At 43.4% G+C, this 144179-nt stretch overlaps 4 protein-coding genes across 14 annotated transcripts; 2 read left to right on the top strand and 2 right to left on the bottom strand.

Moving 5' to 3' along the window:
• The first annotated feature begins 21823 nt into the window (after positions 1-21823).
• Positions 21824-26166, top strand: IL13 (interleukin 13). The gene is made up of 4 exons (XM_019422046.2): positions 21824-23304; positions 24479-24532; positions 24773-24880; positions 25244-26166. The coding sequence occupies exons 1-4, from the start codon at positions 23020-23022 to the stop codon at positions 25349-25351; spliced, it is 555 nt and encodes a 184-aa protein (XP_019277591.1). The 5' UTR covers positions 21824-23019; the 3' UTR covers positions 25352-26166.
• Positions 26167-37976: 11810 nt separating this feature from the next.
• Positions 37977-46517, top strand: IL4 (interleukin 4). The gene is made up of 4 exons (XM_019422045.2): positions 37977-38139; positions 38410-38457; positions 44070-44195; positions 46425-46517. Exons 1-4 carry the CDS (start codon positions 38005-38007, stop codon positions 46515-46517), a joined length of 402 nt encoding a protein of 133 aa, XP_019277590.1. The 5' UTR covers positions 37977-38004.
• Positions 46518-53813: 7296 nt separating this feature from the next.
• On the bottom strand, positions 53814-102761 carry KIF3A (kinesin family member 3A). Of its 5 annotated transcripts, none has more exons than XM_019422040.2 (19): positions 102585-102761; positions 99176-99449; positions 89432-89576; positions 89208-89292; positions 80688-80793; positions 76360-76499; positions 75764-75961; positions 75283-75457; positions 70962-71060; positions 69160-69231; positions 67050-67058; positions 63594-63750; positions 63018-63198; positions 62309-62419; positions 61591-61716; positions 60407-60460; positions 59981-60049; positions 58778-58902; positions 53814-57113 (listed from the first exon to the last, which is right to left on the bottom strand). In XM_019422040.2, exons 1-19 carry the CDS (start codon positions 102588-102590, stop codon positions 57065-57067), a joined length of 2181 nt encoding a protein of 726 aa, XP_019277585.2. In that variant the 5' UTR covers positions 102591-102761; the 3' UTR covers positions 53814-57064. The 5 variants fall into 5 exon arrangements, with proteins under 5 accessions (XP_019277585.2, XP_019277589.2, XP_019277586.2 ...); XM_019422044.2 differs by lacking the exon at positions 102585-102761 and adding an exon at positions 102094-102299; XM_019422041.2 differs by lacking the exon at positions 67050-67058.
• Positions 102762-111500: 8739 nt separating this feature from the next.
• On the bottom strand, positions 111501-137662 carry SEPTIN8 (septin 8). 7 transcript variants are annotated; one of them, XM_053907496.1, is made up of 10 exons: positions 135618-135728; positions 125811-125931; positions 124672-124867; positions 124175-124355; positions 123488-123649; positions 122807-122903; positions 122438-122606; positions 122083-122215; positions 121798-121988; positions 111501-112825 (listed from the first exon to the last, which is right to left on the bottom strand). In XM_053907496.1, exons 1-10 carry the CDS (start codon positions 135651-135653, stop codon positions 112660-112662), a joined length of 1452 nt encoding a protein of 483 aa, XP_053763471.1. In that variant the 5' UTR covers positions 135654-135728; the 3' UTR covers positions 111501-112659. The 7 variants fall into 7 exon arrangements, with proteins under 7 accessions (XP_053763471.1, XP_019277583.2, XP_053763470.1 ...); XM_019422038.2 differs by having other exon boundaries at positions 124175-124361; positions 135618-135723; XM_053907495.1 differs by having other exon boundaries at positions 111501-112822; positions 124175-124361; positions 135618-135723.
• Between the last annotated feature and the right edge of the window lie 6517 nt (positions 137663-144179).

Raw genomic sequence — 144179 nt, 5'->3', positions numbered from 1 at the left:
TAAGTAATCATGTAATTGAAACACCATCTCCCCACCCCCATACCCCTGCCAGGTAGTCACCCAAACTTGGGGTTCTCTCTAGACAGAGAAAGTTCTCCACTGTGCACATCCACCTTTGGAAAGCTCTGATCAATAGCAGGATTCCCTTTGCTTGAGGCATGATCTGCCATCATGAAGAAGTCTGGGGCTTTCCATATATCCTATGTACAATTCTGCCTCACCATCAATCTTGATGGTTCACCAAGTGCATTCCAGCGTGGAAGGCAAGCAAGGCTCACTCATGGAGTCATAGCCTTCTCCCAGTGGGCTCTGACCAGACCTGGAAGAGCAGGCCTCATCCTCATTCCAGATGTTATTTCCATTAAAGGTCCAATCACACCTTTTTCCTGGAATTGCCAGCTGACACCAGAAAGCTTTCCCCAAGCATTACACACAGAATGCTACCAAGCCACACACTTTTGAGTTAGACTTTTTGGAGTTGACTTTTTCAGAGAGTCTGGTCAGTCATGTGGCACAATCAGTTTTGTGCCATCTGCAAATCTAATGAGTATATGGTATAGATAGCCCTTCTCAACCATAGTATAGGGAGAATTAGGACCTAAGGTATCTGCAATAGGCGGAATAAAGACCTCCAAAGATACCAAATCCTAATCCCTAGAACCTCTGAATGTTACCTCATTTGGCTAAGGGACTTGACAGATGTGATTAAAGATAAGGATCTTGACAAGGGGAGATTATCCGGGTGGGCCGTAAATGCAATTACGAATGTCCTAAGGAAGCAGAGAGCAAGATCATGCAACCAGCAAAGGCAGCATGTGGATGGATGCATAGACAAGTTCTGTGCTGTGAAGGTAGAGGAAGGGCTGTAAGCCAAGGAATTCAAGCTACCAGGAGAGGCTGAAAAAAGCAAAGCAATGCTCTCCCTTCAGAGCCTCCAAAAAGGAATCAGCTGACACTTAGATTTAATGAGCCCTGATTGGGGCTTTTGACCTCCAGAACTGTAGAAGAGAATAGATTCGTGGTGTTTTAAGCTACTTAGTGTGAGCTCATTTGCTACAGCAACAGTAGGAAACTCCTGCAGTATCCATCGTAATCCATTTCTGTGCACCTCAAGTGACCTTACAGTTGACCCTTGAACAACATGGGTTTGAACTGCGTGGGTCCACTTACATGTGGGTTTTTTGCCACCAACAGTACAGTATCGTAAATGTATTCCCTTTTTCTTATGAGTTTCTTGGTATTTTCTTTCCTCTAGCTTACTTTGCTTTATGAATACTGTATATAATATACAAACAGAATACGTGTTTATCCGCTGTTTATATCATCAGTAACACTTCCAGTCAGCATTATAGTATCAGTAGCTAAGTTTTGGGGTAGTCAAAAGTTACACAAAGGTGTTTGCGCTGAGGGGTTGGCTCCCCTAACTCATGCGTTCATTTTTCAAGGGTCAACTGTAGTTACATATGATCATCTTTTGGGAGAACAGAAAAAAGTGTTACTCAAATCATTTTGTGTTCTGTTATTTACATGAAGAACCGTGGTTGGGAAAGTCTGGTCCAGACACTCTCCTAATGCCTGGATCAAAGGGCCAAGGAACACAGCCACCACTCCAGCCAACTGCTTCCTGTCCACTGACTGAGAAGTTTCAGTCATCCTAATTGGCTTTGAAAAACTAAAATTACCTATTTACCACACTAGCATGAGCTCCCCAAAGGTACCATGGGGAAAAACTGACCAGTTTCAGAACAAAGATCCAGGAACTTGTAAATTAATACAAGCACTTCAGTTCCACCCATATATTAAACATACACAATAACCAAGATTTTTTATCCCAAGAATGCAAGAGTATTTCAAAAAGTCATAAATTGTCACCATAATAAAGCCAAAGGGTAAAAACTCTGATAGACACCAAACATGGACCATTTTTTTTATATATACAATTCAACATCTCTTAGCTTTAGCCAAACTCCTAAAACTACCATCTTCTTAATGGTATTTGTGTCACCAAGTCAAAATTAAAGTCATCTTAATAGCAAAAGATGAAGCATTTCTCATTAAATAAAAAAGTGTTATCTTCTATCAAAAGGTTTCTGAAAGCACTAGCCACTACAACGTGGAATGACAATAAAGGCCATACAGGATAAATACGGGCAAGGAAGCAAAGTTATTTACAAATTAGAGATTTCCCATTTCAGCTCCCTACTCCCTGAGGTCCGTGGAGCTTCCCTAGCCGCCCTTCTGACAGTGGCCGTTTTCACATTCCCCTTGTAACCATGGAGGTGGGATAGGTGCCCTTCCTACTTCTCACTGGTGCTTCTCGATCATTATCCATTAAACACCCACCCCCCTCCTCCACACATGGGATGAGTAGACATCCCAGTGTCGAGATGAAGAATAGGAGCCGGTGTCCCAAGCACCACCAATCACTAGTTCTGGGACCCTGGGCAAGTCATTTATTCTCTTTTAGCTCTGATTCCTTATCTTTAGGTAAGACACCACCTCTATTGGGGAGTTAAGAGAATTAAATGCCTAGAACTGCTTACTGCTTAGAACTGCTTAGAATTGCCTGACACACAAGTAAGTACAGTAAAACCTTGGATTGCAACTAACTTATTCTGCGAGTGTTCCACAAGAGAAGCAAACATTTCCAATAAATTCTAACGATAGATGAAAGATGTCTTGCAGTACGAGTAGTACACGATGCCAAACGTCACAACTGAGCCAATGGTTCTCTCTTATCTGCGGGACTGTGGGTGATCGTCTCCCATCCTCAAATGCTTGGTCTCAGGCCGTGGTGTTTGGCAGAAATCGTTGATTTTTCAGTATGTTGGAAGGTGCCAACAACTAGCTGAGTGTATTTTTTGTCACTTCAAAGCATCTCTGGACAGTCCTTTGGTTTTCCATACAAGAGTAACCTTAGGAATGATTTGCTTCGTTCTAGGTCAGGCTGCCTGCAGACATAGACCCTTTCCTCTGTTGCCTTATTGCCAGTAACATGAAGTACAGTACATGACAAGAGTTTATTAATACTGTACTGTATTCACTACTGTAGTCAACATCCATGCGAGTGTATACAATGGCCCCCATGCAGAAAAAGGGTGAAAAGAAAGGCAGTAAGAAGGAGATGATTACAGTGGAAGAAGGATATCCTAAAGAAGTAAAAATGAAGTATGTGAGTGGCCGAAATTACAAGATTTTATAAAAAGCCTACATCTGTGTCTGGTCTGCAGAGGAGGAAGAGTAAAAGAAGAATCCCTCACTTCGAATGAGATTAGTGAGATGTGTAAAAGGTGGGAAGCAGTGCAACATTTTGTAGAAAAGCACCACCCAATGAAGCGTACGAGCTATGAATCTGTTTCACGACAATGCAATGTCACATTTCCGCAAAATCCTCAAAAGGAGGCAAAAGCAAATGTCACTGGATAGGTTCCTTGTTAAAGTTGCACAAAAAGAAAAAGATTCCATTGAGCCAATAGATAGCAGTGATTCCATTAATGATAGTGAAATTCCTCCTACACAGTAACCCTCCTCTCTGTCTCCCCCACACTAGCCGTTCCAGCTCGGGTTAGCAAGTGGCTTGCCATGTGCACCTTCCACTGAGGTGCCTTTCACGGTTTAAAAACAAAAAGTAGGAAAGAAAAGCCTTTTGACAAGATACAGGTAACAGCCGCAGACAGAAGTAGGCTGGAGCACATGCGAAGTTCTTACAACAGAGGCAGGGCACTGACAGCTCTCTCCGCAACCCTCTAGGTGCTGACTTCTCAAAAGTGTGTCCAGTCTAGATCTTGTCTAAACTCCTACTCAGAGTCAGCTGCCTACTGGACATCTAGTTGCCCTTGAATATCTAACCGACATCTGAACTTTAAAATGACAGTCTTTCCCCCAGAACCTCCACCTCCCATAGGCTTTCAGTTAATGGCAACTCCATTCTTTCCATTGCTCAGGCAAAAATCTTGGCATCATCCTTCATGTTTTATCTCATACCCCACATCTAACCCACCGGTTTAACTATGGGCTCAACTTTCAAAATGTAGCCAGAATCCGACCACGGCTTACCTTCTAAACCACCGCTGCCCTGACCCCAGCCACCATCATCTCTAACGTGAATCATCTGAGGAGCTACCTAAATGCTTTCACTGGTCGGTCCTGCCCCCGGCACTGTGTTCTCAACACACCGGTCAGTCATCTTTGAAAGAGTAAACCGATTCTCTGTTTCTCACAGGAGGGTGGCTCACCAACTCTGAAGCCACTTTATATACACAAATCAGAGAAATACACACGTATTGTAGATGATAAGAGCCAAGTTTCTGTTAGAGAAATGTTTGTATATCATTAGGAAAGGGGGAAGACTAAAAACAACCCTGAAGTATCGTGCTGAATCCAAAGTATCTGTATATTTACAGTTTTAGTATATAAAGGATTTCTACTTCGTTTAGCAAAGTAAAGGGAGGGAATAACGGGTGGGGGAGCGGGGCGGGGGGGGGGGGGAATAAGAATAGTAAGGACTGACAAAAATCTCCTCCATAAGAGCCATGAGAATGATGGCCAAAGCTGTTACACTTTTTCAGCACTTTGGAAATTAACTAATGGCCTGCATTAAGCCAAGAGGTGTTTATTCAAGCAAAACAATCTCAGCGAGAAAAGCCGGTAGCTTTGTCCCACCCCCTGTCTCTGTGGTAGCTTTGAAAACCAGAAGCCCCATGACTACAGTACCTATGAAAACCAGCAGTGACTGGAGGGGCCAGAATAGACTGGAAGTCTCCAAAACCGTTTGCCCCAGAGAACTGCTGAGCGGCGTGGCAGCTCACTGAAAATCTCCATCCTCGGGGCTGATCTTTATTTGAACGGACTCTGGCAAACAGCCCTAACTGTGGTAGGCTATCCCTCTTAGCGGGCAAGCACTGCAGCAGCCTGGGGTAGCATGACCAAGTGGGGCCGGCAACAGGGTAACCAAAACACCTAAAAGAAGAAAATCAGACAAGGAGAGGCCTGTGGGAGCTTTGACATGCCACCACACATTCCTGGGAGTCTACAGGTTCGTGTGTGAGTCACAGTTTCGTGAATGCTCAGGAGGACGCTGAGAAGACCCTAAGCTCTGACCTTTAAACTCCACTCACACAACCTGTGAAGGCTAAGGCCTTGCAAACTGCCTGCTGGAGCACCAAGGACACGACAGAACAAATTCTCCCAGTCCCACAGACACATGCACAGCCTTTCAACTAAGGCTTGGAAATTTTTTAGTTCAAGACATTAAATGAAATCTCTGTACAATCATTTACTTAGCACCAAGCTGAGAATTCAGTGACCACACATAGCAGAGAATACAGTTTTACAAAGTCCAGGAAAGGAGGCTTCAGGTCTAAGATGTCAATGTAGGAAGACCTTCAACTCCCCTCCTCCATGGATGCTCCAAATTCATACCTATTTGTAGAAAGATTTCTCTTGAAAAAGAACCCAGGGCTGAATGAACAGCTTCTGCACAATAGAAGTGAAACCTTACCCCTGACCCTACGAAGTTCAGCTGTGAGGGAGCATACTGAGAGACCAGGAGCAGATTCAGCTGCTCTGCGATACAGAAAAAAACCCCTTGATTTAAAAGAGCAATTAGATGGGGCACCTGGGTGGCTCAGTCGGTTAACAATGCAATGCTTGATTTCAGCTCAGATCAAGATCTCACAGTTGTGAGACAGAGCCCAGCATCAGGCTCCACGCTGAATGTAGAGCCTGCTTGGGATTCTCTCTCCCTCTCTCTCTCTGCCCCTCCCCTGCCTGTGCTCTCTCTCTCCCTCTCTCAAAACAAACAACCAAACATTAATTAATTAAGCAACCTGAATATAAAATATCAAGTCCCAGAACTCCGCCACAGGGCAGGGAAGCTGCTGGAACTCTCTCTGGCTCAGAGGGTCTGGCTCAAACCGATGTTCATGTGCCCCTCCACCCTGATAAGGTGGATGGGAGGAGGGTCTGGGCACCTTACCCAGCCTGCTTCTTCAATGAGCCCCAGGCCTTTATCCCACACCAGCCCAAACTATCCCCCAAGGTGTCCCTAGCACGGCACACACCAGGACACCTCTGCTCAGCACTCACTACAGTTGCAGCCATCTTGCCAAGGTGACACAGTTGCAGGGCTCCCAGGAACACCCAAGCCCACACTAGTTTGGCTACAGATGAGTTGCTCTGGCACCTGCTGTGTGCAGGACCACCCCGACTCCAGCCACTCCACTGGGATACCCCCTGCCTGGAGCACCCCAGGGCACCCTGGCTTGCACCCACATCAGTTGCAGCTGTCCTACCAAGGCACCCTCTGCATGGAGAGCCCTGGGAACCCCCCAGCTTAAACCCATCTCAGCTTCAGCTGTCCTATCAGGGTACCTCTGTGTGGAGAGCCTCAGGACCACCCCGGCCCATGCCTACTCCAATCTCACCTGTCCCTCCAGGACAGGCACTGGGGATGACCATACACAGGACTGTTCCTTCAAGTATAGGACAAGTAGCTGTTCCACCTGCCTGACAGAAACACACACAGAAAGTCAAGCAAAATATCAAAAAGATATATGCACCACAATGTTCACCGCAGCATTATTTACAATAGCCAAAACATGAAAGCAACCTACACATCCACTTATAGATGCATGAATTTTACAAACATCACACACACACACACACACACACACACACACACACACTGGAATATTACTATTATATTATATTATATTATATTATATTATATTATATTATACTATATTATTATATCAGCCATAAATAAGCAGGAAATTTTGCCACTTAAAACAACATGAATAGAAGTTGACAGTATTATGCTAAGTGAAGTAAGTCAGAGAAAGACAAAGACTATGATCTCACTTATGTGTGGAATCTAAAAATAAAAACAAAGTGGCAAATGGGTGAAGGGATCAAAAGGTAGAAACTTCATTATAAAATAAATAAGGGGAGCCCAGGTGGCTCAGTTGGTTAAGCATCAGACTTCAGCTCAGGTCATGATCAGACGGTTCGTGAGTTCAAGCCCCACACAGGACTCTGTGCTGACAGCTCAGAGCCTGGAGCCTGCTTCAGATTCGGTGTCTCTGTTTCTCTTTGTCCCTGCCCTGCTTGCACTCCATCTCTCTTTCTCTCAAAAATTAACAAACATTAAAAAAAATTTTAATTAAGTCATGGGGATGTAAGGTACAGTATGGTAACTATTGTTAGCATAGAGTCATGCATATCTGAAAGATGCCAGAAGAATAGATATTAGAAGTTCTCATCACAAGAAAAATGATTTTGTAACTATGTATGGTGACGGATGTTAACTAGACTAATTGTAGTGATCATTTTGCAATATAAACAAATAATGAACCATTAGGTCATACACCTGAAACTAAATGTAATATGTCAATTATATCTTAATTTTTGATAAACTAAAAGAGGGGTGCCTGGGTGGCTCAGTTGGTTGAGTGTCTGCCTCTTGGTTGGGGCTCAGGTCATGATCTGCTGGTTCATGGGTGTGAGCCCTACATCAGGCTCCATGCTGACAGTGTAGAGCCCACTTGGGATTCTCTCTCTTCTCTCTCAGCCTCTTCCCCCTCACACATGCTCACTAACTCTCTCTCTCTCAAAATAAATTTTAAAAAACTTAATGAAAAAAAAAAAAAAAAACCAGGGGCACCTGGGTGGCTCAGTTGTTAAGCATATGACTTCAACTCAGGTTATGATCTCACAGTTCATGAGTTTGAGTCCCACATAAGGTGAGCTTGAGCCCCGCTTCAGGTGAGTCCCACTTCTCTCTCTCTTGCTCTCTCTCTCTCTCTCTCTCTGCCCTTTGCTCACGTGTGCCCCTGCTTCAAAAAATTTAAAAAAATAAAAAACTCTATGATATTTACATTTAGATGCATCACAAAGTGTCAAAAAAAAAAAAAAAAAGAATCCTGGAACTGTCAAGAGAAAGCAGCAAAATGGCCTCAATAAAATGAATAGCTGATTTCTCCTTAGGAAAAAAATGGAGGCCAGAAGCCAGTGGGATAACAAACTAAAAGTGCTGAATGAAAAAGATTGCAGCCAAGAATTCTATATCCAATACAACTATATAGATAAATGAAGATGGAGATATATGGAGATACACATCTGTCTCCACCTACTAGAATGTATCTCTCAGGTAAGGACTATTGTTTTGTTTTAGTGCCTGACACACAGTAAGCACACAATAAACATTTACTTAATGAATGAATGAACTTATAATTGTTGTGTGAAGTATTCATACTTATTTATTTAAAATATGTCTTCAAGGGGCATCTGGGTGGCTCAGTCAGTTGAGTGTCTGTCTCTTGATTTTGGTTCAGGTCATGATCCCAGGGTTGTGGGATCTAACCCCTGTGTTGGGCTCCACACTGACCATAGAGATCGCTCGCTTGCTTGCTTGCTTTCTTTCTCTCTCTCTCTCTCTCTCTCTCCTCCTCCTCCTCCTCCTTCTCCTCCTCCTCCTCTTCCTCCTCCTCCTCTCCCCTGGTCACACACACTCTCTCTCAAAATAAAATAAAAATACAAAAATAAAATACATCTTCCATACTAGGTTGAATACTTACAAAGCAAAGATTTCATTTTTAGTTCAGGAATAAAGTACTTATCATATACAGATCCACCTGTGAGAATGACAGACACCAAGATGTTACAGTGATTATTACCTCTGGATGCTGGGGTTGTGGGGGATTTTTCTTTATTTGCACATCTGCACTTCACACAATAACATTTTTGTGTAATTTTTTAAAGTGCAGAATACTGACATAGGAAAATGCTCTTTATACATTTTAAGTGAAATAAGGTGGTAAAAGTTATAAAATGTATTATCCTGTAAAATATAAATGTGCTTTTAAAAGGACTGTAAGTAGTCACTAAGGTGTTATCAGTGCCACAGGTGCAAAGATTCATGCTTGCTTCTCATTGCTGGTCCCTTCAACAAATTCCCTACATTGAAAACATATATTCCAAGTAAATTCAATGGAATGGACACATTATCTCCCACCTGATGATTTGGCAAAATGATAGGAGCCAAATTTTTAAAAGATGTAAACACACCAATATGGGAGAGAAAGACAATAACAACAGCTTTTTGAAAGGTGGAAAGCAGACTGACAGGAGGGACACTGTGTGGCTAACCCAACAACAGTGAATCCCAAACCAGCCACAGAGAAGCTGGGACCTAAAATGATGTAGAGATTCCCTAACAATGCTCAGGAACTTGCAGAAGACCAAGTACTTCTCGATGAGGAGTGGTGAAAACAGGTTGACACTTGGTTTAAAAAGCAATTAGAGGGGCACCTGGGTGGCTCAGTTGGTTGAGCCTTGGACTTCAGTTCAGGTCATGGTGTTGTGGTTGGTGAGTTCAAGCCCCACACTGGCTTACTGCTGTCAGCACAAAGCCTGGTTCCCCTCTGTCCTCTGTCCCCCTCTCTCTGCCCCTCCCCTGCCCGCACTCTCCCCACAATAAATAATTTTCTTAAAAGGCAGTTAGATCCCCATTTCCATTCCTCAGAGTTAAAGGACTCCACTCCAGTAGAGACAGAACTATTTTTTCTCTGAAGAGGGTATCTGGAGAAAGAAACACTGGGCACGGTTGACTGTGGCCTAGTTGTGCTGAAATCAGGGCACTAAGTAAACAGTTAACAGATGCTGAGATCCCCCTCGCCCCCCATTCTACCTGCCCCTGGCGGCCAAAATGCCGTTAGCCACACTGGAGATAGGGAGATTCTCTTCTGGGGAATCTGCCCTGTCAGCCAAAAAATGACCCAAAGAAGCTGGCATGGGAGGTTCCCCGCTCCACCACACTGTGAAACACAAGCCAATGGCCCTGCAGTGAACCTCCCCCCTACACACACACACACACACACACACACACGCACACGCACACACACTTTCTCTCTCTCTCTCTCTCTCTCTCTCTCTCTCTCTCTCTCTAAGGTTTCCAAATTGCTGTTAGTCCCCCACTCCTCAATATGAGCAGGGAATCCAGGATCACCTGGCATCCAGGGAAAGCCTATAACACGAAAGAAAAAGATCAAATTAAATTAAAAAGAAAAAATGTTAAAGAAATAAAGACTACACGTGAAGAGGGAAACTTTTAAGTTCTCAGATTGCTAAGGTATCCCATCAATGAAACAAAAACATGGTGCCATTAGACATGCATTCATATTCAGAGAAGAATACAATACCCTTGGGATGGAATATAATCTTAGAGAAATATCCCAGAGAAGACAATATTTTTTAAAGGAAAAAAACAGAAAAAATAAAATAAAAGCACTACTCCAGGAGGTATATAATAAGAAAATGGTAGTTCCAGTAAGAGAGAAGAGAAAGAATGGAGAGAAAAACATCATAAAAATAATTTTTAAAAATGTTCCAAGATCTCTAAGTGTGAATATAGAAATATCTTCTTATAAAGATACGTGAGAGAGGTGCCTGGGTGGCTCAGTTGGTTGAGCTTTCGAGTCTTGATTTCAGCTCAGGTTATGATCTCAGGGTCATGGGATCAAGTGCCTCGTCAAGCTCTGCAGTGAGTGTGAGGCCTGCTTGGGATTCTCTCTCTCTCCTTCCCTCTGCCCCTCTCCTTTGCTCACACACTCTCAATCTCTAAAATAAACAAATAAATAAAGATATGTGAGAAAATGCAAGTTGCAAAAGGTGTACAGGATGCTACAGCATATGCAGGAATGAGAAAAAAATAAAACTATGTATCCATACCTTCTTATAAACTCAGAAAGGATATACCAAAAAACTAATAAGAGTGATTATTTGTGAGTGGGGTTGATGCATCCCACTGAATTTTTTCATATATACAGTTTTGATTTTTGAGCCATGTGAATGGAACTGCAAAATTAGAAGTAAAAATCAAAATACTCTGCAGGAACCAGTGTTGAGGTAGAGAAACTTGAACTCTAACTGATGAGTTGCTGGAGGCTCATCATAGACAAGCCGGAGATTAAAATCTGAGAGCCCCAGTCATCAGGGCCCCACCCCCAGACTTTTCTGAGGTGTGCCTCCAGTAATTCACCATTTTCTTGGTGAATACAAGAGAACAATCCTCTGTGCTTCCAGCAGAGTGAAGGGAAATGAAACATTTTGAAACATGCCAGAGCACTGTGTTTCTTCTTAATAATGTCTGCTCTCAGGAGAAACTATTTAATCAAAGCCCAACAACCTGCTGGAGTTTTATCAGAGCCTAACTGGCCTGGGGGGGGAAGAGAAATACCCAGCTCCAGTAGGCTCTAGGTTTCCACGTGGAGGAAGGGAGATACCTGATTTTCAGCCCACTCCAGCAGTCCTGTCCCATGGAAGGTCCGGGGGGACTGAGAAGCATGTGTGAAGTTCACAGTACAGAAGTACAGGCTAACTAAGAGGAAATCCTGCTACTCATGGGCCCAATAAGAATACTTCTCCCGTCACAAAACACAGAAAAGACAGCAAGCATTAAACCACACTCACATATGGCAGAGATATTGAGATGGTCAGCCTAGAAGTTTAAAACAAGTATGATTTAAGATGCTAAGCGTCCTCATAGACAAAGTAGACAGCATGCAATAATGAATAGGCAATATAAACACAGATAGACATTCTTCTTTTTAAGTTTATTTATCTTCCAGAGACAGAGACAGAACATGAGCAGGTGAAGGGCAGAGAGAGAGGGAGACACAGAATCCGAAGCAGGCTCCAGGCTTGAGCTGTCAGCACAGAACCCGATATGGTGCTCGAACCCAAAACCAGTGAGATCATGACCTGAGTCAAAGTTGGACGCTTAACTGAGCCACCCCAGGCACTCCGAGAAATAGACATTCTAAGAACAAACAATAAAAGAAATGCTAGAGCTCAAAAACACTGACAAAAATTAAAAATGTCTTTGATGAGCTTATTGATAGACTATACACAGCTGAGGAAAGAATCTCTGAGTCTGCCTGTTTCTCAACAGAAACCACCAAAACTGAAAAGCAAAAAGAATAAAAGACTGGGAAAAAAAGCAAAAACAAAATATCCAAGAACTGTGGGACAGCTACCAAAAGTGTAACCGAAGCATGATCAGAATTCCAAGATCAGAGGAAAGAGAGAAGGGAACAGAAGAAATGCTGGAAATAATGATTAAAAATTCCCCAAATTAATGTCAGACAGCAAACCACAGATCCAGGAAGCTCCAAGAACAGCGAGCATAAAAAATGCCCCCATCCCAATTTACCTAGACATAGCATTTTCAAACTTCAGAAAACCAAAAATTAAGAAAAAATCCTAACAGATGTCAGAGGAGAAAAAAATACTTCACCTATAGAAGAGCAAAGATCAGAATTACACCTACTTCTCTTTAAAAGGCAAAGCAAGAAGATAGCAAACTGAAATATTTTAAATGTTGAGAGGAAAAAACCTCATGAATATAAAATTCTGCACCCTGTAAAATTATACTTCAAAACTGAAGGAGAAATAAAGACTTTCTCAAACAGAAAAATATTTGAGGCAATCTGTTTCTAGTAGACCTGCCATGCAAGAAATGTTAATTAAAAAAAGAAAGAAAGAAATTCTTAAGACAGAAGAAAAATGACAAAATTCAGATCTATATAAAGAAAGGAAGAACATTGGAGAAGGAAGAGTGAAGGCAAAATAAAAACACTTATTGTTGTTATTCTTCACCTAACATAATTTGTTTGAAGTAAAAGCAACAACATATTTGATTATTTTTACTTATATGTAAGACTATATAAGTGTATACACACACATATATGTATACACATACATACTTATATATAAGTTAAATGAATGCCAACAATGAGAGAAGGAATGGAAGGGGGGATTTAGTATTATTGTAAGTTACTCACACTATCCATGGAGCAATATAGGGTTATTTTAAAAATTGACTTGGATTAATTCTAAATGTATATTACCAACTACAGACCAATCACTAAAAAAAAGTAAAAAGAGAAGTGTAACTGATGTACTAATAAAGGAGAGAAAAATGAATAATCTAAAGTGCTCAGTTAAAACCACAAAAGGCAGGGACACCTGGTTGCCTCAGGTCATGACCTCACAGTTTTTGAGTTCGAGCCCCACACCAGGCTCTCTGCTGTATGTCTCCTGCTCGTGCGCTCTCTCAAAAATAAAAAATAAACATTAAGAAAACCACAAAAGGCAGAAAAAGAGTGGTGGACAAAAATAAGAACAAGGACAACAAATAGAATCAGTAACAATTATGGTGGATATTAATTCAACTACATCAATAATCACTTTGAACACCAATGGCCTAAATGCACCAATTATTTATAGATTGTCAGAGTAGGTCAAGAAACAAGACCCAATTATAAACCTATTTTAAATATAAAGACAAATCTAGATAAATGTTAGTAGATAGAGGAAAATGTACCATGATAACACTGATTTTAAAAAAAAGCAAGAGTAGCTATATTAATACTAATAATAATTTCACACAAAGCAGCCTTCAGAGCGAGAAAGTTATCAGGGATAAAAAAGGGCATTACATAATCATAAAGGAGTCAATTCTCCAAGAAGGTATAACAGTCCTTAATACCATGCTTCTAACAAAACAGTTTCAAAATGCATGAGACAAAAGCTGTTAGAACTAGGCTATTGGATGAATCCAGTATTATAGCTGAAGACTTCAACACCTCTCTATCAGAATGGATAAGTCCAGTAAGCAGAAGATGAGTAAGGACAGAGTTAAATTCAAGAGCACCATCAATCAACTGGACCTAATTGACATCCATAGACTATTTCATTCAGCAACAGGATACACATTCTCTTCAAGCTCACACAAAAAGTTCAAGACAGAGCACCATTTTGAGCCACAAAACATATCTTAACAAATTTATAAGAATAAAGATCTTCCGGAGCGCCTGGGTGGCTCAGTCGGTTAAGCGTCCGACTTCAGCTCAGGTCATGATCTTGTGGTTCGTGGGTTCAAGCCCTGCATCAGGCTCTGTACTGACAGCTCAGAGCCTGGAGCCTGTTTCGGATTCTGTGTCTCCCTCTCTCTCTTTGACCCTCCCCTGTTCATGCTCTGTCTCTCTCTGTCTCAAAAATCAATAAACGTTAAAAAAATTAAAAAAAAAAAGAATAAAGATCTTCCTCAACTCAGGATGGAGTTACAGCCTGATAAACTCATTGTAAGTTAAAAGTAAGTCCAAAATGCATTTAATATACCTAACTGAACATGATAGATTAGGCTAGCCTACCTTAAATACACTCAGAACACTTACATTAGCCCACATGTGGGCAAAATCATCTAACACAAAGCCTATTTTGTAGTAAACTGTTGAATGTATCATATAATTTATTGCACACTATCCTGAAAATACAAAAAAACAGAATGACTCTTTGAGTACAGGATGGTTTTAAGCGCATCCTTCGATTACCCTTGTGACTGTGTGGTTGACTGGGAGCTACAGCTCATCCCCCCTGCTCAGCATCACAAGACAGCAGAGTACCACAAAACGATAGTCTGGAGAAAGGTCAAAATTGAAAATGTCAAGTGTGGTTTCTACTGAATGTGTATCATTTTCATACCACCATAAAGTCAAAAAAATCAGAAGTCAAACCACTGTAAGTTGGGCACCATCTGTAGAAATCATACACTGCCTAACTCTCATGGAATTAAACTAGAAATCAATAAAAGAAAGAGAGTAGAAAAATTCCAAAATATGTGGAGATTAAACAAAAAATTTCTAAATAATACATGGGTCAAAGAAGTAATCTCAAGGAAAATTAAATACTATTTTGAACTAAAAGGAAAGTGAAAACTCAAGTTGCCAAAATTTGTAGGATGTGGTGAAAATAGTGCTTGGAGGAAAATTTACAACATTAAGCACATCCATTAGAAAATAAGAAAGATAAAAAATCAAACATCTAATCTTCTGCCTTAGGAAACTAGAAAAAGAAGAGCAAATTAAATCCAAAGAAAGCAGAAGAAAAGAAATAATGAGACTAAGAATAGAAATCAATGAAATTGAAGATGAAAATCAGTACAGAAAATCAATAAAACCAAAACCAGGTTCTCTGAAAATATCAATAAAGTCAATAATCCTCTAGCCAGGCTAACCAAGAGAAAAATAGATGACATTAATTACTAATAACATAAGTGAAAGAGGGATATCACTACAGACACCATGGACTCTTTTTTTTCAGGCCCCACAGACATTAAAAGGATAAGAAAGGAATACAACGAACAATTCTATGCCCGCAATTTTTTTTTAATGTTTATTTTTGAGAGAGAGAGTAAAAGCAGAGGAGGGGCCAAGAGAGAGGAGGATCAAGGATCTGTGCCAACAATAATGAGCCCAAAGCAGGCCTCAAACTTACGAACTATGAGATCATGACCCAAGCCAAAGTCTAACACTCAACAGACTGAGCCAACCAGGCGCCCCAATGCCCACAAACGTAATAATATAGATGAAATGGATCAATTCCTTGAGAGATACAATCACCTGGAACTCATATAACAAGAAACAGGCAAACTGAATAGGCTTATATCTATTAAAGAAATTTAATAATAATTAATAATCTTCTAAAACAGAAAGCACCAGGCCCAGATGGGTTCACTGGTGGATTCTCCAAACATTTAAGGAAGAAATTATACCAATTCTCTGCAATCTCTTTCAGAAAATGGAAGTAGAGCAAATACTTCCTAATTCATTCTATGAGGTCAGCATTACCCTAATACCAAAATGGACAAACACATTAAGAAAACTACACACCAATATCTCTTATGAAGATAGTTGTAAAATTTTCAACAAAATATTAGTAAAGTGAATCTAACAATGTATAATAAGAATTATACCCCATAACCAAGTGGTATTTATCTCTGATAGGCAAGGCTGGTTAAATATTCAAAAATCAATTAATATAATCCATTACATTAACAGTCTAAAGAAGAAAAACCACATGATAATATTAATAGACACAGAAAAAGCATTTGGCAAAATCTATCACCAAGTTATGATAAAAAGTCTCAATAACCTAAGAATAGAGGGGAGATTCCTCAACTTGATTTAAAAAAAAAATACAAAAACCCGTAGCTAGCATCATACTTCATGGTGAGAAACTCAAAGCTCTTCCACAAAATCCAGAAGAAGGCAAGGATATCCCCTCTTACTATTGCTTTTCAACATCATGCGGGAATTCTTAGCTAATGAAACAAAACCAGAAAAGCAAATAAAAGATATACAGGTTAGGAATGAAAAACTCAAACTGTCTTTGTTCGAAGATGACATGATATCAAAGTACAAAATCCAAGAATGAATAAAAAAAAAAAAAGTGAAACAAAAAAGCAATTATAGCAGTGTTTCAGGATACGAGGTTAACACACAAAAGCTGATCATTTTCCTATATACCAGTAATAAACAAGTAGAATTTGAAATTAAAAACACAATATTAGCAACCCCAAAATGAAATAAACATATACAGGGGCACCTGGATGGCTCAGTTGGTTGAACGTCCGACTTTAGCTCAGGTCATGATCTCATGGTTCATGGGTTCAAGCCCCACATGGGGCTCTGTGCTGACAGCTCAGAGCCTGGAGTCTGCTTCAGATTCTATGTCTCCCTCTCTCTCTGTCCCTACCCTGTTTGTGCTTTGTCACTCTCTCAAAAATAAATAAACATTAAAAAAATTATTTTTAAATACACATATATATATAATCTAACAAATATGTATAAGATCTATATAAGAAAAACTAGAAAATCTTGATGAAAGAAGTCAAAGGACTAAATAAATGGAGAGATGGCCAAGTTCATGGACAGGAAAACTCAATATTGTCAAGATGTCGTTCTCCCCAAATTAATCCACAGATTCAATGCAATCCCAATCAAAATCCCAAAAAGTTATTTTGTAGACATCAAGAAAGTGATTCTGAAGTTTAGATGGAAAGGGAAAAGACTCAGAATAGACAACACAATATTGAAGGAGAAGAAAAAGTTGAAGAACTGATACCACCCAGTATCAAGACTTGCTATAAAGCTACAGTAATCAGGACAGTGTGATACTGGAAAAAGATACACAGGTAGATCAAAGAAACAGAATGAAGAGCCCAGAAACAGACCGCCATAAATACAGTCAACTGTTATTTGACAAAGGAACAGAGGTGATTCACTTGAGAAAGATAATCTTCAATAAATGACAATGGAACTGGACATTCACATCCCACCCCCCAAAAAATAGACACAGACCTTACACGTTTCACAAAAATTAATTCAAAATGGATCACAGACCTAAATATAAAATGCAAACTATCAAACTTCTATAAGATAATATAGGATAAAATGTCTATGACTTTGGGTTTGGTGATGACTTTTTATGTGCAACACCAGAGGCACAATATATGAAAGAAAGAAATGACAAGCTGGACTTCATTGAAATTCATGAAATTCAAAAGTAAGAATTTCTAGCCTGCAAAATATACTGTTAAGAGAATGAGCACAAGCCACAAACTGGGAGAAAATATTGCAAAAGACATATAGATAAAGTATTGTCCAAAAATTCAACAATTAGAAAACAACCCAATTTTAAAAAGGGCCAAACATCTTAATGGACACCTCACCAAAGAAGTTATACAGGTGGTAAATGAGTACATGAAAACATCATATATTATCAGGAAATTAAATTAAAACCACAGTGAGCTACCATTACATACCTATTAGGAGGGTTAAAATCCAAACTGCTGACATCACCAAAATTTCATGAGGATGTGGAGCGACAGGAACTCTCTCATTTGTTGCCAAGTGACAATGCAAAATAGTGTGGCCATTTTGGAAGACACTTTGACAATTACAAAATGAAACATGCTCTTAACATATGATCCAGGGATCACTTTCCTTGGTATTTATGCAAATGAATTGAAAACTTATGTCCACAGAAAAACCTGCATACAGATGTTTAATAGCAGCCTTATTTATAATTGCCAAACCTTGGAAGCAAACAAGATATCCTTCAGTAGGTGAATGGGTCAGTGAACCTGGTACAAGATATCCTTCAGTGGGTGAATGGGTCAATGAACTTGGTACATCCAGATAATAGAATATCATTCAGCACTAAAAAGGAGACACCAAGTCATGAAAAGACATGAAGGAATTTAAATACATAGTACTAAATGGACGGAGTCAATCTGAAAAGGCTAGACATTGTATGATTCCAACTATATGACATTCTGGAAAATGCAAGACTACGGAGACAATAAAAAGATCATTGGTTGCTAGGGGTTAGTAGGGAAGGAAGGACAAAGAGGTGAATTACAGAGGATTTTTAGGGCAGTGAAACTACTCCATGTGATATTACAACAGTGGTTACATGCCATCATACATTTGTTAGAACTCACAGAATATGCACCACCAAGAGTGAACCCTGAAATAAACTATGAATTCTTGGTGATAATGATGTGTCAATGTAGACTTATCACTTGTAACAAATGTAGCACTTTGGCAGGGAATATTGATAATTGGGAAGGCTATGTATGTGCGGGGTCAGGAGTATATGGTAACCCTGGACTTTCTGTTCAATTTCGTTGTGAATCTAAAACTCCTCGGGTGCCTGGGTGGCTCAATCGGTTGAACATCAGGCTTTGGCTCAGGTCATGATGTCACGGTTGGTGGGTTCAAGCCCTGCATTGGGATCTGTACTGACACCTCGGAGCCTGGAGCCAGCTTCAGATTCTGTGTCTTCCTCGCTCTCTGCCCCTCCCCCACTCATGGTGTGTTTCTGTCTCAAAAATAAATAAACATATAAAAAAATTTTTTTAACTCCTCTAAAAAAATCTATTTTTTAAAAAGCAAGACTCTACATTTTTTAATCTAACTTTACATCTAATTTTTTAAATTATTTTTTTGAGAGCAAGAGAGAGAGCGAGAGCAGGAGAGGGAGAGGGAGAGAGAGAGAGAGCGAGAGAGAGCAGGGGAGGGGCAGACAGAAAGGGAGACACAGAATCCGAAGCAGGCTCCAGGCTCTGAGCTGTCATCACAAAGCCCAATGTGGGGCTCAAACTTGTGAACAGGGAGATTATGACCTGAGCCAAAGTCGATCACTTAACCAACTGAGCCACCCAGGCGCCCCCATAAGACTTTTTAAATAAAATAAATTGAAGTTTTTTTTGTTTTTTTTTTCAAGAAAGAAAACTGCCCAAAACTTAATGACATCTCTTCAGTTTAAAAGGACCCACTGTGCATCTGACACCCTACAGGAAAACAAAACTACCCCAAGGTAACTATAAAATTTGAAGCATGGGAGCCCAGAAAAGTTCCTACAAATTTCTAAAGAGACAGCTAGAAAAGATGTGGATTCAAAATGCATTTGGACTTCTGAACAGCAATATTGGAAGATAGGACACCATGGCAAAAGCATTAAAAATTCTAAAAGAAAATTATTTCCTGCCTGAAATTCTGTGTTGTTAGGATGTGTTTCCCCAACAAAGAAGAAGACCTGAAATGCAAGGATCAGGAAGGTCACACAGGAGAGAGGCAAAGGGAAGTCTCAGGAGGGGGGTGACAGGAGACCTCAGGATGACAGCCAGCCAAGCAAGTTGTCAGAGGGTGCTGTCCAGGTCAGTCAGAGCAACTCAGCAGGCTCCAGGGCAGACTTTTTGGAGAAAATGAAATTGTGCGAATAACTCATTTGCCCAAGTCTAATGAGAAGCTATTTATATAAGCGGCCAAGAATGTAGGGTCAAATCACAGAGGAAAAGAGAATGAAGCAAGTGGAAAAAACTATTAACTCCAGAAGAAAAAGCTTTGAGGGGAAATAAAAGTAATCTAATTGTAGTTAACTACACGTCCCAGCTTTGAATACATTGGTATTATTATGCAAATTGTAAAAAAAAAAAAAAAAAAAAGGGGGTCTGACTGACCAGGAACTCTGATCTACTGTATAAGGAGGATGAGAAAAAGGGAAGGATGCAAGTGCAAGAAGGAAGGCAAGGAGGAAAGAAAATTAAATATTCATCATAGACCATAGTAAATGCCTACCCCCGAAAATCAAGAAAATTGAGAAACACAGAGGACATAAATACCAAAAGAAACAGTTAAAATCATGGCTCCTCAGAGAAGAGGCTAATGGGGTGGGGGGAGGGGGCTGGGCTGCTTGTCGGCAACTGAAGGCTCTGCCATTTTATCTCCCTTGCAAGTTAACAAGGTAACTAACAAGTTCATGGATGCTGGCAGGTGACGGGAGACCCTTGGATCAGAGACAAAGAGGAGCTTGTTATGCACGATAATAGTATTAGAGCATTATTTTTTATTTTGTCCTCTGCACCGCGGATCTCACAGTGTGGTGCCCAGGATCCCAGCCAGCACCTGTGCACACTGTGGGTTGCAGTACAGGAGAAGAAGCCTGAGCTTAGGGCTCAGTTCTGATCTGAAGTTCTGATCATGGACAGTAAGTCTGCTGCCTTTGGTTTGTGAGGAAGGTGCTGCGGTGTCCAACACTGATTGGCATACAAACATCTTTCAAAAGACACTAAGGAACAAAGAAGGGCACTTAGATCCTCGCTCACCAGTCATACAGAAATCCAACAGACCCACGGGGAACTGAAAGTCAAAACTGACATTTTTTACAACCAACCTCCCTGAATGATTTTTTACAAATTACGGGCATGTATAACTTTAATTTTAAAAATTCTACTAAATTAGTTATTTTAGATTATTAAAACAATTCGCCTAACCCTTATTCCCACTGACTGGGCATCTTTTCTTTCCATAGGAGAAACAACTCGAGAGAAAATTGGGAAAGGATGTTTTGAGGAACTTCGCACAGAAAGAGCTGGTCCCGAGGCTGGGCCATCTCAACCCCAGCGACCTGACCAGGGACAAAGAGCAAGGCGCAGAGGCCACGACCCCGCCCCTCCCTTGTCTTCACCGCGCCTCAGGAGCAGGCTCCCCCCTCCAGCCACCCCCAGGCCGGGAGCGCGTCCTGCACCTGCGGGGCCAGGATCTGGCGCCCACGCCTCAGGCTGTAGGACAGTAGCAAGCCCTGTGTCGAGTGCAGGGAGCGGCCCGTTCGTAGTTCGTGTTGACCGCAATTATCCAGTCTGTGAATGGAGCCCCCTGAAAATCAAATACCAACAAGAGCATTTGTTACGTAGCCAGCTGGGGTCTCTCTGCGGGCCAAAGGCCACGACGGGTTTCCTGAACCCGGCCGGGAGGCGCGGCCCCGATGTCCTTGGTGGCAAGGCAGGAGTTGGGGTGGGCAGGGTCCTCGGCGTCAGCAGATGCCCGGCCAGGCGGCGGGCCGGGCGCCCCCCTCGCCGGTGCGCACAGGCGCTCGGGGTACCGGGGTGCCGGCATGTGTAGGCGGCCCGCGTCACGCCTGGCGCTGGGTCGCATCACTCCCACCTTGGATGCTCCCGCGCCCGGCCTGCGACCCGCGCGCACACGAGGAGGGGGCGGACGCCTCATAGCCTCGAGGAGTCCGCTCCCACCCGCAAGGCCACCGCCCGAGGCCGCGGAGGAGGGCAGAGCCGCGCAGAACCTGTTTATCAGCCCCATCTCTCATTACATAAGGCCTCTATCTCCGCGGGGCATCGCCGCGACTGTCAGGCCAGCGCGCCTTCTCCCACGCGCGGGGGCGCACCTGCCCACAGTTCCCCGCCTCAGTTTACACGGTCCGCGATTGAGGGTCCTTGACTCCTCTTGGCGCAGAGCTCCGGGATCCCACAGTGGTTCCCTGCTCCATCCCTCAACACAGAGACCCAATTCTACAGATGAGGAAACTAAGGCCCACAGCGGTGTCACACAGCCTAGTGGCAGCACTCCAGGCACTGGGGGGGGGGGGGGGGGAGGGGGGGACGGGGGACACAAGAGGCAGGGGCTGGCTCAGGACCTACAATTGTGCTGCGAAGTTTGGTTTGGCCTGAAGAGAGGGTGGGAGGAGAGAGTGGGCAAGGCTGGGAGGCTTGTGAACAAGAGCCCCAGCAGCGGCCCTTCGTCCCTTCAGAGACCCTTGTGAGGAGGTTGAGCCTCACTGAGGGTAGGACAAAGGGAGCCTGAGCAGACAGAGAGGGGCCTGGAGGGGAAAGCACTGGTTTAGGGGAGGAAGTGGGTGAAGGAGCCAGGCTGACATCAGTAATCAACAGGCAAATAACATAGTTTCTGTTGCAGGGGTTTCTGGAGGACTTCTAGAGAAAGGAGTGAAAAGCAGGTTATGGGCCAGTGTCCCTGAGGGAGAGGGCTGTTCAGGGAAATCCTGGAGTGGGGGCAGGCCCTGAAGCTGCCCTCCACAGCCTTCAATCTGTAGAAACTTGGGTCCCTCAGGGGGGAGGGCTTTGTCCCACAGATAACTGGTGAGCAGAGGTGGCCACCCCAGGTCTCAATGGCACTGGGAGCAGTCACACTTTCCAACCTGGGCTAAGGCTGGGTCCTGACTCGTGCCAGTCTGGCATGTCAAGGGTTTCCCATCAGGACGGGCCCACGCTGAAGGCCTGAGTTGCGCACCCCGTTCTTAGGCTGTCCATATTCAAAGTTATAATCAAGGCAACTTTAAAAAGAAAAGGTCCCAGGGAGGATCTCTGATTCTGACTGGATCTTTCAGTGGAGACCTGGGAATCTGAACTTTTTATCATCCTTTCCACAGTGAGGCCAACAGGGAATCAGGCAGATGAAAAGGAGTGAACTTCACTCTTCTCTTTTTATCCCGTTTGAATTTTGTATCCAAAGCAAGTATTACTCTGGTAATGCAAGAGACCACTTCACTGAAAAAATAAAATCCCTCAATTCCCACATCTGGTAGACTGTGGTCATAGCACTGTCTGCCTAGCACTTCTGGTGACCCAAAGGGTCTCAGGACAGGAGCTGCGCAGGCACTCGGGGCGGTCACCAAGCAAAACTGCTGGAGCTCCAGCTGGCTTGGCCGACACTAGGCTGCCCTCTTCCCTAATGCTGGAGTAAGCCCACCCATATCTTGAAAATTGCCCCAGACCCCCTCACTGCTAAGTCCACAAGAAATCAAATTCTTTCCTTTATGTGACACTGGATTTTCCACAAAGTAAAATCAAGATGAGTAAAGATGTGGTTTCTAGATAGTACCCGACAAAGCGGAGACCAGGGTGGGAGGCGTCACACTTGGCCTATAAAAGCTACCGCAAGAGGCCAAGGCCACAAGCCACTCAGCTTAGGCCAGCCTACGTGTCTGCTCCTCGCTCCTCCTGTGTTAGCTCTAGGCTCCATGGCGCTCTGGCTGACCGTGGTCATTGCTCTCACCTGCCTTGGTGGCCTTGCCTCCCCGGGCCCTCACTCAAGGAGGGAGCTCAAGGAGCTCATTGAAGAGCTGGTCAACATCACCCAGAATCAGGTGAGTACGCTGGTGCTAGGGTGGGTAACTCTCAGGCAGGGTAATTGGTCATTGTTCAGGCCATGACGGTTGGGCCGTGCCAAGAGGCCTGTGGGGCCTGAAGAAGCCCCATGGACCAGGACAGGCCCAGCCATGAGGGAGAGGTGCTGGGCCAGCGGTTGGGGGATAGCACAATGGACGGCCCCATAAAGAGATCTGGCTGAGCCCCCAAGGACCACCTGTTCCCCTGGCCTGGCCCTGCCTGCCAAGACCAGCTCCTACTCAGCTGTTCAAGAAAAGAGGTTAGCAGAGAGAGGCCAGCACCCTCCCAGGGCGATTTAGAATTTGCCAAATGGATGTGAACAGAATAATGGGGCCATTATTCGCAGTAGTTTGGTTAAGCCCATTCTTATGGAAAAATTCACTAATAGTCAGCTCCTGTCCCCAGTGGTGATGGCTCACACTTTGAGTAATTTTTGTGTGCCAAGGCTAGTGCTGTGCTTTTCATCTCATTTCATCACTGCCAACCATCTCAAGAGACAGGTGCGATGACCCTATTCTACTAAGCTGCATTAAGGTTGACAAAAGCCAGATTCAAACCAGGCCTGGGTGACACCGGGTGCCCATATTCCAAACTGCAGTGTCTTCCGATTCGGAAGACAGGGTTTAAAAAAATTTTTTTTTATTAATGTTTACTTTTGAGAGAGAGGGAGAGAAACAGGGCGAGAGTGGGGGAGGGCAGAGAGAAAGGGAGACACAGAATCGAAAGAAGGCTCACAGCTCTGAGCTGTCAGCACAGAGCCCGATACAGGGCTTGAACTCATAAACCACGAGATCATGACCTGAGCCAAAGTCAGACGTTTCACTGACTGAGCCACCCAGGGGCTCCTCCAGAAGATAGAGTTTTATACACGAGTGCCCACCGCCTCCCATCTGACTGACCTGGCCTCCCCTCCTCTCTCACCCAATGCTGCCTTGGCTATGGGAAGCTTCACTCAAGGCTGTGTCACTCAGATTTTTCTCTCTCAGCCCCCAAACCCTGTACAATGGATCTCCCTCAGTATGCAGAGCAGGAAATTAAGTTCAGGAACACTGAGGGGTCCCAGGCCTGCCTCTGTGCTACACCGGGTTGCCTGTGGGGCCTGATCGCTATGGAGACCTACCCTGCGATTTTGCTGTCTTTTTGCTCCTTCAGGTATCCCTCTGCAATGGCAGCATGGTGTGGAGCGTCAACCTGACAACCGGCATGGTGAGGACCCCCTGGAAGCTGGGAGGGAGGTGGCTGAGGCTGTAGGTCTTATGTGTGTCTTTCCTCACTTGCAAGGCTTAGGGGTTCCACGCAAGCACAGCTTGGACCTTCCCCACCACCCAAAGCTACCTCTGTCAAGACTCTCAGCCCCCTCCTCCTGTGAAGTCACTGAAGGTGCTGCCTAAGCCATACGGCTGGGGGTTCCCAGCAGGGCCTGACACCCCCGTGTTCTTCTCCCAGCAGTACTGTGCAGCCCTAGAATCTCTCATCAATGTCTCTGACTGCACTGCCATCCAAAGGACCCAGAGGATGCTGAAAGCCCTGTGCACTCAGAAACCCTCAGCAGGGGTAAGGCGCCCTGCCCTGTACCCCTCAACCCTGCACCCACTCCTGCCAGCCCTGGGCTCACCCTAGAAGCTCCTGGGGGAACCTAGCTGAGCATCTGAGGCAAGCGTCCACCCGGGGGGTGGGTCCACGGTGGCAACAGGAACATGGCCTCCGGGATTTCCAAGACCTGGTCTTGAGAGCTTCCGACTCCCACCTGAGCTTCAGTTTCCATATCGGTGAAATGTGGGCACTAACAGACTAACAGTACCTGCCCCATGGGGCTTTTGTGAGGATTAAATAAGCCAGTTCCTGGAAAGCCCCTGGCAGAGGCTGGGCATCTTTGCTCTGGAGTCCCATTAATGCCCTGGCCTCTTTTTCCCACAGCAGATTTCCAGTGAGCGCAGCCGAGACACCAAAATTGAAGTGATCCAGTTGGTAAAAAACCTGCTCAACCATCTAAGGAGAAATTTTCGCCATGGAAATTTCAAATGAAGGATGAAAACCTAGCATCGCTATTTGCAGAGGCAGACCTGACCGTTTAAGTTATAGATTCATTTTTCTTTCAGATGTTTCAAATTTCTTGGGGAGATGGCAGAGGGATGGGAGGGGGGCACGATTTCCTTAGCTTAGACCTCAGCCTGTGCTGTCTGCCCTCGCCTAGCTGACCTCAGCTGCCCTTGCCTTGGTGCACAGGGCCCTCCTCCATCTGGGCTTTGAGTTCTGTGAACAACCAGGGGCAGGGGTGGGGGAGGGTGGGCAGAGCACTGCCTCTCACGACTGCCCCCTCCTTAGAGGGAACGGCAGCATTACACCAAGGACGCCACCTTGGCAGACACGTATGGGAGGTGGACCTGCTCTATACGGGGACAGCTATGGCAGACAGCGGCTCAGGCATATCTCTTCTTGGCCTTATTTATTACTGTGTGTTATTTAAACAAATGTTGTTTGTCTGTGCTGGGGACAGGGAGGGACTGTCACCACCAGAACCTTGAGCTGGGGGCCCAGTGACTTGGGCTTTAGGAGTCCCTGGGAATAAGCACTGTGTGCAAAATTCTGCTACCTCATTGGGGTCCTGGGGCCGACACAGGGGACAGGAGAGAGGGCTGGAGTAGCTGCTCTTGTCTGCCAGCCAGCAGTTGGCCCTCAGCCAAGAAGTAATTTATTGTTTTTCCCTGTATTTAAAGTTAAGAAATAAAATGTTATCAAAGAGTTAATAATATATAGAAGAGCAGCCTAGAATGCTGCATCTGGTGTGTGTGGACTGTGGGGAGGGGTCATTGAATGTCTTGTTTCACTGACTTTGTCAAAGGAAGCCAGAAATAAAGACAGTAACAAGAGACCTGATGATGTTTGTCTTTTACTGTGGCCTTTGGGAATCCTGGCCTATGTTCTTCTGGAGGCAGGGCAGTGGGAGTGGTGGGGAAGTTAGGGACAGGAACTGGGCTGAAAGGAAGTAAGCAACCCCCCAGGGGTGTGGGCTGCCACCCACAGGGAGGCAGAGGAAGCCTGGGCCCTGACTTCTGGGTTCATGGAGGACATGAGAGGAGGAGGAGGAGCAATTAGGGACGTCAGAAGTCATCTATGATCACGGTTATGATGAGTGGCCAGCCTATGTGTAGCACCACCCACACAACCCCTGGTGTCTCCCCCACAACCTCTCTGAGCCTCAGGGAAGAAAAGGCTGCATGCCCAAGGTCACACACCTGGTGAGGAGCAAAGCCAGGATGAGAAGCCAGAACTCACTCCAACTCCAAAGCCCATACACTAAACTACCCAGCCTTTCTCTGTCCAAATGTCATCTCACCTAAATGTATGGCCTTTATCATACTGGCATCAACCTATGTGGGCACCTCCCCTGATGGGAAGCTCACTTTCTAGGGAGAGCACAGTCAGTCCTTGGACAGGTGTCATCATTAGTGCATACTCACCACCTCTCTGAACAACTGATTTATGATCCCTGAACTATGGAGTGATGAGTAGAGACCCCAGGTCACAGGGGCCTGGTCAGAATGCTGCCCCAACCAGGTCTTCCTGCCTCTCCCTTGGCCCAGGCCAGCACTAGGAGCACCAGAAGAAGAGGCCTCAGCAAACCACAGCTAATGCTCATGTCTCTCAGGAGCGGTTTACACTGTGAATCTGAGAGGTGCCCATAAGGAGAGGATGCTTTTGCACTGAGTGGTAGCGTCCTCACAAACCAGTCTCAAACACTGGGTGGCAGGCAGGTACCCTCCCTGAGAAGCCCCGAGCCCTGTGTGGGAACATCCACAGCAATGTTCAGAAACCAGTGGGGGCAGTCACCTGGGAGCAGTGAGAGGTGATGCTGTGCACGACTCAGGCAACAGAAGCCATGGCAGGACCTGACCAGGGGCAGACAACCACAGGGGCAGCTCCAGGAGCCACTGAAAGAGAGCGGACCCCTTGCACCCAGGTAGAAACGAGGGAGGACCTGTGGAGGGGGCGCAGGAGCTGAGCGTCCCACAGGCTGTCCGGAGCAGGGACTGGATCGTCTCCGTGGTCCCACAAGGTCTCAGAACCTGCTGAGTCCCACTATATTTGCTGAGGACTGCCTGCGGCCTGCACTCCTCCTACCCTCTGGGCTGGCAATGACTAAGACAGCACATGCACTCAAGGTTTAGCCCCAGAAAGAAGACTGTAAGCAATGGAGGGTCTGGAGAGGAGAGCTCTATCGGGAAAGCAGGCAACTCGGGGGTGGGGGTAGGAGGTAAGAGCTCTGCAATTCCTCTCCATCCAGAGGTTCAAGAGTTTTGAGCCAGAGGATATTTGTGGAAGATTGATTTTATGTTTATACAAAACTTTTTAGCAATCCAGTCTCTGGCAGCATCACCTCTGACCCACATCCTCTGCCCAACCAGAGCATTGGCCTGTCGGTCCGAAGGAAGATGGAAAGCCTTCAGGTGAAACTCCATGTGAATCTTTCTTTTTTTTAATTTTTTTTTTAATTTTTTTTTAACATTTTATTTATTTTTGAGACAGGGAGAGACAGAGCATGAACGGGGGAGGGTCAGAGAGAGAGGGAGACACAGACTGAAACAGGCTCCAGGCTCTGAGCTGTCAGCACAGAGCCTGACGCGGGGCTCGAACTCACCGTGAGATCATGACCTGAGCCGAAGTCGGACGCTTAACCGACTGAGCCACCCAGGCGCCCCAATGTGAATCTTTCAAGAAGACCGGAAGTGAGGCTGGACTGGGGCAGGGTCCCTTAGGATTTCCTAAGGATGCATTTACTCCAAATGGTAGTCAGGAGGGTGTACAGCACCAGCAAGGCCACCGGGGCCCCACCACTAGGGGTCCACAGTGTGCCACATCTGCAGGTACCCACAGCTCCCTGCCTGCAGCACTGAGACTGTCCCCAAGACAAGGAACCTGTGGTCACGGATGTGTGCAGTCAGCCAGAGAGGGCTCGGGCCCTGCCAGGAATGATGGACCTCCCAGAGCCACAGAACCAAGCCAGTGCAGGTGGCAAAAGGGAGGAGGGCCCAGCCAGGAATGAGAGAGAAAGAAAAAGATGAAAGAGGAAAAAAGCGTATGTGTCAGCTATTGTGGCTGGGAGCACCACTACCTGGGGACTAAGCCCGGGGTATTTGCTGGGAGTTTCTCTAACCATATGGTCTCACTTCTTCCATGCGAGAAGCAAACCCTGAGCAGGTCCCAGAGAGAAGGGGGGTCGGGAAGAGACAGAGTGCTTGCTGAGTGGGAGGGAGATGCTGGTCATGGGGCCCAAGGTGGGGAGCCCCTTTGCACCCCACGAACCCCAGGCCCCGGAGGTTTCACTGGAAGAGGGGCTGGGGCTCAAGTGAGAAGTGAGACACACTTGAGTTTCCGGTGAACTTGGCTCCAACACCCTCTGTTTGCTGCTCAGATGAGGTGTCAGAAAACACTTCGAGTCACTGCTGGGGTTTCTCTGAGGCTGGCCCTCTCTGAACTGCTCGGGACTCAGGAGGACAAGGGCTTTCATCTTGTTTCCTTGTGACCCGGAAGCTTGAAGGCTGCGGATCATCAAATCCATCAGCCTGTGGCTTTTTCATTATTATCAACAGGAAAGTGCCTTCTGCATATTATCTTAATTTAGCTGGTCAGTTGGAGCAAAACCAAAAATCGTTCCTCCCTTGAGCTGACTCCTTTCTAAGCCAGCCCAGCCGAGTCCAAGCTGACCATGTTCCAGGCTGGCCGATGGCCTGGGACTCACTGGCCAGTCATCTGACTTTTCCGGAAGCCCAAACCGGTGTCAGAACTGGGGACTGTATCCACGGTCACCCCTCCCACACACACGCTGCCCACTCCTACACTGAAAAATAAAAGTCATAAAGCCTCATTATCTTCATTCGTTTCTCAGCTCCACCCAAAAGCAACAGAGTAAAGGGTTTGCAACGAACTTTCCCAGATCAACTGATTTCTCAGCAGCAAGGGAGGGCCCCATGACGAAGCCATTTGAAATCCCAGAAGCAATTTTCTACCTACGACCTCACTTTCTGTTGTGCCCTCTCCCTTCCCCTGCACAATGCCTTGTGGAAAGTGGTGCTCTTAAAGCGTCCTTCAGAAACGCCCCCAGCCCATGCACCACCCAGGCGGACGCTGCTGTGTGGTCCCCGGTGACGCAAACATCAACATTAAATATAGCAACCTTCGTCAGTTCCGCTCTCTGCATTACTTGGACAAGCAAGCAACCAAGCAAGCACGTGGCGAGGGCCATTCCTGAAAGCCAGTCTGCTGTGGAGGCTCCCGCAGACCAGAGGGTCAGCGCCCCCTTCTGAGCGCACGGCCCTAGGCCACAAGAAGCCCCAGCGATACCCTATTAGAAAAGCAATTTTTCATTTAGCATCTCCTTTTTTTGTCCTCGTCTCTGTCTTCCCACCTTTTCTTTAATCAGCATTTATTCATTTCCCACTGAAGGACAAATTTAACTAAGAAAAAAAAACTAAAACAAAACAACATGAGAATGGTGTCTGGTCCATGAGAGGCTGGGAAGGGCCCCAGGATTGGACTGTTGGGGACCTGAGTTCAATTCTAAGTGCGCTGGGGGAGCTGGCTGTCTCAGGAGTGGATCCGGCACCTGCAGGGGTCCCGCACAATTCCTCCCACGGGCCCATCAGATGCTGTGTTGCCAGTGAGAGAGGAAGGCACACCATTCTTGGGGGGTCTTCACCCAGCCCTGGACTGCCAGGCTGGTGCAGGGGGATACATGTGGGATGAGATGGGAAAGGTGGGTCACCAGTCCAGCTCTGAGGCTGAAGTGGCATCGATGCCTCGGGGACAGATGGAGAGGTTCTGCAGACTCCTCAGCCAGCTTTCCTCTCTCAGGAGAAGAACCTTCCACCTGCTTCTCAAAGAAAAGAGAAGCCAGGAGCCTATGGGGCTACTTCACCTCCATTAGAGAAGCCAGAGTGCACCCTCCTCCCCCTACTTCCCTCCTTATGAGGGGTCCTCCTTGCAACTTTGCTCAGAATCCCATTCCTTGGCCTTCACCAGGAGCTGGGGCGGAGACTACAGGGTCCAAGTAAGTCCCAGCTATGCCCCTAACTTCCCTTGCTGTTACTCAGGCCAAGTCTCAGCTCTCGCTTCTGCGAAATGGAGGTTCGTTCATTCATTCATTCATTCATTCATTCATTCATTATCTACGGAGACCTTTACCAGGTGGTCTAGATGCTGGGGATCCATGATGAACAAAATAAGGTTACTTCTAGCGGAGGGACAGAGTCCACAAACAAGAGAACACAGATGCACAGGTGGTGGTGAGTGCACTGGCGGCCAGTGAAGTAGGGGGAAGGGGTGGTTGCTGTGAGGGTGGGGTAGGTGCTGCCTAACTGTGTGGGGAGGTCAGGATGCAGATCTGGATGAAGTGAGGGATGGAGAAAACCATTCACATAACTAAGGAAAACGTCCAGGGAGAGGGGAGGAAGAATGCTCCTCCCAGAATCAAGGTGTAGGGAGCAGTGGCCAAGGGTGGGAGCAAGAGGAATAGGCAGTCAGGGCTCTGAGGGCAAGATAGCTTTGCTCTGGCTCCTGCATAGCAGAAGCACTCTGTGTGAAGGACACAACGTGGGGACAAGGACGGGAGTAGGAGGGCCAGCTAGGACACTCCTGTGGAGACCCAGGTGGGACATGATGGTGCAGGACTGGATATGGTCAGGTTCTGGAGATGTGTGTGTTATCTACATGATATACATTTATACATCACTTCCACAAACATTATGACATCTGAGGTTATAAATATATGGATATTATGTAACATATAAATAGTGACTGTATAATTTTTTAACCATAAGTCTTAAAATTCCTTTATTGTGGGAAATTTCAAACACATACACAAGTAACTCCCCATTACTGACAGCCCAACAATTAGCAACTCATGGCCAATTTAGTTTTGTCTCTGTCCCACCTGCTTCCTAAGTCCCGCCTCCCACCTCCACCCAAGTTTCCAAACCAGAGGCTGCAGGATCGGATGTGGGCACAGAAGGTTTGTACCATGGTGTGAACACCATGAAGGATCTAGTTGTTGGGCAATGATCTGGGGAGGCCTGTGCTCAAGTGTGTCCCCATATAAAAAACTTTTTACTTGTTTATTTATTTTTGAGAGAGAGAGAGAGAGAGAGACCGACCACGAGCGGGGGAGGGGCAAAGAGAGAGGGAGTCACAGAATCTGAAGCAGGCTCCAGGCTCTGAGCTGTCAGCACAGAGCCCGACACGGGGCTCGAGCCCACGAACTTTGAGATCATGACCTGAGCCGAATTTGGACACTTAACCAACTGAGCCACCCAGGTGCCCCAAGGGTGTCCCTGTTTAAAAGCTACTGATCACATGGGGCACTGGAGGGCTCAGTCAGTTAAGCATCTGACCTGTGATTTAGGCTGTCATAATCTCACAGTTTGTGAGATGGAACCCAAGTGGTGATTGGGCTCTGGGCTGACAGCACAGAGCATGCCTGGGATTCTCTCTCTCTGCCCCTCCCCACCCCCTCTCTGCCTGCCTCTCTCTCTCTCAATAAAAAAAAATAATAATAACTATCCACACATGGAATCCCCCACCCCCTCACAGCAAGCACCCCAGCAAAGCCTGCCCTCTCAGATGCATCCACACCACTGTTTCCATTTCATGAGGCCTCCTCCCCATTGGGCACCTGCCCCCATGGCACTCCAGAAGCTCTCTCACTGATGTCACTGATTGTCTCCTATCACTAAATCCAGTGGAAACACTTCGGCCTTATCTCACCCGCCCCTGAAGAACATCTGATGCCACTGACCACGTGCTTCTCCAAGACTCTCTCAAGCCTGCATCCCCTCCCAGCCCCCCTAGCTGCCTGCCTCCTCTCCCTCCTTCCCTTCTTCCAGCAGCACCAGAAACGCCACAGTCATTTCTTGTTCCATCTCTTCCTGAGTCCGGGGGCAGTACCGTTCTTCCCCTTGGCTTCCTCGCCGTCTGTGTCGACAGCCCAGACTCTCCTCTGCTCAGGGTCCCCCTCTTCCCTCTGAAACTGTCATCTCTGCCAACAGCAGCTCCCATGCCAGAAACCTGGGGCTCTGTGTGACTTCTCACTCTTCCTCACCCCTATATTCAGCCCATTCCAAGTGCTATGATGATGATAATGATGATAACAAAAGTTGGGAGACTTCCTACAGGCCGGGCACCACACTGAACACTGTTTTGATCACCTCATATAATCTTCCCACAGTCCTTTATTAGTTCAGTTCTACAGAGAAGTGTGGGCAGGGAAACTTTCCTGAGGTCACCTTGAGAGCAAGGGGCAGAGCTGGGACTCGAAGCACCGGGCCCCGCTGACTGCAGGATGCATGGCCTTCAGTGACAGTACATACTGGGAGCCACCCTCAGACCCATGGCTGCTGCCGCCCCACGCTATCCATGATCCGTGAGCCATGCTTCTTGATCCACGCCAGCTACCAGCTCTGAGCTCACAGTGACCTCTGACTGCAGTCCTCCAGAAGGTTCTCCTCCCAGGCTGCTGGCTCACCCAGTTCCTGCAGGGCCCCAGGGAGCGCCTGCCTACTGGCCCGCCATGAACTGTCCCCACAACCCCTCTAAGGCCTACTTATTCCAGCGTCTGCTAGATAGAGCTCCTTTGGAGGAGTCTTATTTTCAACATGAATAAGCCTGTGAGAAGGTCCTGAAAAGGGCTCTTCTCTCTGTGTTGTGTCACACAACTGACCCAAGAGGACGGAAGAGGACGCATGCAGGGTTCAGGGTAGGACAGGGCGCTGGGGATGGCTGCTGTGGCAGGACTCCTCAGCCAGGGCCTGGAAACTGGGCTGCTCTGGGTACTCTCACCTCTCCCTGTTCTCTAGGGAGCTGTGGCAGATGCCCCCTTCCTGTGCCCTGGAGCGGGAGGTTAGGTTTTCTGCAGGAGCAGTGCTAGGGGTGCTGGGACATAGCAGAGGCAGCAGCCCTGGGGTCCCCAGAATAGAGCTCCAGCAATGCAATCTTGAACTCCACACCAGCGGTGCAGCCCTAGGGCTGGCACTCCTTCCTGAGGGTCGTTTCTTTAGAATTCTGGGCCCAACCGGGAGCCTGTTCCCCCACCCTCCCAATATGTTCACCAACACCTACTTCCCTGCACTGAGTGCTCTCTGTGTAAGGTGCTCAGTGGTACCTACTTCCTGAGCGGACTCCAAGACCTAAGTATGAGGGCTGCAGGGTGTCAACTAACGCTCACCCTCCCCAAACAAGAATAAGGCCTCAAAGACTAAAAGGGGGACACATGCAGGAGGGATGTGGGTGGGGTAGTGTCCAGCAGCAAAACTCCCAGTGGCCCTGTCAGACGCAGGTTTGCCAGGTAGAGGAAGTACCACAGTCATGGGATCAATCAAAGATACGATTAATAACAATAATAAAAATAAAAATAAAATATTAATAATAATACTATCACAGAGCACACACTAGGTACCAGGCACCATTCTGACTACTTAAAAACATTAACTTATTTATTCCTCACAAGAGCCACATGAAGGAGGTACCACGATTGCTCCCACTTTATGGAGGAAGTTGAGAAAGCAGAGCAGCCAGCCCTGACAGGCGGCCTGGCTGGCCATGTGCTGAGGTGGCCTCCAGAAGCAGCCACACCTCATGGAGTAATACGTGCCCAGCACTTTGCATAGAATCTCTCTCACACCTCACAGGGATCTTATGAGCAGGAGCCACATCATTCCCACTCCACGGGTGAGGAAACTGAGACCCAGACAGAGTTAGTGATCTGTCCACGGCGACAGAGTGGACAAGTGGCTTGTTTGATGGATTCCAAAACCCAGTGTTCAAAACTGTCACGTTCTAGGGCCTGAAAGGACAGTTCTGAGGCCACACGGAAGCCAGGGCTGGTTCTCAGCACTCACACAGGGTGAAGGGAAGGGGGTCTATGCCTGACACAGCCAGAACCTAGCAGAGTCCTCAACTTCTCTCTGAGCTCCGGTGCCTGTCTGCCTTGTATCATCACTGCCTGTGACTCCTGATGGCTGGGAGAGGCTCCTGTGCAGGTGGTAGCTGTCCTTGTCCCTGATGGGCAGGCTCCATCTTCCAGGCCTCTGTCCAGCCAGCTACATGCACAGTGCCATGGGCCACAGTGCAGAGAGAACAGCTCCTTTTCTCCTACCCTTCAAGGGGACCTTCCGGTCACTCCATGATGTTCTGCAAAGTTCACCTATCCCTGGATTTATCCAACCATTGAAACAAAACAAAACCAAAAAAAAAAAAAAAAAAAAGGCTTTATTCTGCTTCTGAGCTACTAGTTCGCATATTACAAATCTCTTCTGTTTACATCTTTGCCCCCAGAGCCTTAAACCTGGGGTGTAGCCCTCAGGAAAGGCATGTACTCAAAAAAGCCACCACCGAACACAAGGACAGCTTTTGTATCCTGCTGACCTCCCCTTCTCTCCAGCTCTCCCGCAGCCCCAAAGCTCTGACACGTGTGTTCTGCACCATGAACTCTCCTCCAGGATGTCTGCACTTTCAAGTTTTAACTTCCTGTTTTAACTTGGACCTTTCCTCAAAAAAGGAGTATGCACCATTTACTCCAAACAACAGTTTATCTGGATGTGAAGTCTCCATCTGTCCTGGAAGGAACTCAACCTTTCTTAGTAACTCTCCTCAACTCTGTAGTGAAGACCTAACTTGCCCTAGCAAGAAACCCAAATAACCCAATAAAAAATGAGCAAAGGACCTAAATGGACATTTTTCAAAGAAGATACATGAATGGCCAATAGATGCATGAAAAGATACTCATCATCAGGGAAATTCAAATCAAAACCACAGTGAGATGCCACCTCATACCTGTTAGAATGATTATTTCAAAAAGGCAAGAAACCACAAGTGTTGGCGAGGATGTGGACAGAAGGAAACCCTCTTGCACTGTTGCTGGGAATGCAAACTGATACAGCCGCTGTGGAAAACAGTATGGAAAATCCTCAAAACATTAAAGATACAAATACCATATGACCCACTAATTCTGCTTCTGGAAATACATCCAAGGGAAATGAAAACGCTATGTTGAAGAGATACATGAACCCCTATGTTCACAGCAGCATTATTTACAATATGTCGAGATGGAAACATCCTAAGTATCCATTGATGGATGAGTAGATAGAGAATTTGTACACACACACACACACACACACACGCATGCATACACAATGGAATATTACTTGGCCATAAAGAGGAAACCCCACCACTTGTGACAACATGAATAGACCGTGAAGGTGTTATGCTAAGTGAAATGTTAGAGAAACACAATACTGTATGATCTCACTTATTTGTGTAATCTTACAAAAACAAAACAAAACAAAACCCAAACACCCAAATTCATAGTAAGAGAGATCAGATCTGTAGTCACCATAGGTAAAGGGGGTAGAGGGAGGGTGAAGAGAATGACAGTGGTCAAAACAAACTTCCAGTTATAAAGTAAGTAAGTACAGGGGATGTAATGTACAACATGATGACTGTAATTAATTAACACTGCTGTATGGAATCTTGTTAAATTGTTAAGTGAGTAAATCCTAAGAGTTCTCATCACAAGGGAAAAAACATTTTTTCTTTTTTTGTTCTATATAAATGAGATGATGGGTGTTAACCAGACTTATTATGGTAATCATTTTGTAATATATATAAGTTAAATCATTATGCTGTACACCTTAGACCTACACAGTGCTATATGTCAATTATATTGCAATAAAACTTGGGGGGAAAACCTATGCAAAAATTTTAAAACGACAGCAACAAAAAAACTTACCCAGAGAGATCTGGCCTTTGTCCCAGCTCTTAGGAGGTAACTTCTAAGCCCATGGGATAAAGAATTTGTAACCGGTTCCTGGGAAGGAGCCCCTAAATCCTTGGGACTTCCCAAGGTATAAGAGTGTCAGGGCCTTAAGAGCTTATGCTAATTAGGCAACTCAGGGTAGGGACCAGCATCACCTTGAGGCCATAGTGGTATCAGCCAAACCTCCAGGGCGGGGCTGGAGGATGAGGTCAACTGAAGGGGTCAATGATCCAATCAATCACATTTACAGAACAACACCCCAGCTATATTCTGGACAGCATAGTTCAGGTGAACTGCCCTGGTTGGCAGTACTCTGTGCGCTGTCATACATTAAAGTGCTGGGGAGGTGGCATGCTTGGACCCAATGGGGAGGAAACAGAAGAAGCTTCACGTTTGGGACCTTCCTAGAACTCACCCTCTGTGTCTGTTCTTTTGGCTGGGTGTTACTGGTATCCCTTTGCTGTAACACAGCTATCACCTTCTGTATAGTACTTTCCTGAGTTCTATGGGTCACTCTAGCAAACTACAGAGCCTGAGAAGGTAGTGGGAACTTTCAAATTTTTAGCCAAACGGCGAAAAGTGAGGGTAGACTGGCGACCCTCTCTGATGGGAGAGCAGCCTTGTGGAGGCTATGCCCTTAACCTGGGAAGTGTAACCCAACTCTGCATTGTTGGTAACAGAAGTCATTGCATGGAGTTTGGCAAACCCACTGCAGTCCAGTGGAAGGATCCAAAATATGGCCGAAGGACCTTCCTCATACACTTATCTGGATCCTCTCCTTCACAAAGCGCCAGGCCCTGTAATAAGCCCCAAAGCACGGGGACAACTTAGTGGTATTCTTTTCTGTGTGAACTGAGGAAATCAGTAGGGAGAGGAAGGTCAGACAGCAGGGAAAGGCAGTGGACAGGACAGAGAAGGAAAGCCTCGGGAGGAAAGAGCAGTGGTACACCAGGGCCGAGGAGTCCTGTTCCCTGAGTGAGGAGTGGGGGTGCTTGGACCTCAGCGGGGCCCCGGGGATTAGACTCAGGCAGCAGGGCAGGTTGTGGGGTGTTGACAGACAACCGACTTGTAAACCAGGAAGATTATGGCTCTTTTTCGTAATGAGCTGAGGACATATTTAAGTTCCATTTACAAAGTGGTCATTCCTGAAAACCCGAGATAGACATGTTTTGTGAAGGGGCTCCTTATCGCTAAAGGCCTATGGACTGGAGGTAATCTGGACTGAGCCCCACCTGATGTCACTCATTTTTGCCAAAGCCTAAACCTGGAGGAATGGCATGCCTGAGTGCCAAGACAGGAGAGAGTCTTTGCCCATTATGTTCCTTCTACCCAGAGAAAGAACCCCAGATCAGCTTTTCCACAAGAGCAGAGTTTCCAAGATGCCACCCGTACTTGGAAGAAGCCAGGCTGAAATACTATTCAAGTCAAACTTTCTTGATATTACTCTATCTTTCCCCAGGAGGACTGCACTAAAACAAATTCGGACACCTGTGGCCTCTTCCTTCTGTGCAAACAAAAAGCCAGCAGCAACCCCAAGCTGATAAGATTAATCTAAAGAACAAATTATGGTGTAATTTCCTATGCTGATACTTTGTAGTTAATTTTAAAAAAAGGTTTCATTTTCCTATTGGTATGATTTCACAGGAACATTTTACCTGTTTCTGTGAGGTATTTTTTCTCCTGGAAGAGAGGTGCTGATTGGCCCCAAACGAATGACAACCTGGTGTAATGAAAATTTCCAATTTCCCTCATTTTCCCTCAGTTTCAGCAATTTTAAATCTATATATAGAGATATCTTCGTCAGAATTGCATTGTTACTCTCTTTTAGTAAACGGATTTGTCTCAGATTGTCACTGCAAATAGAGATCTATTAATGGATCTCACCTCCCAACTGATTCCAGCTCTGGTCTGCTTACTAGCATTTACCAGCACCTTCGTCCACGGCCAGAACTTCAATAATACGTTGAAAGAGATCATCAAAACGTTGAACATCCTCACAGCGAGAAACGTGAGTAAGATATCTGGCACCATCTCTCCAGATGTTCTGGTGATGCCGTGGGTATTTCTTAGACTATGAGAACATCAGGACTTCCAAAGAAGTGGATGGTTGGTGACAGACAGGGAGCTGTGCAGAGATTTCTCTGCAGGAGCTTTTTGGTCCTGAGGGATGGTAGGAAATTTACTTGGTTGGAGGGAGGGAGAACTGCCCAGCAAGGATCCCTCCGTACAGTCGGAAGTGACTCTGTCTCTTGTTCTCTCTCGTTCCTGTCGCGGCCAGGACTCATGCATGGAGCTGACTGTCATGGACGTCTTGGCAGCCCCAAAGGTAAGAGCTATCCCAGGGTCTGCTTTGGCAGATTAGTGACTTGGGAAAGGAAGGCCATGTGTTTCTTGTTTGAACTTTTAGAAATTTCTTTTACACAGAAATTGAATGGCCCAAATTAACTATAAGCTGTTAGATATTTTTAAAGAATGAGAATTCTGATCTTTACTCTCAAACATGTTTTGGTGTTTCTGGTTTCACTTGATTTACAAGATGGGTAATAGGAAGCTTGGATTTTGTCATCTTAAATCAGATCCTGGTCAAGGAAAAGTTCTTTCTTTTCCTCCTACACTGCAGCCTAGTACCTGGAATATAGGAGGCACTCAGTAAAGGCCTGTTGAAGGGGAGAGTTTTTCCAGCCCATACATTTCTGAAAAACCAAATACCCTCACAAAGAGAGATATGGAGATTACAGGTTGAAGGAGCTTTCATTTTGTCTAAGAGACTTCCTATGGCAACAGAGGAGGTATCGCCAGAGCCCCTCCTTTTCCGCAGCCTGGTCACCTAACAGCCCACTGGCTCCGGGGGTGGCTGTCCAGAAACCCTCAGCTGCTCCATCCTGCCAAGCCCCTTCCAGTCTGGTCCAGAACGGCCCAGCTACACGGGGACCCACACATCCCTGGCTTTGGCTGCTCGGGCATCTCGCCTTTCCGCCTCCTGTGCCGTCTCACCCCCGCCCCTCTATCTTTAGTGGGAGGAGACAGATTTGACAGCTGATAGTGCATTTTCTCTGACAAACATATGACTACAGCCATGTCAATAGCTTTGTGCACATCAGTTCCTGTTTTCATGGAAACACAAGACTGAGAATGAAAAACCCAAAGCTTCAATTTACCAGTGGTCTCCTAACCACTTGCTTTCCACGTGGACCAGAGGGGATCAGTTGGCCAGGAGTGCAGCCATGCAGGCTGGGCATGGCCACACCCCAGCACCTGGGCCAGAGGACAGACCCATCCTTCTGGGTGAGGAAAACTGTTCTTCAGGCTTTGTCTGGACGATCTCATTTCATTAAAGATTAGTCCCGGAGTCTGATACACAATAATATATAATACTATAATCATATATATAATATTGATGCATAATGTATTATTATGGAATAATATATATAATATATTATATATACATTATGCAATTTTGTCCTTTAGAATCTCATCCCATTTCAGACTCTGTCCATCAGGAAGGAGCTTGGAAGAACTTGAAGATTTTATACATACGTAGAATTCTATAATACATACATAACATCTATTAACATGTTATATATATATATATATATATATATATATATATATATATATATATATATATATAAATAGCCAAGAGTCCACTGGGCTGTGCTCTGGGTCCTCCAGATTGCAGTGCACTGCTGAAGGGGCTCCATCAAAGCCAAGGGCTGGGTCCCAAAGTGCTAAGGGTCTGGAAGTGACACAGCCTGTCGTTCTAGCCACAGTTTTGCCATTAACTAGCTATGTGGCCTTTGGCCAGTCTCCATATCTCTTTGTGCCTCAGTCTCCACACTGGAAGATATGAAAGTGATTTTGACAGTTGGCTGATATCCAATTCTTGAGTCAGTGGAATGTGTTACTGTAAAATGATGTAACTCTTGGTTAAAGGCAAAAACTGGTTATAAAGGAGCAGTAATTCTAAGGAGGGGCCAGGGGATAGAAATGATCCAACCCTCTGTGACTTCATGCCCAGGGGCAACTCCACTCCAGGCCATCTCTAGAAGACCAGGCCTGCCCTCACCCCTGCTGAGGCGCAGGTCAGGACATGCCACTGTCCTGCCGTTCTTGGCCTTCCTCTCCACCAGTTACCACATGCTCCCCTCACCACATGGGTAGACATCTGCTAAAAAAGTCCCTGTTGTCCTGCTTCAGTCCTACCTGCCTTCCTCAAACTGCTTCTACCCCTCTGGCATTAACCATCTTCATTGTTCCCTTTTCTTTTCCTCAAAAACACAGCACTGCTTACTTATCCATTAAGATATTATAGAATAAGGAAAGGCTGCTATTTTCTTTGTGTTGCCAAAGAAGGACATCTTTCCCAAATCCCATGTATTAGTTTCCTTTCTTTGGGGGATCAAGAATTCTATTATCTCCAAGTTGGGTAGGATCCTGCTGTTGGCAGTGGCTGGAAAGAAAGTGCTGATCTACCCAGGTATCTTTGAAATTAAGGTGGTCTGAGATAGATCAAAATGGAGAACAAGCAAGCTGGCTGGTCCAAGATGGATTTCTTAGGTGGACCATTAGTTGGAGGTATTTCCTGCTTTCCAAAGAAAGCTCAAGTCCATGATTCCTCAGAGAACTCTATGCCAGCCCTCGACACCACCCCCCTCTTTTTTTAAGTAAAAGTGAAAGACTTTTCACAAGTAGTATTTGGGCAGAAGTGGAGATAATGAGTACAACACAAAGGGGACTAGATTTTTACGGCCCTCAACGAAGCTAGTCAAGGACCACGTTAGAAATCTAACAGTCTCTGCCACAGGAGAAAGCCTGGAAGGTATTCTCCCATTTGCTTCTACTCCCATGAGGATCAGGCTTGTTTCCAGCAAAGGCCTAGGCCCCCCTGTTGAAGCTCCTTTCCTTGAGCAGTCCTAAACTGCAAGGCCCACCAGGCTGTCCGAGCATGCCCCCTGCACTAGGCAGGACACGCTCGGGCAGCAAAAGCTGGAGAAGCAGGGAGCAGCATCCTGTAGCTGCGATACCAGTGCAACTGAAACTTTGAGGTCTTAACTAAAACTTCCTTTAGAATTAGTGCTTTTAAAGTTTTTCCATGAGATTCAAACTCTTTTCAATTCCTATTTTATCCTAGTAACCTTTAGAACATCCTTTGAAGAATGTGTTCAGAGACAATTATATATAAGGCCATATACTCAAAACTGACAGGGTTTAATTTCTTTTTTTTTTAGTTTTTTTTTTTTTTATTTTTTAATGTTTATGTTTTAGAGAGAGCAAGAGAAGAAAGAGCACAAACAGGGGAGGGGCAGATAGAGAGGGAGACACAGAATCTGAAGCAGGCTCCAGGCTCTGAGCTGTCAGCACAGAGCCTGATGCGGGGCTTGAACTCACAGATCATGATATCATGACCTGAGCCGAAGTAGGACGTTTAACTGACTGAGTCACCCAGGGGCCCCAAGGGAGCTTAATTTCTAGGCTCTAAGCCAAAGTTTTAGAAAAGTTTTCATTCCGTTTTGAAGAAAAAATAAGCAAAGAGGCTCTTGTCTTCTTGGTCTTCCCGAACCTCATTGTTCTCTCCAGCAGCACAGCTGGGGTCTGCCTTCCCTTTGCCTTCATCACCTCGGCTCACCCACTAAGCCTCCAAAGAGAGAGAGATTTACGGGAGGTTTCTGGACTCTCAGAGCCCAGAGATACTGGTACTGCTTTCAAGTTTCCAACTACAATCAGAGACCAGGAGGGCTCCTGTCTGGTTCATTAAGTCCGCGTCCTCCCAAAGGCCTTGCCCATGGGCCACGAAGGCCCACAGGGCAAAGGGGAAGCTTCTGTAGCCTGGGATTCTAATGCTTCCGTCCGGGTCTGGGTCTTCCCGGAAAAAACCCTAAATTATGAAATACACTTCTAGAATTTAGCCTAAAGAAATACGAGATGAACATAAACATTTACACAGATGACTCACTGCCACTTTATTTTACGGAAGCAAAAAACTGCAACGATCGGGTATGAACCAATTACGGTACAAAGATGCCACGGGTTCCCATGCAGCTCTCAACCCCATGGTCTTAAACACTAGTGAATACTTAATGTTTATACTATCTAGTGTGTAAAAAGGCTACAAAACAGTATCAATAGTTGATCTCCATTTTTAAAAAAGTATTTTTAAAGGGGCGCCTGGGTAGCTCAATTGGTTAAGCCTCCATTTCTTGATTTAGGTTCGGGTCATGATCTCATGGTTTGTGGGTTTGAGCCTTGCATCAGGCTTTGCACTGGCCGTGGAGTCTGCTTGGCATTCTGTCTCTCCCCTTCTCTGACCCTTCCCCGCTTACTCTCTCCCTCCCTCTCTCCCTGTCTCTCTCAAAATATATAAATAAACTTCAAAAAACATTTAGGGGCGCCTAGGTGATTCAGTTGGTTAAGAGTCCAACTCAGCTCAGGTCATGATCTCATGGTTTGCAAATTCAAGCCTCACATCTGGTTCTCTGCTGTCAGCGCAGAGGCCACTTCAGATCCTCTGTCTCCCTCTCTCCGCACCGCCCCCTGCCCCCCCCCCCCCCCGCTGGCTTGCATGTGTACACACACTCTCTCTCTCTCAAAAATAAACATTAAAAAAATTTTTTTTAATAAAAAATAATTTTTAAACTGTAAGGTATTTATCAAAACATCAAAAGTTACCTCTCTCTGGCTGGTGGAGTAATGAGTGAATTTCATCTTTGCTGAATATATATCACCTTTATAGTAGACATATATTACCTTAATAATCAGAAAAAAAAAAATGCAGGAACTTAAAAAAAAAAAAAACTGCCCAGACAGTACTTGTCATATAAATCCCCTGGAGATTTTGTCAATGGAACTTGTGATCTAGTGCGTCTAGGGGGCGGGCTTGAGATTCTGAATTTCTAACAAGCTCCCAGGCGATGCCCAGGCTGCTATTTCATGGACCACACTTTGCGTGGCAAGGGACCAACAAAGCATGTTCTCGAAGAGGATAGAGACAGCTTTATCTGAGCTGGATCAGGTTCAAGCTAAGACCACTCTCCACGCTCTGTGCTTTTTGTTCTTCAGTGCAAAGTGGGAGGACACACTGGGCCTGATTCAGACTGAGTTACAATCCCTCTCCCAGGTTCCCCAAAAGAGCTGTTTTCCCCCACTGGACATTCCCTCTTCTAAAGCCCGAATGTCCCCATGAAGAGTCATACAACCAGACACACATCAGGGCTACTGCATCCCACCAAGGTTCTCTCATGCTGCACATCCCAGACCAAAGGCCTCTACAGAAGCTGTGTCCACAGCTCAGCTCAGGGGCACCCTCTCCCAGAAGTTTCCTCTGATCTCACACCTAGCCCCGACCCTGGCACACCCCTCTAGCTGTATGGGCTAATGTCTGATCTCCTCACATGGACCCCAAGCTTTGCACATACTGCCATCTCCTGTGGGGAGGGCCAAGTGGAGAATGCTACCCAAAGCACCAGGCCACAGGATGGGCACTCATTTATTCAACAAGTATGTAGGATCTCTGGGAAACCTGGACTTTAAAACCTTATAGCAACGAGACAGAGCAGAATCTGACTACAAGCTCATGCAGACACCTACAGAACAGCACGTGTGGTGGAGAGAAACAGACGTGGGCTATAGACAGATGGCTCTACATTCAAATCCCTGCTCTGTCACCTACTTAGCTGAGTGACTTTACTCAGGTACCTTTTCAGCAACACCATCTGAGGGAAAAGAGAAGGTTGCTGCACTTGCAGGTAAGTGGGAGAGGATGTTTACTGTGACCAGCAGCCTTCAGTCACATGGAAGGAATTCTTGAGTACCTGATCCATAGTTGAGCAAACTCACTTTCTCAACTTGTCCTCCTGGAAAGAAGCAATCACAAGGAAAACTCTCTCCCCCATGGTCAAAATGGAGCTAGTGCATGGCTAACTGTGGCATTTTTCTTTCTAGAACACAAGTGACAAGGAAATCTTCTGCAGAGCCACAACCGTGCTCCGGCAGATCTATACACACCACAACTGCTCCACCAAATTCCTCAAAGGACTCGACAGGAACCTCAGCAGCATGGCAAACAGGGTGAGCTGCTTGATGCCCAACAGCTTGGCTCCTGATGGACAGGAACCTCACGTCTAAATGTTCCTCCTTCAGAGTTGTAGTAACCTTGGTTAATCAACCCATTCATTCATTCAGCAAGTATTTGTTGAGGCTCTGTGAGTGCAAGGGGCTGCTCTAGGCACTGGGGAAAAAGTGCCTGCTCTCACAGAATGTTCTAGTGAGTGAGTCAGGAAAGCAAACTAACATGTAATACTATGTCCAGTAGTGATATGTGCTATGAAAAAAACTGTAAGAATAAAGAATAGAAGGGTCATGAGAAAGAGGGCTGATTTAACAATTGATGACATCATCTGAACAAATATTTAAATTATGTGAGGATAGCAGGCCACATGACTAACTGGGGAAAGAACATTGCAGGCAGAGGAAATACTTGTGCAAAGGTCCTGAGGTAGAAATGAGGTTCACATGTTCAAAGATTAGTAGGAAAGCCAGTGTGATTGGATCAGATTGAGCAAGGGGGATTTTAATAGATAACACATGGTCTTTGCATTCTACCCCAAGCATGGGAGGATATATCCACAGGGTTTTGGGCAGAGACTCCAGTCTAATTTATGTGATTTAAAATGATCACTCCGGTTGTTGTGTGGTGAATAAACTGAATGAGACTAAGCACAGAAGCACGCTGGCCCACCAGGTGGTCATCCCACTAATCCAGGTTGGAGGGAACAGCAGTTTTGCAGGTGAGAGCAATACAAGCTGTGAGCTTTGGAATATAGCTACAAACAGAGCCAGGAGAACCATCATCACGGGTGAGGGAATGAGTAGAAGGTGGCCTCTTGGTTCTTGGCCTGAGCCCTTTGGCAGATGGTTGGTGTTGTTTACAGATTTTGAGGACTGGGTGCGGCAGGGATGGGGGCTGAGTGCAGGATAGGGAGTTCAATTTATAAATACTAAGTGTGAGGTGCCTCCTGGATAGCCAAGTGGAGATGTTGAGATTGTTGGACTGAGCCCAGAAGCACTCTCACATACAGAGGTCAGGAAGAAGAGGTCGGCAGAAGAGCTGAGAAGTGGCCAGTGAAGCAAGAGTGAAATCAAAGATTGTGTGGTGTCCCAGACAGCAAGTGAACAGACTCTTTTAATAAGGAAGGAGGCATCAAATGTGTCGAATGTACCAGAAGGTCAAGTCAGATGAAGAGGAGAACGGCCAGTGGATCTGGCCTGACAGAGGACAGGGGGGATGCCGATATCTATGGAGATTCAGCACTGAAAGCGTGATTAGAGCGGGTTCCACAGTGAGTGGTGGTGGGGAGGAGTGGAAAGCAAGGGGAAGTGAGGACACAAAACTCTTCTGAGGTGTTTTTCTATTAGGCTGCCTAGAAGTGGAACAAGACCTGAAGGACAGGTGTGGATTCAGGGAAATTCTTTTGAGGTGGGGCATATATGCAGCAGGTTAACACTCCAGAAGGCATGATCCAGGGGAGCGGGGAGAATCGACGGTGTGCAAAAGAGGAAGAGCCAAGAGTAGATGTTATCTAGGGCCAAGGGCAGGAATTGGGGACATTCACCCCCTTACTGCACCTGCCCCCCTCATTTGTAAGGTAAGGTAAGGAATAGGGTGCTGCCACTACGCTCATTCCCTCTTTTAATCCTCTTAATTATCTCATGGAATAGGCACAATTGTCCCCCTTTTATAAGGGAAAACACCGACGCTTTTATAAATGAAGTAGTGTGTCCTAAGCAACATAATTAATAAAGTGGCAGAGCAGAGCTGAGCCCCAAACTGAAGCAGTGGCCTGGGATCCTTTCCACCCGTGGTGCTGCCAAGCTGGAGGGATGCTGTTCATGGGCAGGAGAGAGAACGGAACGACTCTCTGTCTCAGCAGGCCAGCTGGCGATGCGGAAGGCCCAGGATGGCTGCAGGCAGGTCTGAGGCTCCGCCTCATGTTAAGCCCCAAAGCAGCATGGAGTTGTGACACTCTCCCCCCCACCTCCCGCAGGGTCTGTGGCACCCCTCAGAGGCTGACAGTGAAGGTAACCATTTCTAGGAGTTTATTAGCATGCACAGAAGAGGCCTGGTGGCAGAGAGGGACTTCCAATGAAACTAGACTGGAGGAGTGAGGAGGCCCTGGTCAGAAATAATTGCTTGGGTAGGAAGGGCCACAGCAGGCTTGACTCAGTAGACAGGCAGGAAAGACAGACTCAATTACTTAGCTAATGAAATGACAAGCTAATGAAATGTTTCTTTTGCAGACCTGTTCTGTGAATGAAGTCAAGAAGAGTACACTGAAAGACTTCTTGGAAAGGCTAAAAGCGATCATGCAAAAGAAATACTCAAAGCAATGAAGCTGAATATTTTAATTTATGAGTTTTTTAATTACTTTATTTTAAAAATATTTATATATTTATAATTCATTATAAAATAAAGTATATGTAGAACCCGACAGTACGGTGTCCCTTCAATGGCATCAGTTGTATCTACTTGACAACTTTTGGGGAAACCATTGTAATTTACCAAGAGTCTAAAATTGGTGTGGGTGTAAAAGTGGAGACACTGTTTTCCTCTCCAGATGGGGACTCAATGCACAAAAGGATTAAAGAATAGAAGGCCACACAAGATGTAAATGAGAAATAAGAGAGCTTGTAGAGTGTGGGTCCCTGAGTCTTACTAACTAGCAACTAATTGTGAATTGAAAGGTGTTAACTAGACGCTTAGAACGTTCGTCTCCCAGTGGCACAAGGCTGTCGCCCTGAGTCTATGGGCAGGGCCAGGGATGAAGTCCAGCACAACATGTGGATCTGCAGTGAACGATATCTAAAGCCCTGATAATGTCAATTCCCTTGACGATGTAAGACTTTCAAATCTTAGGACCAATAGACAAAGCACAGACAACTTAATTGTAATTATACAACCAGCTGTGAATGCTATCAACCTGACAATGTAAGAGGTACAGCTGAAAATGGTTGAGGGGTAAAAGCAGAAGGAAAGACAGGTGAGGCTCCCCCAGCTTACCGGTGGAAGGCATCAGTTGAACAGCACTGAGGAGGATGGAACAAAAACAAGAGATTTAAGTATTCAAAATTGCAAAGGTAACATAAGATCTAAAAATAATTTACCATAAAAAAATGGGGGGGGGGCACCTGGGTGGCTCCGTCAGTTAAGCGTCCAGCTTTGGCTCAGGTCATAATCTCACAGTTTGTGGGTTCAAGCCCCACTTCGGGCTCTGTGCTGACAGCTCAGAGCCTGGAGCCTACTTTGGATTCTGTGTCTCCCTCTCTGCCCCTCCCCTGCTCGCTCTCTCTCTCTCTCAAAAAAATAAACATTTTAAAAAATTTATAAAAAATTTGGAAGGGGCAGTATAAATGGGGTAAACCCTTACTTTTCAAGAGGGAAATCAACACACAATATCTAATGTTGGAAAATTAAAAAAGAGTTGGCAAGAGGGGTCATAAGCTGAAGACTGGTGTGGCTGGAGGTGGGAACAGGAGAGGTAACTGTACTACTCTGCCCTCATGCATGTTTGTAAGTTTTTGTAATAAAAAGTGGACAAAAGCCCATAGTGAGTGAACTGACGAATCTTTGGAATTATGCTAGTAGCCACCATAAAAACTAAAAACTGAAAAAGGAAGGTGGTTTGCTGGCAATGGGACTTGGAGTAAGGATCAGGGAAAGCAAGACACAAGACTGCTGGCTTTCCATGTTAAGGCCGTGGCCATGTGCATACATAAATGATAAAATATTTTTTTTATTTTTTAATTTTTTTGATCTTCCCAAACTTACTTACTTACTTATTTTGAGAGAGCGAGAGCGAGAGTGAGAGCATGCACACTGAAGAGGCAGAGACAGAGGAGAGGCAGAGAATCCCAAGCAGGCTCTGCACAGTCAGCAGGGAGCCCATTGTGAGGCTTGAACCCACAAACCATGATATCAGGAACTGAGCCAAAGTAGGATGCTTAACCCACTGAGCCACCCAGACACCCCAGTAAGTGTTTTTGAAAATTAAAGAACTAAAAATGACAAAGACAAATGCTGGTGAAGACGTGGAAGAGTCAGAACTCTCATATATTGCCAGTGTGAGTGGGACAAGGTGCAGCCACTTTGGAAAATAGTGTGACAGTTTCTCAAAAGGTTACATGCAGTTCCTATATGCCCCAGCAATTTTAATCCTAGCTATCTGTCTACCCAAGAGAAGTGAAAGCTTATGTCCACACAAAAACCTCTACACCCAAGTCCATAACAACATTCTTCACAATAGCAAGAAAACAGAAATAACCCAAATAACACCCAAGGAGAGAATAAAGTGTGGTATACCTATGCAACAAAATATTACTTGGCACTACAAAGAAATGAGGTACTGATACATGCTACAATATGCAAAAAGCTTGCAAACACTAGGCTGAGTCAAAGGAGCCAGACACAAAAGGCTACATAGGTTATGATTCCATTTATATAAAACGTCCAGAAGAGGCAAATCACTAGTGGGGTACCTGGGTAGCTTAGTCGGGTAAGAGGCAAATCTATAGAGGCAAAAAGCAGAAGACTGATTTCCAGGGGCTTAGGGGGATGGAAGAAGAGGGAGTGAGTGCTAATGGACACAGGCTTCTCTTAGGAGAGATGAAAATGTTCTCGGACAGTGATGACGACACTTGCATAACTATGAATACTAAAATACTAAATACTGGGGCACCTGGGTGACTCAGTCAGTTGGGCGTCCAACTTCGGCTCAGGTCATGATCTTGCGGTCCGTGAGTTCGAGCCCCGCGTCGGGCTCTGTGCTGACAGCTCAGAGCCTGGAGCCTGCTTCAGATTCTGTGTCTCCCTCTCTCTCTCTCTGACCTTCCCCCATTCATGCTCTGTCTCTCTCTGTCTCAAAAATGAATACATGTTAAAAAAAAATTTTTTTTTAAATAATAAAAAAATAAAATACTAAATACTAAAATTCTAAAAACCACTGAAGTGTATACTTTAAAAAGATGAACTTTATAGTATATGAGTATACTTCTAGCATATGAGTATACATCTTAACACAACAGTTACTTTTTAAAACGTTAAAAGGGAAAGGGCGCTTGGGCGGCTCAGTCAGTTGAGCATCTGACTCAGTTTTGTCTGAGGTCACGATCTCACGGTTTGCGAGTTCAAGCCCTACATCAGGCTCTGCGCTGACAGTGCAGAACCTGCCTCAGATTTTCTCTCCCCCTCCATGCTCAGGCTCTCTCTTTCTCTCTCTAAATAGATAAATAAACACCAGAGTTAAAAAAAAAAAAAATTAAAAGGGAAGACAAAAGCAGTGGCAAGTTGTTGAAAGTTGCCTTTTGAAGACATGCAAGAAACTGCATCTAGTAGCAGTGAATGAGCACTCTCCTTTCATCCTCGCTTACACGTATGTGACAAAAATTAATACTAGTACTAAAATTATACCCAAACATGTAACATCTTTTTAACCCTTTCAAAATAAGGGAACAAATCAAAAGCTTGAAGTCTCACCCTGACCACAGCCAGTTTCACCCTGCCCACATAAAATACCAGCATGTCAAGGGCAACAAGTAACTAAGAGAGTCATGGAGCCTTCTAAGGCCACACTGAAAACTTTAGTTTCCTTTCTTCTTTGATTGAGACTCATTTGCATTCAATGGCTAATGTGAGCTGTAGTCTGCCACAGGATATGAGTTGTGGGTTGTATTTGTGTATGAGGCCAGGACGGTAAAAGGAAAGGTTGTTGGGAACAAAGACTGAGACGGGGCCATAGGAAGGACAGGCAGACTCCGGGCACGTCTGTCAGAAGCCGAGTTTCAATGGTTAAGAGGCAACTAACATTTTTATTTGCTTCCAGACGGGTGGTTCCGGGCTCTGGACAGAAACGCCCAACAATCACCCCTTGAATTTACCAGGAGGGCAAGAGAACATGAACAGAGGAGGACACACATAAGAAGAAGGAGTGAATAAATGAGGATGAAGTGAAAGGTGAGATGGCTGTCATTTGAACACATTCATTTAGAAACTTTGCCACAGCCCAGGCTTGAGGGGACGTGCCTGCCTGCGTGGACTGTGCAACACTGACGACAAAGTCTGAACCTCTCCTTGTCAGCAACCACCTCCACCTGTTGCCCACGTATATATTTTATCTCTAACTGACATTAGTAGGTAAGAAATACCTATTGAATAAATGAACGAAAGAAAAGATGTTTCACTCCAATCTATGGTGGAAGGACTTTTATTGACACATCCTTGGACCAGCCACGGTTAGAAATGCATCAGGGGCTTCCTTGTTCCTTACTGGCTTATCCATGCCGGTGAGCCTGCCCTATCCTTCTCCCCTCTCCTCCACAGGTCATCTTGCGGGGGAGGGGCTCTCAGGGTGCCCAAATCATCTGAGAACAAGGAATTTCAGTGCACAGCGGGCTGCATGGCTTTCTCATGGGGTAGGGCTCAATCAGTACGCAAGGTTAGCCTCTCCGTTCCCACCAGCTTCCACTGAGAGCAAGGACTTTGTCTGGTCCCAGAGCTGATTTCTTGGTTCAATTTATAAGCTCAAGTGGAGAACCAAAATCTAGTTAGCTGTCAGGCCCAGCGTTTCCCGAACTGGGTTTGCCCTGAGCCCCTGGACATCTTCTCCTCAGCTCTCCACAGTTCGGCTCTTGGGATCCATCCTTCCTGTCAACTTCCTCTTAGGTGCACCTTCAGGCTCTCCACCGTCTCCTATTAGCCAGTGTTAAGCCAAACACAATCATTCATTTACTTTTGTGCGTGCTGGCTGCAGGCCTGGGTACCTGCCAGGTGACGTGAGTAAAGAGAACCAGGGAGCTCGCAGAGAAGACAGAGGGCTTGGCTCCTCTGGCTCAGAACCAGGTCAGCCCCCAGGGCCCGGGTGTGCGCACCATCTGCTCTCCCAGCTCCCGTCTATCTAATCCTTCACAGTCTTTCCAGAAGTTGTTCCTCTAAAACACAAATGATATGAGTGACCCACTTTAAATTCCCGTGTGGCTTCATATTCCTTACAGAAAACTCCCTTCACAATAGGGTCCTGGCCTATCGCTTTCCTTTTCAGGTTCATCTGTCCCCATGCTTTTTGCCTTCTGTATCAAACATCCTACCGGGGCACGTGGCATCCAGACCCATATGTTACTCCTGCTGCCCCGGATGCCTTTCCCTACTTGTTACAACATTTCAAACAGCACTGTCCCTGAGAAGATGCCTTTTCTGGCCATTTGGTGCCAGGCACCATCCTGGCTGCCAGGGAAGAACACGGAGCCTGGCAGCTCACCAGTCACACCCCGTAACTACAGCCCTCAATGTGCCGCACGCTTGTTCTCATTTCCATGGTCACCTGTCCCTCCAGAGGGAGGCTGTGAGCATCGCAAAGACCTTCTGAGCAGAAGAGCGTAGGCACACAGTAAATAGAGAAGACACCAGTGACGCAGTGGCACAATTCATGATGGAGTAGAAATCAAGGCCAACATAATATTTCTGTAATGACTCTGGTGCTTTTAGGTTGGGTTAGGCAATATCCTCTCACTGAGATTCGTATCAACTCCGAGAAATATTTTATTCAGTTGTAAAGTCCCAGTTAAATTCCTTTGTACCACTGGAGAAATAAAGCCTTTGATTAAAACCTAAAATTTCCCCAGCCCTCTGAAAAGGGGAGGGGGAGGGGAGCAGGTGTGGAAGAATGTGTGATCTGTCATATTCTTTAGTCAGAGCCATAAACGTGTTTGGGTAAGACAAAGTGATGTTCTGATAACGTTGATAAAAGTAACTTGAAGATTGGGTCACAGGAAGCCCAAGATAAATGCTGAGAGGAAACAGGTTCTTTTTGAAGTAGCCTCTTCATAATCATTTTCCCACACATTTGTTCAACTTCCGAAGGAGGACTGAAGACCTGATTTGCTTTGCAAATGAAACAGCCTAAGAATGAGACACTCAGCTCCTGTTGTAACAAATGTGCTCAGAGGCTCCTCCGGCTCGGTGTAGGCTTAGGCTGTGGCTTCCGAATTCTGTGAACTATTCCCGCAGGCACAGGGTAACTATGGTCCCCTAGGCTGGTCCTTGGCTCTATTTTTTGTTTTGTTTTCGTACTTGGTTTTAAAAGAGATTTCTCAAGGTCTTCAAGAGGACAGACAACGTCCTCAGCAGCATCCTGACAACACAGGCAGTAACAGGTTTCGTGAGGGAACGCATTAGTGGGTTAGTGGTATCGCTTGGTCGGAGTATCACGCTCGGAAACTCAACTGGGGAGGATGGGCAGATGCGAAGGCGGCACTATTTATTACCTTGCTTGGGCCATAGCGGGCCTTTAATCTTCTTCTCACATTCTACACAGTGAAGGAGTGGGAGCTAAGTTAGCAGCTGGGAAAAGAGAACAAGACTGAAAGGCCCAGAGGACTCTCCTTTCCTATGTAAAAGCACATCAAGTCCTCTGAGACTGGCTGACAAATCCAAACCTCTCAGCACCTGCCTGCCGTGAATTTTCCAAGGCAGCTCAGCACGGTGACTGGTAATCAATAAGTGTTTGTTAAAAGAACACACGATTAATAATAATCCAAGCAAAGTTTTGTTTTACAGATATATTAAGCTCATTAAAAGTTTTTGAAAGAAATCAGGATATCTTACCACTAAGAAATGTCTCCTTTTACCTTTTAGTGACATACATTTTTCATACATGGTTAAGTTTCTGTTCTCAAATACCTAGTGAAAGGGTAACAAAATTTAGATAAAAATATTTTTGGTGAAAATAAATTTTATCAATTAGAAGAAACATTTTAAAACTTCTCTCCCAGGTTTCTGTTTCAGGATGATTTCTGTTTAAAGGCTCACAACATTAAAAGCTTTGGGTGTGGGGGCGCCTAGGTGGCTCAGTCGGTTAAGAACCCAAGTTTGGCTCAGGTCACGATCTCACAGTTTGTGGGTTCAAGCCCCGCACTGGGCTCTCTCTGTGCTGACAGCTCAGAGCCTGGAGCCTGCTTCAGATTCTGTGTCTCCTTCTCTCTCTGCTCTCCCCCCACCATACCCCCCAGCTCGTGCTCTCTCTCTTAAAAATAAACACACATTTGGGACATGTGGGTGGCTCAGTTGGTTAAGTGTCCAACTTTGGCTCAGGTCATGATCTCACAGTTTGTGGGTTTGAGCCCCATGTCAGGCTCTGTGCTGACAGCTCAGAGCCTGGACACTGCTTAGGATTCTGTGTCTCCCTCTCTCTCTGCCTCTACCCTGCTCACACTCTGTCTCTCTCTTCCAAAAATAAATATTGAAAAAAAATTTTTAAACACTAAACATTTGTAAATAAATAAATACACATTTAAAAAATTAATAACAAAAAGTTTTGGGTGTGAAAGGTGCTTGGGTGGCTCAGTCAGTTAAGCTTCTGACTAGTGATTTCGGCTCAGATCATGATCTCACGATAGAGCCCCACATTGGGCTCTGATGACAGCACAGAGCCTGCTTGGGATTCTCTCTCTCTCTCTCTCTCTCTCTCTCTCTCTCTCTGCCCCTACCCCACTCACGCAAATCTTTGTCTCCAAATAAACAAACGAAAAAATTGGGGTGTGAAATGACACAGGCCTCTCTAAACCATATAAAATTGAGATGCCAAGCATAAAGACCCACAAAGAGAGTTCAGGGGAAAAAGCAGACCACCACTATCAGTGTTAGGTAAAGATTTTTATTTCTAACTTAACCATGCTGCATGTATACATACAATATCAATATATACAACTTGAACAAATACAATTTATACATAAAATACAATGAAAGTGTGGCTTTTGAAATTAATGCAACAAACTCATTGGAAGATTTGCAATTTTGGCCAGTATACAGTATTGTAGTAATGCTACTGAAGTTATTAATGATTTAAAATTAATCGAACTACAGTATAAGTTCAAAGGCACTAGGAAGATCTAGGTTTTCTTCTAGCATTTTAAAAACAAAAAATAACTAAAAAGGAAAACAAATGTATACATTAAGAAATTGGGCAGACACTGGCATGCTTAAATGTAAACTCTACCCATTCCTTAATTCACAGCCCTGTAAAAAAGAGAGGGACCTCCCTTTATAGAAGAGTTAAGGGGAAAGATATTTTTAGAAGACTAAAAATGATAGCTACAACCCAAAAACCATAATCATAATTTTAAAAATATGTTACAGATCAAGTAGAATCACCTCCCTCCCCTAAAATAATCTTAAATTTCTTGCTGCAAAAAAAGGTCCCCTTTTCCCAGAAAGATGAGATACCTTGTCAAATGGATTCTACTTGCCAGATAAAAACACAGATGCAGGCCACCCCCATATACCTTGATTAATCTTATATTTTACAAGAATCTAAACAAAAAGGGGGTGTACTATTATATTTTAATATCCTAATTATAAGTATATATAATTGAGGTTTTAAAACAGGGTTTATTAAAGAATGTATCACAAACAATTAATATTCTACCAAGGCTCCTTTTAATAAATAAATATTACTTTTTTTAAATTAAAGAGAAAATACCCTTTCAATAACCTATTTATATGAGACACTCATCTTAAAATTGTCTATTTCAAATAATGAGCAAGTATCTTCACCCATATCCTTTCATGAAATTAACACTGAAGTTAAAAATATTTCATTTTATGGACAAAGACACAGTACATGTGAAGAAACCACAGAATTGCTATGATCAGAGCTAAATGAACAGCTCTAAAGTCAGTATCCCATGTTTTCATATGGATATTCAAGCCTGGCTCGAATATCTTATTTTGGTTATTTCATAAAATGAATTATCTAAGGTACATCTGGTATAATCAATTTCTGATGTAAATGTTAAAAAAAAAAAAAAAACTGCTCACATGGCCTGTTTTGTAAATTGCTCAATGTTTTGACTTTTTACAGATTTTTGCTATTGTAGCAGAAGTGGAATAGAAAAATAAATCTAACACACTGGCTTAAATTTTCTGTTTTAAAGCTTAATGCACAAGTTGTTCCTTCCCCACAGCAAAGGGAATATAGTGAACGATACTGTAATAGCCTGTAATAGCGTCTTATGGTGAAAGATGGGAGCTACACTTGCCATGAGCACAGTGTAACTCAGCAGCGGAATCACTATTTTGCACACCTGAAACTAATGTAACACTGTGTGTCAACTCTACTCAAAAACAATAAAAAATAAAGTTATTCCTTTCCTATTCACTGGATGGTTAAAGGCTAGAAGTGTGGATTTTTAGAAAGAAGTATGCATCTTTTTTATTCTACTGGCAAAATTAAGATTTCTCTGGAGCATTTGCTAACCATTAAATGTGCATCTACAACTGCCAAGACATTCTGCACAGACAAAGCTTTTACAAGACACAAATTCACCTCTAGTCTTCACAGTACCTGAACAATGCCCCACAGAGTGTAAAGTCAAAACTTCTAACTATCTTACACATTACAAGGAAAATGCTGCCAGGTAAATGCAATTCTTATTACCTAGAAAATATTCACCATACACAGGACATCTGGTACACCACCTTTGGAACGAACTTTAAACTTAGAGACGCATTTTTACCACCACCTCACAATCATGCCACCTACACTCACCCCCAGTCTATAGGCAGCTTGGTAACTACAAACCAATATTTAACCAAACTTACTAAAATACTGTTCACTTAATAAATACTAATTTATGAAGTCTCAAACTTGCAACCAATGGACTTTAGGGCTGATCATATAATTTAAAAATTTATAAAAGATACATTAAGTGGCTTAGGAGTAGCATAACTTATGAAAAAATTAAAATTTTGTAAGCAATCACCATGAGAACAATTCTAACTATTATAACTTATTTTACTATAAAAATGATTTTTTTTTAATTTTTAAAGGAATATGGTATAACTGGGATTTGTCAATAAAAGAAATTCAGGGAAGAATGTTTTCTTTTTATAAAATATAAATAAAAGCAAAACAAATGTTTTAAAGTCTAAGAATTAAAAGATACACATATTTCTTGCTTTGATTGCATTTTGTGGAAAATGGAGACCTTTCTCAATTGGGAGATACAGAGCAATTCTTATCACAATTTAGAACTGAGATGCAGAAAAGCATCCATTAGTCACACTTCAAAGTGAATTTTAGAAAATATACATATATGGGCAAAGATTAGTGACCAGTATTTAGCTTCTTAATTTTCTGCAACTGTGACTTTTATATCTATGTACAAACTCAATGCTTCGAGAGAACATGAAACCAGAACCAAAAAAGCGTATTTCACTTGAAGTCCAAGTGGCAGAAAAAGGTCAAGAGAGGTCCTAAAGAAACGTGTTTCCAACTTTTGCATTTTAAACATGTATACTTCTAAAGTTTGGCTGCTGAATTATAAAATTTTCCAAAGATCAATAACATAAGTTGTCTCATACTTAAAATGCAATGAATGTTAGTATAAAAATTAGAACATTTTTAAATAGGCCAGGTGGGTGTTAAGATCAAATAATTTCTTAGATATGCAGCCCATACATTCACATATGACAGCACAACATAGAATGATGAGATCTGCTACTTTCTGTGTGCAAAACAGGACATATATATTTTTTTCTATTTTGCCTATCCAGTTACCTAATTATACAGTAGTTGAATAAATCACTAGCAGATTTATGTATACATTAAACTGCAACTCTCTCAGTATAGTAAGCTGCTCCCCCAAGTTCCCTGCACCGTATAAACTAGAGTGTAATATGACAATCTGAACAATTACCAGTTGTACAATTTTAATATGACATTAATATATATACTAAGACTTATTAGGCAAAATATTAGTTCCAGTCTTACTCCATGATTTACAGCTTCCATAATCTGAAATTACACAACAGTCTTCAGTGTTTTAATTAAAGATTTTGTCTAGGCATGAGAATATCATTAATTTTTATTGTGACTTTAAGTCTGTAATGTTTACTGAAGTAAAGAGTCAATCACAGTTTCAGGCTTTGCAGAACGCTTTCTGTTTGGAGAAGAGAAAAAGAAAATATGAATGCTTTCCTAAAAGACTGAATGCGAACACTTTACATTATGTAGCAGGTATGGCCACAGGGTGGCCATAAGGTCTAGAAACAAGCCAAGGTTTGCCACGTTTGACATGTTAAGAGATCAATGCCCACCTTTTTAGGCCAGAGGAAGGTCACCTGAAGTAGGTGCAAGAGCCTGACACTTTACCCTACCAACCAGAATGTAAGGGATTGAGTCAATGAAAACTTCTAAAATAGGACTAGACAGGCCAGGGCCAAGTGGGCTGTATGTTTGCCAGGCCTGAGCCCCTGGATTATCCGTTCTGGGGCATGCTGAAGGTACAGGTTCATTCAGTGAAAAAAAGAGACACAAATCCTCTGAAGCAACACCTGCAGAAGCATGTGCAGGGACCGATGGAAATACTACATTAATGTACGGTGTTCAATGGAATTTTGCTTAGCGCACTCAACTATGCATTTCTAATTTACAGGAACATCACATTGGACCTTATCAGGTAATGTGATACATTATCAACAAACCATTTATTGTGTATGTTTACGTTCAGGGGCATCTACTGTTTTTATAATACAGAAGGCTAATTCTGGTACACAGAGAATGATAGGTTTGGCTCATCCAATGTTGGCTCAAATGAATTTTTTTTACGTTAAACCATTTATCATCACTCTTGTGTTGTAATTTTTCTTATTGACTGCAGAGGTAAGAGAAAAATATCTCTATTAAAAATGGAAAAACGAAAGATCCAGCAGGATTTGTGTTTGACTTCTTCATTCACTAATATTACATACATGGCTTCTGTTGACATGTGAAAAGTTTTTAACAAGTGGCACTTGAATGCCAAGAAATGTAAAAATTTGTACATCTTTACAATGCTACTGACCTTCAGTCACATATACCAAATTTATAGATGTTAGGTTATGTCTATGATGTTACGTAACATAAAATATTAAAACCTTACAACTTCATCTGACTTATAGCTCAAAAGTCTACATACTCAAAGTAGGGGGGAAAATAAGCTTAATATTTCCTATCATTTCAGGAGCTCCAAGTGTTAAAATCAGTTTAAATAAGCTGAACAGTACTTACGTAGGGAAGGGAGAGAAGAAACACGCCCCAGCCCTGATCTCATGTTATGATACATATAGACTACTCAACAGTCAAAACCAGCACCCAAAGGAAAGGGAAAAAATGGTCAGAAAAGCTTTCTTTAACTAGCAAGGTTAAAGGTTAAAGGTTCTTGGAGCAATGTTTATAACAGAAAAGCAAGCCAGCAAATATAAGAGCTTGGAGTTGAACCAGGCAAATTCATTAGCATCTCACTAGAAGAATTACTGTAAGAAATTAAGGGATTAAGATAGATAAGAGATGACTTCTAATACATTTGGATAGAACAAAGTATATTAAAAATAAACTCCAGTACTCAGGAAGGCTAAAGAAGTTGGAAGCCTTAATTTAATTCTTTAGTTTTTACTTACTCAAATCATTACTACCTAAGGACTCTGATATTTATTTAAATACAACTAAAATGCAGCTTTTTAATACAGCTAAAATATTTATTATGTTAACTAAATTTCCTCTAAATGTACCTACATAGGATATCTCAGTGCCTTTATCTCACAGGACTGAAAGAGAAGTCTTTACCTTCGCCCCGTCTTTGGCCTTGCTTTCCCCTTTGACGTCCGTGGCCTCTCTAACTTCATCAGGGACTGCCGGAGGCTCTCCTCAGTATAGGCAAGATACACGTGGGAAAGGTCCACTTCAAAGGGCTAAGTAAAGGGAGCAAACACAAGACACTCTTATAGGAAGGATTTAAACCAGATGTGGGGAGAAGATTAAAAATACTGAATATACTCCTAGAGAAAAACTGCAGAAGACCAAATAAATGTCTAAGGGTATCTTTTTCTTTTTTTTTTTTAAATTTTTTTTTTTTTTTAACGTTTATTTATTTTTGAGACAGAGAGAGATAGAGCATGAACGGGGGAGGGTCAGAGAGAGAGGGAGACACAGAATCTGAAACAGGCTCCAGGCTCTGAGCTGTCAGCACAGAGCCTGATGCGGGGCTCGAACCCACGAACTGTGAGATCGTGACCTGAGCTGAAGTCGGAGGCTTAGCCGACTGAGCCACCCAGGCGCCCCTAAGGGTATCTTTTTCTTTTTTTTTTTTTTTTTTTAATTTTTTTTTTTTTTTAACGTTTATTTATTTTTGAGACAGAGAGAGACAGAGCATGAACGGGGGAGGGGCAGAGAGAGAGGGAGACACAGAATCGGAAGCAGGCTCCAGGCTCTGAGCTGTCAGCCCAGAGCCCGACGCGGGGCTCGAACTCGCGGACCGCGAGATCGTGACCTGAGCTGAAGTCGGACGCTTAACCGACTGAGCCACCCAGGCGCCCCAAGGGTATCTTTTTCTAATGCCACTCATGTCAAACGTATTCACCACGGGCGGTAAGTAAGGAGCCCTGACACCCTACCAATATCTTCAGAGGAAAGGAAAACCATTATTGTTTTCCCTATAGCTGCTACTTCCTCTTGCTGACCGAGGTCCAGGACCAGCTCTGAGAAGGAGACAGACCCACTCTGGTCTCTAACTATCCCCCCGCCATGGCCTGGAGAGGTGAAGAGGCTCTGAAGAAGCCACCATGCCACCTGTGTGGTGCAAAGGGAAAGCCTACCTTCATGACTGAGGGGAGCAGAAACGTCCTCTACCCCCCTCCCAGGGCTTCTCTTCCCAAAAGATAGGCCTATTTTTCAGCTGAGCTGATTAATTTAAATCATATTGATAACACAGATGAGTGACCCACATCCTATAAAGAAACTGCAGTTACAACAACAAAAAAGCACTCTTACATCTTTCTCTTTTTTATCAGGAGCTGGAGTCTGCTTCCTCATGTTATTTCCTGTATAGGCAACACATTTCTCAAAAAAGGAAAAAAAGGGGAGGGAGGAAAATTATCTTAATTAGCAATTAATACTGAGAATACAGCAAATTACTATGAGGTATACTGATGTTACAATCGTAAAACGTAATTTGAATACTGGAAAAGAAAGGAATCTAGAACTCCGACAGTCCTGTGCAGCCCCAAACGACACCACTTCCCCTGAATAGTCTGTGTGTTATAACACGGTTAATGAGAAAAATATCTTATCCACTCTAGTGGACTCTCATCTGATTCATTCCCTGGACCATCTTAGTCTCCTCAGAGCCCGCACAGTCCCCAGGCCACAAGATGCACTCCGTTAAGTACTTCATGAGAGGATGAAGGTAATACTCACCAGCTGCCATTCTCCTATGTCTTCATTCCAGTGGACGTAGTTTTCAATCATTTCCTTTTAAGAGTCAAAGATGGTCTACTTTTAATATTTAATAACATTTGAAATACTGAAAATGCTCTCAAAACTAAAATTTTAACATATTAAAAAAAGTTGCCTCAAAACATATACTGCATTATAACTTTCTGATAAATTTAAAAATACATACTTTGAAGGAATATACATAAATGCAATTAAACCATATAAAAATAAAAAGCAATAAAATGAAGAACATGGGATTCAGGATGATGGCGACCATGAGTTGGAAGAGGCAACGGGATGGCAGAGGGGAGAGGGAAACCGTTTGGTTAGAAATAGGTTAGTCCTGATAGCAGCTTTTGTTATGCATGACAAGGTCACTACAAAATAAATAACAAAAAAAGGCCAAACAAACACAACTAACCAACTAAATAAAAGCAGGTCACCCAAGGACCAGTAAGGAGAATGTACCATGAAACAAACCTCAACCTGAGGTCCAAAGGAAAAAAATATTAAGGCTTATTTTCAGAAAAAGTTCTTTGAGCTATACAGAGACTCAAAATAAATTTTTGAAGAATTAGTATGTTAAGGTACACTAAAATATACCAGAAAAGTGGTAATTTGGGGTACAGAGGGGCTGACATTTTAAAATTATACTAGAATTAAAACTCAACATCCACCTGGAGATGGATGGCAGTGATGAGTGCAAAACACCATAAACGTACTTAATGTCACCAAACTATATTCCTAAAAATAGTCTAAAAAGGTAAATTTCATGTTATGTGTATTTTACTATGATACACACACACACACACACGCACATACACACAATTAGTATCCATAAGCAGGGAGAAAAATTAGCAAAGGAGTTTCATTTATTCTATTTATAGGATCAAGTATATTGAATGAATAAACAGGAATGCAATTACCTAAATCTGGGTTCCTCCAAAGGGCTGAGAAATTCTTAGTTAGATACTTACATACTCAGAGAATTATGTATTGAGAAAAGATAACAGTTGAAGTGAAATGTGATGGCATTAGTTCAAGTAAATTTTACTGTCAACAACTGAAATGTAAATACGTACCATCAATTAAATTAAAAATTATATTCCCATTTCTTCACCCCAGCCAAGTGATGTAACATCTAGGTCAGAGAACTTCCCTCTTACCTGATAATCTTGAGGTATAAAGTTATCAATAATAAGCATCTGAAGTCGAAGCTCCCGGCTAAGTTGTCGAATATTCTCCAGGAGGCCTTCAATTTCCCTCTGATGTTCCTGTTGGAGATCAGCCATCTACCAGAAGAATCAATAAAAATATGAAGGGCAAACAAGATTTTAAATACAGAACAGTTTTATCTGATTTAAGCACTGGCTTAAGAAACCTTGTAAAACTTACTCAGTTTTTTCACAAAAACAATGCACAAAATGATACTACCCCTTCACTGTCTATTTCCACATTATTTTTTTTCTTTTTTAATGTTTGTTCATTTTTAAGAGAGAGAGAAAGAAAGACAGAGTAGAGTGTGAGTGCAGGAGGGGCAGAGAGAGCGAAGGAGACACAGAATCTGAAGCAGGCTCCAGGCTCTGAGCTGTCAGCACAGAGCCCGACGCAGGGCTTGAACTCACGGACCACGAGATCATGACCTGGGCCAAAGTCCGATACTTATTAACCAAATGAGTCACCCAGGTGTCCCTATTTTCACATTATTAAGGTTGGAAATACACAATATAGCTTAACAGCTAAAATGTGAAATTGCACACAAAGGAGAAAATGTTATTTCTTTAAAACTGTAAGCATACACTATACCTCTTTAGGATTTTTAATCATACTCAAACAACTTTTTAATTCAGAGCTACATTTGTAGGTAATCTCTAGGAAACCAACCTCTGATTTGGCAGCCATCAGCATAGTCCACACTTTCTTTAATTTCTTGGTTTTTCCCTGTGCTTCCTCTTGCAAGCTGGTGTATTTTTCTTCAATATCCAAGCGTTCTTGCTATGACAAAAATTGATAAACTTCAGCCAGAATCATTTATTCGTTAAGTCACAAATTTCATTATTTAACAAATGATAAAAATGTTTAGCAACTATTATCTTTCAAAGCAATTCACAGATCTGCTTTAAAATTTTATTAAGATTATAGATATAAGACAAATACCACATGATTTCACTTATATGTGTAATCTAAAAAACAAAACAAATGAACAAAGAGATAAACAAAAAGCAGAAACAGACCTATCACTACAGAGAACAACTGCTGGTTGGGTTTCAGGGGGAGAGAGGCAAAATGGATGAAGCAGGGAGTGGGAGGTACAGGCCTTCAGTTATGGAATAAGTCACAGAGATGAAAGGTGCTGCACAGGGAATATAGTCAGAGTACCGTAACAGGGATTATATGTTAACAAATGGCAGCAACATTTGCCAGGAGTACAGATTAACATATAGAAAAACTGAATCACTATGTTGTACATCCGAAACTAGTATAACATTGTGTGTCTACTATACTTAATTAAAGATTATGGATATAGAGCTTTTCACTAGAAGAGTTAAATACCCAAGGCTAAGTGTCAACCAGAAACAAAAAGTCACATTACCTCTTTTTCCTCAAGTTCTCTGCGAAGTTGCTCTGCTCTTTTCCTCCGTTCTTCCAGCTCCATGTTAGATTCTTCAAGAAGTTTCTCTTGTTCCTCAGCTTTTGCCAACAAATCAACACCACCAACAATTACCTTCTTCTCCAGAGCAGATAATTTCTCTAGCAAAGATTGATGTTCTTGTCTGTTGATTAAAAAGGAGAATAGTTAATATCCATCGATTATCTTCTATTCTATCAATATCATTTCCCAAAATTTCCCAGGTATTTGGATGCAAAATTTAAAAATAGGGATATAATTATGTAACACCTCTATCAAATTATATCACAGTGTAGTATTAATTAACTTATGATTTAATCTGTAACACCCAACTTCACTGAATATTGTTCCTCCTACACAGAGATGAAATAACAAAAACAGATGTAATTTCTGGAAATACAACAAAACCTTCGATCCCAAAAAGCTATTCTGGAGACAAAAATCAAGCTTTTAATTACTATTTAATTTTCTTGCTTATACATGCTATGAAAAATACAAGATTTTTAAATCACGAATCTATCTCAATTCAGTAATACTCACTGAGCCTTAAGTAGATCTTTTTCCCGTTTCTCTAATTCAGCTCTAGCCTTGTTTCTTTCTTCTTCTTCCATGTCAAGCTTTGTTTCAAGTGCTTTTCTCTCCTCATCAATTTTTGCTTGCATTTCAACCATCTTATCTGGGGACACTTTCTTTTTACCTATATGAGTCATTTATTTGCAACAATCACTTTAGGGCCAATTTTTCAGGCTTGTATAAATTCTCTTCAATTACAAAAGATACCTTCCTCAATAATACAAAATCAAATACAATTTTGAGCAAATCAAATAATACATTTTATTTCTATTTAATATGTTCCTAGAATAACTTTTTAACTAATTGCTAAACAAACTGCTATGTAATTATGCGATGATAACTAAAAACAAAAGTATGTGAAAGAGAAGCAAAAGAGGTAAGTAGGAAAAAAAAAAAAGAGAAAGATTAACAGGAAAGCCTAATAAATAAAAAAACCAAAGACCTATGTGTCCTCAAATACGCAGTATGTTCAAAAAAGCAGTATGATTATTTACTTTTTTCTGATAACGAGGTACAAAATAAAGTGGCTTCCAAAAATACCCCCCCAGAGTTTATTAAAATAAATGAATAAATAAAAGGCACATATAGTCATAAAATGCACAGATGAAAGTATCAGGCAAAATTTATAGCAAGAAGTTTCTAACATGTATCTTCAGAATTTTTGTAAAATTTATGTTTAATAAAATTACTTGAAAGTATTTCATTTCATATTATACCTTTATTAAACGAAAAATTCTATACTAATTATTTAATGGTTACATTACAATTAACCAGGCATTTTACAGTTGTTGAGCTACCATGATCTATCATCGTGTCTTAAACGAGCAATTAAAATAGCTCATTATTATGTCAAACTCAGGAGCCTAAATCTCAATAAGCCACTTTAAATATGTCAAGTATCAAATATAAATAGAAATACTATCAAATAATAAAGCTGGAAATGCAGTTTCCAGTTGATTATTTTGACTATAATGCCAACTAGAATGTTTCACATATATATAACAGGTATCCAATGTAAGTTTATTGAATGAATTTCAAAATCATGAAACTAAAATGAGAAATCAAAAAGAGCAAATAAAAAACCAGGTTATCAAACTGGTTATGAAACTGAATCAAATAAGTTCATTTCTGGTAATACAATTTCTTTGAAACATACTTTCCTTTAGAAAAACGATCAAACTTTTCGTAGAACTGGTGTGTGGCTCTCCTGAAAGCTTTCTGTCATTCTTAACTTCCTTCCCAAAGGACCACAGAAGAGTGTAAACCAGAAGAGTTTATAAATTGTTAATGTCTCCACCCAAAAGCTAACCCCTCCTGCTAACAAGGAAAGAGAACTGAAAGATAATGATGATGCAGATATTTATCTGAATATACGTTTTCAGGAAACATGAGATGAAGAATCATTCAGAGACTTTAAATCTTTAGGATAAAATTATATTAAAAACCCAAGGGTTTAAAATATATTACCCTCCATTTCTATAGAAATAAAAGTCCAAAGCAAACTTAAGCCACAAAACAAGTAAGTTAAATAAAAGAGTAAATAAAAGCACTGATCCAAATTCATGCTTTGGTGTGGTGTGATTCATTGCATTCCAAAAGTCAGGATGTAGACCTGAGTATGTTGGCTTCTTTGGCACAGCCACCTGTATTGAATATTCTGAATTATGGTGTTAAAAAAATGATTTCAAAAAGCAATCTAATTCCTACTCCCAGTGAACTCCTAGACAGGAGTAATCAGCAGTACTATTTCTTAGAAATTTGAGAGGGAAAAGCTGAAGTTCAGGTATAAAGGAATTGCATACAGAGGGTGCCTGGCTCAGTGGGTAACACATACAACTCTTGATCTTGGGGTTATGAGTTCAAGCCCCACATCGGGTGTAGAGATTAAAAATAAAATCTTTAAAAAAATAAAACAAGGGCATGCATTAAAAAATTGTAACTTACTTTCCACCTCAGCATTACAAATATTTAAAGAAAAAATGGCCAGTATGTTAAGACAAAAAACAAAACAAAAAAACCTCTCTGTAAAGATGTGGATATTAACAGTATAGTGGAAATAATCTGATAAACATATGCACATTAATTTTTAGGCTTCAGGGTTCTAGTTGTTTGGTTAGCACTTAAAAATATCTAGTTTTCAACCCCATTATGAGGCAGTAAAAAAGACATTATATATAGAAATACAAAAGCACAACCTGTTGATGAATTACTAGCAGGCCTGAATTGCATTAGTTATTCAAAACCATTCAGGTAGGATTTTCAAACTGATGCTTTAGCAGCAAAAATCTTACTGTGCTCTTACAATATTCTCATAAAGATGGCCATGCATACAGAGTTCGGTTCAGTTTCAAAAGTCTAATATTTAAGTTAAATAATATTCTAGCCAGTATTATTCAGATAAATCATTGTATTTCTCTGCAAATAATATTTCAGGCTAAATGTGAATATGTTCCAACTCTCCTAACCAGTCACTTAAAATTGTGACATCACTAAAAGTCACTCTTATGTTGATTTTTTTTTTTTAAGAATTTAAAAAAATCTTAACTAAACCAACCAAAAACCCTTCTTCTAATACTGCATGATAGATTTCAGCACAAAATTTCAGGTAAATACATCTTAAAAGTTGGTCATGTCATATAGTATATAATTAAGCCAAACAGGAATAATAGTATTTTTAATTGCCCTTTGCCATGCATTCCAACCAAAATTGCCAAGATGAAATTAAAGGGAAGAATTTCAGGAAGAGTTAACTGAATTAATTTCATTCTCATTACATGAGCATTGTTAGGCGTAAGTACCCAGGTGTGTGATTCCTTTTTTTATTTAAGAAAAAAAAACTTTAAGTTTGTTTTTTTTTTTTTGATTCCTTGCTTTAAAAAAATTCTTGAATATGAAAATCATTTATATTTGCATTACTGAAATTTGGCCTAACGGGTCCTTAAAAATTTAGGAAAAAATATTCTGTCATCTGGTTCTGGTGTTATATTGACTTTTCTCTATTGTGTTGATGAGGTCTAGAGAATCCAGTGTGTGTGAATGTCGATCTAACACTTGTCAACTGTTCCTCTAAAAAGATCATTTGGAAACAAGACTGTTGCTAATATCTTCCTGAATAAAAATGGAGGTAATTTTTTTTTAATTTAGGAAAAAGTAAGTTTTTAAAAAAAAACTAAAAGTTGAAAACTAAAGTTGATTTTTTAAAATAAAAATTGAAACATTTTTTTTAATTTAGGAAAAAGTGAGGTTTTTTTAAAAAACTAAAGGTTGAAAACTAAAGTCAAAAGATGTTTTTTAATACAAAAGACAGATACTTACCTTGTAAAAAAATAGTATTAAATTTTAAAAATGTAATGTAATTAAATAACAAAATTCTTTATAGTTTAAATAATTATACCATGTGGAGTGCAAATCAATCACACCAACCTGCTTGATCTTTCAGTAAGAAGTAGTAAGCAAATCGTAGACAGGAAGCATATGCACAGAGATGAAGAAGAAAAAAAGAAAAACATTATTTCCTTTGTAAAACAAAGAAAAATGTATAATAGCATTTACTTACAGTATAAATACAGAAATAAATCAAATCATCAACACTGAAAGAGAGGAGCTTTACGTAGAAAGAAAGGATATTCAACACAATCAGAGATGTAATTTAAGCAAATAAGATTAAGATTACACTTCAAATCAATCTCAAGAGCTCACACAATGACTCCCACACTCCTGAAAATATAAGAGTTCAGCACCATGTGGTCACACCAACGATACACATGGAATTGGGAACCTGCTAAGATCTAGGAAGTAGTCTGTAAGGACAAAAACAAAAAACGATGCCAAATTTAAAAAATTAGTTGAAAGTAGCAAAATTTGCATTGTCTGTTTATAAAATTTCCCAATTCAATGTTCTAATATAAAGATCCAATACAGGTGTGCCTCCCTTTAAGAAAATCCAACACAAAAACCTCAATCAACTAAAGAGATGAATTGGATTATAGTAATTTGTAGTGATAACTTGATTAACAAAAGGATTTAACAAAGAAATGTTAAGGACAGCAAGTTCTCCCAATGGATGTGATTCTCCAATTTGGTTTATAAGCAAATTTTTCAGAAAAAAAAAACCAAAACACATTAATTGCATAAAGTGAAGTACACCTGTATAATAACAAACTTGCATTCAATCTATTAGTAGATTGTTAAAGGCAATTATGATTTCATAGAAGTAAATGATCAATTGATGATTCAAGCAAAAAGCACCTTAAAAAAGGCCATTCATATTCTTAAAAGGAAAGGTACATACAAGTTACACACAGCAACCACATGCTGGGAAAACCATTTTTCCAATGCACCAACACACCCACATCACAACAAAAAACGTTGTATGCTAGGTACACAAGTAGTAACTAAAACTGCATGAACTGAACAAAGTACAACTCATTTCATATAACTACTCTTTAAAGATTAAGGTAAATTTTAAAAAAGAAAATTAAATTATAATGTTCCACTCAGATATTTTCTCAGACCTGACAGTTTATAATAAGAAATAATACCTCTATATGGTTTCTAAAGCAATTTCTCGTATTTTATAAATTATCCTATGAAATTAATTGTTTTGCTAAAATGTAAGAGTTGTCAAGAGAGAAAACAATTCTTAATATTCTTGGAATTCTTCCTCTAGAAAGCTAAATGTGTAAGAACAACCAAAGGTTTTTGTTATTAGTTTTGGAAAGGTGAGTACACAGATAATGCTTTAAAAGGCAGTAAGCTGCAATCTAGTACAAGAAAACATCAATTCCCCTTTCTTCTAAAAATATAAATAAAATTAACAATACTTTTCAACTTAATGAAATTAAGGTTTAAGAAAAAGCCTTTACGACTGAAATAAGTCTAGACAGATCCTGCAGAAACAATTTCTTGTGGATCTGAAGTCTCTAATCATACCTTAGAACATTTCTTAAAATCAATCAGGTAGTTTAGAAATAGAGAAAAGTGGCCATTTGAAATACTACCCAATGTATCTTTACTTGCTTCAAACTTTACAGTTTATTTGGGAGCTTTCCATCTTAAGCTACCCCTAAGAATAGGACACCAAAGCAGAAGATCTTTATAACCGTAAATAAAACATGTTATAATGGGCACTGGTGCATTGCCAAATATAATTTGTACTTTTAGAAATTCAGGATTTGTTACTGCATGTCCCTGATACTGACTAGGATTAGAAATTTATGATGAAACCTAAAAAGGAACCTCTTAAGAATTATTCTTTTATACAGCTTACTAGCTCTCTTTACATTATCTCAATTGCAAAAGCATGAATCTCTCTTCCATTGTCTCAAACATAAGCTTAAGCACATGTTTTAACAATTATGGATAATTGGAAGCAATGAAGAAGGGGAGAAATCATCACATGCTTTGTTCTACTGAGAAGTCCAACACGTATTCTTTAAATAATGATAGGGAGCAGTGCAGCATTTCTCAAATGAAGCCCACGGGTTATGGAAAAGCCAAAGCTCTGTGACGGAATTTAAGAGCTACCACTCACTAGGCAAGGACTTATCCAGAGGTTTCTCTATGACAGAACATGTGGAGTCTGAACTACTGCTGCTGCTACTGCCTGGAAGACAAAGAAATGAACCCAACGGGAACCAAAGAAAGAGGAAACAAGAAAATGAACACATACACAGAGGAAAATTCAGTTCCAGAAACAGAATTTTAAAGAACAATCAAGCTTTGTATTAAAGAACAAAACTTATTTTCCCTTAAAACCAGTCCTGGTATATTATCCAATATTCTCTAATTACAAAGTCAGAGAGGGCAATTAGAAACTGTATTCCTTTAAGCATGTACTATGGGCAAATCCAATATCTACTTAAAACAGCAGCAATTCAGAGGTTGGAATGACATGAATAAAAAAGTAAGTCAGTTGGTGACATTTAAGTCTCTTTAAACTATTTGCTGATAAGTTACAGGAAGTGAGTTTTAAAACTCCAAATTTAAAGTTATGCACAATTAAAACTATAGAAATGATAAATTACCCTTCATTATAGACAGCTTGCTTTGTCTGCAATTTCACTCCTTCTCCACCAAAACATCAAGCAATTGGATGTAATTATGTATGTTTAAGGTTTCATGACAAAACTGTGCAAGGCTCACTGAAAAATTTAAAATTTGTAAGCCTATCTTACAAGGTAATAAACTATCTTACTATTAAATATTTTAACATATTAAGCAATGGCATTTTTTTCTACTTAAAATTTTATTTTTAACAGATCTATTATCTGCTTTAGCTATGACAAGTCTGAAAAAAATAGGTATGAACACAAAACCATTTATGTAAATCAGGGGTGGGCAAACATATTCTGTTAACGGACAGATAATAAATGCCTTAGGCATTTATTCTGGGCTATCCAGAATCATGTGAAAGCAGCCATACACCATATGTAAACAAATGAGCATGGCTGTTTAAATAAAATTTTATTTACAAAAACAGGTGGCAGGGCAGATTTGGCCAGTAGACTTATCATTGACCAACTCTTGCTCTAAATCATGTTCTTCCTGTCTTTTTAAGTTATAGGACCTTTCATTTTAAAATTGGGGACTTCTGGTTTTATCTTCAACAAGATCATTTTAATAAGACAAGCAAAATATGCACCAGCTTGAAAACAATGATCCACACATTAATGATCCACATTAATGGAAGAGAGTTCTGAAATAAACAAACACTCAGAGCACAAAGGCTTGAAAAGCGGGCCATTATAATGTCTCTCTCTTTCACCTGTTACTTTTATCTTTATCACAATAAACACAACCTTACTTCACCCTTGGCAACAAACGCCCCATAAAAGAGTAAGAATGAAAATGCATTTTACAAAGTATTGAAACATAAAATCCTCATACAAAGTTATTTAAAAAATTCAGTGACTTCTAAAGCCTACCCATGCTTGAGAAAAACTCCACATTATCCTGACTTCCTAAAACAAAACAAAACAAAACAAAACAAAACAAAACAAAAAATTTAGGTTCCTAACAAAGATCAAAGTTCCCACATAAAATTAAAACCCTGAATGAAATCTCAACATGGTATAACCACTATCACAGATTTTTACATTTCTAAATTGTAAAAAGACAGAAGATAAGGTATTCTGATTCAGCTGTAAATAGAAGATCAGCACTAGAGAAAAAAATAAGGCAAAGTTAACCATGTATATGGCATATTTCTTGTTTGAACTGCTACCATAACTAAAAATGGCAAAAGAAAAGGCATGCACTCAACTGCATTAGGAATGTGAAATCATATGTAGGTAGCAATCCCAGTTAATTTCTAGAACATTAAAAAGAACTTACCCCTTCTTTTTTTCCTCTTCTCTCCATCTTCTCCAACCTCACCCTCTTCATCATCCTCTTCCTCTGACCCACTGATATCAGAGCCTGATATTTCTTCCCCTGAACAGAAATGTTACAAAACAATTTATATTCTATACCAGGTAGGTCATGACCTCTATTAATTTTCTTAAGTTTTTTTTTGCCTGAAACAAACCATATTTTAATATTCCTAAACAGTATATCAGATATGCTAACCTCAGGAATAGATAAGATGTACGTAGAGGCTTTAAAGTTCCTAAAGAGAAGTTAAACTGATCTACTTAAAATTTCAAATGATTAGTTTACAAACAGTTCTAAATACACATAAAAATTTCATGTTAAAGTTGTTATTTCGGTTTTTTGAAAAAGAGATCACTTTGGGAGACCATTTTCTCATGGGTTTTCTGTTTAAGATGTTAAATAATTCATTCAACCAGCATATTTTTTTAAGAACCATAAAATTGTCATCTAACATAGTGATTCCACTTTTAGAACTGTATCATAAGAAATGTTTCAAAAGAAGGGGTTATTTGTACAAAGAGTATAATAACTTTTCCTTAAGACTGCATTTTTTAAAAATTTTTTTTTAATGTTTATTTATTTTTGAGAGAGACAGAGACAGAGTGCAAGCAGGGGAGGAGTAGAGAGAGGGAAACACAGAATCTGAAGCAGGCTCCAGGCTGTGAGCATGGAGCCTGATTTGGGGCTCGAACTCACTAACTGTGAGATCATGACCTGAGCCGAAGTCAGACACTTAACTGACTGAGCCACTCAGGTGCCCCAAGACTGGATTTTTTAAGTAATCTGTACACCCAATATGGGCCTCTTAACTCACAACCCTGAGATCGAGAGTCACTCTTCCAAATGAGCCAGCCAGGCACCCCAAGTATGACTTACAATGAAAAACAAAAAATAAAATAAAAGGGAATAATTAAACTAATATTAATTCAAAGCAGTACTATATTACCTCCAAAATAGTTATTTAAAAATAATACCGTTGGGGCGCCTGGGTGGCGCAGTCGGTTAAGTGCCCGACTTCAGCCAGGTCACGATCTCGCGGTCCGTGAGTTCGAGCCCCGCGTCAGGCTCTGGGCTGATGGCTCGGAGCCTGGAGCCTGTTTCCGATTCTGTGTCTCCCTCTCTCTCTGCCCCTCCCCCGTTCATGCTCTGTCTCTCTCTGTCCCAAAAATAAATAAAAAACGTTGGAAAAAAAAAAATTAAAAAAAAAAATAATAATAATACCGTCAATGTAAGAAAAGTCTAAAAAAAACAAAGGTAACTTGGGGGGAAAAATATACACTAATCACAAATGATAATATCTGAACAATAGTAAATAATGGATGGGAAGAGATCAGCATATTGGGAGAAAAAATTCATTAAAAACATTTTCTTTAGGCCTAGTGACAATGACACCCTTGTAGCAGTGAGTGCACATAATGTCCAAATCTCGATTTCTAAATACCATTCTCCATTGAGAGGGACCAGGGAGAAACAGATGGTTTTAAGACCAGAGCAGGGAAAATATAAAATGAGCCTAAAACACATGTGGTGCCAGAAATAAGTAAGTGCTCAAAACCACAAGCCAAAAAAGTGATGGGAGCATGCTCAAAGGATGTAGCAACCAACTACCCTGAAGGGGTGCCTATGGCTAAAGTCCAAGTAATTTGAGCAATAAAACAAATAACGATATTGTTGCATTACACTGCACAACATAGTGCAATGACATAAATAAATAATTGAATAAATAAACCAGTGGGGGATAAGGGACTATTCCCCCTCACAAGAGAATGCCAGACATTAAATATTAGAAGGAATGGTGAGAAGAGAAAGTCACCACTGAGCAAATGCCACAGATTTATTGCTACAGGCAAGAACGCCTGTTGGGTGCTAAAATTAGGGCAGAAAAGAATGATGAGAAACAGGATCTTTTCATAATTTTTCAGAGTATCTTCTCACGAGACATACCTTAAGACCAAAGAAAAAAATTAAATGATAGAATTTATAGTGAAGAATCCTTGCAGAATAATTATGAGAGAACTACAGACAACCCAAACTGAAGAACATTCTACAAATATATGACCTTTACAGTGTGAAGACCATGAAGACAAAGGAAGATGAGGAACTGGAGACAGGAGGAGACTAAAAGGTCCTGACAACTAACTGCAATGTGTGAGCCTAGACTACATTTTAAAGTGAAGATAGGGGCGCCTGGGTGGCGCAGTCGGTTAGGCGTCCGACTTCAGCCAGGTCACGATCTCGCGGTCCGTGAGTTCGAGCCCCGCGTCAGGCTCTGGGTTAATGGCTCGGAGCCTGGAGCCTGTTTCCGATTCTGTGTCTCCCTCTCTCTCTGCCCCTCCCCCGTTCATGCTCTGTCTCTCTCTGTCCCAAAAATAAAAATAAAAAAAGTTGAAAAAAAAAAAATTAAAAAAAAAATAAAATAAAAAAAATAAAGTGAAGATAAAGGGCATTTTTTGAGGAAAAAATCAACATCTGAATAAGATCTACAGATTAGTTAATAAGTCTGTATCATTGTAAGTTTCCTGGTTCCAACAAACATAAAAGATGTTAACATTAAGGGAAGCTGTATAATAGCTATATAGAAACTCACTATACTTCCAAATTTTCGGTAAGTCTATAAAAAGTGTTTAAAAAATCATTCTTTTAATGTTTTCCCTTACCTTTTTATTGTTTATGTGACCAACTGTATTAACCATAACACTCTTAACTGGATTATAAAAACAAATGTCATAAGCATCAATGAAATGAAATGAAATGAAATGAAATGAAATGAAATGAAATGAAATGTTTTAAATATAAAGTCAGCATTACCACATGATCCAACAATTCCACTTCTGGGTATATACCCAAAACAAGTGAAGGCAAGAACTCACACATGTATCTGTATCCCCACATTCATAGCACGATTATTCACAGTGGTCAAAAGGCACAAGCAACCCAAGTGCCCATCAACAGATGCACGGATAAACAAAATGCGGTGTATACAAAGAATGAGTATCATTCAGCCTCTAAAAGGAAGGAAATTCTGACACATGCTATGACATCGATGAACTGTGAGGACTTTATGCTAAGTAAAATAAGCCAGACATAAAAGCACACATATTATATGATTCTACTTATATGAGTTATCTAGAATAGTCAAATTCAGAGATAGAATAGGGGTTACCATGGGTTGAGGCAGAGAGGGGGATGGAGAGTAAATGTTTAATGGGTACAGAGTTTCATTTGGGGATGATTAAAAAGTTTTAGGGATGGACAGTGGTAATGGTTGCAGAACAAGGTTAACATACTTAATGAATAAACGAATAAAAGTAGTTAAAATGGTAAATTTTACGTGATGTGCATTTTGCCACAATTAAAAAATGTAAAAAAATAAAGGCAGCAAAATAAAGGATGAAATGAACATTAACAAATCTAAGAAATTTAAACCTTTAAAACATACTGACTATAAATACCACCTAGTGGTCATATTTAAAATACCAAATTTCATTACCTAAGAGGCAACTCAATTATACTGCTTTTCCTCAATAATCTTACTCAAATTTATTCAATCAGTACCATCTCCAAACATTTGTGATGTTGGAATTCACATCTGACGTATCCAGTTTCCCCATAATCTGTAAAAAGGCTATTTTAAGCCCTCTGTTTATCTGCTATGCAAAGCAGCCCTTATGCCAATCAGTTCTTAGCATGAAGTGGAGAGAGTCATTGAGCACTTAATGACAGCCAGTAAATTTCTCACCCTCATGAACAAGGTCTTCAAACTTTCTAACCTTCTAACACCTTATTAGAAAAGGATTCCTCAAATTCAATCTCATGTTCAAATTTAAGAACGAAAAAATATTTTCAAAGCCACACAATGAATTTTGACTTAGAGTAAATGTGGTTTACCCATGACTCTCTGATAGCTTTCTTTATTTTGAACAGTGACTGATACTCTAGGTCATTTTCACCTAAATACATATATGGTAAAACTCACTCTTATATGGAGACAAAAAAATTCATTATTGAATAAGTGGTCAAATGAAATCTATAAAAGGTCATAGGGATTGAGATGGAGGTTTAAATTAAATCAATTTTTAAAAATTACATACACAAATATTACATAATTAAACTTAACATGAAAATGCTAAAGTATGTATCAAGTTACCTTGTAGAAATATTCCTTAAAATATCAAAGTTAGATGCTCAAAGAATTTAAATAAGTGATTTTTATTAGAATACTCAGTGGTTAAACAATATATTTTTAGCCAATATTAACATTAGTATTTTGAGAAAAAGTTACCTTCTTCAAGCTTTTTTTTCAGTTCTTCTATTTCTTTCTGAAACTGACGAAGCAAAGCATCCTTTGGATCTTCATTGATTCTAGCTTTATTTTTAATATTCTTAGCACGGTTAGCATACCGTAATGTACTAATAGTTTCATCATAATTGTAATCTGCTGGCCCAATATTTGCACACTGTTGAATCAGGAATACAAAACATTTTACCCTTGATGCAGTCAAAATTAATAATACTATTACAAATATATCAAAAAGAATTTCTTAAGCATAGATAGTTCCTCTCTGGCCTTCTGGAACAAGAAAGCAACCACCACACGGATTTCTAAACACCATTATATGGGTTAGCACACGTGATGTTCTTCCAAAAGAATCATCACAAAATCAAAAAAAGTGAAATATCAATGGTTTTTAAAAAGTCATGGCAATACATAAACAGGAATCTGAAATTTGCCTGATGCTAACTATTCCACAATTAAGTCTTACCATCATGGTTTTTGAATTTCCTCCTAAGGAATCTTGAAGAAGACGAGTCAATTTAGAGTTGCGATAAGGAACATGAGTGCTTTTTCCATCAACCAAGGCAGAAATTACATTACCAAGGGTGGAAAGGGAAAGATTGATTTTTGTGGCTTCCTTCAGGCGCTGTCCAGTAGCTCCAGTTTTTGCTTGTCTTTCTGAACCCTAGCAACAGACATAGAAATAAAGCTCAAATAAAAAATAGAGAATATGCCTCTGACAGTTTAAAACAGACTTTGATGCTGAAAAATCTGACAGGATATCTGGAATTTGCTTCAAAATAATACAGGAAGGGAAAAAGTGGCTAAAGGCAAAAATGAATCAGGACTGCCCATGAACTGGTAATCGCTGAAGTTGGGTCACGGGTATATGGGAGATCATTCTACTATTCTAACTAGTTTTGTTTACATTAGAAATATTCTATGATAAATAAGTTAAACACGTACATAAGTAAACAACTTAAAAACTGTATGTAAATTACACATTTTCACTTGAATTTTTATCCGTTAATAAAAGGTAAAAAACAACAAAGGTTATTCCTTCAGTAGTATCCTGTTACTTACAGCAAGGTCTACAAGATGGAGTTTCCCCATTCTGACATGCATGTTACCATCAACGCCTTTTTCACTGCATTCTATAGTAATTGTAAAGATGGCATGGGAACGGGAACTGTGTTCATTCATATTAGTTGCGCCAACAGAACCTTGAAGAAAGGAAGGAAGTTCTTAGAAAGTGTAACACCAGGGAGTATCTTTTAAAATAATCAAATATACAGGGGCCCCGGGGTGGCTCAGTCAGTTAAACGTCTGGCTCTGGAATTCAGCGTGGGTCATGATCTCACGGAGCCTGTTTGGGATTCTTTCTCTCGCTCTCTCTCTCCCTCTCTCTGCCCATCCCCTGTTCTCTCTCTCTCTCTCTCAAAATAAATAAAACATTAAAAAAAAAGTAATACCACAATTAAAGTTTTTTTTTTTAATCTTTAAAAATCCGATCCGACACCACTTTATAACATCTGGTAAGTAGTACTACACATACATGTTTCCACAGAGTATTATTTTATCTTCTGTTTTTTTCCACCTAACATTATCTCCTATATTTCCATGCAAAAACAACTTGCAAATCTTACTAAAACTGATTTTGCTATTCCCTGATACTTGGATTGTTTCCCATTTTAGGTCCTCATAAGGAACAACAATACGAGCATCTTTGAGCAGATACCTCTCTTTGTCTTAAGGACTATGTCTATGGGATGTATTTTTCAAACTGGCACTAGTGGATCAAAGGGTTGGAAGAGTTTTACAACTATGTGATTTTCAATCTGGGGTGGGAGAAAACATGTAATGTAAAAAACTGGTATTAAATATTTTAGTACCTATTATTTTTCCAACATAAGTACAGCATGGGATTTATGACTGTGATTTTTCTTTATTTCCAGTTATGAAAACAAAGCAATGCAACAGACAAGCTATACTGAATGTTATAATCCCTAAGGAGAAAACTGCTTGCAGCAGTCAAGTTGACTCAATACTCCAATCTACTGAAATACCACATATGGAAATAAAACAAAATTCCACAGCTTTAATTTGTGTCAAAATTTTTATTTTGGAATAAGAAAAAAATTAGGGCGCCTGGTTGGTTCAGTCGGTTAAGCGTGCAACTCTTGGTTTCAGCTCAGGTCATGATCTCACAATTTCGTGACTTCGAGCCCCATGTGGGCTCTCAGCAGGCAGTATGGAGCCTGCTTGGAATTCTCTCCTTCTCTCCCTCTCTCTCTCTGTGCACCGCCCCCCCCCCCCAACTTATGCTGTCTTTGTCTCCCTCAAAATAAATTAACAAACTTTAAAAAAAAAAAGAAAAAAATTAAATATTTATGTTTTTTAAGATGGTAAGGAGAACTTATGCTATAAATATGATTGCATGTGTATAAACTCACATATGTAAGAATATTTACTACAATATTACTAATAACAGCGAGAGTGAAAACAACACAAAAGTCCATGAATAAAATACTGGGTAAATACGTTATGTAGATAAATCCAGCGGAATACTATATAGCTATTTTAAAAAGGTCTACCGTGTGTTGATGTGAAATGATTTCTAGAACAACACCCTTAAGTGAATAAATACTACTATTATTTGGCTCCTGAAAAAAGGACAAGGACTCTCTGTAAAACTGCACTTGGGCATTCATGGACTGTATCAGGAAGGGTATGTGGGAAATTAATGGAGGTTGCCACTGGGGTGGGAACTAGGTGACTGACACCCAAGGGTAAAAGAAAGACTTGTTTTTCAATGTTTACTTTTGTGCCTTTTGAATTTTAGAACGTGTATGGATGATCTATTCAAAAATAAAAATTTTCAAAGAAAATGATAATTAAAAAAAAATTTTTTTTAAATGTTTTATTTTATTTTTGAGAGAGAGCGTGAGCAAGGGACGGCAGAGAAAGAGGAAGACACAGAATTGGAAGCAGGCAACAGACACTGAGCGTGTCTCCACAGAGCCCAACGTGGGGCTCAAACCCACGAAACGTGAGATCATGACCTGAGCTGAAGTCAAACGCTTAGCTGACAGAGCCACCCAGGTACCCCTAAAGACTTATTTTCTTAAGTGTAAAATTAACTATTTCTATACTATGACCTCCTGCACAAAATGGGAACTAATTTTATATTTGTATCAATTTTTCATCTGTTTACAATAACAGCTTTTACTGTCACATTTCCTTGCTCTGCTACTGTCCTCTGGATAGTTACTTTACTCTATTTCCATATGATAAAATTACTATTTTTATGTTAGAACTTTTCTATTTGGTATTTGTACTAAATGTCTAATTCTTGGATTCAATCTATTAATTAAGATTATTTTTATATCTGCTATCTTACGTCTTAAAATGTCTTTGGCTTCATTTCTCTTTTTTTATTTCTTATTTCTCTTATTTCTCTCATTAGAATTGTAGTTTTCCTCGAATCAATCTCACATACCAAATTAAATTAATTCCTTTTTTTGTTTTGTTTTGTTTCTGTTTCTGTTTTTTAAAAGTTTATTTTTGAGAGAGAGAGAGGGAGAATGTGTGAGCAGGGGAGGGGCAGAAAGAGAAGGAGACAGAGAATCCCAAGTAGGCTCTGCATCATCAGTACAGAACCCAACGTGGGGCCTGAACTCACAAAATGCAAGATCATGACCGGAGCCAAAATGAAGAGTCAGATGTTTAACCAACTGAGCCACCCAGGTGCCCCAATTCTCAGTTCTTAATGGAAAGTTTTGATCACTACTGTGAATGGACTCTTAAGTCAAAAAAAATTTTTTATAGAATAAGCAATACATGATCGTATTCCTGGTATAAAAAATTTGAAAATACAGACATCTGAAAACATAAAGTAAAGGCTCCATATATCCCTTTTGCCCAAACTTACTTCCCCTTCCCTAAAGGTAACCACTATTAAATGTTCTTTTGTTTTGTATTTAACATACACACAAGTCTATACACACACAACACACACACACACACACACACACACACACACACACACACACAGCCCAAATACACAGTTGTTTAATAATTTGGCTTTTTTACATACATAAATGAGATGATGCAGTACATACTATTTTGTGATTTGCTTTCTTTTCATTTAATGATATACCTTGAAAATCTTTCAGGTCTCTACATGTAGATTTACTCTTTCTTTTTTTTTTTTTTATAACTTCATTATGTTCCATAGTATTTCTGTACCATAATCTGTATAGACAATGTTTGACTGATAGCTATTTACACTACATCAAACTTTTACTATTACAAATAATGTTGCAATAAGGCATTTTGTTTGTTTATGTCTAAAAATATTTTTCTAGAGGTGCCTGGCTGACTCATTTGGAAGAGCATACAACTCGATCCCAGGTTTGTCAGTTTGAGCCTCACACTGGGTGTAGAGATTACTTAAATATTAAGAAAATATTTTTCTACATATATATCAATATAGGTAGGTAGGTAGATAGATACGTGTTAGAATCAGAAACACTGGGTCAAAAGGCATGCCCTCTCTATCGTTTCTCGGCCTTTTGGCTAAGATCAAGTGTAAAAGGCATGCACTCTAAAAAATGTCAACAGATACCATTACACTACACTTCAGAAAGGCTGTAGCGCATTACACTCCCATCACCAGTGCCCGTTTCGTCAGAGCTTCATGAACCTGGATATCCCTTCATCGAAAACAACGGGTGAAATATCTCCCACTGCTGTTCTAATACACGTTTTCCTGATGAATTGTCCTGTTGAACATACCTCCATACGCTGGTTGCTGTGTATAGTTCTTCTGTGAGTAACATATTCATATATATCTTTTGCTCATTTTCCTGTTGTCATGTGGTCTATTACTTGGTTTATAAGAATACAATTGATTTTTAAATTTTTCTTTAATTTCTTTGAGCTTGCTAGATTTACAGTCTAGTCAAAAAAAAAACTCTTAAAAAGACGTTTACTTCCTACGTTCTCAATTTTTTACCTCCGATCTCTCATTGCTGCTGGCAGCACCACCAGTACTAGGCCCGAGGCAGCTTGCGTTTAAAGTGCTGAAGTTTCTTACTCTTTACACAAAACTTCAAATAATTCTTAAAAAGAATTTCATTTAATTTTGGTTTGCTTTTCTCCCCAACAAAAGGGAAGCAGTAAAGAGCTTGGTTAATGATGACCAACAGTCTACACTCAAAGACTATGCCACTTACTAAGTAGTATACAACCTTGGACAAGTTACTTAAACTAAGATTCAGTTTCCTCAATCATAAAATAGGAATTTAGTACCTTCACAGTCCACTGTGAGGATTTTTAAAAATCATTTTTATAAATAAAAGCCTACTCAACACATAAATGTTCAATCACAATTATGCACTACCACTTACGATTTTTGTGGCCTAGAGTCATAATTCTATCCATATCATCAGCATTATTTACCACATAAGCTGATAAATCTTTGATATAAACTCCCACATCAGGTCTTTCTTTAACCTAAAAAAAAAGAGAAAGAAGAAAATGACCATAAGATTTTATACACATATCCGTAATTCTTCCACAGTTAATTATCAAACATCTATTATGTATTGGACACTCTGCTAAACAGTGATGATACAGTGATGGACAAGGTAGTCATAGTCTCTACATTTGTGCAGGTGACAATCAATGGCAAGAACATACAAATGAAAAATAATACACACTATTTAATTTCAATTGGTATATCAGGAAGAAAAAAGTACAGGATAGTATGAGAATGCATTATAGCAAGACTAAGACATATAGTTTCCCCAAGATGATGTTTAAGCTAAAACTTGATAAAATAAGAGGTAGCCAATTCAGGCTGGGGTAGCAAGAAAAGAGTATGTTATGGGATCCCGAAATGGGAAAAAAACTAAGCACTCAAAAAAGTTAAAAAATAAATAAATAAATAAAAAGCCAGATCAGCTGGAAAGAGTAGGAAGCCTGGGACAAACAGGCGGGATACCTGGCTACAGAGGTAGCCAGAGATAAGACGAAGCACAATTATTGGTCTTTATGTTAACAGCAACTTGAAGCCACTGGAGGATTTCAAACAACGGAGTAAAATAATCAGATCTACAACATCTATGTAAAAACATTACCTTTCTACGAGTAACCTTATGAGAACTTTCATCAAATTTCAAGGACATATTTAGGATAGGTTTACCTAAAATACAGTGTTAGAAAGCTGACGCTCACTTTGTAAAGGCCCTATTAGTGACCTCCACGAGTCAACAAAACATAGGCATACCTCAGAGCTATTGCGGGTTGGGCTGCAAATGACAATGAAGCTGAAATACTGAAATAAACCAAGTCAAATGAATTTTTTGGTTTCTCAGTATATATAAAATTATATTTATACTATACTATAATCTATTAAGTGTGCAATAACATTATGTCTAAAAAACAGTGTATACAAATCTTAAATAAGAAATATTGTATGGGGTGCCTGGGTGGCTCAGTTGGTTGAACATGAGTTAGTCCAACTGTTAGGTGAGGTCATGATCTTGAGGTTCCTGGATTTCAGCCCTGCATCAGGCTCTGCAGTGCAGAGACTGCTTGGGATTCTCTCTCTCTCTCTCTCTCTCTCAAAATGGATAAACAAAAAAAAAATTTTTTTAATATCTTATTGCTTAAAACACTAACCATCATCTAACCTTTCAGCCAGTCATCATCTTTTTGCTGGTAGAGGGTCTTGCCTGACTGATCAGAGTGGTAGTAGCTGAAGGCTAGGGTGGTTGTGGCAATTACCTAAAATAAGACAACAAAGTCTGCTGTAGTGATGGATTCTTCCTTTCAAGAATGATTTCTCCATAGAACATGATGCTGTTTGATAGCATCCTACCCACAGAACTTCTTTCAAAATTGGAGTTAATCCTCTCAAACCCTGCCACTGCTTTATCTACAAGTTTATGAAATATTCTAAATCCTTTGTCATTTTAACAATCTTCACAGCATCTTCACCAGGAGTAGATTCCATCTCAAGAAACCACTTTCTTTGTTCAATCCATTAGAATCAACTCCTTATCGGGTCGCCTGGGTAGCTCAGTGGGTTAAGTGTCTGACTTCTGCTCAGGTCACGATCTCACAGTTCATGGGTTCAAGCCCCGCATCAGGTTCTGTGCTGACAGCTCAGAGCCCGGAGCCAGCTTTGGATTCTGTGTCTCCCTCTCTCTCTGCCCCTCTCCCACTAGCACTCTGTTCCTCTCTCTCTTTCAAAAACAAATAAACATTTTTTTAAAAAGGAAGTAACTCCTTATCCATTAAAGGTTTATCATGAGACTGCATCAAGCCAGTCACAGCTTCAGGCTCCATTTCTAATCCTAGTTCTCCTGGTGTTTCCACCACATCTGCACTGACTTCCTCCACTGAAGTCTGGAAACCCTCACAGTCATCCACGAGGGTTGGAATCAACCCCTTCCAAACACCTGTCAATCCTGATATTTTGATCCTTCCCATGAATCATGGATGTTCTTAATGGCACCTAGAAAGGTGAATCCTTTCCGGAAGATTTTCAATTTACTTTGCCCAGATCCATCAGAGAAATAACTCTCTAGGCAGCTACAGCCTTAGAAAATGTATTTCTTCAATAACAAGCGTTGACGGACAGGCTGCAGAATGGATGTCGTGTTAGCAGACATGAAAACAACATTCATTTCATTGTACAACTACATCAGCACCCTTAGGTGATCAGGAGCATTGTCAACGAGCAGTAATATTTTGAAAGAGATCTTTGTTTCTCAGCATGTCTCAACAGTGGACTTAAAATATTCAGTAAACTGGGGCAATTGGGTAGCTCAGTCACTTGAGTGTCCGACTCTAGATTTCAGCTCAGGTCATGATCTTAAAGTTTGTGAGATCAAGCCCCGTGTCAGGCTTTGCACAGACAGCATGGAGCCTACTTGGGATTCTCTCTCTCTCTCTCCCCCTGCCCCCATCTGCCCCACTCCCACTCATGCTCTCCCTCTCTCAAAATAAATGAACATTTAAAAAAGATACATTCAGTAAACCATGTTGTTGACAGATGTGTTGTCATCCAGGCCTTGTTGTTCCATTTATAGAGGAAAGATAGAGTATATTTAGCATAATTCTTAAGGGCCCTAGGAGTTTTCAGAGTGTTAAATGAGCACTGGCTTCAACTTAAGAGTCATCAGTTGCATTAGCCCCTAAGAGGAGAGTCAGGGTGTCCTTTGAAGCTTTGATGCCAGGCACCGACTTCACCTATCTATGAAAGTCCTAGATGGCATCTTCTTCCAATAGAAAGTTGTCATCTACACTGAAAATCTGTTGTTTACCATAGCCACCTTCATGAATTATCTTACCTAGATCTCCTGGATAACTTGCTACAGCTTCTACATCAGCACTTGCTACTTCAGCTTGCACTGTCATGTTATGGAAATGGCTTCCTTCCTTAAGCCTCACAAACCAACTTCTGCTACCTTCAGACTTTTCTTCTACAGCCTCCTCACCTCTCTCAGCCTTCACAGAATTAAAGAAAGTTAGGGCTTTTCCCCGGATTAGGCTTTGGCTTAAGAGAATGCTGTGGCTAATATCATCTTGTATCCAAACCACTAAAACCTTCTCTACATCAGCAATTAGGCTGTTTGCTTTCTTATCATTTGTGTGTTCACCAGACTAGCACTTTTAATTTCCTTCAGGAACTTTTCTTTTACAGACAAAATTTGCTGTTTGGTGCAGGAAGCCTGACTTCCCACCTATCTTGGCTTTCGACAGATTTTCCTCACTAAGCTTAATCATTTCTAGCTTGTGATTTAAAGAGATGTGTGACTCTTCCTTTCACCTCAACACTTAAAAGGCTGCTATACAGTTAATTAGCCTAATTTCAATACTGCTGTGTGTCAGAGAATAGAGGGCCACCAGGAGAGGAAGAGAGATGGGGAACAGCCAGCCTGCAGAGTAGTCAGAGCACACGAATTTATTAAGTTTGCTGTTTTATGTGGGCGTAGTTTGTGACACACCAAAACAATTCTAATAGTAACATCAAAAATCACTGACCAGAGATTATCATAACAAATATGATACTAACTAAAAACTTTGGAATATTGTAGTAATTACCAAAATGTGACACAGAGACACGAAATGGGCAAATGCTGTTTGAAAAATGGTGCCAACGGATTGCCTGACACGGAGAAACGCATTATCTGGAAAGGGCAATAAAGCAAAGCATCATAAAACGAAGTATGTCTGTAAAGTGAAATGGAAGGCTGAGGTCTGTGGCTGCCAGTAGGGAGAACCATTCCACAGGCAGTAAGATCCCAAAGACAAAGATGACAAACAAAATTTAAAAAAAACAACCCCATGGGCACCTGGGCGGCTCAGTTGGTTAAACGTCCAACTGTTGATATCAGCTAAGGTCATGATGTCACGGTGTGTGAGATGGAGCCCCACATTGGGCTCTGCAATGACAGCAATGAACCTGCTTGGGATCCTCTCTCTTCTCTGCCCCTCCTCCTCAGGCTCTCTCCCTAATTAAATAAAGTTTAAAAAAAAATTAAAAAACAACCCCAGAGACAAAAATCACAAGGGCAGACACTCCAAATTCTAGGTGTTGATTCGAGATCTACTTGGCAGTTTGGGAGTTTTTTGGTATTTTTTGTAAAAATTTATCAGATATATTTATACATTAGGAAAAATTACTCTTTACCTTGTCATGAGGTATAAATATGCCCTAATTTTATTTAGTAGTAAAGGAGTAATGGTGGTCTCTATAAACCAGGAGTGTCAAGCTGCTCTGAGAGCCCTAGAGAGTCCATGGTGGCCCTGAGGGGGCCACTGTAGGAGTTTAGGGGTTCTCAAGCCCAGACAAATTCTAAAGAGAGCTTCATTTCATGTGTTTTGCACACTGTGCTTCCATACGAGGTCTGGTACGATGAATGTATTTAATTGTTTTAAGTCTTTTAAATGTTTGAAAATTACTGGTCTATATCATTTACAGATGATAAATTTTCCTTCTCAGGAAATCTATGGTAAAGAACACTGTGTATGTTTCTATTCCAGCAAACTGATATTTCTGAAAAACACAAAAATCATGCAGCTGATGTCATGGCAATGTCAAAACTTTTAAGCATTTACTCTCATTCTCTGCAGTCATTATAGAGCATTATAGAGCAGAAACACACTTCTAACTTGCTTTAGTCTGCAAAATCTAAGGTCATTTCCAATAACAATGTGACATTAATTTAAAATTCATTTAGTAAGTGCAGTAGATAAACTGATTAGATATGAAGATGAAGAACTGAAATATGACTCTAAATTTATAAAAGTTTTTATTGGGTAATGATATCAAATAATTTTTGTCATAAAAACAAAGAAATTTAGCTTCTATAACAAATACAGTTTATAACACTCAAACAGTAGATCTCAAAGGAGCAGTTACTCCCCAGCCTAGAATATTTTAGAAATTTGTAGATGGAGTTTCTGGTTCGAGAACATGATTGGTATTCACAGGCAGGAGCCATGGATACTAAATATCCTGAAACGAATGGGATGGTCTATCACTGAAGAATTGTCCCATGCAATTTTGATGTCCTAGTATATATTCACATGAATGAAAAAAATTATTTATGATTACCTGAGTCTAGACCCAAACTCTATTTTATATATAAAGACAAAGTGCTTTTCCATGGTAATAATAGAGCAATGTACAAAACTGAGGAAAGAACTACTACTTTATTTTGTTCAGAATACCAAGAGGTAGTTACTATTTTAAAAGACCATGCCATTGACAGGAACACCAAGCAAGGTGCTTCTTTGTTTTTGTTTTTTGGAGGGGGAGTTAAAAAAATTTTTTTAAGTTATTTGAGAGAGAGAGAGAGAGATTGAGAGGGAAAGGGAGAGAGACAGAAAAAGAGAATCCCAAGCAGCCTTCACACTGTCAGCGCAGAGCCCAATGCGGGGCTCAACCCATGAACTACACAATCAGGACCTGTTTTTTGGTTTTTTGTTGTTTGTTTTTTTTTTTTTAAAGAAGGCTTCGCACCCAGTGGGAGCCCAACGCAGGGCCTGACAAAGGGCCTGAACTCACAACCCTGAAATCAAGATGTGAGCTGAGATTAAGAGTTGGACACTCAACTGAATGAGCCACCCAGGCCCCCCCCAGTCAAGGTGTTCAGATCACCGATACAACATACTTATAACAGTCTGCATTTGTAGCTGTTGCATTCATGATGTTTACATAGGCCTATTTCATTATGTCACTGAGTACGGTCATATCTAAGCATTTATATAATGAAATACTACCATTTTATATTTTCAGTACTTTTATTCTCATTTATATTACAGTTGGGCATTCATCAGATGAATGGATAAAGAAGATGTGGAATTCTGGATTACACCACCATTCACCTACGTGACTGTGATTGAATCAGGAAACCTCTCTAGGTTTCGGTTTTCACATCAACAAAACTGAACTGCTAGGAAGATTAAATGAAATAAAGTGTGTACTACTACCACAGTTTATTGCATTGAATGCCTACTACCACACTGTAAGAACTTAACAGTAGCCACTGTTACTCTACATGTATTCTATGCAATTCTACGACAGTACCTATTGTTATTCCACATTCAACTACCATATACACCTTATTCTTTAATCATTTTACTGACAATGAAATTCCAATCAAAATTCCAATATTAATATTTTAAAGGCTAATCTTTTTTATGTCTGTCTCATATCTTAAAATATTAAAATGTTAGGCAATATTTACCAATTATTTACCACCTGACCCAGCAGTTGAGCTTCAGGAATTTATCCTCAGATATGCCTGAAGATGTATGAATTCATATATGTACAACACTATTTACTACACAATTGTTTGTAACATATCAGCAACAACCCAAGTGGTCATCAAGAGAGGGCTGGCTGAATACATGATGCCCCCCAAAAACAGTATGCAGCTTTTAAAAAGGACAAAAGAAAAAAAAAGAAGAATGAGGAGGCTTTTCTGTACTGATATGCAAAGATTGTCACAATCCATTGGTTCAGTGAAAAATACAAAATGCAATGAGGGATAAAAATAGGATTTTCAATAAAAAACAGTGAATAGGAATCAGCTAAACTTATCAGTTAACAACCTTATGTACCTATTCACAAATTTTGTGATTCTCTAACATTTATGCATGTGATTTCGTATTTCCCTTTTCGGGAATTCATCATGACAACAGTCTTTCATGACAATCTATTATTCCAATGTGTAAAAACTAGAATTTCTTAATCAGAAATTATAGTTTTTCCTTTAGGTAAAAGAAACATTGAAAACTACTATTTTTTTATTATATCTATAATTAATACCATTATTTTTGACACTTAAAAAATTTCATTTTTCCTCCTCCCTTCTTTTTCCTTTTTTTAAGTCACATTAGTGTTGACCTTTTTTTTTTTAGATTATTTATTTTGAGAGAGACAGAGAGAGACAGACAGAGAGGGCGAGTGAGGGAGGGGCAGAGAGAGAAGGAGACAGAGAATCTCAAACAGTCTCCATGTTCTCAGCACATAGCTGGACAGAGGGCTTGATCTCACAAACTGTGAGATCATGACCTGAGCTGAAATCAAGAGTCGGACATTCAAATCAACAGAGCCACCCAAGTTCCCCTTCTTTTTCTTTTTTGACACATTAAAAATTTCTGACTTAGAATAAATTGTAAAGTACTCTTGGCATCCATACCAGAAAATGGAACTTTACATTCACATAAAAATTTGTGTGAAGGGGCACCTGGGTGGCTCAGTCAGTTAAGCATCCAACTCTTGGTTTAGGCTCAGGTCATGATCTCACAGTATGTGGATTTGAACCCCACATCAGGCTCCAGGCTGACAGCGTGGAGCCTGCTTAGGATTCTCTCTCCCTTTCTCTGCTCCTCCCCTGCTCACACACATACTCTCTGTTCTCAAAATAAATAACCTTAAAAAAAAATCTGTGTACAAATGTTCATAGATGCTTTATTCGTAACAGCCAGAAACTATAAACTGCCTAGATGTCATTCAACAGGTGAATGGTTAAACTTTACATATATACACCATACATTACTACTCACCATAAAAAGTAATAAACTATCAATACATGCAACAACTTGGATAAACCTCAGAGGAGTTATGCCAGGTGAAAAAGGCCGATCACAAAAGTTATATATTGTAAGGCTCTATTTATATGACATTTTTGAAATGACAAAATTTTAGAATTGGAAAGAAGATTAGGACTGTCATGGGTTAGGGAAGGGGACAGAGGAACATAGTCAGGAGAGAGGTGGATGTGGTCATAAAAGGGCAACATGAGGCATCTTTGTGATACAACTGCTTAGTACCTTGACATGGTAGTGGACAGATCACATAAACATGTGACAAAATAGTACAAAGTACAAATGAGTACAAGAAAAACTGGGGCACTTGAGTAAAATCTATAGACTATAGCAATGTCAATATCATGGTTGTGATACCGTACTAAAGCTCTGTAAAATATGACCACTGGGGAAAACTGTGTAAAAAGTACTTCTATGTAAAGGGTAATCTCTCCATATTCCTTCTTAACAGCTGCACATAACTCTACACTTACCTGAAGAAGAATTTTAATTAAAAAAAAAGTGCAGATCAATATACATATAGAGCCACTTACAGAGCAGAAGTAAAATTCTATTTGTATTTACATAAAGGAACACTGAAGGAATACTGACAGTGGTTATCTTAGGGTGGGGAGAAAATGGAGTAGCAACAACTTTTCAATGCATAAATTTTCACAATATTTAAAATTTTGAATCGGGACCATATAAACAGGTAAAAAAATAAGTAAACTATTAAAAGTACCTTTTGTACAAAAGGAACTTTAATTTAGTTAACATTCTACTGCTTTGGAAAGCACTTCAATTCCAGTTATCCTTACCTCTAACCTCTGTGTCTGATCCTTGCCCAAAAGGTCACGAACTTCTTCATTATATATTTCCAAGTAAGACACTCGAACCAAAAATCTGTAAATAAAACATCATTTTAAAAAACAGAGAAATACTTACAAGAACAGTTTTAATACGTATTGAGAAGATATGTGCCTATATGCCTTTCTTGTGTTTGTACTTCTCAATAGTAGAAAATAAAAGAATTCTCTTTTACCTTGTATCTCCCTCTGCTTTTGCAATATGACCAAATATGTGAGCAAATGAATTTGGAATGATTCCTCTAAGTTCAGGAACAGCTCGAACGCCTTCCATGGTAAAAGTTTTGCCTGTTCCAGTTTGTCCATATGCAAAAATAGTCCCTGAAAATGATGAAGAGAATCAATCACTTTTAGAGTCCAATGCTACAGAATAACAGCTCTTAAAAATAATTCCTTTGATATTGTGATGCAATTTCTTCCTTGGATTTAAAACTTACTCAAGTACAAATTTCACTTCTATTATCAACAATTACAACATGTACTCTGTGCCAGGTAAGCCAAGCACTGTCAAAGCCCTAAAATCAATGATATATTCCTAATTATTAATAAAAAGTATCCCAAACCGTAAATGTAAAGTCTTACACCATGGCTAAGCATAAGAAATTCATTATAATGTGTATGCTGATTACTTAGTGTAAACATTACGTTGGAGAAGGTAATACAATTGCAGGAGCAAAAGAAGACAAGTTCTAGAATGGAAAGACCTCAGTGTGACCTATCTGCCAGTGGTGAGCCATATGACCTGACACAACAATCTACCCAGAGACTGTCTCCTCAGTGGTAAAACAAGGATAAGAATAAGTACCCGACATTAATAGTAAGAACCAAATGAAACAATTTACTCCAAGCGACCATCATGATGCCTGGTAGAGTAAAAGTAAATGGTATTTTCCTTCTTCTTTATCCTAAAATAAATTCATTACTTAAAAAATATGTATTTTTGAAGTAAAAGCTGTAAGGAATAGGGGAGTCAAAAAAGGTGACAATACAATCATTACAGGTAATTACAGATACAATTTAAACTTTCTAAACAGCTAAATTCATTCATTCAACAACTACTCACCACACACCTGAGTATGGTATTGTGCTAGGCAGCAGGGGACACAGTGAAAAACAAGACAAACATAGTTCTTAATCTTACAGTATGTGTAATCTTGGAAAGGAGGTATTGGTCAAATATTTATAGGAGGATGAGTCCTGGGACTGAGAAACAGAATTCTAGATGACAGTAAAGGGACATAGTGTAGGCAGGAGAACTGATGCAAGAGGAAATGCGGGGGTGGGGGGGATCAGGAAAGGCATTCCAGAAAAGCTAAAATTTAAGATGCAATCTGAAATATGAGTAAGAGATAGTAACAGAGTGGACAGCAAGAGGCAAGAGAGAAAAAAGAGAGGTTTTGAGGAAATGAAATGAGATCAGAATGAAGGAAACAGAGATGGAAAATGAAGATGGATGTAGACAGAGCTAAAGACACCAGCAGGAGCCTAATCACACAGGGCCATGAAGACCATACTAAGGTTTTAAGAAGGTATCATAAAAGCAAAGCGAAGCCAAAGAATGATTCTGCAGTTAGGAGTGAATCAGGATCGCTACAGCTATACTGTGTACATAGAATTGGAAGAAAGCAAAGGGAGATTTGTGAAGAAACCAGTCAAAGAGCTGGAGCTGACAACAGAAGGGAGTGAGAAAGGTGGAAGGATTTCAGAGACATGTAACAGAATCAATAGCACCTGGGAAATAATTAGCCAGGGGAGGAATCCAGAACGACTTTCAAATTTCTGGCTGGAACAAAGGGATGTATGGCTATGCTGTATACTGCTGTATACTGAGATGGTGAACATCACTAGAAAAAATGAGTTTGAAAAGAAAGACCATGAATTCAGTGCAGGGCACACTGAGCTTTAAGTGCCCGTGACACAACCAAATAAATGCATGCATCAAGCATGTGGAGGCAGGTGGAGGGATGAAATGTATTTGCTCAGTGAAGCCCTATGAGTGCATGTGATTTCCAAGGGGGACAGCTCAGTTTAAGAACACAGCACAGGAAGTGACAGCCCAAATGACAAAGGCTTTTCAACTATCACTCTATGCAGTTAACCTCTTATGTCATCATCATTTCTAGACTTTCTGTGACAATAAGCACAATAATCACAACAGAAGCCATTTTTTACACATGGGAATAAAAAAGTCTTAATTTTTTCTAACTCACTGAATATTTCAAACTCTGCCATAAAAATGCATTATTGCATTCAAAAGAGCTAAAAATATTATGAACTCACAGACTGCACTTTATAACTGACACAAGAGCTATCATTTACAGATCATCTGCTATGAGCTAGGCATGTACTTTACATGCATCCTTACTGAATTTTCACCCCAATCCTAAAAGCTGGGCACTATTTCTATTTCCATGCTTTAGTTGAGGAATCGAAGGCTTACAGAGGTTGGATTACTTGTTCAATGTCATAGTAAGTGGTAGAAAGAAGGTCTGCACACAGTCCATTTGAGTCCAGAGCTCATACTTCTAAAAAGTATGTAAGGGCCAGAAATTTTTTGAATTCAAAATTAATTCCTAATGCAACTTCTATGAATGCATTAAATACATGAAGATTACTAATTTAAAAAGCATATTAATCTCTAATTTTAGAGCTAAGAAGGATCAGGAATGCCTGAAAATAAAAAAATCTTATCTCATTTTCAGAGAGGAAATTCCAAATTCCTAGCTTTTTACGTCCAGCTTAACAAATCTAATGCCAGCATTTCCTTCATATGAACTTCTCTTAAAACTCTACTTTTTAAAAACTAAAAACGACCTGAAATCTTACCACATCTCCCTATTTCCTAACTACATCTTTAAAATGGTGGAAGGCCTACAAAAAATCTGCACGTGGATTTTTATTTCAGTGCATAATCCTAACTGCCAAAACTTGGATGCAACCAAGATGTCCCTCAGTAGGTAGGTGAATAAATAAACTGTGGTACAGCCAAATAATAGAGTATTATCCATTATCAGCATAAATAAAGATATAAGCTATCAAGCCATGAAAAGACACGGGGAAAACTTCAGGGCCTATTAACTAAGTGGAAGAAGACAAACTGAAAGGTTACATACTATATGATATTCTAGAAAAGGTGAAACTATGGAGACAGTAAAAGCATTAGTGGTTGCCAGGCTTAGTAGGGGAAGGAAGGATAAACAAGCAGTGCACAGAATGAAACTATTATTTATATTACAACAGTAGACACATGTCATTATATTTTTTGTCAAAGCCCACAGAATGTACAAGAGTGAACCCTAATGTAAACTATGGACTTTGGATGATAATGACATGTCAGTGTATGTTCATCAATTGTAACAAATATACCACTGTAGTGGAGGATGTTGAGAGTGGGGAACTTTGTATATATTTGGGGACAAAGGATATATGGGAAATCTCTGTGCTTTCTTCTTTCTTTCTTTTTTTAATATTTTTTAATGTTTATTTATTTTTGAGAGAGAGACAGAGTACAGGTGGGGTAGGGGCAAAGAGAGAAGGAGACACAGAATCTGAAGCAGACTCCAGGCTTTGAGCTGTCAGCACAGAGCCTGACGTGTGACTCAAACTCACGAACTGCAAGATCATGACCTGAGCTGAAGTCGGACACTCAACCGACTGAGCCACCCAGGTGCCCCTCTCTGTACTTTTTTCAATTTTGCTTTAAACTAAAACTGTTCTAAAAAACAAAGTTCACTAACTTTTTTAAAAAGTTTTAAATGGTAGGATTATGTATTTGTCTTTCCACATTTGAATAATACATTTAAATAATGTAACATTCTATGTTACAGCAGTCCTGATTTTGGTCCTTTTTCCAAATGTTTTTGTATGTTACTATCAACAATTTTCAGTCAGCATAATAGGTGCAAAATAGGTGAAAAGTCCCTTGACATTTACATACTAATTCATACAACATTTATTTTTTAAAATACACAGTTCTATTATTTCAAAATTAAACTTGTGACACTTCAGCTTCCAACAAAGATAGAGTAACAAGGACCAGATTCACCCTCCTGACTGAAACAAATACGAAGCAACAGTTTTCAAGACCATGGACTCCAGTCAACAAAAGGCCATGACCCCTGAAAAGTGGCAAACAGGTGAGGTGGGCCCTATGACAGCCCAGCTTCCTGGCGTGTGAGATAATCAGAGCCACGGACCAGGATGGGGAACCCAAGGAGTGCTGGGTGGATTCCCTGAGTCAAGAAGGAGCCACAGGGGCGCCTGGGTGGCGCAGTCGGTTAAGCGTCCGACTTCAGCCAGGTCACGATCTCCCGGTCTGTGAGTTCGAGCCCCGCGTCAGGCTCTGGGCTGATGGCTCGGAGCCTGGAGCCTGTTTCCGATTCTGTGTCTCCCTCTCTCTCTGCCCCTCCCCCGTTCATGCTCTGTCTCTCTCTGTCCCAAAAATAAATAAAAAACGTTGAAAAAAAAAAATTAAAAAAAAAAAAAAAAAAAAAAAAAAGGAGCCACAGTCCAGAGAGCCCAACGCAGCTATATGCTGTAGAGAGGACAACAGTGCACACAAAACTCCAGATTCCAAACATCTGCAGATGGTCTTCCTCAAGTACTCAGCTGAGTACTAAGCATCTCAAGAGTGTAAGGAAACTATCTAAATGGGGGGGGGGGGGGGGGGGGGGCGGGGGGCGGGAATCATTTGGAAGGAAGAGTGCCCGGCACTCAAACAGGCCAGAAACAGTATCTATTTATACCAGTCAGACTGGAAAACCTCATGATTCACAGGACATTAGGTACAAAAAGGTCTTGCCTCATTCTTAGGGAAATAACCTCAGAATGAACACTGTTCCAGTCCTAACTAAAGATCTTAAAAGACCTAAAAGAATCTGGGGCGCCTGGGTGGCTCAGTCGGTTAAGCGTCCGACTTGAGCTCAGGTCACGATCTCACGGTCTGTGAGTTCGAGCCCCGCGTCAGGCTCTGGGCTGATGGCTCAGAGCCTGGAGCCTGCTTCCGATTCTGTGTCTCCCTCTCTCTGCCCCTCCCCAGTTCATGCTCTGTCTCTCTCTGTCCCAAAAATAAATAAACGTTAAAAAAAAAATAAAAATAAAAAAATAAAAGAATCAAACTATTTTCAAGTAACTGCAACTCAGAACAAAGTTCATCAATATTTATAGAAATAAAAAAATTCAAGAGCCAAGGTGAAACTCGCAGTGTCCTGGCACCCAACCAAAATTTGCCAAACTTGCAAAAAAGATATGACTCATAATGAAAAAATCCATCAATCAGTCAAAGCCAATTCAGAATGGACGTAAATGTTAGAATTAGCAGATAGGGACATTAAAACAGTTATAAAAACTATATTCTACATGTTAAAAAGTTAGGTGGAAACTTTGGATGGATATTTGGAAGAACTTGGACAGAAGATACAGCAAAGACCCAAATCAAACTTCTAAAGATAAAAATTACGTGTGGGATGAAAAATACAATAGATAAGGTAAATGGCAGATTCAACACTGCAGAATAGAAGATCAGTCAACTTGAATATATATCAGTAGAAACAGTAAAAAATGTAACAGAGGAAAAAAATAGAAAAAAGAAAAACAGCATCAATGAGCTGTGGGACAATTTCAAGCAGCCTGATATACATGTCACTGCAGACCCCCAAAAAAAGGGTGGGGACAGGAAAAATATTTGAAGAGACAATGCCTGAAATTTTTCCAAATCTGATGAAAACTACAAACTCACAGATCCAAAAAGCTTAATGAATAGTAAGCACAGAAACATAAAGAAAAATACATGGCACATCATAATCAAATTGCTCAAAACCAGTGATAGAGAAGATCTTAAAAGCACCCAAAGAAAGATATGTCATATAAAGAAGAACCAAGATAAGAAGAAAAGCAGAATTCCAGGAGGAAAAAATGCAAATGAGAAGACAGGAGAGGTATATTCTTCAAGTATTAAAAAAAGCTATCAACCTAGAATCCTATACCCAGTGAAAATTTCTTTCAAAAACAAAGGCAAAATAAATACTTTTTAGACTACAAAATCTGAAAGAATTCATCACCAGCAGACTTGCACTTGAGAAATATTTAAGGAAGTTTTTCAAAGCAGAAGGAATGTTACTAGATGGAAATATAGGTCTACATAAAGGAATAAAGAGTACCAAAAATGTTAACTACATAAGTAGTTATAAGTAATATATGTTTTTTCCTATTATTTAAATCTCTTTAAAAGATAACTGATGGTTTAAGCAAAAACATTAACAATGTGGTTTGGAGTGCATAACATGTAGAAGTAGACAACAGCACAATACTGAGGAGACAACCACTGGAAGTACAGCACTACAAAAATTTTTTAAGTAGCATAGTATCACCTGAAGGTAAAGTGGGATACATTAAAGATTTATACTATAAACCTTAATGCAACCACTAAAATAAAACAAAGATGTATTGCTATATATGCCAACAGAGAAGAATGGAATAATAAAAATAATACAAAAGAAGGCATAAAAGGAGGAAAAGAGTACAAAGAGAAAACAAAAAGCAAGACATAAATTGTCTCAATACCTGCAGTGAAGAAGCAGAGTTAGCAAGACTGAGTTTAAAAACACACACACACACACACACACTCAAAATACTACCAACTATACAGTGCTGTGCCAAAAAGAGCTAACAACAGATCTGGGATTGCTATTCTTTGAGAGGCCTGCTTTCAAAGTTGGCTTTTGACTAGCATCTGGGAATGTGGATTTAAGAAGGGTTCTCATCACTCCCTAACTGGTAAGAGTAGCTCACTATGCCTAACTTGTTTATATAAACAAGGTGGTTTGTGCTAAACACCTGCTTTCCTTCTCCTGAGAGCCTGGGATCTTGGCAAGTGCTAGGCTGAGGGTGCCCATATGAGCAGGCTCCAATAAAAACTTTGGGCACTGTGTCTCTTACAGAACTTCCCTGACAAACAACATTTAACAAGTACTATCATAGTCAATGGTAGAACAATTAAGCACATCTTGTGTGCCTACTAGTAGGAGAGGACTCTTGGAAGTCTGTACCTGGTTTCCTCCACACTTCACCCCAGGCACCTTTTCCCTTTGTTGTTTTTTGTTTTCTTTCTTCCTTTTTTCATTTCTTTCTTCCTTCCTTTCCTTCTTTCTTTTGGCTATGCATGTGTGTCTTTTTTGCTCTAATAAGCCAAAGCTGTAAGTACAACTATAGACTGACTCCCTTGACTTCTCCCAGCAATCTGCAAATGTGGTAATCTTAGTGACTTCCAGTATAGCTACCTACTAGAAATGCACTTTCAATATAAAAACACAAGTAGGTTCAAAGTAGAAGAATGAAAGAAGATATACTATGTTAACATAGCATCAAAAGAAAATTAGAATGTCTGTATCAATATCAGACAAAGTAGGTTTCAGAGTAAGGAATATTACCAGGGATAAAGAGAGTAATTTCATCATGAAAAAGAGTTTAACTCACCACAAGGATTTAAAATGCCTAAGCATTTATGCACCTACTCAGAGGGTTTCAAAATTCATTAAGTAAAAAGTGATAGAACTAAAAGGAAAAAGCAAATACAAAAATGAAGTCAGAGAATTCGAAAGCCCTCTCTCAGTGACACACCAAGTAGAAAATAATTAAGTATAAAGAAAATCTGAACGACACTATTGAACAAATTGATGTAATGAAATGAACATTTATAGAACACTCCACCCAACAACAGCAAAATACACATTCTTTTCAAGAATATACAAACATTTAAGGGAGCCTGGGTGGCTCAGTCGGTTGGGTGTCCGACTTCAGCTCAGGTCATGATCTCACGATTCATGGGTTTGAGCCCTGCGTCAGGGTCTGTGCTGACAGCTCAGAGCCTGGAGCCTGCTTCTGATTCTGTCTCCCTCTCTCTAGCCCTCCCCCACTCACACTCTGTCTCACTCTCTCTCTCTCAAAAAATAAATAAACATTAAAAAAATTTTTTTTTTAAGAATATACAAACATTTAATAATAAACTTCATTCTAGATTATACAACACATCTCTAATTTCAAAAGATTCAAGTTTTACATAGTATTTCTCTGACTAAAATGGAATTAAACTAGACATCAGTAATAGATCTCTGGAAAATCCCAAAATATCTGGAAATGAACACTTTATTTTTTTTAAGTATTTTTTTAATGCTTATTTATTTTTGAGAGAGAGAGAGCACACGCAACATAGCACGAGCAGGGTACAGGAAGAGAAAGAGGGAGACACAGGATTTGAAGAAGGCTCCAGGCTCCGAGCTGATAGCACAGAGGCCCACACGGGGCTTGAATCCACGAACTGTGAGATCATGACCTGAGCCAAAGTCAGACACTTAACTGACTGAGCCACCCAGGCACCCCTTAACACATTTCTAAATAACCCAAGGATCAAAGAAGAAATCAAAAGGGAGGGAAGAAAGTTCTTGCACTGCATGAAAATGAAAACACAGTGTGTCAAAATCCATACAATGCTACTAACGCAGTAGTTAGGGTTTAATTCATAGCATTAAACCTCTATGTTAGAAAGGAATATAGGTCTCAAAACAATGACCTCAGCTTCCACCATAACAAAGAAAAAGAGGAATAAAGTAGGAGGGAAAAATAAAGATCAAAGCAGAAATTCACAAAATAGAAAATGTAAAAAATAATAAAGGAAAATTATTAAAACCAAAAGCCAGTTCTTTGACAAAATCAGTAAAATTGTTAAACCTCCTGCCAGACTAATCACAAGAAAAAGAGAAGACACAAATTACAATCTATCATGTATCACATACCAATATCTTACTGAAAAAGATCACACCACATTCTAACGTAAGAATGATAGAGGACTGACATAAACAACTTGTTGCCAATAAATTCGACAAATTCCATGAAAGATAAACTACCAGAGCTTACTAAAAGAAAAATAGGTAACTTGAATATCTATATTATTAAAGAAATTGAATCTTTAGTTAAAAACCTTCCCACAGGGTTCCCTGGTGGCTCAGTCAGTTAAGCATCTGACTCTTGATTTCAGCTCAGGTCATGATCCCACGATTCACGAGATCCAGCCCTGCACTGATGGTGTGGAGCCTGCTTGGGATTCCCTCTCTCCCTCTCTCTCTGCTCCCCCACCTCAAAAATAAACAAACATTTAGAAAATAAGTATATGAATAGCTACTCAACATTATTAGTTACAGAGAAATACAAGTTAAAACAATGAAATACCACCACAGAGCCTCTACAACAGCTATAATTAAAAAGACTGATAATCTAAATGTTGGTGAGAATGTGAGGAAACTAGAACCCTCATACCACGCTCATGAGGAAAACAAATTAATAGTCACCACTCTCAAAAACAGTTTGGCAATTTCTTCAAAAACAAATATACCTTAACCATATGACCCAGAAATTCCACTTCTAGGTATCTACCCAAGAGAAATTTTAAAATTTAGTTGCACAAAGACTTATAAAAGAATGTTCATAGCAGGACTATTTATAACAGGCAAAAAACTGGAACAATCCAAATTTCCATCAAAGATCACTAAAGGAGGTATATTCATAAAATGGAATTCAGCATTAAAAAGGAACAAAGGACTGATATACACAACAACATGGATGACCCTCAACAACATTATACAAGTGAAAGAAAACAGATAATAAAGATAGATAGTGTATGCTTTGGTTTACATGGAATTTCAAGGAAAGACAGAACTATAGACAAAAGCAGGTCAACGGCAGCCTGGAGATGGGAATGCAAAGGCACATAAAGAAATTTCAGTGATCATAAAACTGGATTGTGGTGATAGTTTCAAAACTGTATGTATTTACTGTAACTCATCAAACTGTATGATTACAATGGGTGAAATTATAGGGTATTAATACCTCAATAAAGTTATTTTTTAAAAAGTGGACTTTATACTCACCATTGTAGCCTTCAAGAACAGAATCAATAATAGGTCTTGCAGTTAAGTTATAAACATCAAGTTGTTTACTCTCTGGTCCAAACACAGTATCAAAAGTAAATGTCTTTGGAGGTTCATTGGAAGAATCAGTCTTATGTACAGTAATAGTTCCCCTCATCTCATCCACACTGACAGCTTGTTTATAGCACATTGATTTCTCTCTCTCGTTGAGGGGCCGGCACCTAACAACCACCTTCACATTATCACAGCTTTCAGGCTTCTCTGATTTATTGATCTGGTGGAGAAAATGTTCACAAATAATGAAAAGAATATTTACTTTTACCTTCAGCAAATTAAATTTCAAATTTGAAAAAGGCTACTTTGCCATCCTAGTACCTTGCACATATTAAATACTCCATGAATATTTGTTAAATGCAATTAAAGATCTTACAGATATACAGAAAAGGCTTATTAAAAGATATGAAAAGGCAAATAGGTTTTTTTTACAATACAAATGAGGGGAGAGAAAATCTAATTTACATTTATAGTAAATAAATGCTATTCAAGAAGAAAATGAACCAGTATATTATAGACTGCCTTTCTGCATAAAAGTCCCTGACTTCCTCTGAGTTTCCTGCCTATAGGAAAACACATGTGAACATGGTTAAGAACTTTAATCAAGAATATAGTAGTAGGTTCTGTGTTCCCCCGAGACTTTTATTTTCTACAATGCATTAGTCAAATTTTTTTTTAATCACATAACTGTATGTAGTCTATCTTCTCTATAGAAGACATTAAATAAAACACAGAAAGCCCAATAGCAGACATAAATGTTTTAGTACGCCTCTAACCTTATGAACATCTATACATGTAAAGTTTCAATTTTTGAAATTTTATGATTAAGACTCTATGTTAAAATATAATCCTTAACAAAGACAAATACTGTATGATTTCACTTATACGTGGAATCTAAAAAAAACAAATGAACAAACAAAACTTGTAGATACACAGAACAGATTAGTGGTTGCCAGAGGGGAGTTGGGTACGGAGATAGACAAAATGGGTGAAAGGGATCAAAATGCACAAACTTCCAGTTATAAAATACATGAGTCATGTATAAATAATATATGGCATGGTGACTACAGTCAATAATACATATTTGAAAATACATATTTGGAAGTTGCTTAAAGACTGTATCTTGAAATTTCTCATAAGAAAAAAAATTTAACTCTGGCGATGGATGGTAACTAGACTTACTGTGGGGATTATTTCACAAGGAATACAAATATTAAATCACGTGGTACAGGTGAAATTATTATAGGTCAATTATACTTCAATTAGAAAAATACAATCCGGTTACTGAAGTAAAGTTCAATCGTTTAGTTGAACAGTACCAACACAAGATACCTCTCCCCTTCTCTACTTTCACCACGTTAGTCTAGTCCCCATTCTCCCACCCTGCATTGTAAGGCTCCTTAACGGGACACCTGCATCTAGTTAGGTTCTCCTACAGTCTGTTCCCTCCATGGCAGTCAGCTTCAACACAAATTTAATCATGACACTCCCGTAGTTACGACTCCGCAAAGGCTTCCCGCTGACATCACTGACATAAGGACTGTGTATGAAAACACAGTCCTTAAGGCGGCCTTTAAGACCTGGCTCTGGCCCATGTCTACCTGTCTAGCCTTATTTCACAAGTTTCCCTGCTTGGCTTTCTTAGCCACAGCCACACGGGTTTGTTTGTTTGTTTTTTAAGCCTTTTCTGTTCACCATGCTCCTTCTTACCACAAGCCTCTCCATGTGCTGTTCCTTCTGCCTAGAACATTCCTCACTCTCACCTTCACTTAGTCTCAGGTCTCACCAAAACAGCCACTTCACTTGGAAAGACTTCCCTAACTAGGTCAAATCCTGGTATAGGCCCTGAGAGCACCCTACTCTCTCCCTCCTCTACAACGGTTTCAATTCTACTTTTCTTTGCTTCTTATTTGATTGTCTGTCCTATCTGTCTACACTAGAGGTTGCGAACTGGTATTCAAGGGACTGAATTCAGCCCACAAATACTTTTTGTATGGCTCATAGAATTTAAAAATATTTTTTAATTAGTTGCTAAAATTCAAAAATGGAGAAATTTCATAAAAATAACAATTTCTAGATTCTCTTGGAAAAAAACGATGATTTGGGTGGCTCAGTTGGTTAAGTGTCTGACTTTGGCTCAGGTCACCATCTCGTGGTTCGTGGGTTTGAGCCCCATGACCAGCTCTGTGCTGACAGCTCAGAGCATGGAGCCTGCTTCAGATTCTGTGTCTCCCTCTCTCAAAAATAAACATTAAAAAAATTTTTTTGAGAAAAAAAAGATGATCTGACATGTATAGGCCAGCGTTCCTACATAGAAACACCTTACAACTCACCAGAAGCTACCTTCTATTATATGCCACCCATTCACTTCGTTAATGTTAAGGGTCTTGTCTCTACCAACATGATTTTCACCTCTGCCCATTAAGGCAAGCTTCTATCTTCCCAAGTTCAAGAACCTGTCTGGTTTTGCTCAATATTTTACCTCCAGTGCCTAACATGTGATTGATCCCCAGTATTTGCTGAGTGAACTGATAAATAACTTGAAAGCAAGATCACGGAACAAATACTAAGCATTTAATGCTAAATGTCAAGTACTGTCCTTCAATTCCGTTGTGCGTTACCTTATTTCATCCTGATAAAACCCCATGAGGAAAAGTTTAATTACGTGGGAATTAAAGACCCAGAAAGATTAAATAATTGTCCGAGGCCTCGGACCAGAAGAAAAACAACCAAAGCCCTATGTGTTCTCCACGACCCTATAATGGACTTAGGACGCCCCCTATTAAATGTACGATAATGTCCTGTGAAATCCTACAAGACAAACATACCACCCAACCCCCGGCCTCACACACAAAGACACCTACGGGTTACATTCTGCACTGTAAGCTAAAGCACCACGAAAGGAATGACAGCTCGAGTCAAGGGCTGGAGTAAGAACAGGCAGCTCTCGTTTCGCTCCTTTCCGGAGCTGGCTCCTTGGCGTACAGACCCCACCAGGTGTGGAGCATCCAAAGCCGACCCCCCGCGGCCGCTCCCAGGCGCCCCACTCAGCTAGCAGGGCTGGGAGCGAGAGCGCATCCTCAGGCGCTGTGCCTTTATGTCAAGCAGCACAGGCCCTGCGGGATGCAGCACCAGCGAAGACAGCAGGGCCTGCCCGGGGCCCCTCCCAGGACCGGCAGGATCCTCGCGGGCTCCAGCCCACCCGCCAGGCTCCCCAACCGCTGGAGCCAGCAGAGCTGACCCTGCCCCGCCCCACCCCAGACGCCTGCCTGTTCCGCGCCTCCATGGCAACAGCCGCGCCCCCGAGCCAGGCCGCTGGGATGAGGAATCCCAGCAGCTGAGCGACTCTCCTCACCGGCATCGTGGCTCCCTCCTGTGCCCCGCTGACGTCCCCGCCCTGGGCGCAGTCCAACGGCGCCGGGTTCGCAGGAGAGGTTTGTCAGAGATTACCGAAAAACCGCCTTGGCGCTCTCGAGACTGCGGCTCCTCGGGCGAGAGCAGGCTGTGCGCAAGCGCACTGCGAGCTCGCCCCGCCCCGTCCCCGGGCCTCAGGCTCTCTTGGCCTTCTGAATTACGCCTGCGCGGAAGCTTTCCGAGTCCGTCTCCTAGGACGCCAGTACTAAGGCTGCGCCTGCGCAATGCTGCCATTCGACTGCGCTAGAACTCTGGCCCGCATTGGGGCGGGGATACCTGGCTGCCACCGGTACGCAGTGGGGAGGCGCTCCTAAATCCCGCGACTACCTTTGTGGCTCTTGCAATATTCCCAATATTAAAAACAACCATAGGGGGGCACCTGGGTGGCTCAGTCGGTTGAGCGTCCGATTTAAGCTCAGGTCATGATCTCATAGTCCGTGAGTTTGAGCCCCGCGTCTGGCTCTGTGCTGACAGCTCAGAGCCTGGAGCCTGTTTCCGATTCTGTGTCTCCCTCTCTCTGCCCCTTCCCCGCTCATGCTCTCTCTCTTCTCTTGAAAATGAGTAAACGTTAAAAGAAAAAAAACAACCATAGGAAAAAATTCAAAAAGCAGTTGTACACTGCGTCCATGCGGAGAGCTAAAGACTTAGCCTGATTGCTGACTTGTTTATGACCTCTCTTACAGATAAGGTCATAAGGAGCTTTGTAGGTGTTTTCACAAGTATCTCCAGAGCCTAAAATAGGACTTAAAATAGGACCTAGCACAGACTAGGTTTTCAATAAATATTTGTGAAAGAACGAATGATCTTGATCCATCTTCTTTCCTGTCTGAAGCTCTGCTCTGAACACCAACTACTGGGCTTGGATGTGCGATAGGCTTTTCAAGATCATCCTTGTCAAAAATTGAAAGGTTGATTCCCGCCCCCTCCCACACACACACTACTACTGCCCATCCCCACCCCAAACCCCTGGCGAAACGCTAAAAAAAAAAAAAAAAAAAAAAAAAGGTGCCCTCTCAGACTTGCCTCAGCATAATAAATCTAAGCTGAATCCTGACAATTGCTCAGGTCAAACCAGTCTCTTTTTCTCATACCCAATAATCAATCTTTCAGCAGAGCTTGTTTCTATCTTCAAAGTAGAACCAGAATCTAACCCTTTCTCACTACCATGATCACCTGTTATCTGTATTACTACAACAGCTCAAAATTGGTTTCCTTGAGTGCACCCTTGTCCTCTTTTAGATGTTTTCAACACAGGAGCCAGAAAGATGGTGTTTAAACATGAATCAGATAGTGTCTTTTCTCTATTCAAAACCTGCCGATGATTTCCTTTCTCACAAACTGAAAGTCACAGGCCCTTTCCCCACTTCCTACAATCTTCCCTCTTGCTCATTATTTTGCACCAGCCCCACTTGGCCTCCTTCAATGGACCTTCCGGGCATGGTTCCATCTTAGAACGAAAGAGCTTTTGCACTTGCAGTAGGAAATAATAAAAACATCTATAAAGCATTTTACTTAGTGCCAGTGTACTATTCTAAGTGCTTTACTTTCTTTTTTTATTATTTAATCCATATAAAAACCTTTTGAAATAGGTACTGTTAGTCATTTTACTAGAAAATAGGAACAAGGATTTTACAGATAAACAAACTCACGTACAGAGCCATTAAGTAACCGTCCAAGGTCAGACACATGGGCAGTGACAAAGCTCAGATCCAAACTTAAGCCCTGGAAAGCTCTCCCTCTAAATATCCCCATGCCTCCCCCACCTCTTTCAGAATGTCTTTGTTCACACATCACCTTCTCAATGAGTCTTACCATGACCTCTCCACTTAAAATTTCAGCTTTCATCACCCATCTTCTTATATCTTCTCCCTATTTTATATTTCTCCATAGTATTTATCACCATCTAATATACTGTATATATATATTATGTAAACACATATACATAGCTTTCTTGAGATATAATCAGACATCATACAAGTCACCAATTTAAATTGTAAACATAAATGGCTTTTATTATATACACAGACTATAACCACAATCAATTTTAAACATTTTCATCACCCCAAAAAGGGATTCTATATTCATTATAGTGACTCCCACTCACCCCATCTGCTCCTCGCCAACATCCTAGCCCTAGGCAATCACCAATCTACTTTATGTCTCATAGATTTTCCTATTTGGAACATTTCGTATAAATTGAATTATATAATATGTGGCCTTTTGTGAATGACTTCTATCACTTAGAGTAATGTTTTCAAGCTTCAGCCCTGTTGTGGAATATATCAGTAATTCTGTACTTATAAGGCTGAGTAATATTCCTTTGTGTGGATATACCACATTTTTATACATTTGTCACTTGATGGACATTTGGGTTATTTCTACTTTTTGGCCATTATGAATATTGCCACTACAAGTTTCTGTGTGAACATGTTTCATTTCTCTTACATCTAATATGCCTGCAAGTGGAATTGCTGAGTCATTCAGTAACTGTAATGTTTAACATTTTGAGGAACTACTGAACTTTTCTCTACAATGGCCACACCACCAGCAATTTTTCATTCTCACCAGCAACATTATGAGGTTTACAATTCCACCACATCCTCAGCAACACTTGCTACTTTCTTGTTTTGTTTTGTGTTTTGTTTTTATAGTCATACTATTGGTGTAAAATAGGATCCTATTGCAGTTTTGATTTACAATTCCTTGATAACTAATGATGCATTTGCTTTCACCTGCTTATCGACCATTTGGACGTCTTCTTTGGAGAAGCGTCCGTGCAAATCCGTTGCCCATTTTATTTGTCTTTTCATGATTAAGTTGTAAGAGTTCCTTCTGTATGCTAAATACAAGTCCCTTTTGGGATACACAGTATGCATAAATTTTTCTCTGTGGGTTGTGTTTTTAATTTCTGGAGAGCATTCTTTGAAGCTCAAAAGTTTTTTGATTTAGATCACATACAATTTATATATTTTTTTTCTTTTGCTGTTTCTTTCGTTGTGCTTTTGGTACATATCTAACAAACCATTTCCTAACCCAAGGTCATGCAGACTCATTCTTCTAAGAATTTTATAGTTTTAGCTCATACATTTAGATCTATGATGTATTTTGAATTATGTTTACATAATGGTGTGGTACAGGGATCCAGCCTCATTGTTTGCATATGAATATTCAGCTGTCCTATCACCATTTGCTGAAAAAACTATTCTTCCCTCCACTGAACCACTTGTAGCACCCTTGCCAAAAATCAGTTGATCATGAATGTGACTGTTGATTTCCAGACTCTCAATTCAATTCCATTGATCTAAATGGCTAACCAAATGCCAGTACACCTTGATTGCTATAGGTTTGTAGTAGGTTTTGAAGTCATATAGTATGAGACCTCCATCTTTGTTCTCTTTTTTCAAGATTGTTTTGGCTATTGTGAATCCTTTGCATTTCCATGGAAACTTTAGAAACACCTTGTAAATTTCTGCAAAAAGCCATCTGGAAACTTAACAGGGATTATATTGAATCTATAGATCAATTTGGTAAGTATTGCCATTTTAACAATGCAAGTCTTTTAATCTATGAACATGGAATGCCTTTCCATTTATTTATGTCTTCTTTAATTTCTCTCAGTGATGTTTTGTCATTTTCAATATGTAAATAATGCAGTTTTTGGTTGTATTCTTGAATATTTTAGTCTTTTGTATGCTATTGAAAATGGAATTATTTTCTTTCTTTTTTTTAAGTTTATTTATTTTGAGAGTGACAGTGTGAGCAGGGGAGGGGTAGAGAAAGAGGGAGAATCTCAAGCAGGCTCCACACTGTCAGAGCAGAGCCCACTGTGGGGCTCGATCCCACCAATCATGAGATCAAGTCCTGAGCCAAAATCAAGAGTTGGATGCTTAACCGACTGAGCCACCCAGGCATCACTGGAATTATTTTCTTAATTTTATTTTCAGATTGCTCATTGATAGTGTATAAAAAATTGATTTTTTCTAGTACACTGACCTTGTACTCTGAACTTCCATGAACTTATTACTTCTAATAGTTTTTTAGCAGATTCCTTAGGATCTTCTATATACAAGATCTTTATTTCTTCACCTGAAAGATAATTTCATTAGATACACAATTCGAGGTTGGTAGCATTTTTCTCTCAACACTTTAAATATCTCGGCCCACATCTTGCTTGCATGATCTCTGAAGAGAACTGAAATGTAATTCTTATCTTTGCTCTTCTATAGGTAAGTTTCTTCCCCTCCCCGCCTCCAGCTTCTTTCAAAACTTTATCTTTGATTTTCTGTAGTTTGAATGATATGCCTAGGTATACTTGGGGGGCATTTATCCCACCTGGTGTTCTTTGAGATTCCTCGTTCTGTGGTTTGGTGTCTCATATTACCTGAGGAAATTCTCAGTCATCATCACTCCAAATATTTCTTCTATTCCTTTTTCTTTCTTCTCCTTCTGACATTCGCATATATTTTAATGTAAATTTAATGTAATGTAAATCTTAATGAAATATATCTCACGTAAAGAAAAGTGCACAAATCAAAAATGCACCGCTTGATCAGTTTTCGCAAGGCGAACACGTGTGTAATCAGCATCCAAATCAAGAAACAGAACATTACCAGCCCTGGAAGCTCCTTGTGTTCCTTCCCAGTCACTATCCACTGCCCTCTAACGGTAACCACTATCTTTTTTTTTTTTTTTTTTTTTAATGTTTATTTATTTTTGAGACAGAGAGACAGAGCATGAATGGGGGAGGGTCAGAGAGAGGGAGACACAGAATCCGAAAACAGGCTCCAGGCTCTGAGCTGTCAGCACAGAGCCCGACGCGGGGCTCGAACTCACGGACCGCGAGATCATGACCTGAGCCGAAGTCGGCCACTTAACCGACTGAGCCACCCAGGCGCCCCGACCACTATCTTAACTCTTAACGTTACAGATTTCGTTTTTCTTGTTCTTATACTTTATATTAATGGAATTATACAGTATGACGTCTTTTGTCTCTGTCCCTCAACATTCAGTATTATGTTTGTGAGATTGTTTTCTTGTTGGGTGGAGCATTAGTCCATTCTTTTTCAAGGTGGTGTAGTATTCCATAGTGTGAACATACAGAAATTTGTTTATTGCATTCAATTGCTGACGGACATTTGGGGCTATGACAACATTGCGTAGGTGTCTTTTTGATGCACATATATGAATTTCTGTTGAGCATATACTTAAAAGTGAAATCGCTGGGATTACTATATATTCTGTTCATGTTTATTATCTGTCTCTCCTGGCTAGAATGTAAATTCCATGTCTGTGTTATTCACTGTTATGTCCTAACATTGTAGGCCTTCACTGAATAACTGCTGATGGGAAAAATGTATGCATGAAGGAACTACTTTGTGAGGCAGATTTTGCCTTTTTTTAAGAGTCGAAGTAAACAGGACTGAGAGCTCAAGTCCCATAAACGAGATCACACAGAGTCAGAATCCCATCTCAAGGGTGTCTGACTGAGGAGCGCTCCGGACGCTTCTCTACCTGGTCTTGTGTGCCGCAAAGCCCTACTGTGAAATAAGACGCAGGGTCTGCGGCCCGGTGAACTTCTCCAGGGCCGAAGTGCTCACCAGGTGACGCATTCCGGGTTCGGGACTCCGGTCCTGGGGCTTCGGGCATCGGGTGGGGAAGAAGCGCTCAGCGGGAGGTGGGGGCGGGGAGTGAAAGAAGACGGAATCCTTCACCCACCGGCAAGCACTCCACGCGCCACAAGCCGTGAGCAAGTGTCAAAGCCCGGCGGGTTGGGAGTTCCAGGAGCTGCTGCGCGCCCGGGCTGCGGGTGGGCCCGCCGAACCCTCCCCGCCCCGGCGCGGCCCAAGCTGCAAGTCCCCCGTGCCGGGTTATAAAAGGCTGGCTATGGCGGGACCCAGACCCAAGAGCCGGCGCTCGCCATGGCCTCCGGCAGGCGGCTCCCCTCGCAATCTTCGGCCCCAGGGGGGAGATCAGAGCCGCGTTTGGGCGAAGCGGCCCGCGGCATTCTTCTCCCGCGGCCTTGGTGGAACCCGTAGCTCTCCGCGCCGTCACCGAGAGGACCCCGAGCTGCCTGTCCCGCTCTCGGTGCCGCGCCAGGTCCGCAGCTCCCGCGGCCACCCCTCCAGGCCTCAACCCCGCGGGTGCCGTGCGAATGGGGACGCCCTCTGGATGAGCGCCGACTGGCCGCCCACCCGCAACTGGCCCTGGGCCGCGAGGCGCGCCTGTGGCGTGGCGGTCAACCCCAGGTAGCGGGCCCCGCGGCCGGAGCCTTCCGGGAGCACGTTCACCCCCTTCCCCGCGCGCGCACGGGACGCGACCGGGTTCCACCTGCGCCCGCGCCCAGGTGAGCAGCACCCTGGAGGCGGGGACCTTCACCAGGTGCGTGCCTTGCGCGAGGCAGGAGGCGGCGGTCGCTAGCCCCTCTCGCAGAGAGGACGCCTTTCTGGTAGGTGCTTCGGAAGAGGTCTTGAGTTGGGAAACTCTGCTTAGGACCAAAACGGGCGCGAGGACCATCTCAATCCGTGAGCCGCTGGGCAACACTCAGTCCCATCGCGGTTTAAGGTGCAGGGACGTCTCACATCCCCTATGGTGACCTTCAGCGGGCTTGTGTCCACACAGGCGAACCTACACTGGCCACCAACGACCTTCCCTGCCCTCCCCTACCCCTTCTTTCCAACAGGCTGAGATCTGCCACAAGGTCCAGGAAATCGTGTTGTCGCTCCTGGGGCTTAAGAACATTTTTAACTTCTCCCAAATTACTTTTAACCTGGCTCTCACTACCTTCAGCCGCCTACTGGTTTCAGTAAAGGTAGGGGCTCTGGGGGTGGTAATAGAGGGTGGGAGAAGAAACTGACCTCTGCCCTTGATTGCTGCCTGAGAGGTGCACTATCCCAGCTGCTTAGAGGCTCATAAACTAAGGGTTACATCCCATACCCAGCCTGTCTGGCTCAATGTTGTGTGGCTGTCCCTCTGAAGGGACCTAGCTGGGAAAGGACTTACTGTGTGATCATGTGGGTGTGTTTGTCTGGATCTTGCCATTGCAGCCTGTGGTCATGATGTGTTCCCCGAAATGGTGCCGTATTTCCCACCCTCATTCATCCCCCTAACAAGGGACTACTGACTAGCCACTGGTGCTTCTGAAATCAGGGGCATATTCACGGGTCAAATGTAAAACATGGCACTAACTGGTGGAAGAATACAATACATCTCTTTTTGAAGAAAGGAAAAAACTTAATTTCCCAAAGAAACCCACCGGTGCTTGACTACTTGTTCCTGGCATTCATATTCTGGGCAAATGTGTTTGTTCCATATTTCAGATAAGAGATTACTCCATTGTGTTATGATTACTTGCTTGAGACTTGCTGCCAAATTTAACGAAGAAGAGGAGGTAGGCATCCCTGGGAGTCCACTCTGGGCTGCTTTTGAAGTATAGGAGTGTTACACTGGAACATTCAGACTCCCAGAAAGGTATGTCCTTAGGAATGGTGGGCTTTTTAGAAAATGCATTAACTTCCCAGGATCTCTGCTTTGCTGCCTTTAGCCTTGTTGGACCTCACGACCCCATAATGGGCACTTAGAACAGCTGAATTCTCCTGGTCCAGCAAACCCAGAGGCCTGATCTCCTGGCAGATGTATCTTTATTGGTCGATGTCTGATGCCACCTCCCACTGAACAGAAACATTGGCTGTTGAGCTAGGAAAAAGGCCTCCCCAAACCATGTGCCATAATGTCCCCCCCTAGAAACCTGTTGAGACTTAAGGACTTGTCTGTGTCACTGAAGCTGCTCTTCAGAGACTTTGGGACCCTTCTCTTGAGAGGCAGGAGGGCCATGTGCCAGGGGTCGAGGAGATGCCCCCACAAGTGCTTCAGGCTTGCTTGAACTTGGCAGTTTCACTATAGTTTCTGTTCAGAAGATTCTCTCCCAATACCCTTTCCAGACCCCCCTCCTTCCATCTCCACAAACTTTCCCACTTTAGGGATAGTAAAGCCTGTCATTGCCATAGGGTTCCCCTTGGCTAAGTTCAGGGTCTGAAGGGTCAGAAAATATCGCTTGTGTGTCCAGTTCCAAACATTCAGTAAAAATGCTTTTAACCCCTGTCCATTACAATATAATGTGTGTTCCCCTCCAACAAAGTTGCTTTTTTTTTTCAACTAAAAATCAAGTAAATGACCCTTAAAATAAGTGTTTGTGGAGGTTATAATAGTAGTTGGCTTACCTAAAAAAGTAGACTGGTCTGTGTGGCACCTGGTACTTGAGTAAGTCTTATAAGTCCCTCTGGGAAAAAGTCCTTGTTTTTCCAGAACTGAACCGCCTTAAATCAAGGTTGAAGGAAACGTGGTTGCAGCTATGGTGTTGCCAAAACCACGGGAGATTTTGTGAGTGAGCCTGTCTAGTGCAGACCGGGAAGTTCAAAGACCTACTTTTGCTCTCTATGACAAGTAATCACCGTGGGGGTCGGGAACAGGAATGATAAGGATAAAAACCGTGGGTGAGTTCTTGCAGCTGAATGGGGGGGGACATGGCACAGCCCCACCCTCCAAAGCACCTTTGGGCATGAGCTGGAGTGCATTTGTGGATCGAGGCCTGTTTGCACTGAAACACCATATTGTACACCTAAAATTGACCTCACACCGTATGTTAACTACGCTGCAGTTAAAACAAAAACTTGTTTGCAGAGGGTGACCATGTGCCATTCACTACATGTTGTCATAACTACCTGGGACTTGACATATGGCCAAAATCTGACTTGGTGTTTCTGTCAGAAGCATTTTCTGTGGCATGTCACAAGAAGACAACTCTCCTAGGGTCACGGATGCCCGGTTCCCATGGATAAGAAAACAAGTTACCATGACATGATACAGGGCTTTGGCCTCTTTATTTTCTTTTTACAGTTAATTCCACGCATAAAAGACTTCATAAAGCACTACGGCTCTGGCTATACCCCGGGCGAGCTGCTGAGGGTGGAGCTGGCTATTTTGGACAGACTGCACTGGGACCTCTATATTGGGATACCGCTGGACTTCTTGACCATAGTAAGTACGAGGAGTTTGCAGAGTCTGCCCTAGACTCGTGTGCGCCTTTGGAACAGCTGTTCACAACATAGGATGGCAAAGCACAGGCGTGCACACATCCTTACACGTACCACAGTGAGGTGACCCACAGGGCTCATGACACACGTAAGAGGGAAAATGGAGATCTTAAATCCAACACAGTTCCACCAGACCCCCGCTTCTAAAAGACAATAGATTATAAAGATTTTTTTTGACGGCACTGTTGTGGTGAGTTTCTCTTTAAATACACACTGCAAAAATATTTAACTTTCCATTCTATGAATACTGTACATAAAAAGCTGTCTGCCTGTGCTACACTTTACACACATTCACTTAGCTGTCTTTATTCAACTACACACGATCCTTATTGAGGCTTTAGACCATATTGATCTGGCACTTAAAAAATATTGTATTAGTTGGTATTTTTTGAGTTGGGGAATGATGGTCATTCTTAAGGAATGATTCCGTTAGTAAGGCAAAATTATGCAATGGGAGATGTATGGAGTTTTGGTCGGTTAGGAAGCATGAAGATTAAATCACTAAGGGCTGTTTCATTCTGAAAACTGGCCATTGTTGCCAAGTTGCAGTATACAGATACAAGTAACTTTTCTGCTATCTTAATCTTGAATAGTATGCTTCTGTTTTTCAGAATTGAAACATTGTCATCTAGGTACTTTAAGCTCTTAATGACCATCCCAGGAAGCAGATTGTCTTTTCTCTCCAAGGTTGAAGCTCAGCTTGGCCACAGAATGAGTATTAAGCTTCAAGTCCCTTGTGGGACCATGGATGGGAATGGAAGGGGTTGGGAAACATCGGATGCTCCCTGATGGAAATTTAACTTGTTTGCACTTTTGGTCATTGATATATGAAAGGTATGGGGTTTTCTGTTCTAACATTAAAAACCACGGTCTCTAGTTCCATGCCCTGGTGGTCCTGGGCTGGCCCCACGTGGTGGAGCTGCTGCCTCAGAGGAATCCTTCCCTCCACGTCGCGTCCCTGACCAGGCAGCTGCAGCACTGTATGGCGGGCCACCAGCTGCTGCAGTTCAAGGGCTCCACACTGGCCTTGGTCATCATCACCTTAGAGTTGGAGAGGCTCATGCCCGACTGGTGTACTCCTATATCTGATCTGCTAAAGAAAGCACAGGTAGACATCAACTTTGCCCTGGACCAGGCTCTCGGTTTTGCCCCTTGAGCTGATGCACTCTGCCCCCAAAATGGTACGCATCACCCTTCTTGGCCCCTGGGGGCTCCAGATGTTCTGGCCACAATGACTCTGTGAAGAGTCTACCTAAGGCCTAGGCTTTGTACACTTGGCATACCCTCTGGATGAGTATGGGGTACATGTTCCCTTCACTGGACCAGTTGGGTGGGTTTCTTGACAGTGAAAAGAGCTTTATCTCAGTGGCAGCCCTTGTTGTCAAGAAGATGGGGTGAAGTCTGGGGCATGTGCCCGGCTCAAGAGGAAGCACCCCTGAGCTTAATATTGCAGCGTGTAAATCTCAGACCCCTCACCTTTTATCTAACTGTATGGTACCGGGTACTGGGGTACCATGAGGGAGGCACTGAAGGATCGGAGTCTCTGAGTATGGACAGGGTAAGATGGAAATGCATAGTTAGATGAATGACAGTTTTACTGAGGTTGGAGGTGGATGTCCCTGAGATGGTGGGGTTAATGCTCTTGAGCCAAACAGTTGGACCTTCCTGAAATTACTCTGTGCTAACATTTAAGCACTCACTATTTTATTTGGAATGTAAAATGGTTCTGTTTCAAGGATGACTCTATTTTAATTACAGGTCAGTAGTGAGCAGTTGAGCCACTGCAAGGAACTTGTAAAGCAGCACCTGAGAAGTTTGTAGTCCTCTTCCTGCTCAGACAACTTTGTTTCACTTCCCAGCCTCTGTGCCCCTACCCTAGTACCCTTTAGAGCATCATGGCAACCCCTTCTTGGTGGGATGCCTCTAAATTCTAGGCTTTATGGATCCTATAACAATAAAGGAAGAAGGCACTGGAAGGCAGCTGAGAAAAAGCTCCCGAGTCTTGAGAAGGCAGTAAGGAGAAAAAAGGCAGGTCGGGGGTCCCTGTTGGGAAGGGTGGTCTGACAGATCAAGACCCTGCTCTCTTCTCTCCCATGGGTCCGAGACCAGCATGAATGAATGAATGGTCATACTGCAGCTTGGTTTTCCCTTCTTCTCCAGCATGGACTGGTAGGGGCCCCTAAGGGAACTGGAGTCAGGCCAGCAGTGGGCCTTGCTCAGGACCGAAGGGCCGGGCTGGTTCTGACTGACCAGCTTGTGCTGCTCCACCTACGGAGCTGGCCAGGTTCTGTCAGCTTCCCAGACTTCTGGGAAGTGTAGCACTTCAAGTGCCAATGACCCTGCCCATCATGGCAAAAATGGGACCGTTTCTCCAAATGAATGTCCCCTGACTTGGCCATGACTTAGGTCTTCTCTTCATAAGACCTGGATCATAAAGTATGCTTTGTTCAATGTACAGTAACTTGGTCAAGCTTCACACATGTTTGTCCTTTGTTACTTTTAAGCAAAGTAGTTTACTACCTTAGAGGAATTTTATGTTTAAGAATGATCTCAGCAGCTGACCCCTGATGGGGAAACACAGCTCTGAGAGCTTTAGGTCGAGATGAGCAGGTTCTGAGGCTGAGGCTGCTCCCAACACGGCACTGCTAGAAGGAGATGACTGGCACAGCCGTGAGGGAGAAGCCAGCTGTCTCTCGGGCAGCAGGACACTACAGAGCCATTGTCTGGGCGGGAGAGTCCAGCAGGCAGAGCTGCCCCCTGGAGCTGTGTAAGCAGCGTCGGGAACACGAATGACAGAACCACACATTTCACAGTGATTTCTGAAGTCTTGCCACCCTGAGCAGTTTTTTGTAAACAGGCTAAGCTGTGAGGAATATGACCTGCTGCTAGATGCAGAGAGGTCACAGACCAGGTAGACTATAACAGTGCGCGTATGAATCTCTACCTATTGTCCACACAAATTTGCCTGGTGGAGCTTCTGTAAAAATAAAGTTTAATTCCTTTCAACCTCATCAGAATCTTATTTTAAATGTATTGGATATCCAGCATTTAAACTCGATAGTCACATACACTTAGAATACCACCTCCTGGGTCCCAGCAACAGCTGTCTGTAGTCCAGCACCAATGGGGAGGCTGAGGCACAGCCTGCTGCTCACGGCAACCCCTCCCAGGGCCACAGCTGCCCCCTGCCTCCTTCCTTGCGCTGGGAGTGAGGACTGGGGGCGGGGGGAGCAGGGAGTACGGGCTCATGCTGAGCACCCACCCCAGCTCTGGCTCTCTCTGACTTTGGAGAACTGCAGGGAAGTCTTGACCTCTTAACTAGGGAGCTCTGAGTGGAAGCTGGGTCCTCAACACTAATCTCTCAGAGAAAGGAGAAGGTGGACCTGTGTGTGAACCCTGTATTGAGAAAAGGGACAGCCCTGCTTCAGTAAACAGTATTGCTCTTTGAGAAAGCAAACTTCTGTGTTGCCAAGTACCACTTGGGAGTTTGAGAAAAGTTTTTAGGCTGTTGAGGCTCACCTTGGGATTCCAGGTCCCATCTTCCTCTCTCCCTCTCCCTCTCCCTCTCTTTTTAAGCAACTCCTATCCCACCTCAGATCAGAGATTGGGATTGTTGTGGTGGGAGAAGTATGGACACCATTTGTCTTGTTTTTGTCCCTGTCTACAGAAGGGGAGGGATTGGTGAAGGACTGTAGCTGCAGAAAATGGAGAGGAGAGAAGACACGGGCAGATGGGCTGAGAACAGAGTAGGGGAGCGTCCTGGGCCTTTTTAATACTTGTCCAAATATTACTTCCCCCAGATGGGTGAGCGAGCTGTACAATGCTGTTCCCTCTACCAATGTCACCTTTGTCTCCTCTGGTTTCCTGGAGGGTCTTTGTCCTTCAAAGCTCGGTGAAGACTTTGCTTCCCTGCTAGCTGACTCCCCACAGGGAGAGCTGAGCTGAACGTTCATTAGGGGTGTCTGCACACAAGTCTCCCCGGTGTGCTGTCACCTCCCTGACCTGAGTCTCCCTCTCCTTGTTTTGGTCTTCCCAGTGATGAACCTAGTGCCCAGTAGAGAAAGCTCCTCTGCAAATGAATCCACAAGCTTGTCATCGCTTCCCTCCACCACTGGTCTGCCCTTTCTCAGCCAAATATCCACCTACCAGGGCATCCCACCTCTACCAAACCATCTCAGGTCCACCAACCCACACTTTTGTGTGTCAAACTGCACACTTCAATTGTGGCTACATTTTCACTATAAGTCCATCATCCCACTGGGTTGCCAAGTAGCAACTGTAGCTCAGGAATCAAGGGTACGGGCTACCAATAATCAAATCTCAATTCCACCAGTTAACTAGCTGTGTGACCCTGGGTAATTACTCTACCTCCCTGCCTTACCTATAAAATGGGGGGGAAATCGTACCTGATCTTGGGATTATTATGAATATTAGAGGAATTAATGCACGTAATGCAATTCAGAACAATGCCTGACACACCATAAGAACTCAGATGTTAGTTGTCCCATGTCAAGCCTCTTCCACAAGGATGTAAACTCTTAAAAGGCAGCCCTTCCCTTCTCTCGTGGCCTGCACCCACTCACACACGCTGAAGATTGATGGACCATAGGCTCTCTCCTAACTATGACTCTTTCCTCCATCCCACACCCATTCCAGAGCTTTTCACAGATGCCCACAGCAGGAGTCACTATTGAAACACAACTCCTATAGAAGCTGGCCAACCCCACAAAGTTCACAGAAAAGACAAGCTGTGTTTTACCACAGTCGTAGCAGATTAATAGGCTAGGAAACATGTTAAATCAGAAAAGCTACTGCCCAAAAAAGACACCACAAAAACTCAAAATAAATGCAAAATTTAATGGGGAAAAAAAAAGAGTACAAAGTGAATGGAAAGGAACAAAAACAGTCAATGTATGAAGGAGTAAATGAATTAACAGGTGAAGCAGTTTTAGAAAAGCATGTTAACGTAACAGACGAGCAAGCCACACTTCCCTTGGGCCTCTTATCCAGTAATATGAGCCCCACTTAACGAGCACCCACACACAGACACATGGAAACATATATGCAGTCAGTCTGCACAATTACAAACCACCTCAATTCGGGTTACCCATCACCAGGGTAACCATTCATGCCGGTTCGCCTGAGACCGTTCCAGCTTACACCTGTTGATCTGGCATGATTATTAACAGGACCTGCTTTCACTCTGAAGAGTCTCAGTTTGGACAATAAATTACATGATTCTACCCAAAACCAATGTAGCTAATGAGAGACATGATCATAAATGCCAGCATGACCCCACTGACAGTCCTAATAATGCCAAAAGATTCTGAAAAGAAGAGGCAAATCAGATCCTGCCTACAAGGGTCACATCCCTCACGGGGTAGCTTGTTAAATAACGGCACGTTTTAAGCTCATTTTTGTGCATCAAGGATTAATTTGGTCTCAGCTGAAGATGATAAACTTACAAACACAAATAGCCCAGGGAGAGAAGGGTGGCAAGGCTCACTAGAGCCGATGGTACCTGTGGAAGCAGCTCAGACCCCAGAAAGTGTAAGAGTGACAGGTCTCCCGAGAGGTGCTGGGAAGCCCTGCACCCATAGGAAGGTAACCAGCCACAGTTCCGACCTTCCAGTATGCCCGAGCTGCAGCCCACAGGCTGTGGTGAACGGGTGGCAGGAGCTGTCCACTCCAGAGTCCCCAAATCGGCCCGTGAACCAGGAATCTCTGTTTCTTATATAACCAGCGAATCCTCTGGGTCACTGAGCCTCATCTTCAGAAATACATTAGCTGACAGAGGCGATCTTACAGGTCATGCCTCAGCCAAAATGAATACATTCTCACACATATAATCCCCCTAAAGTCAAGCCACCGACAGTCCACATGTGCCTTAGGTATACGCTGATTTGCCTTTTGAATGCCCACACTGAAGCCCCTTACAATCTGGATCCACCCCTGGTCGCGGCATGACACTTTGAGCAGTTGCACTCCGGACATCCGTAAGACCTTCTCTGCTCCTGGTGAGGAGGACAAGGCTGCCTTTTTCCTGCCGTGCCTCTGGGGACACACACACGGCTCGCCCCTCCTCCCCACTCCGAATGGAGCCCCATCTCAGAAGGGCAGGACGAAGCCAGGACTTGGTCCCTCAAATCAGTAAAGCAGGCCAAGGCAGAAAAGGGGGAAACAGCGATGGGAAGGAGGACAGAGGACATGAAAAACAAACGACCAATCCGACAATAAATTAGCGCGACTTCCCAAGGCTTCCGACTAGGGAGTGCACTAGACTGTGAGCTGCCTGAGGGCAGGGCTGCGTGTTATTCTGAGTACACTGTATCTAGGACAGTGCTCCATCAACATTAAATGAAATCCTTTCATCTACTCATTTTTTATCTATTTCATCACACCATATTCTCAGCCCTGATACTCGCAGTGGCTCGCAGACCAACAGGAACATCGGAGAATCAATACTGCCAGTACTTCCTCACAATGATCCCCTGAAGAACGCAGTGGAGGTGGGAAAGCTCCTTGGCTGGTAGTGTTTTCTTAAATAGTCCACATACATCAGACACCTTCGTGTCTTTACCTTGTGAGCCGGCCAGGAAAACAGAAAACAACGACCTTGAGATAAAAAAACGACCTTTTCCCGGCAGAGTACTCTTTGCATTAGGAATATGCAGGATTGGTTTGTGGGGGTCTTAGTTGGAGTCAAACACTTAACACACACGTGGAGTGGTCCCTGTGTATGGGTAGCACCTGTGGAGCACACAGACAACGGCTTTGGGCTGCTGTTCCATTTACGTCCACATTTAAAACACTGCATGTGGTCTCCTTCGTGTCCCACTTTCATCCATAAAGAAATTCCAAACACTGTCATCACAGGATGTTTATTACCCACCTCTCCCTAAATATTATAGGGATACTTTATACATAAGAAAGGTTTAGAGATATTTTTAGTTTTTAAAAAATGAGGGAATCTGGGTTACTTATGAAAATAACGGGAGAGGATATTATTTGTCTTTACGCTTGTGCCAAAATAAAAATTTAGAAGTATCTTAAAAGTTATTATTGAAATTAAGCTCTAGGTTAGAAAAATTAAACTGAGGGGGAATCGAGCGAATTTTGCAGCATGTATACCAGACCACGCGGCCACACCTAGGGCACCGCGTGAGTTGCCATCTTGACGCTGAACAATTAGGCCGAGCATCGCCGGCTGGGGCCTTCGCTAGAACGGCACATAACTGCTCCGTCAAGGAATAGTGACACTGTAAATGGAAGACCAGCCACTGGCTCTGAAAAAAATAAACCTTGTCAGTTTTGGATTCCAGCATTCATGGCTTTGACGTGTTTGCATAGAGAGGGTGGCCCACCAGGCCCAGGGCAGCCTGGGGGTGGGGGTAGGGGACAAAGCAAGGCTGTAAACACTGGAGTCTGTACCGGCTCCCAGTCCGTCCTCACACCATGTTATGGGAGAAGAAGGGTCACAAGGTGTAACTCAAGCAACTTAACACATGAAAGTCTAAAGTCCGCTCTTGACATGTAAGTCTGTGCGTGCGTTAACTGAAAAATAAAAATAAAACAAACAAAACAAAAACAGACACATTAAAAGATACGCAGACGACCAAATCAAACAGAAACAAAAGAAAGCAAGTTGGCTGCTGGGAAAGGGCAGTCAGTTTGGCATTTGTGGCGAGCAAAGCAGAGAATTTGCTTTAGTTTGTGGCATTCCAGGCTGAGGGTCAAGATCTGATTGGGAAGTAATTTTGCAAAAATGGATTAAAATATAAAGACCAAGTATAACCAATCAAAGCAATCCAACTCAGTGGTCATGAAAAACCACCCCCCCCCCCCCCGAAAGCGCTCCTCACATACCCCATTCCCCTGACCAGGACAGGAGGAAGGGGCACTCCGGGCCACCTCACCTACCCAACTCCTGGCCTCACAAGGCCAGCATGGGAGGAGAGGTCTCTTCCGGAGGCCAAACTGACTGAAGCTTTCTGGCATGTCCAGCAAGCAGAAAAGACCTGTTTCCCAGACCCAGGCCACACTGGGAAGGCAGGGAGACCCGACACCACAGATAAACTCTCACCCCGAGAGCTGTGCTGCTGCCCTTGCAGCCAGCCTGCACCCCACCTCCTGGCCCTGACCTGGCCACATGTCCGTGTCTTCAGTGTCTGAGTAGTTTCTCCATAGTTTATCTCCTAGGAGATTCTGCCTGTCTTTTCTGAAACAAGATGGCCCAGACCAAGCTGGCAGGGAGCAGGGCACAGTCTCTTTAGATGCCAACACCTGGGATGTAGACCCACACACCCCTTTCCAGGAGAAACTGGATTCTTAGCCACTAGCTTGAAACCCACAGAGATTCCAATTCACAGAGCCCCAAGGCTCACCAAGCCAAGAGCTGGACATGAGGCTGGGGCTGGAAGCAAACGCAAAGCAGAGAGCAAATTCACATGGTTGAGGGAAATGTGGGGCTAGGGTCCTCCCTGGGGACAGGCAGGGGGTCATCTCTGCCAACAGTGCCAGCAGATGGGGTGGGACACACCAGGAAGCAGGACGAGGGAGACTATAGAAAGGAGGGGGGGGGGAGGGTCTGTCCCAAAGCAGAGGACAGGCCTTAGGAATAAGAACTAGCATTCATTCTTAAATGCCTGGCTTTGTCCCCCTCATCTCTCCCAGGAAGCAGCTCAAGAAGGTTTTTTTCCTCAGATGTCTCTGTGCTTATGTGCCCTGGGGGCTGTGTGTGTTGGATGACAAGTGCCTGAGTCTGTGCATGTGACAGGGCTGGAGTGAGAGTAAGACTGTGTGCATGGGTGTATGTGTGCTAGGGAATGGCAATACTAGGGGCGGGGAGAGTGCTGATGCCACAAGCAGCGTCCCAGAGCCACGGCTGGCTACCCGCTGCATGGCCTTAACCACAAGCCTCCACTGCCACCAGGGAAAGAAGGGCTTGAACACATACATTCCCAAACATTCCAAGAAGACATGAATGTCCAAGAAACTCGAGAATGAGGACAAAAATGGAATCATCTGCTTAGTTCCTCAGCTGATAAGCGAAAGATGGTATCTGACCCAGGCCAGGGGCAGGGAGAAGCAGGGATGGACGAGATCCCACAGCGTGATGAGGTACGGGACACTGAATGAAGTAGTGTGGAGGAGGGAGACCCCCTAGGAACCAGGGCATCTGGACTCTGGCTGAGAGTGTGGAAAGAGGCTTTGAAAAAGGCTGAGGAGAAATGACTCGGAGTTGCCCCCACCTGGCTAAGAGGTTCACTGCACTGCGGGAGGCTGGAAGCCTCCTGTCCTCTCTCTTCCAACTCTAACTTCTACTTGAAGGGCAGTTCCTCTCTGGAGCAGGACTCCCAGAGCCCCTTCAGGGAGCTGGTGTCCTTCCTTCCACCAGGCAGTGAGCAGAGTGCCCGGGGGCCAGTGCTGCCTGGGCTCAAGCATCCACCTGCCAACCAATGTAGGTCCCACATCCACTGTAGAGACTAAGGGGGATGCACCACGCTGCCCAAGCAAAAACCACAGGAGATTTTGGAATCTGGAAATGCAGACATTCACGGGTCCTGCCCCTCTCTGGGCTTGAAAGACCTTCCCTGAGACCTCTATACCCTTTTAGGCCTGTGTGGCCCGGACTTCACCATCCCAGCTCTGAGGGGGCGGCAGGAGGGGGAGAGAGAGAGGGAGAGAGAGAGAGAGAGAGAGAGAGAGAGAGAGAGAGAGAGAGACAGGAAGAAAGAAACAGAGACAGAGCCTGAGACAGAGCCAGGAAAGAGAGAGACAGAGAGGAATAGAGAATCGGGGGGGGGGGGGGGGGGGTAACAAGGGGTTACCTGTGCAAGACAGAGCATGCACAAATACCCAGTATCCTGAGATATCAAGCTCACCAGTGAGAAGAAAAGAAAGGAGGGCAAGAATGAAGTGGGAAAGCGGGTGGGACTGAGAGCCAAATGGTGACTAGGCAGAGCATGGGCGAGAACCAAAGTAGACTCAAGGAGCCAAGAGTAGGACAGAGTGGGTGCCCAGGAGGGAGCAAGAGCCAGCGTGGGCAGGAGGCCCACCACCTACTTCTTCTTGTCCTTGTCCTTCCTCAGAGGCTGCTGCGAGGTGGCGTGCAAGGCCTGGGACTGCAGGGCCTCCACCGCGGCCTTTCTGCGGTTGAAGGCGCTAGTCTCCTCCTCCAGCTCCCTGCGCTTCTCCTCCACCTTGCGCTTCTCCTCCTGGTGGACCCGCTTGAGGTGCTCAAACTTCTCGTGCAGCTGGGAGCAGAGGAGGAACAGGGGCTTCCTGTGAGCCTGGCCAGGCCCCGCCCTCCCTCACCTGGCCTCTCCCAGACCTGGAGCCCACACGTACCTCCCTCTCCTTCTCCTTCAGCTCCAGCTCTGTCTCCTTCACTTTGTTGACGAACATCTGCCTCATCTCTTCCTCCTTCCTCTGCAGCTCACTCAGGAACTCCTTGCGCTTGGCCTCGTAAGTCTCCTGCAGACTGTGGAGACACACAGACAAGAGGCCAAGGGTGGGATTGCAGCGGGATGGGATGGGAGAAGGGGGATCACTTGGGCACAGGAGGGGTGTGGGGGTGCCGGGGTCCCCACGCCCCTCCCCCTGGCTCATGAGACACCCCCCCGCCCCCACCAGGCACAGCTGCCAGCATGGCAAATCTGGCCGTGGCTGTGGAGATGGGCTCACGCCCCACGCAGGATGTCACCTGAAGGGCTGGCTGTCACCATCGCTGTCCTGGAAGCCCATCTCCTCCAGCTTGCAGCGCCGGTACAGCTCGTAGTGCCGACTGTGGGTCTGTTCTCGGAGATCCTCCATGTTCACTCTGATCAACATCTCCCGGAGCTTCACAAAGTCACAGTGGTTCTCATTCTCCACTGAAAGCATAGGGCCCGTGGGGCATCAGGTGAGCACACACACAGGTGGGCACAGGGAGGAAAGGACACAGGAACAGCAGTCAAGTGTTCCAGGCCGACTCCATTGGCAGCACAGGCACTGGACAGTCAAAGGGAGGACACAGACCAGGAGACTGAGTTTAGGCCCACCACCTGGGGATGTGCTCCCTCTAGTCACTTACCCTGCACCACTCCCCATGGGTACTGCCGTGCTCGGACCAGCTTGTTCCCCACCTTCACCTCCTCAGTGCTGCCTACCACAGCGAAGGGCAAGTGCGCCTGGAAAGGAGCCCAAGTATGGGTGAGCATTGGGTGGACAGACTAATGGACAGACCCTCCCTCACTATCCTCGACCCCAGGGAAGGGATGCCACACCTGAACAAGGCATGGCCAGATGCTTGATTCCTGGCTCTCTTTTGGAGAAGTATCCTAAGGCCTCCAAATAGGAGAGCAGGCTGAACCTGCACCCCCATCTTCCTCACATTTGAGGGGTTCTTTCAGACCTTGGGCTCCCTAGGGGCCATTAGAAGCTCCCTCACAGGACCTGCAAACCTGGCTTTCCTCCACGTTCCCAAGCTCTGGCATCTTACCTGCTTACTCCTACAGGTTTCAGTTCCTGCCCTGCATCCTTATCTTGTGAAACTTAAGCGTGGGAAAGGCCCAGCACCAGCCCAATACCCAATTCCTCCCATCTCCTGGCCGTAGGACGTAGGACTGGCTGGCTTCCAGATGCCCACCCACCCGTCTTTCCTGAATCCTGGAAATCCTGGGGAATCCTGGGGGAGCCAGAGTCTCTGGGGCTGCCACAGATCTATGCTGGCTCCAAGCCCCCTCTGGCCCTGAGGCCAGTGCCCAATGCTCACGTTCATAACTGCGTTAATCTCAGCAACAGCCTCATCATCAGTGGGAAACTGGTAGATCTGAACCCCATTGCTGACCAGCTCGCCCATGATCTTGATCTTGAACTTGTGGAGCTCACTCTTGGAGATGGTGTCAGCCTTGGCAATGATGGGAATAATGTTCACCTGCCAGGATGAGGGGTGAGGGGCAGCAGGTTAATTCTCCCTGACTGTGGACAGCCCTGCCCAGGCCACATCCCCAGGCAGAAAGGCAGGAGGCCAGAGACATGGAGCTGCTCCCATGGGCAGCCCTAGCCTGAACCCAGCCACCTGGGGCCTTTCTAATGGGTGGTACCAATTGACTATGGGGCTTCTTACAGCCCTGGTTCCCTCAAACCACCATCTAGCCCTAAAAACTAGTCCTCTGGGCAAACCCAGCTTTGGTTTTTAAATAAGAAATAATTCAGCTAGAAGAAAGGGGCTCAGGACCAGACTAAGGAGACAGAGCTCTACAGAAAGAACCCAGAGTGATGAGGGCCCACTGGAGCAGTAGGGAAAAGGCAAGAGAAAACAGGACCAAGCCCAGGAGCTATCTACAGGCCCCTAAGCAGCAGAGCCCCTGAGGACCACAGTAGACAGTCACACTGCAGCCCCCAACTCAGCGGAGGACCATGAAGCCCACGGAACAAGTTTGGGGGGCAGGGTGTGTACCTTGCTGTCTAGTTTCTTCATGGTCACCAGATCCAGGGACTTGAGAGAGTGCCCAGTGGGCGTGATAAAGTAGAGGCAGACGTGGACCCTCGTGTCGTGGTACTCGAAGAGTGAGCGGCGGATCTTCAGCTCCTCCTGCAGGTAGTTTTCAAACTGCGCGTCGATGTAGTCAACTATGGGCCTGTAACTAGAGACAGCTCCATCACTCCTGAGGCAGGCACTGAGCCGCAGGGCGCGGGCCGCCCCCAACCTGCTCTCTGTAGGGACAAGCGGCTTCAGTCTGGGGTTCCCTGTCTGGGTATAGGTGGCTGACCCTGTCTCCTAACCTCCAAAGGGGTACTTGGGACCTCTGGCCCCCCATAGAGTGGAGGGCTTGCCGATTAGTGTGGGAGCAACTAGGAATTAAGGGTGCTTGGGCAGAGCGTTAGAACCGAGCCCACCATGGGGGGAGGGGGGCAGGGATGAGAGTAGGCGGGGCCGCCCTTCCCGCCTCTTGCCTCTCATCCTTATTGATCTGATCCCCGAAGCCCACAGCATCCACGATGGTCAGCTTGAGGTGCACGTTGCTCTCTTGGAGGTCGTAGGTCTGGGGCCGCAGGCGCACACACTCCTCATGATGACTGGCTTCCTCTGTCTCGAAGGTCGTGTTGAAGAGCGTATTCATCAGCGTGGACTTGCCAATGCCAGTCTCCCCTGGGGAGCAAGGAATGGAGGAGATGTCAAAGTTTAGAAACAGGACTGTCCCTGGCTGCTGGCTAGGATGGGTGGGGCTTGGGCACCTCAGCCTCCACACAGAAGAGAAGGGCAGGCCTCCAACTCCATCCCTCGCTGTCCCCATCCCCAGGAGCCACCCCTTCTTGGTGGCCTCAAAAACGTGTGGAAGAAAAAGCCAAAAGGCTGACTTGGACATAAGCCATGGCTATGTGGGATGTGAGAAATGTTTCCTCAGGGTGTGGGGAAGAGGCAGAGCCAGGCAGCTGTGGGATCCACTGGACATTAGCCTCTGCTAGCCTCAATGGGACCCATCACCTGCTCTGCACACCATCGTTCCTGGGCTGGGGCTGGTCATGAGCCAGGGTCTAAAGCCATCAGTGGCCTCCTGTTCCAGCTAGCTATCCGGTTCAGGACAGGCTGCTTCCCAAGGGGAACCCACAGCCCAGCAGATGCCAGGGCTTAGGCACCTACGGAGGGTGTGGCAGAGCTCTTTGTACCGTTGGCCTTGAGACCCATGGAACCTCCCAGAGCCTCCCTGTTTGGGGCTGTATTTGTTCAGATGCGTGCTGGAGCTCTCGCATGGTATTATAATAGGACAGTCTTGTTTACCATAGTGTTCTTAACACACAGTAGGAACAAGAGTGAATGTTTTAAAAATAAACACACAAATCTAAACCTCTGTGATAAACACTCTCAGTTTACAAAGCACTTTCACAGCCCTGATCTTGTTCACTCTTCGAGGCAACTGGAGTCAGGCCCCCAATATCTGTTCTTGACCCTGGCAGAGACACCAATCAGTGCCTCGCCATGACCCTCAAAGTGTCTCTCTGCCTAGGAGGTCCCTTGTAGCTCAACAAGTGGACAGGGCACAGAGCTCCATTCCCTGTCTGAGGCTGCCCCCTGGCCAGACTATGACACGTACCCACGCAGAGGATATTAAAGCTGAAGCCCTGTGTGACTGACTTGCTGACGAGCTGGTCCGGGAGGCTATCGAAGCCCACGTGGCCACCAAGGGAGAGGCTCCGGGGCTCTGGCTCTGCATTCTGCCAAGAGAGAAATAGGGCAAAGCAGTGAGCCCACCGGGGAAGAGGGACCATGTGGGGAGAGGCTAAACCCCAGTGACATGCACCACCCCTGCCCTTGCCAGAGTTCTCAGCAAATCTCAGGACACAGTGTGAGTCTGCCAGAGCTCCAACTCCAGGATAAATTTCCACACAGGAAGCCCAATGTGCCTCAGGGCCCCTGATCCTGTCCTAGAAAAGGGCTTTCACCCATGGCTCTTCTCTACCTGGGCTGGCAAGCGATACCTGGGCCTGGGGCATCTCCTGGCACAGATGGCCCACGGAACTATCTATCCTGGTCGCCATCCCTGAGGGTTCACCTGTCCTCCTGCCCAGGAAGAGGCTCCAAATGGTTCTCCCATCTTAAATAAAGATTTCAAGAGGCCAAGGTTGGATAGTGTGTATGTTCCTGTAGCCCCCTCTCAGACCTCACAGACACTCCTACTGAAGCAGGATTCAAGCAGAGGCAGGCCTGGTCTGACCCCCTCACACCTGTTCTCCATCAGGGGGCCCTCCCTCATTGGGCTGAGCTCACAATCCTACATGTGCACCCCTTGTTCGTCATATACCCAAGCATGGAGTGCACAAATGGGCCCCGCTAAAGGGGCTGGTGCTCCCTCACACCCACCACTGGGTCTCAGGGCTAGTGTCTGAGGCATTGTGACTGAGGCTTCATCCCTCCTGCCTCAGCAATGTTCTCTAGGGATTTCTAGGCTCTGGCTCATACCACCGTCCCACACCCATTCCAGCCCTGGTTGTTTAGACAAAGGATTCTGGATGAGAATATGGAGGTCTGGCCTCAGGAGAGAGGCAGGCAGCAGGTCCCGAGTGAGCTAGGGCCACTGGAGCTGGCCCACAGCACTATAAAAAGAAACCAGCAGGACCCGAAGCAGAGGGTCAAAGTCAGACTCCAATTTGTGCGGATAGTTTCTCTGCTTCCCTGGGAATGGGGATAAAATGCTGTCCTCCGAAGGAAGGTTCCCAGGCTCAGCCTTCCCTGGTTTGGCCCTCTTAGGGGGCTGGCACCAAACAGCTCCAAGTTGGGCAGAAACACGTCTCCTCCATTCTTGAACCCCTCTGCCCTGACTGCCCATTAGAAAGAGCAAAGACAGGGAAGGGCAGTGAGTGTGAGTACCATCCTGCCATCCTGCCCACAGCTCCAGAGGGGAAGAAACAGGCCCAAATGGAGGCAGCCCTAGGAGCTACTGATCAGTAGACAGTGTGTAGCTACCAAACAGTGGATATGCTGGGTGCCTACCCTCCTGCACAGTGATCTCCTCAGCACCTGAGCACATTCTGACTTCTTCGTAGCTGCAGCCTGTTGACTTAGCCTGAACCCCTCCAACCATTCTTTCCTCCCCACCAGAGCCCCTGGCACACAAACTCCACCCTCTCTCCTTGACTAATAATGTTCCCCCCGCATCCCCACCCCTGCTCAGTCACTTTAGCCTTTTATCAATGACAGCCAAGTGTGTGCCATGGCAGCCTAGACTCCACATGGACCCTCTGAACAGTGGTACTATCTCCTCAAACAAGTTGGGGTTACCCCTAAATCTGCTCTCTGATAACACTCTCTGTGCTGAGCCTCTGCTCTTACAGCTGACCCTTTCTCCATATCCCCTGTCCCCAGGGAATCGTGTCACAACCTCCCCACTCAAGCCCAGGTTGCCCCCAGGGCTGCAACATAAACCAACAAAGAGGCCCCAAAGGGAGCTTCCTCTCACTGGTGCCCACATCAGAAACAGTTAATGGAGCACAGAATGTGCTGGGTCAGGTCCAAACCCCACACACATGGCATCCTAGGCCCTCATGGTCTGAGGCCTTCCTCACAGGCTCGGCCAGGTTACCTCTGAATTTGTTCTTCTAACAGAGTCTGCTTCTCAGGGCTCCAGAACTCACTCTCCCTTTTCCCCGGTACCTGCTCTGTCCTGGCTCTATACACCTACATTCCAGACCCCTCACTTGGCTGTGACCCCATTTCCATGCACTATTAGTCGTCCTTTCTTTATGCATCCCAGTTCTCCAATTCTTCCATAAGCTCCCTGAGGTTGGCTGCAGGCGGGGGGAGGTCAGGCTTTCCACTCTTCCCACCCTCCCACCACGATGCCCAACATGCTAGACAATGCTGCCATTTATAAACTACTGAACACTGTCTTCAACTGCTGTGGCATCAGGGGCATCTGCCCACCTCACACAGAGCTTCATTATTTAGTCTCGGTTCCACCTGCTCGTGGCAGCTTAAGGATCAAATGGGGGACAGAACAGGGAGTCTAGAGCATTTCTCTTTGCAGGCGAAACAGAAAATCTCCAAAATTTAAGGCGTGCTGTGCTTGCAGAGAAGGCTATGTGTTTATTCATCCTCTTCTTCCAAGGGTGACACAATCAGGACGCAATCCAACATCCTGTAGCCTGCCGCCAAAACCCATCCCGTCAGCTGTGTCTGGGAACCACACGCGCGCGCACACTCGGCCACAGAGTCCTTGCACAGAGACAGAGGCCATCCTGGTTCTGCATTTCCCCCACTTCCTCACAGTTCCAGGCTTCTAAGGCTCAGAGCAGCACTCAGATGGGAACTCTTGGAGAAGTCCACCTATCCTCACTCACCTGGCCCTGGCTGCCTTCAATCACACAACACTGCTCCCTCTGGAGAAGTGTGTGGAGTACAGGGAGGTGCTCATCCCCAGATTGCTGTCCAGGCTGCACTCTGTCACTCCAGGGACCACAGGGCTGAGGCAATCAATGCCTGCTCAAGAGCCTCAGGGACCATGGGACTATTGATCTCTAGGGCATGTGTGCACACACGCATGCATACACACAGAGGAGTGGCCTCTGGTCCTGAGGAGGGCAGATTGCTGTTCCTCCGTCTCAGGAGACAGATCTGACTTCCTGACTCTACCGAGGTGTGACTCTCACTAATGTCAGCCTCTGATCCTATATGTGGCATCAACAACATGTGATCCAAGGTGTGCTGCTCACTACAAAGTGCCTGGACCAGGTGTCTTTGCTGACCCAGCCTAGGAGGAGCCAGCAGCCCCCAAAGCATCATCAGCATGTCTCAGTTAATACAAATCAGAAAGAAATTGCAGATCTCCCAATGGCTGCCTGATGACCCTACAAATGCCCTGCAATTTGCAGCTAAGACCTCAGCTCCAACTCTAAAGGTAGGTCCTAATAGCCCTGAGCCAATCATCAGCACGATCCCATGACTGGCTCCAGTACAATCAGGTGACCCAAGATGAACCTTTATGATCATCTTATAACCATTCAGGGGGCTGGAATAACATTAAAGCCCACTCAGAGGACAGCAGCACCAAGAAAATCACAAAAAACAGAAAGCCAGCGTCTGCTCTACCTCTGAGCTTTTCCCTTTGCCCCCTGCCATATCTCCCCTTTACTGCTTCAGCTAATTGAGTGGGCCCATCCAGTCCTTGCAAATGAGGACTGCTAGGGTTTCCAAAGTGAGACTCAGAATGCAAAGGAACAGAGAGAAAGCAAGGAGCGTAAGGAAGGGAAGGAAAAACTGTAGAAAGTAAAACGTCTCAGTGTTTACAACCAAAGGAATGAATGAATGCCAGATGATGACACAACACCTCACTGAGGACCACCCTGTGTGAACTAAGCCAAATGGTTTACGGTCTCCTACATGGCCCTTCCCCACCCTGTGTGGCTGACACCACTATAATTCCCATTTTACAGGTAAGGAAACTGAGGTGCACAGACACCAGAAAACGAGTCAGAGCAGAGCCAGGACTTGAGAGTAGCCAAGCCCTTGCCCTAAACCACCGTACTACACTACCTCCCCTATTCTTACAAGGCCCCCGGACTCCTTCATTCAGTCGCTCAGCACACACGCGCCAGTCCTGCCTGCCAGGTGTGCCAGGCCCTGGGATGGCTGCCAAGGAAAAAATGAGGACACCAGATCCCAGACCTCAGGGGCTCAATCGGACGCAGTTTAAACTCAAAGTGCTACAGAGGCCAGGCAGGTAATGTAAATGAGTGAAGAGGAAAAAGTACAGGAATAACAACAATGGTACTAACAGTTGTCGAGAGCTTACCACGTATGACTCTGAATGTCATCTGGCCCACACATCAGCCCTATGAGGTAGGCTGTAATATCACCTCCATCAGACAGATGAGACAATGGAGGCTCCAAGAGATGAAGTCATTTGCCCATGACCACAGTGCTCAGGAGGGTGAAGCCAGGATCTGCACGGAGACAGTATGACTGCAAAACCCACGCTTCTAGCCACATCACTCCGTGGCCTGCTGGCTGAAAGACCTGCTGACTTGGCTGAGTGTGGGGTCCCTCAGGGAGAGGTTAGGAGCGCCAGGGAACTGCAGAGCCTGTGCTCAGTCCACAATGGCCGTGGTTCTGCAACTCCAGCCAACTGTGGGAACGCAGGCCCAGTGCTGCCAAATCTTAACGATTTTTCCAGAGAATCCACAAATCTAGATTTTTACGTGCAACGCCCTAATTCTGAAAGGTTGGCAACCAACACAACCCGAGCACACCACTGGGGCCCAACACAACCTGTCTGAGGGGTGTACCTGGTCCGTGGCCTGACAGTCTGCAACACCAAGTCTGGTAGGAGAGTGAGGTAGAAGGACAACACACTCGTGTCTCCATTCTTGGGGCACGGAGACCCACAGGAAAGAGCTCCGCAGGAGAAAGCTCCGCAGGAGAGAGCTCCGCAGGAGAGAGCTCCGCCGGAGGGGCCTTCGGCTGGACAACTCACCTCCCTGGCCTGCTGGCTCAGGGGGCTTCAACTATCCTCAAAGCTCCAGAACAGAGTTGGCAGCTCTGAGCCCTACATACACAATGGGAAACTCCACAGGACCATTATCCCCTCTCTAATCACTAACAAGCTTTTGGCTCCTGAGCCAGGCCCCAGGCTTCTGTGTCATCATTTCTTTGGCACATCAAAGACAACAACCAAAATAATAACTGCTCAGGCCGGCTGCATTCCTCCATGCCCAACCGTCCAGAACAAAGTAGAGAATGGCATTTTGTTATACAGCCCAGTGGATAACTAGGACGTCATCTTCCTGACCAGGAAACGCTCGCTCCAAGCTTTCTGGAGCAGCCCTAAATGCCAGCCAAAAGGAGATACTTCTTTCACCATGAAGAGAGGTGGGTTTGGGGGAGAAACCATGTCTGATGGCTTGCCCACACAAAAACAGGATTTTATCCAGAAGAAATTGGAAATCTGCTGAATGTGTGAACTAACATAGCCAAAGAAGCTGTGAGTGGATAAAGAACCCTGAGATCAAACCTCCCAAACTAGGCTGGTCTTTGGGATGGGAAGAGAAACGGTAGCCCACTGGAAGTGTACCTGACTCCTGAATCCTGAACAAAGAAGAGCTCCCCATCCTAGGGCTTCCACAGAGTTCTCTGGTGCCTCGGTCTTCGTACAGTTTTCTCCCCCAGGCTCCTGGGCCTAGAACCCACTGGCCTGAGCACCCTGCTAGGCAAACAGGAAGCCCACTTGCCAGGAGAGCTCCAGCCCTAGGGAAGCCCTATTAATTGTTGAGCAATGGACCCACGAGTCATTGCGCCACTGGGAGCCTTCCCCACCCATGTTCCTGGCACAGACTATCCAATCCACAGCTCTAGCTACTCTAAGCAGCCTGGGCCTTAAATAGCCAGAGCAGAGGCTGCTGGCCAGAACCCGTGGTCATAGCACAACTGTCCTTGAGTCTGAGAGGAATCCTAGGAATTTTCCCAGGAAAGGCTTAGGCTCATATCCCAGGATTCCACAGCAAGCCTCTAAGCCCAGGTCAAAGGTTACGGGAAATAACCAAAGGGATGTGTGCAGGAGGGCAGGGGGTAGGAATGTTGCTATCCTGGGCCAGAAGGGAAGGATAGAGGCAAGATACACCTATCCATAATCAAGGGAATACCTAGGAACAAAAGCATCTCTCTCCTAACAGAGAAAAAAAACCTGGGGAGGAGAGGTGCCTGGGTGGCTCAGTCAGTCATTAAGACTGACTCTTAATTTCAGCTCAGGTCATGATCCCCGGGTCATGGGATCAAGCCCTACATCAGGCTCTGTGCTGAGTGTGGAGACTGCTTGGGATTCTCTCTCTCTTTCTCTCTCTCTCTCTTCACCTCTGCCCCTCCCTGCTCATGCATTCTCTCTCTCAAAATAGATAAATAAACATTTAAAAAGAAAAAAAACCTGGGAGAAGACATGAGCATAGACCAAGCAGCACGGTGGCAATAACAGCACCAAGGTAGGTAGGCCCCAGGAGGAGGCCACCGTCACTCTCAAAAGGCCAGTCACCCCCTCCTGCATCCTGGGAAGTGAAGGGACTTTGGGTGCAAAACTACTCCCAGGAGCCTAAGGCCACCCCTATACTCCATTCTCTCAGCTTCCCTGTCTCACTAACAGGCACTTTCCTCCCTCTTCATGCAAATAGAAAGCCAGGGCCACTGCTTAGTAATATGGGATAATTTGTTGCCTACTTCTCATGACAAAATCAGATTTCCAAGAAGCCATAAGAAGTTACCAACTTCTGGGCCCAGCCAGCTTGCTCCAAGCCTAGGACACATACCTGCTTAGACTGTGTTGTGCTATCTGAGAAGGAGGGGTCCATCCCACCATGGAGCAGATAGGAGAGACACTCTGGGCCTCAGAAGCTACTGGAAACTCATGAGTTCATACTGTCCCACTTGGCTCAGGGACTCCAGCAACAGCTCCCACTGCTTTGCAGTTGGGAAGCCATAACTGATCTGGACATCACTGGAAGGAAACAGACTATGTTCCCAAGTGAATGAGACCCCACCCTTAGAAGGGGGAATGGGGACAGCAAACATGACCCTCCCCTCTCCAATCCCAGGATGGATGCTGGTGCTGGGAAGGGGCAGAGAAAGGCAAGGGCACCAACAATGGCCAGTGGATACTCAGGGCTGCTGTATTATAATTGTCTGTCACTTGCTCCATTCATGCCAGCACCAGGTTAAGTATCAGGGTTGCACCCTGGCCCCACAACCAGGTCTGGAAAGTGGACTTGAGTCCATACCCAATGGTCCTTCTGAACCCCAGGCCCCAGGGAGCCCAGACCTAGGAGGCCCTTCAAAGAATAGTTTGAAACTATGATCTGAAATAGACCCTAATTCCCTCCTCCCCTGGTTCTATCCCTCTAATGTGTCCTCCAGCATAGGGGCCACGAACTGCCTGGAAGCCATGTGTTCTAAGGACGAGAATATCTAATTGCCTCAAGACCACCCAGGGCAATTAAAGTGAAGTTACAGGATAGTGCCTGGGTGACTCAGTGGGCTAAGCATCTGACTCTTGATTTTGGTTCAGGTCATGATCTCATCATTCATGAGATCGAGTCCCACATCAGGCTCCATGCTGACAGTGTGGAGCCTGCTTGGGATTCTCTCTCCCTCTCTCTGCCCCTCCCCTGCTCATGCTCTCCCTCTCTCAAAAAAACAAAACAAAACAAAACAGATTAAAAATAAATAAATAAATAAATAAAATCAGATATCTTTAAAAAAAAAAAGTGAAGTTACAGCCAAGACGTCCCTTGCCCTGTTCTCCACCTCCTCTTCCCAACCATGGTTCCTCATGTGAGTCCTGAGGATACAGATGGTCCCAGCAAAGAACACTCCAGCTCTATCATGATGGCAAACTGCCCTTAGAAAATATCCTTTCCCCATGTGCCTGTGTCTCCCTCCTGACCTACACAGCTTCACATCGGGTTGTCTGGCAAAGCTTGAGCCTTGCGAGCCATGCCTGGGGATCTCAAGACCCGTGTTGGAAGCACAGGGGCAGGAAGGCTGCAGAGGCTGCAGGGGACACACGGAGGCCAGTTAGCCCTCAGGCCCTTTGCTCTGTCATCCTGCAGTTGCTCTCTTCCAGTAGCTGGACCCGAGCCACAGAGACATTCATGGTAGTTAATGCCCCAGTACGCACCTCCACCTAACCCATCTTAGGGCCCCAAATTCAGAGGGCTTTACCTTCTCTGTCATCTCAAGGGTTACTTGGGTGCTGGGATTGGGTCTCAGGTCCAAACTTGCCAATGGCCAGAGACTGCCATCCTCACCCAACCACAGGCTGCTGGTATCAACAACCTGATGGGCACAAAACATCCAGAGCCCTCTATGCCACCCAAAGTTTTTCACAAAAGTCAGGCCCTGGGTCAGGGCCTCCATCCATTTTCTCATCTTGTTGGCACTATAATTAGGTTCCTTCTTGCCACCTTCTCTGTTCAGAGCTTAGTCAGTCCCTTATCATGTGCTGCCTTGCATCACCAGTGCCTTCCCACCAGCCTCCCTGCTCTGACCCATTCCAAACAAGATCCCAGGCAGACCTTCCTAGAGTTGACATCCATAGCAAGGCCCGCTGCCCATGAGGGTGGTGGGACAGAGCTGCAGCCTTGCAGGTGGTGTTCACTGATGATCTCTCGACACCACCAGGGCACTGAGAGCTTCGCAGACGTTCCTTGCTGTGCTCTCATTTCTCTCTCAGAATGGCTCAGCAAGGAGGTTCCTGGCCATTTTTACAGGACAGGGAGATACCAGTCCATGACAAAGCCCTACTGCGTGAGAGGGTTGCCTCCCACACCCCTTCCCACCAGCTTTTGATTCAGGGAGGGAAGAGGCACTCCTTGGATAGCCTGCTTCTTGGAGAAGTGTCAAGATTACAGGGGTGACAACGGAAGTGACAGATGGTGCTGGGGATAAAGCAGAGATGGCGGGGGGGGGGGGGTTGGGGGGGGGATGACTGGCTGGGAGGAATGCCAGGCATGAGGCTGCCATGCTCACGCTTCTTCCCTCTCCCCCTCATAGCTCCGCCTTCCCCCAGCTCTAAAGCCTCCCTTGCCCTGGAGTTTCAGCCCTGCCCCATGAGATTCTGACAGAAGGAACACAGGAGATGGCCATGGGTGCAGGAAAGTCTGGAACCCATTAAGGAGTCTGGGACCTAGGAAGGAGGAGGAGCAGAACAAGAGTGGACAGGAGTTGGGCTGCTCAAGGACAGCAAGAGGCAACAGAAACTCCCCAGAGCGCTGTCCCAGACATACACGCCCAGGAGATGTCAACCCTAACCCCGCGGTTGACCTAGGGTTGAGCAGGGCCTAGACAAGATGTAAAGGCTACTGATCCTGTTTATATCATGCTATGTGGGCAATAGGAACCCAGCATATAATGACCTTGAAGTACAAACTCCGTATGCTCATCTAAGCTCCAGAACGGGACAGTTCCCAGGCCCTCCAGGGCTGGGCTGACCACCAAGCCAGCCTGGGGTGGGGGCTGGGAGGCAGTGTAGACCTGCCAAAGCTCAATCAAATCATAACCTCATGGTCAATGCTTAACACCAAAATCAACCCTGCGGCTGGGAGACATCTAAACAGATCTCCAAACATGCCACAGACTGCAATTAACCTTCCACAAACTCTTTGAAGAATATTAGTATGGTTGGGTCCATTTTATAGCAAGATAGAGAAAGAAATGATTTTCCCAGGATGACAAGCCAGGAGAGCAGAATGGAGTCCAGACTCTGAAATTCAGGCCAAACCCCACCCAAGGTCTCCACCCAAATTCAACCCCATACAAGTCCTCCCAGGAGGCTGCCGGCTCAGAGCATGGAGGGTGTGGAAGGCGTCCACCCAGCCAGCTTAACCTGACATAGTCACCAAGGCTCCTGGACAGCCATACATACCTGAGTCAGTCCTGTCTCTGTGCCTTGGCCCACCATGGAGATAATACCCGAAATCCTCACAGAAATGCCAGCATGGGAATCTGAGGGAAAGGCCTTTTCCAGTCCACCTCCTGAAAGTGCAATCAACCCCCTCAGCTCAATTCTGAGGACAATCTCTGGGTGTGCAGTGACAGGAGCCCTAGGGAGGGGACCATGGAATGGAGCAAACTCATTTTCTGCTGCCTTCCTATACAGAGGACCAGTTTCTACCTCCACATGGACACTAGGTATCATGTGTCATTTATTATGTCCTTATCACATGCCAGACCTTGCTCTACATACTTCACCAGGATTCTCTCGCTGAATCTGCCCAATAACCCAAGGAGGAAGGTAATATTTTCATCCCATTATATAGATGAGAACACTGAGGGGTTAAATAATTTTCTCAAGGTCACATGGCCAATAAGTAGTAGACTAAGATTCATATCAGACAGTCTGATTCTAGTTACTCTGCATACCGCTCCCACCAGCAAGACCAACTGTTAGGGTAACCTCTGACCACAGACAAGACTCAGACATAACTTTCTGGTCAGCTGGACACAGAAAATGTACACAGACACACATGCACAGATGCACAAACACTGCCAGATCTCTTGGCCTCCAGCTCATCAGCAGGTCTCTTAGGATTCAGAGACGGCCCTCCTTGGGTACATAAATTCCAATTTATAGTGCAGGGGTGAGGTAAACCTCTGATTCCACTCCTCCTGTATTTAAACTTACTTAACTGACACAGCGCCCCTTCCTCAATGGGAATAAAACACCTCAGTCTAGAATTATGAAACCAAGAGCTCCTGCTTCAGTTATGCATATTTCCAAAGTAGACCAACAAATGTATTTTCAGATTAAAGGGAAAATTTACATACACTAATTCAGATGACAGTATTTATAGCATTAATTACATAAGTCCTGACTCCCTTATTTAGCCCCAGAACCAATTCCTTATCGGTCACATATTCAACATTTCCCCCTCCCCCCCAACAGCCCTGGGCCCTCCCTCCCCCTTCCCGCCGACCAGGGCCTCACATGCTGGCAAGAGGACACAGCTTCCTTCACTGTCACAGCCCAGCCTTTCAGACACACCCAGATCCAGCCTCAGACACCATAGGACAGGCAGACACAATCCCCAAAAGGCTCCCCTCCCCCAGGTGAATTATAAACACCTTTAGAAAGTTGACTATTGGTGGGCTCAGCCCTAGAGAGACCCCTGCAGGGACCACCCGAACAGAGAGCCCTGCAGAACGCCTTCCGACTGGGGCCCAAACAAACATCCACTGGGCTGTATCCAGAATCGCTGGTTCCTGGGGGAATGGCTGCCTCAGACCGGACCACTGAGGTGGGACCTGCCTGGAATCGCACCCGGGATCTGAGCGCTTAGGCGGGGAGTGGGGATGGGAGAGGAGTGGAGGGGGAAGGCAAAGAAGGCCCAAGGTCTTCGGGATCCAAGTCTGCAACTCATTGGAAAGACTCCCTAGGATCCTTTGGGGTTTCATCTTCACAGGCTGTGCCCATCCAACAGCACCTGCGCGGCTAGGAATCTCCCCCCCCCCAATCAGTGCAGAAACACCCCGGGAGATGTGGGGGTCCGGAGGATCCTGGATCCCCCCCCGCCCCCCTCCCCGGCCTCCGCGGCTCCTGGGCCCCCAGTCTGTCCTCGCACCTGGTCCGAACCAGGCAGGTATTTATTTGCTCCTTCCCGCGAAGGGGGTCTGTCCCTCGTGCGCCCAAAGTGGACGCCCCCTCCCGACGCCCCGGGACCCCGCGCTAGCGCCGCGAAGAGCTCGTTCGGGTGTCCCCGAGCTGACAGCCCGCCCGGCGCCCCCCGCCAGCTGCAGGGCGGCCCCTTCCCAGCGCCCCGCGCCTCTCGCGCGCGCCGCGGCCCGGCAGGGCCCTCACCGAGAAGCGCTCTAGGTCAGTGGCCGCCATGGCTATCTCCGCACCGGGCGGGCGGGCCGGGTCGAGCACCCGGGCCGCGACGGGGACCAGCCGGCTGCGGGACGCGCTCCGCCCGGGCGGCTGCGGCTGAATGGATCCAATATGGCCACTTCCTGGAAACTCCCCTTGGCGGCGGCGGCGGGAGAAGTCGCGGAGCCGCCCCCGCCCCCGCCCGCGGGACCGGCCTCCCCGCCCGGCCCCGCCACGAGCGCAGCCCGAGCCCCACTTGGACGGCCGGGGGTCTCCGCGGCGAGGCGGGAGGTGCAAGCTGCGAGGGCTGCTGGGACTTGTAGTCCGCGAGTTGGGGGTCCGGGAGGGCAGTGCCTGGGGGGCCAGGGGCCGGTGCGAGTGTCTCTGGGAGGCTGGGGCCGAGCCGGGGTGGTTGTGGCTGGGCCCCCGCGCGCTAGGAAACCAGTTCAATGGTGAGGACAGTGGGGTGCTGCGTGCGCCCTAGGGGTATCCCCGACCAAGCCGCCTCCACCCCGTCCGAGGCTTCAAATGCGCTGGGACCACCGAGCAGAGTGTCGACAGGCTACTTGCCGCCGGTCAGGGCCAGGAGAGACAGCCTCAGCCTCGCACTCCCGTGCCCTAGGCCCCCACCTGATGCTCTGGTCGGAGCCAGGGCGGGACCTGGGGCGGGACCCGCGAGTCTGCCCAGGCGGCCTTCCTGGGAAAGGACCCAACCTTGGGCTCCTGCGAGTTGACTCCCCGCAGGATGCTCTTTTCACCTCGACGGTCAAGGCACCAGAGTGCAAGTTCTCATCATCCTGCTTGCCCCAGGGGCTTGGGGCGACATAGTAGTGGAATCTAGGCTCTGTGCAAAGATGATGACGGATCCCAATGCATGCACATTCTCTCTGCTGAACTCACTATTGAAAACACACACAAATCTCAGAAAAATAACACTTCTGCCCAAGTGTTGGCTTCAGCCGGCTCTCGTCCTTTTCACTGACTAGCCACACAAAATTTAGCTCCAAGTCATCTAAAACGCTCCTTTTTCTTTCCTCCCCTTCTGCCTCTCTGTTCTCCCTTTGGGAATATGGCAAGGTTTGCCTCCACTGGCCTCACCTCGGGTCATTCCACCCTCCATACCTCCTCCTCACCACCTCCAATATCTTCCTGAAAAACAACTCGGCCAGTCCCTCCTACTCAGAAACTTGTACTGACTAGAGGTGCCCAAAGACCATATCTGGACTTGGAAAACTTAGTTTTAAGGGGAGCTCCCTTCCTGCCCCTTCCACTGGCTCACAGGGAGGTAGGTGACTTTCTCTCCCCGAAAGGGCTTTCTCCTCTCTTCTCTCCCAGGCAAATTGTAGCTTGTCACCAGAGTGAACTGAGTCCTTTCCGACTCAATGTGTTTTTACTTTGTTCCTCTCTATCATGGTGTTTCACGTGCTGTATAGTAGTAATCTACAAGAAATAGGCAGGGCGGTGGCAAAGTGAGGTGGACAAATAACAAGCCGCCTGGGTTGGAATCCTGCCTCCAGTCCCTAGCTAACTTTTTAACCTTACATAATTAACTGTTCCTCTTTTTCGTCATCCTAAAAATAAGAATTAGAGTACTTATGTCACAGGATTAAATGAGACAAAATAAGTCAAGGGCTTTAAACTATACTTGAGGGGCACCCGGGTGGCTCAGTTGGTTGAGTGTCCGTCTTCGGCTCCAGTCATGATCTCACTGTTCATGGGTTCAAGCCCCGAAATGGGCTCTGTGCTGACAGCTCAGAGCCTGGAGTCTGCTTCAGATTCTGTGTCTCCCCCAACTCTGCTCCTCCCCCCCACTCCCCCGCCTCACGCTCTGTTTTCTCACCCTCTCTCTCTCTCAAAAATATAAAGAAAGAAAGAAAGAAAGAAAGAAAGAAAGAAAGAAAGAAAGAAGCTATACTTGAAATAAAACGCTTAATAAAATGTCCCTCTCTAGACTATAAAAGCCTTAATGTCAGAGCAGAGAGACAGAGAGAGATGAGATCAATGTTAAATTGATCATCCTCAACCATCTCTGCTGTTTCCCTTTTTGCCATAAGTGGCAAGAAATCTTTCCCAAATGCCATTTTCTGCATCACAACTCCCTGACATCTGCCCTAAATTATCTTTAAAATGATCTTTTTTTCAGGGCACCTGGGTGGCTCAGTCATTTAAGTGTCCAACTTAGGCTTGAGTCATGATCTCGTCATTTGTGAGTTCAAGCCCTGCTTCAGGCTGTGTGCTGACAGCTCGGAGCATGGAGCCTCCTTCAGATTCTGTGTCTCCCTCTCTCTCTGCCCCTCCCCTACACTCTCTCTCTCTCTCTCTCTCTCTCTCTCTCAAAATAAAATAAAAACATAACATTTTTTAAATGATCTTTTTTCCCTTAGTTGGGCATGTTTCAAAATGTCTACATCTAGTAGTCCCAGCTGATGGCCATGAGAAGGAACAACCCAGATTACAGCTGACTTTCTTCTCTTGGGATATGTTCACTTGACTAGGGGAATTTACATCTACTCCCCAAACCCTGGATTTCTTTTTTCCTTCTTCCTCTTCTTTTTCGTCTTCATCTTCGTCTTCTTCTCCTTCCCCTTCTTCATCTTCTTCCTCTTCTCTCTTCTTCTCCTCCTCTTCCCCCTCCTCTCCCTTCCCTTCCCCTCCAATGCTACTACTGGTCAAAACTACTGAAGGAGTAAGAGTTACCTGTGGGGACACAAAGATGAATGCAACAGTCATTTCTCACATGAGCCAAAGTGTTATTTCTTATGGCAACTTTTCCAAGTGTTCCTCAAATTCCTCATACGGAGAAGTGCATAGATGGAACACACACACACACACACACACACACACACACACACACACCATGGTCTCACAGTTAAATAACTGTGTGTATTGGGGCGCCTGGGTGGCTCGGTCGGTTAAGCGTCCGACTTCGGCTCGGGTCATGATCTCACGGTCCGTGGGTTCGAGCCCCACGTCAGGCTCTGTGCTGACAGCTCAGAGCCTGGAGCCTGTTTCAGATTCTGTGTCTCCCTCTCTCTGTGACCCTCCCCCGTTCATGCTCTGTCTCTCTCTGTCTCAAAAATGAATAAACATTAAAAAAAATTAAAAAAAAATAACTGTGTATATGAATGCTGAGTTCCATACAGGGGGAAAAAAAAAAAAAGATTTCTGTAGAGGTTCTTAGATCTTTTGATAAGCCAGTATGCATTGTCACTACCTGAGAGGTAAAAGGAATACGCAGCTTTCCTCAAATTTAGTCGACTACCCCTCTGCCCCCACCCTACAGACACATCCAGCACCACACTGAACTTGAACATGACAGACCTCACTGCTGCTTGTCTTTTCCATTTATGGTTTCTTTTGCCATACAAAAGTTTAAACTGTTAGTGTTGTAAAGTTTACCTATTATTTCCTGTATGGTTTTCCCCATAAAACCTCTTTTTAAAAAATCCTGCCCTCTCTCAAATTCATAAAGATATTCCCTTTGTATTTTCTTACAAAGCATTTTTAAAATTTTTGTCACATTTAGGTCCATCCACGATGGTCCATCCACGATTTGTTTATTCACGTACCAAGCCAATTGTTCCATCTTGCCCCACTGCTGCACAATGCAAATAGTATCACAGACTAGATTTCTGTATGCATATGTGTAGGTCTGTGGATCAGTTAGGATCAGGTTCCATTGCTTCCACAAGATAAAAGTTTCTTTCTTTCCCATGTTATCCACAGAGGCAGTCTAGGTGATGTGACATTCTATACATACCTTGTGTGTTGCTTTAGTTTGAAAGGTCCTGACCTCATGGTCCCACACAGTGAAATCTGCATTCCAGGCAGCAGGAAGGAATGAAGGTGATAAAGAGAAAATGATCAAATACTGTCAAACGATTCACAAGCTGCCCCATGGTAGCCAGAGCTGGGAAACGGGGTCTTTATTCTGGCCATCACATATATGCTAAAAATTCCACACAATGTTAAGGGAGTAGACACCTGGGAAATAGCAGCCATCTCTGCCAAATCTGCTTTGGGACTATTTATTCTGTTTCAGTAAGGTGCCTGAAAAATTCTTGTTTTTAATATTTTAAAATTTTATTTGTAGATGTATCAGAAAATTAAAATATAAAAAAGTAACAAACAAGAACATAATCAGCTGTGTATGACCTTTCAGAATCAACCACAGAAATGACCATGACATTATATCATTCCAGAAAGCTCTCTGTGCATAAAGATAGGAGGAAAGATCACAGAGATACTTTATAAGAATTGAACCTTAATATAGATGCTATTTAATAGAAGTATTACATTTAATTTTACTTCAACTTAAAAGAATTTCAAGTGAAACTGAAGGAAGAGTTGACCTTCAAATAATATTTCTTGACCACAAAAGACATTACTTGTTAAAAGGTACCTCTGAGGTTAAACAAAAATGGTGAAAAACATTAAGATATTCGGTCATTTTTTAAAATGATACATTTCAGGGGGGCCTGGGTGGCTCAGTCAGTTAAGTGTTGGACTTTTGATTTCAGCTCAGGTCATGATCTCATGGTTTCATGAGTTCGAGCTCTGCATTGGGCTCTGTGCTAACAGTGCAGAGCCTGCTTGGGATTTTCTCTCCCTTTCTGCCCCTTCCCCGCTCCTGTTTGCTCTCTCTCTCTCTCTCAAAATAAATAAACTTTAAGGGAGCATCTTAGATCTCAGGATTCTTTCCCTTTTTACATCTCCCTCGACCCTGTCTCCTGACTTTTGTTACTTATATTATTCTTGCTACATTGTCCAGGTTGATGAGAAACATATTCTGTTCTGTAAAAACACAATTGCATAGTTACTTGGTATATATTGTAGATTTAAATGAATTCCAAGTCTTTTATCATGGCTTTTCTGTTTACAAGTTCTTTATTTCAATTCATCTCTTCATGCACTAAGTTTCATCGTCAAGCTGTGTTTTCAAGAAGGGTTTTGGATGTTTAAGAATCTCTGTTGCCTTTACACTGGAATCATCTTGGCTGGGTATAATATTCTTGGGTCTCACCCTCTTTCCCTTAGAATAATGTAGGTTTTGCTCTTTTTGCTCTGGAAGAAATCTGAGACAAGTCTGAATGTTCCCCCTTAGAGGTGACCTCTTTTTCCTGCTTATATGCCTAAAGAAATCACTTTTCATCATTTTTTTTAGTTCAATAATTTAACTAGCACATGTCTTAGTATTAAATATTCTGAATTAAGCTTTTCTGGAACAAAATGTGTCTTTCAATCTGCAGTTATTGTTTCTGCTGCATTAGACATTCTCTTTTGGCTCTATTTTTGGTTTTTCTTCTTCAGGGATATCAATTCATCCTCATATTGGATCATCTTTGTATGCATTCCCTTTCTATTACTTCTACTTTCTTAAATCTCTTAACTTTGTTTAGCTGCCCTAGTTCGGTCCTGTGAGTTTCAGTGTGGTTAATTGCTTTCTTGTTAGTTCTAATTTATTTCTTTGTTCTATAATGATGTTGTTTTTGTCCTCAATTTTTTCCTTGTCATTGATTCTCATTTTATCATCCCATCTTTGAGACTTTGATAATTATTTTTTTTATTTTTTTAATGTTTATTTATTTTTGAGAGGGAGAGAGAGAGACAGAGAGACAGAGAGACAGAGTGTGAGCAGGGGAGGGGCAGAGAGAGAGGGAGACACAGAATCTGAAGCAAGCTCCAGGCTCTGAGCTGTCAGCACAGAGCCCAATGTGGGGCTCGAACCCACAAACTGCGAGATCATGACCTGAGTTGAAATCGGATGCTTAACCAACTGAACCACCCAGGTGCCCCTGATAATTACTTTTTCAAATTTATTTATTTATTTATTTTGAGAGAGAGAAAGAGAGAGAGGGAGGGAGGGAGGGGAGAGAGAGAGAGAGAGAGAGAGAGAGAGAGAGAGAGAGAGAGAGAAAGAGAGAGTACGTGAGTGAATGAGGCAGGGAGGGGCAGAGAAAGAATCCCAAGCAGGTGCTGTCAGCGTGGAACCCAACACGGGGCTGGATCCCACAAATCATGAGATCATGCCCTAAGCGGAAACCAAGAGCTGGATGCTTAACCAACTGCGCCAACCAGGCATCCCGGGGCTTGGATTATTAAATTCATATTCTTATTAAGTTGTTTTCTATGTGAAGCAACTGAAAGGAATTTCCTTGGGGTGGGGTCAGAGGAGTCTTTGTCTTTTGCCTACTGTTTTCTCTCTATTATTTGCTGCATGTGTTTGCATCCATTTCTTTTCATTTTGATTTGATGGCTGCTGGAACATGATAGCAGGAGAGAGGGGCTCATTGACTATCTCCCCACTGTTTGAGACCAGTCTGTTTTTCCCTCTGAGGTAAGTGAGAGGCAGAGTATTTGGATTTTGTACACTTTTTGGTAGTCAGGGAAGGGAAGGGAAGGGAAGGGAAGGAGAGAGAAGAACTCAACCAAAGTAGAGTGCAGTCTTTGTTGGAATACTGGTGTGTGCTTCTGTCCTGAGGTTCTGATTAATGTCCTGCACAAGGCTCAGGTCACCTGACTGGGGATGGAAAGAAGGACACTATATACCTTTTACAAGGAAAGGGGATAAGCCAGGCTTTACATCAGTTTCTCAAGTTGGAGTATTGTTCTAAATGCTTT

Source organism: Panthera pardus, unplaced genomic scaffold (genome assembly GCF_024362965.1).
Source record: "Panthera pardus isolate Hobbes unplaced genomic scaffold, ASM2436296v1 HiC_scaffold_2, whole genome shotgun sequence".
Taxonomy (NCBI): Eukaryota; Metazoa; Chordata; class Mammalia; order Carnivora; family Felidae; genus Panthera; species Panthera pardus.
This window is presented reverse-complemented; position numbering and strand designations above follow the sequence as displayed.

What these genes read in the sequence shown, in the direction of transcription:
- IL13 (XM_019422046.2), top strand. Translation starts at nt 23,020, where the DNA reads ATGTGGTTTCTAGATAGTACCCGACAAAGCGGAGACCAGGGTGGGAGG. An exon ending in TCAACATCACCCAGAATCAG is followed by an intron (nt 23,305 to 24,478) that starts GTGAGTACGCTG and finishes TTGCTCCTTCAG; the next exon opens with GTATCCCTCTGCAATGGCAG. An exon ending in CTCAGAAACCCTCAGCAGGG is followed by an intron (nt 24,881 to 25,243) that starts GTAAGGCGCCCT and finishes TTTTTCCCACAG; the next exon opens with CAGATTTCCAGTGAGCGCAG.
- IL4 (XM_019422045.2), top strand. Translation starts at nt 38,005, where the DNA reads ATGGATCTCACCTCCCAACTGATTCCAGCTCTGGTCTGCTTACTAGCA. An exon ending in ACATCCTCACAGCGAGAAAC is followed by an intron (nt 38,140 to 38,409) that starts GTGAGTAAGATA and finishes TGTCGCGGCCAG; the next exon opens with GACTCATGCATGGAGCTGAC. An exon ending in TCAGCAGCATGGCAAACAGG is followed by an intron (nt 44,196 to 46,424) that starts GTGAGCTGCTTG and finishes TTTCTTTTGCAG; the next exon opens with ACCTGTTCTGTGAATGAAGT.
- KIF3A (XM_019422040.2), bottom strand. An exon ending in GAAGAGGAAAAAAAGAAGGG is followed by an intron (nt 69,232 to 70,961) that starts GTAAGTTCTTTT and finishes TTTGTCTTCCAG; the next exon opens with GCAGTAGCAGCAGCAGTAGT. An exon ending in AGGCCAAAGACGGGGCGAAG is followed by an intron (nt 57,114 to 58,777) that starts GTAAAGACTTCT and finishes TTCTCCAAACAG; the next exon opens with AAAGCGTTCTGCAAAGCCTG.
- SEPTIN8 (XM_019422038.2), bottom strand. Translation starts at nt 135,653, where the DNA reads ATGGTGGGCCAAGGCACAGAGACAGGACTGACTCAG. An exon ending in CTTTAATATCCTCTGCGTGG is followed by an intron (nt 124,868 to 125,810) that starts GTACGTGTCATA and finishes CTTGCTCCCCAG; the next exon opens with GGGAGACTGGCATTGGCAAG. An exon ending in AAGGACAAGGACAAGAAGAA is followed by an intron (nt 112,826 to 121,797) that starts GTAGGTGGTGGG and finishes TGCTTTCTTTAG; the next exon opens with CAGATCAGATATAGGAGTAC.